This window comes from Ambystoma mexicanum, chromosome 11, assembly GCF_040938575.1.
Source record: "Ambystoma mexicanum isolate Mex_15411 chromosome 11, UKY_AmexF1_1, whole genome shotgun sequence".
Classification (NCBI taxonomy): Eukaryota; Metazoa; Chordata; class Amphibia; order Caudata; family Ambystomatidae; genus Ambystoma; species Ambystoma mexicanum.
In genome coordinates this window covers 743,565,644-743,709,822 of record NC_090934.1, presented here as the reverse complement: position 1 = coordinate 743,709,822, position 144,179 = coordinate 743,565,644, and positions in this window count along the sequence as shown.

The following is a 144,179-nucleotide window of genomic DNA, read 5'->3' as shown; positions in this document are numbered from 1 at the left end:
AGCTGCCGGCGCCGTTAAACCCATTCTGCCCTATTACGAGGTCCCCTTGCAGGACCAGCTCTGGGCGCCTGGTCAGACCAGACGTTATTTGCGGGTCCCGCGAGGGGACCAGCATGCTAACAACGGGCCCGTCATTAAAGCATGCTCCCATTCCCATTGAGCCCTATGGGGGCTCAAATGGGAATGGGGATGGTCCGGGTTCCCTGAATGGGGAAATACCGGGCCCTCAAAAGTCGGAATGGCCCGGTATTTCCCCATTCAGGGACCATGGACCGGGACCCGAGTTTGGAGGCAGCCATGCCCTTATCTTATTAATGGCATGGCTACCTCCAAACTCGTAATGAGGCCCTTAGTGTTTTTACAAAAGAAATCATAAAATTGCACGGGTTACCAGATGCTAATTTCACCGGCAGTGGATCCCAATTTATATCTAGGTTGTGGTCAGCTCTCTGTAAAATATTAGACATCACTTGCAACAAATCATACAGTTACCAACCTCAATAAGGTAGGCAAGAAGAGCAGGTAAGTAAAGAAGTCAACAATTCTTATTTTTATGACACAATTTCAGGTCTGGTTACCATTAGGAGAGTTTGCATATAACAATCTCAGCCCTGTCACCAGTAAGCTCTCACTGTTATTCTCTACATTTGGATTTCACCCTAGAATGCGTCACCACTGTGACCCCATCATTCGTGGTTTTGCAGGAGCTCTCACAAGCAAACATTTGACACGCTGCAAAAAGTGATTGTGCATGTCTGGAGAACTAAACAGCTACAAGAAATTTGCATATATCGAAAGATTCTGGATCAATGGCCCCCATTCCTGGGGCCATTGAAAGTGTTACAAACAATCAACTCAGAACAATTAGAGCTAAGAGCAATCAGGCATTTATGTCAAATTTGCCATGTCTCATCGCTGAAACCTGTGCTGACAACTTTGAACAGGAGAGTCATCTGCTTCCAGTTTTCATTGAAAATTCCCCATAGTATGAGGTTGATAATGTGCTAGAATCTCAGCTATGTAGAGGTCAATTACAATGGGCCTCATTACAAGTTTGGTGATATCTCAGCGGTAAATCTGCCAAGATACCACCAAATGGAATTACGGTTACCGCCACTTGGTCCTGTGCAATTACCGCCAGATTACAAGTAGTGGTATGCCGGTGTTAGTCCCCATTTATGCAGTCCATAGGACTCCATGGGAATTTCGACAGACCTACCACCGGCGGTAATTCCACTGAAATTGTCATTTTTTGCCAGTAAGGTGGCAGAATTACCTGAAGCATTTTCCTCCAACCTACCTCCAAACCCATATTTCGGCAGTACGGTAATGGGGTGGTAACATTGCCAAACTCATAATGAAGCCCAAAGAGGAACAATCTTGGGAGCCAGCAGACTTTGTTCATGCTTCTCATTAAATCAGATTTAATTCCAAATGTCTGAAGAAGCCCACACATGGTGTGATATTTAAAGAGCCAAGAGTTGAATTCTGATTGGCATGAAATCCCATAAAATACTCTACAGAACTTCACTGTCAAACTACATTTTATTGCAACTTTTAATTCTTGAATGCCCTAAATGTTTTAACTTAGATAGGGGCCGATTCATGGAACAAACGTGCGCCGAAAATCCATGCGCAAGCAGGCGCAAGGTAGCGCAAGCGCGAGAAACGCAGCGCATGCGCACGTGTGCGATTCAAGGAAGACGCTGCGCGTGTTTCCCGCTGTCCGTGCGCCCAATCCAGCCATGGCGCACGCAGGCATACACGGTGTGCGCTACGCGCACAGCAAAAGCGCACATAGCGCGGCGCACACAACCAAAGTGGGCGGAACAGTGGGCGTAACACACGGAATGGGGAATGACGCGCGAAAAAGAAGGCGTAACTGGGGAAGTACTGCAGGGAACTACACGGAACGCCCACACGCACGCAAACAACCCGTATTCATGGATCCGAATACGGGAAACCCGCGCACGGCAAAAGACGCACACAGGTGTCAACGCGTCCGCCACACAAAGGCAGACGGAAGCGTCCCCGCGCATAGTATAAAAGTGTGCGCAAACAACAAACACGTATATACAGCTACGATAAATGCCCCATTTGTCGCAGCACTGATCGTGGGACACCGCAGGAGGAGGAGAATAGCCAGGGCATGCATTTTCGCACCACGGACAAGCCTTTTTGGGATGCCTGATGACCAGGTCTATGGCAGGTATAGGTTTCCACCCCTTATCATCCTAGACCTGGTCAGGGAGTGGGAAGATGACCTTACATCCCCCACCCTTTGCTCCCAAGCATTGAGCCCCTTGGAGAAGCTGCTCAATGTCCTGCATTTTTTGGCCACTGGGTCATTTCAGCGGACTACTGCCATAGTGGGGGGGGGTCTCACAGGCCACGCAGTCACGCTGCCTACACCAGGTACTGGCAATCATGACAGCGCACCCCTCAGTCCGCAGGCACATATACATGCCCAGAACACCCGCAGAAAGGCAGGCCGTTGTCCTGGATTTTTTCAGGGTGGCACACTTCCCCAAAGTGCTCGGTGCCATAGATTGCACCCATGTGGCCCTACGTCCACCTAGGGCCACTGAGCACATCTACCGAAACCGCAAGCACTGGCATTCCATCAATGTACAGGTGGTATGCGATGCAAAGGGAATCATCACCTCTGTCTATGCAAACTACCCTGGCTCCACCCATGACAGTTTCATATACAGAATGTCTGCCCTGAGCGGGGCCCTGGAAGCTGGGCAGCATGGCGACACATGGCTCCTAGGTGAGTACAAATGCCCTTGCACATGCATGCATGTCACACACACAAATAAACAAACCACAATAATCACAACCATTTAAACCTCAACAGGGGACAGTGCCTACCCTCTGAGCAACCACATGGTAACGCCAATCCGGAACCCCACCACACCAGCCCAGGTAAGATACAACGCCGCCCATATTGCAACCAGGGCCATAGTGGAGTGCACATTCGGCGTGCTCAAGTCACGTTTCCGCTCCCTTGACCGCTCTGGCGGGCAGCTACTCTATGCACCACCAGTAGTGTGCAGGATCATTGTGGCAGCATGTGTCCTGCACAATGTTGCAACACGGCAGGGCGTCCCGATGGACATGGTAGTGCCCCCACATCCCCAACCACAGGCACAGGCGCTGCCCATGGGAGGGGACAGTGCACGTGGCGAGGAAGCCCGGACCCAGCTTATGGCCACATTTTTCACCTAAACTCCCACCCCTGCGGAGTGCACACAGGCCTGGCACATACCAGGTGACAATCGATGATGAAAAAGAGACAGTCAACTGTCACAACCCTACCACCCTGAGATAGTTGCCATGGAAGTGCCACATTGTCTGCATCCCTAGCTACTTAAACACAAGCTCTCCTGTGTGACCAAAAGGCACACATATGACATGACATGATATGGCCTATACACAAGTATTTCAAGGTGCGATGAGGCAGGGAGGGGGGAACAAGGGAAGACAGACAACAGTACTACTAGGCCAGGTGTCATTGAGATTGTGCAAGTGCAGGGATAGGGGGAAGGGAAAAGTGCAAGGGGAAGGGGAGGGGGGGAGTGCAGTACAGGGGAAGTACACCAAAAAACAAATACATAGGCCAGCTGGTGGCAACTGCAAAGGTAAGTGCAGACAAGTGCTGGGAAGGGGGGGCTGTAGGGATAGAGAGACAGTACCGCAGTTCAGGGGTTGCCAGGGAGGCAGTGCAAGTGGAGAGTGGCTGGGCCAGGGACCGAGGTCGTGAGAGTGGCCCAGTTGCAGATCCAGTGCAGTTCCAGTGAAGAATGTTGCAAGGGAGAGGCAGAGAGAAAGCAGAAGCAAAGAGGAAGGTCTTGAGGTGCTTCCCGAACCGGAGATGGTTCCCCTCAAGTTCCAGTGAGGCAGGAAGGCTGTTCCAGAGGGAGGGCCCTGCCGCGGAGAGAGATCTACCCCCAGCTAGTTGTTCTGAGAAGCGGATGGCCCTGACATGCAAGGTGTGCATCACACACACCTGCAAAACAGGCCATGGCCATCACTGTTATGTCACTCAAACCCTCCCAAACCACAACATGACATGGCAAGCAATACCCATACACCAACACAGTAAAAATAAGGTACACATTGCCATGTCCAAAATGTACAGTGGCATCAGACAATGATGCCTGACCTGGAATCAGATGAAATGACAGACCAACAACCTCCCCCCCAAAATAAGTCATTTCCAAATGCATTACAAGAGTTGTAGACGTAACATAACAATGAATGCCTGTCTACATGCACATTGTGCATTGAAAAATCAACACTGCAGCTTCTGTGTGCTGTGTCCTACTCCTGCAACACACTGCTAGTGCACAGCACAGTGAACAGCCATTGTGTGTGATGCACACCCTGAGCATCACATCTAAGCGACAGACCACATCAAAAAGCAAATTAGGCATGTACAGGATCCATAATTGGTCACAGAACATGTGCTGCAGGGACACAGTGGGCACCAGAAGGCAAACAGTGTACATGTGGATATACAAGGGTGGGAGTACATGTAGTGCATCAGAGTGCAAGTGTGTGGGTCAGCAAGAGCATGCACTCAACATATGCATGTGCAATCAAGTGACCATCAGTGTTCTCTACACATCACATGTGAACATTCACCATGTATACACCCCAGCATGTCAAACCATAACTATCCACTCGCACCTGAAAGGTAAACACAACACATGAACAGGCATTGATCAGCAGAACACAACATGTACATAGGATACCACCATTACAATGTCAGGGTTCCCATCACACTGCAGGGCAAGGCAACTATCAACAACACCCCCCCCCTCCCTCACAAATGACCATGACCTAGTGAACAACTGCACCTGGGTCATGGAGCCTTCAACCCTCAATTCCACCTGGCCACAGGATCACCTTTACCCTTCGTCACCATCTCCCACCTTGTGTGTAAAAAGGTGCCTGCACCCTCAGAATCCACACTCATTTCCAAAATCACAAAATCCAAGCCATAAAAACGAAACAGAACACCCTCCAGTAGAAGACTTGACGTAGCAGTACCTCACAAAGGCCAATGATGCAACAACCAAGGTAGCACAGTAAAACAATGTCACAACAGGATGTCAACCATGTGTGGTACATAACATATGATGCACCATGAACGGATGTGTACTGTCACAGGTCCCGTGTACAGGCGCGGGAGTGTCACAAAACAACCACCCCCACTGTGTCCCGGGTGCCTGCACGGTCAAACTCACACAGGCCCCTGATACCCTGGTGGGGAAGGAGGTTCAGGGATATGCAGTCGGGACAGGTGTTGGCACACTGGATAACTGGAATGAGTGGCAGGAGAGGGGAGGAGGAATGACACATGAAAGTAGGGAATGCACAAAAATGTACTACCTGCATGAACACATACACAATCCAAACAAACTTGGACATCATTGTCATGGCCTTCTGCAGTCCAGGCTTAGGAGTGGTACGAACCAACCACCCCCTCTAGGGTTTTGGCGCCTGCAAGTTCGGGGCTTACACAGGCATCCGCAACCCCAGCGGGGAAAGAGGGTTAGGGAACGTTGCTTGGATAGGTACGGGAAGCAGGAACACCGGGTAGAGGGTACAGGGTTCAAAATTGCATAGGATTCTGGGTGATTAGGGGGGAAAAAACATACCAAATTGAATCACACATACATCCATGCATTAGTGCACCCCCCAGCAAGCCTATGCAGAGCAGTTTGAAAGAAAAACAACAAGACACTTAGCTCTAGTTTTGAGTGCTGTCCTCCTGCCTGCGCACTCTCAGGTCCGGTTACAGGAGCATTGCAATGCTGCAAAGAGAGCCACAGTCAACAACCTGTACGTGCCAATTACACAAAAAACACAGCACCAAACATGCCCCATAGCAACAAACTACTCTACAAACAGACAATCTGGTGTAGATGCTCCGTACCCATATATAACATTACCCCTGTGACGGGTCATACACAGTCAATGCAGTAAGTCAGCCACCGGTGGGTGCGTGGCAAATGGAACACCAATGTGTCACAATTCACACAGCATGCAATGTTCCCTGGGTAAGCAGACAGACCCATATAGCAAGCCATGACTTCAGAGCAAGTTGTGTACCACCATGACCGAAACAAAGTTGGCAGTGCATTCATCATAAAGTACATGGAAATGAAATGCACTGCACCCGAGTATGTCCCTTGCTGTATGTCCCTGTGAGCTGCCCCTTTCCATGTCTCTGAAGGCTACATGGTTGATACAAGTGCCTCGATGGACCTTGGTGTACCGGAGGGTATGTGCCACTGCCCCTGCAGGTGTCCCAGACAACCTCACAATCAACAGCCATCAGTCCACCAACACATCTGAGCTGCATTGTGTGCTTCAACACCAATATTCGTCCAAGCTCACCCTCAGTGCTGTGACTAAGCCTGCATGTGCAACTCGCCTGGTGCAAGCTTTGCTGTGTTGTGGCCCCCTGTGCTGCTCACCTTGCCTGGAGTTCCTTGGAACACGTCAGCAGTTCTAGGATGTAGGTCTGCAATCCCTGTGCCTCTGCTTGTGCACACATGTGCATGTGGACACCAACAAACGTGTCCAGAATTCCGTCGTACAATGGGCCATGTCTGCTGGCAATGGTGCTCTGGAGGCTCATCCCCCTGCAGAAAGGGCATGAAACACATGATTAATGCTTCAAAGTCATCTGTGTGTGTCTCTTCAGGCATCTCATTACTTGACCATGTCAGAGAGTCACATCAGAAATCACACCATGAGTCCGTCTTTCACATCCAAAGTGTGGAACACTATCTACAGCATGAATTGCAGCACGCACGTGTACAGTAAAGATAAGAAACATACTACACAATGCATAGCAATTAATGTACACATTAATCATGAAACACCCCATCTAGCAAAAGCTGAACAGTGGACAATAACACCAAAATCATCCCCACTAGGGGTGTAAATACAAGTCACACAGCACCAGACATGCCACAGATATGACAGTCCAAAGCCCTTGTGTAAAAGTTTGTGACACCGAACCATCCTTGCGAGCCCATGGATAAGGGAGCAGGAGTGGCATATGTGAGTCAAGGACCCCAAGCAGCAAACACATACACAAGACAAGCCTGAATGGCCCAGCTGGAACAGACAGTGGATGCCTTCAAAAGCCACAAAGCACCGCACTGTCACATGAAAGCACAATAGACAAGCAATTTTAAACTATATTAACTAATTACACTAACTATGGAAAACCTACATTACCTAATTAAACTAACTATCAAACAGAAACTTAACTAACTAAACTAAAAGAAAAATCAAAAATGGCCACATACAACCCGGGGGGGAGGGGGGGCACCCAGAAGGGGGGAGGTACAGGGTGCTGCTCAACATCCACATGCGATGATGCAGAGCCAAAAAAAAAACCTCCATGGGCTCAACGCCTGCACAGCCCGACCCATGTGGGAGATAGATGGTCGTCTGAGTCTGGCTCATCCTGTAAAGGAGGACGTGGCACAGTAGCCTGGCCACGCCTAGCCGCAGCTTGCCCCTCGTCGGCAGCAAGTCTGCCAGACGGGTCAGCCTGGTTCTGTGTGGCGATGTGACGTAGGTCTGCATGCAGAACCTCACGTGATACACGTGCTTCCTCTTGCAAGGTAGCACGTGTAACACGGAGTTCCTCCTGCAAGGCCTGGCTGGACAACCGCTGCACCTCCCGGCAAAACTGTAGCTCAGCCGAGATGGTACGCTCAAGCTGTAGAAACCTCTCCTCTGCCTGCTGCCTCTGGGACATCATAAGGACACCCAGAGTGGATCTGAGGGAAGCATACTCCTCCCTCAGGGCATCCATGTGCAAATCTGCATGAGCAGCAATTGCTTGACGCAGAGACGACATTTCAGCCTGGCGTGCCCTGTCTGAGGCCGCCATGCCCAGCCTGAGCGAGCGGGCCGTGGACCGTGCCGCCTGCTGCTGGAGAAGCACCTGCCTAGCAGGGGGGAGCACAGATCGGGCCACACGATCCATACTCTCAGCGATGTTCTCCATTGCTGCCCCCTGCCGTTCTGAATTGGCAGTCATGTCTTGCTCCCACTCAGTATACTGCGGTTGCGCGCGGCGACCGCGTTGCCGGGCTTGACCCCTGCGGGACCCAAGGACCGGGGGTCCTCGCTGTGTTGGCACCGCCCGTAGCGGCACGACTACATGCCCCCGTCGACGTGATGTCCCAGGCACATCAGTGACTGGTGTGGAGGGTGACCCTGCGTCCCGATCCACCACAGGCGGAGGAACCAAGACTGTCTGATCCCTCAGTGCAGGGGTCGCAGACAGAGGAGTGTCCACATCAGAATCACTCACCCCTGACACATGGACTTGATGCTCATCCAACTCAACATGGACGTAAGAGTCGTCATCAAGGCTGGACTCATAGGCAGCCAGAGACAAGATGGACTGTAGCACTTGGGGGTTTCGTGGCCTACCACCCCACGACCCCCACTAGTGCCGGGTTGATGTAGTGGTAACAACCCTGTGTCTGGCATGACAACACTATCCTCCGCCTCCATTGCGTCATCACCTGAGAAATAGAGAGAAAAAAGGTCACTACAGATGTCAGAAGCACACAACACACACACACACCGACAGCAAACGCATCAGGCAGACATGTGACACACAACATATAACCTGGCATGCATGCTGGGTCAACTTTGAATTGCTTCTGTGATCAGACCTGTTGAAAGGTGGCAGTTTACATGGAAGTGGGTCTATGCAGTGCAGAAAATGTGTATGCCACTCACCACCTACATGTACAAGGACTCCATGGTGTGTGCCAGGAAATGTGAAGGCAGTGCAATGTCAAATTCAGACATCACGTGCATTGTGCATTCAATGTGTACCATATCTAGAAGCCAAGCACCCCTCCACCCCAGTACCAAAGCAGGGATGCCTAGCATGGTATCAAAAGGCTGACCATACACCTGTGTATTGACAGGCAGTGTTGACTGGCATCAACAGCTTAATGTGATTCAAGTGACAACACTGCAAATGATGCTGGGACAGTAAGCAGGACACATGATGAAAACTCTGGATTCCGCCCAAGTGTGAAGAAGACACAACAACAGTCGGAACAGAGTCATTGGCCATTGAACAGGCTGAGGCCTGTGAGCCACACAGATTGTCAGACCCTAAACATGTGTGCAACGCAGGACTGAGCCACAGTTGACATGGGAAGGCTGATGAGATGGTAGGCAATGTATGTAACCAAGGACTTGTATTACAGTGATCATCCAGTCAAGGACACATAGGGGCATGCGTGCAATGCACATTGAGCATGAATGGGCACTCATGTCCCTGCGGGACATCTGACCTATGCACAGTACAAGTGAGATACCCTGCATCAAGTACTAAGGCTGTACCACACGGCATATGTTTTGCAGATTCTACGTTGGAAGTTAGCATCTACACAGGACACATGAACAAGAAAGTACACATTGGCAAGATTGAAGAACACCAGTGCAAAGGTGGAACTGGGGTGCAAAGTGGCGGAGGAGGGGCAAGGGAGCATGCCTACATGGAGTCCCCGCATGCAGGCAGAGGAGACATGCATCACGGAAGCATTGCATTACTTACACATCAGAACCATGTACACGTCACATGTAGTGGCAATCATGCACAACACATCCCACAAGTGAAACACACACGTCCTCAACAAACACGCATCAACACTCACTGGACTGGGCATCAAAGTCCAGCATCTCTCCCACTCCTTCGACCAATTCAGGTGGTATGAACTCCGCAACGAGTGCCTCATGCGGAGTGAGCTCTTCCTCCTCTGGTGCAGGCCCACCGCCAGTCACCAGAGTCAAGTTGTAATTAGAGGCACGCTTAGCCTTAGTGCTGCGTTTGATGTCATTCCAACGCTTTTTGCACTCTTGCGCCGTGCGCACCTCATGGCCGAATGAACTGACATGTTCCGCAACATGCTTCCAGTGGGTGTCACGTTGGGCAGCCGTAGTCTGACTATTGGCACCCACTAGCATGTCACGGCAGTGGCCCCGCACGTAGTCCACGAGGAAGTCCAGTTCCTGCTTACAGAAAGGCTTCTTCCTCGACGTGCAGGAGGTCGTGGCTGTGTGTGGGGTCCCAGCCTGTGCTGCAGGTGCAACCTTCCTCCTCTTGGACTGTGGCGCAGACCCTGGCTGGCTAATGCCGCCCTGACCAGTATGGCCAGTGGGTTCGGTGGATTGAGCCAAGGGAGTGGCAGGTGGAGGGATGACCAAAGGCCTGACTTGTGTCAGTGGCAGCTGGGTGCCCACTAATGGACCCTGCGCAGCAACATCAGCTGTGGCTGGGTCATTGACCGCAACGGTCCTGGTTGGCAGACTCACAACCGGGGTGCTGTTGGGTGCATCTGCCCCTGCACTTGCCAACACCCGGCTGTTCGGGGCAGCAGATGACATTACTGCCCCAGGGACACGTGTCTTGGCCTGAGCAGCCCGGCCTGCCCCCATGGTTTCCCTCCTGGCCTGTTGGAGATCTACCAAGGGCTCCTCAAGTGCCAACGCAGCCTGCGCTGGCAGACCCTGAGCCTGGGTGGCAGTGTCCACAGCAGCACCTGCAGCTACCACTACCCTTGGGTCCATGGCAGTCGATGGAATGGACTGCCGGGTCACACGGGCGCCAGTGCCAGATGCAGAAGCTGCATCCCCCGGAACCACAGGGGGTGGTGGCATGACTGCACCGACACATGGCACAACATTGTGCTCAAGTGGCGCACCCCTGCCTCTTCCCCCTTTGTGGCCGCCCTGGACACCCTGGAGTCCCCCTACTCCCTGGTTGTCATGATCTCTGCTTCCAAAAGGTCAGGGTTTTCCCAACTCCCTTGGAAGCAGATCCATAACCCAGGTTCCGAGTGCCAACCAGTCCCAATTGGGACCTTTTGGACCCAGTCCTGGCGCCAGTGGCACCAGGCTCATAAATATGCCCAGTCCCAGCGCTGGAAGTGCTGGGCTCATAATGCTTGGGTGGACTTACCTTCAGCAGACCATGCTGCTTACTTGCCTGCCAGTTGAGCCTCTGATCCTCTTCTGTTTGGAACTACTTTTCCTGTTGGGTGGGGCTGGAGCCACTCCCTAGATTCAGAACACTGGAACTCTTCTGGAAGGCAGGAACTCTTTTCTTACCAGGAACTCTTTTCTTACTTAGGCGTGGCTGTGGAAGGAGACACCTAAGCACTACAGGAGGCTATTTAAACCACACCCGGTGGATGAATCTTGCTTTGCGTTATTCTGCAACCTCTGCAGCAGAACGCTCATCGTGTCTTCTGCATCCGGTCCTGGGCCTAAGGAAAAAGGCTTACCATCCTGAATCCAGTCTTCAGCAACACCTATAAAGACAAGAAAGAACAGGTTAGCATTCCGGCATCTGAAAGGCAAAGGCTTACCATCCTGAATCCAGTCTTCAGCAACACCTATAAAGACAAGAAAGAACAGGTTAGCATTCCGGCATCTGAAAGGCAAAGGCTTACCTATTCTTCGTGCGCTCCGGAGGTCTTCACACTGCATTCCGGCATCTGAAAGACAAAAGTTTACCAACTCTTCGCACGCTCCGGAGGCCTTCGGCGCTGCATCCCGCATCTGAAAGACAAAACAAGGTGCGTTTAAAGACATTGGGGAACTTTAATACTCAAGTGCCATTACTTCTTTCCACATCTAATCCAGTGGGTATTCCGGCACCCTGCAGCCGCTCCGAACTCGTACCTGCAAAATAAAAAGACAGTTAGAGCGCATAGTGAAGCAGGCAACAAGCGCTTACTTACGTGCTTCCAGGCGCTTCTATTCATCACACGGGCTCCATCTTCAACTCACTTCAGCCCGTCATCCGCCATCGCCGGAACCCTGCAAAACAAGAGACATCATTACTAAAGACTTTAAAGACATTTGAATGACTCGAAACTTACCGTTCGTGCAGTAAACGACGGACAGCAGTCCACTGAAGTCAAGAGGCCTGCGCTACCTATCCAGTGAAGAAACTGGTTACAGCACCCTGCCCCGAGGCAGATGGAGAGCTCGGCATTCACTTACCTAAGACATCTTACTCTACACGTCAGGCATACAGTGCACAGAGGTCCAGCCCAAAGAGCCAACCGGGTGCTACACATCACCTTTGAAGATACGGTAGTCGCCCAGTCAAGACCGGCGCCTCTGCGAGAATCAGGTGAGCGTTACACTGGTCACCACGTCCACGTCCCCGACCACGCCCGCCACGAGGAGGACGCCCAGCTGAAGCGCCCCTCACCTTTGGTGGCCTCCCAACCATGGCACAGATGTAGTAGTGCCGGCACAGATGGAGTGGTGCCAATGGGAGGTGTACACCACAATTGACCTGGGCAATTGGGGTGAAGGGGGTGGGAAGCAAGATGTTAACAGCCCCCCTGCACCTGCAAGGCTGTATGTGACCCCGGTGAGGCACCCCAAAACTGCAGTAAAACCATGCACGCAACTCTGCAGCCTACGTGCGTGGATTCAACCTCCCGCAGTACGCGGTGGCACCCACTAACACGAATAACGCGTACGCGTGGGACACGCAGGCTACTATGGCATCGAAAATGGGTGCGATACACAGGGGCACCCGCAGTGGGAAAAAGAGCGTGTGTGACTCACCGTCTGACTAGCGCGATGCAGAAAAACACACGTAGCCAATACCCCCGCCAAAAGAAGAGATACGTCCTTGATAGCTGTGAAGTTGTGATGGCTCGCGAAACAACAGGAAGCAGCAACACACGTCGGTCTCCACGAAAGGCACGTACAGCGAACTGCTGGGCCCGCTCATCTTTAACCCGCGCTGAGTGAAACGCACGCGCGTGTCACGTCACTTACGCGCAGGGGCCCTTTCCTCGTATTACACGCGGACGTGCAGTTTTTCACGCGCGCTGAAATGCCCATGCACGCCTGTGCGCGTCACGTCACAGGGGCGCTTGCGCTTAAGGGGCCTTCTGTCCAATGAAATTGCGTATGCGTGCAGACGCGCTTACGCGCTACGGGCCTTTCCTCGAATTACACGCTGACGTGCAGAATTTTCATGTGCCAAATCACTCCGTATCAAGCTGGCCACGCGTAAGCACACGGAAGACCACGCTCCTACCCAGAAGGCCGAATTACTGCCCCCCAGATCCCCGAGCACGCTCCCACCTGCCATCTGCTGCTGCCTGACTGCCTGCTGCCCACGTGCCCTGCCATTTGCTGCCTGCACATCAGCCAGGGGTGCTGTTGCTGTGACCACCCCTGCTGGAACCGAAGACTCCCGACTGGGATTCCATCGCTCCACAGCCCAGCCCCAGGACCCAGTTGCCCATCCACTCCTGCCTCTGGGGTTGTCATGTCAGGCACAGCAACATCTGGCACCACTGACAACCCCCGGCCAGAGAGGCAGAGGGGCACCAGCTTCAGTGCCAGGGAAGTTGGTGTCCTGGTGGAGCAAGTCCTGGGGCAGTATGATGCCCTCTTTGGAAGTTCCCGCGCCGACCAGGAAGGACGGACTCGGATCTGGACTGACATCGTGACTGCCATCAACGCGGAGGGGGTGGCAGTCCGCGACTTCCAACATGTCAAGAAGCGCTGGGAGGACTTCAGGTCCAGGACCCTGAACAAGGCCTGGCGCCTCTTGAAGGCAGCGGATGCTAACGGGCACCGGGGCCACTTGTCGGAAGATCAGATGAGGGTCCTGGAAAGCATATCCCCAGCGCTCCACGTCCAGGTCCTTGAGAGGCAGACCCGTCTGGAGTCGAGCGGTAAGTGTACATGCATCATGATTGTGAGCTGTGCGTGTGGTGATGTTTCAGTAGTGTGCAGGTTGCACATCTGTTTGCATGGGGTCGAGTATGGGTGGGGGTGTACAGGGCCGTGAGGCTAACACATGCGAGGGCTGTAATGTGTGAGACATGGATGGTGCTTGTGTGTGTAGGCTTGCATGCCAAATGCAGTTGTGTGGGCACACATGTTTGGATGAATGTGTATGTAAGTAGACATGTTCGTGATGTCACGCATGTATGTTGTTTTCGGCTGCATGTATCAGCACTGTGTACATGTGCATTTGTGTGTATTTGACAAGGGTGCAACAGTGATGCAACATGGATGCATGTGACAGCGGGATGTGGAAGCCTGATTGGCAGATGTGACATGGATGCCCATCTCAACACTGCGAAACTTGGCAGAGGTGTACACATGCATGCAAGTGTGGTGGTGTGTGTACATGTGTAGTGCACTTCCTGTGTTGCATGTGATGTCTGGCTCAGCTTTTCCTGCTCATGCTGTTGTATGTGTATGGATGGTGCTGGCAGTTGCGATATGGTGTGGTATGGCTCATGTGTGCGAGTTGAAATGACATGTGTGTTGGGGATTGTGATGGCATGTCTGAGGTTTGCCAATGCCACTCATGTACAACTGTCATGTGTGTATGTGTCCATTGTACAGTGCCCTGATGCCTGTGTTTTATTTCTCCCTGTCTGCAGCGTCAACTGATGAAGAGGGCGGAGAAGGTGCTGTGGAGCACAGCGCCGGGGATCCCACCGCCAGCCGGAGACGCAAGGCCCGGCTCCCCTCCCATGTTGTCATCTCGTCGGGGACTGAGGAGTCCGGTGCCGCGTCCCAGGCCGCAGCTGCCGGGGGGAGGTCCAAGAGGCGGAGGTTGGAGTTGGTCTCCTCGGCAGCAGAAGGGGCAGCTGGGACCCCACAGGGCCCAACGGGGGAAGATGGCACGGAGTCATCCAGGTTGGTGGGGGGTTTGGTGGAGGAGGAGGCCGTGCAAGCAACAGAGACGGGGTCTGGAGGTGGGGATCCCACTGGTGCTAGTGGTGCAGTGCAGGACCAGGGACAGGAGGCAGCACAGGCCGCCGCGGAGGTGCCTGTGTGCAATCCTGTCCCTGATCCTGTCCCTGCATCATCTTGCACCAGCAGGGATGCCTACGTCCAGACCCGTTTTCAGGCAGGGGATGAGCTGACGACAACTGGCCTTCCTCTGCCTGCGGACGTGGCTATCCGGGTCCGGGTTGAGCCTGTCCTGACTGGTGTGGCGTTGCGTCAACGGGCAATGCGAGGTGACCTGCAGTCTTTTCATGAGGAGCCTGCACGTCATCTCGAATGGCTCGTTGACCGCGTCGGCCTACTGGGACAGGTCACCCAGGCCGGATTCCTCCGTTTGATGGGGCTTGCTACGACCCCATCCTCAACTGAACCCCCTATGCGTCATTCGTCCTCCGTGCCATCTTCCCACCCATCAGTCACCTGGGTGCCCTGTGGAGCTGCCTCTGACGGTGTGGCCAGGCTGGTGGAGGAGGCATCCCTGCCACAGTCGGGAGTCGGACGTCCAGCAGGGGTGGCCACATCAACGACTGCACCCCAGCCGGCGGAGGACGTGCAGGCAGCAGGAGGCAGTGCACGGGCAGAGGCAAAGCAGCAGCAGCAACGTGGTGGGAGCCATGAAGGCTCGGGGCCTTCAACATCGGAGGGGCAGGCATCGGCCGGAGGGCACGAGGACCCAGGACAGAGAGTGTCTTCCGTGTGGCAGCGGTTGGGCCACGCCATAGATGCGGAGCGGCAGCGGGCGGAAGAGGCACGGCTCACAATGGTCAGGGCGGAGAACTCCATGCGGAGGGCCCTGAGGCGGGCCGAGTGCCTCGAGGCAATCCGCAGGGGGTTGGAGGTGGACACGTCGACAGCCCTGCGGAAGCTCGGGGCCATGGAGGAAGACCGCCTCCGGGACATTGAGCAGGAGTTTGATGATGCCCTGGCCCAGGACATCCAAAAGTGAGCCGTCAGACTAGCCCGCTGCCCTTGTACATAGTTATGTAGTTAGTGTTAGGTTTCCTTTGTTTTTGAATTTATTTTGGACCTTTTGGACAATGGGCCACATTTTTGTATATATTTTTTTTTTATTAGTTAGTGTTGTTAGATAGGTTTCATTTCTTTTGTTGGGATAATGGACCCTGTCTTGTTCGTCTGTACATAGTTCACTGTTGGATTTTCTTTTTCTTTCTCAATTTACCCATGGAGCAATGGCTTTCAATTATAATTTTCCATTGAATTTTCTTTTGTGGACTGTGACTTTGGACACCATTCCTTTGGATTATGATTTTTGGTTTTGCTTTTTTTCACGGACATGCTTCTTTTTATTTTTGTACATACCCATTTCTGTTTCTTTATTTTTGATTCAATTTATGTTTCCTTTAATACATATTTTTTGATCGAACTTCAATGTGTAGTATCATCTCATTGGTTTAATGCATATCATGATAATGGTTTTGAGATTCACTGACAACCATTGGGTGTATGTGAGGGACATATGTTTGTTTCCAAACTTGCAATTGGTGTTCTGTCATGTTATTGCCATTTCTGAGTGGGTGGATGCAATACTCGGGTGGGTGTTTTGCATTTGGAGGCTGACCATAGGGACCAGGGATCTAGATTGTGACGACATGTTGGCTGGGGAACATGAGTTGGACATGGATGGGGGCCTGCTGGCAGGTGCCCCACAGTGCTGGGGGGTGGGGGTGATAGGGGACAGGAGTGGGGGCCTGCTGGCAGGTGCCCCACAGTGCTGGGGGATGGGGGTGATAGGGGAACATGAGTTGGACATGGGTGGGGGCCTGCTGGCAGGTGCCCCACAGTGCTGGGGGGTGGGGGTGATAGGGGACAGGAGTGGAGGCCTGCTGGCAGGTGCCCCACAGTGCTGGGGGGTGGGGGTGATAGGGGAACATGAGTTGGACATGGATGGAGGCCTGCTGGCAGGTGCCCCACAGTGCTGGGGGATGGGGGTGATAGGGGACAGGAGTGGGATCTGCTGGCAGGTTCCCCACAGTGCTGGGGGGTGGGGGTGATAGGGGAACATGAGTTGGACATGGGTGGGGGCCTGCTGGCAGGTGCCCCACAGTGCTGGGGGGTGGGGGTGATAGGGGAACATGAGGTGGACATGGGTGGGGGCCTGCTGGCAGGTGCCCCACAGTGCTGGGGGGTGAGGGTGATAGGGGACAGGAGTGGGGGCCTGCTGGTAGGTGCCCCACAGTTCTGGGGGGTGGGGGTGATAGGGGACAGTAGTGGGGGCCTGCTGGCAGCTGCCCCACAGTGCCGGGGGGTGGGGGTGCAGGGGAACATGAGTTGGACATGGGTGGGGGCCTGCTGGCAGGTGCCCCACAGTGCTGGGGGTGGGGGTGATAGGGGAACATGAGTTGGACATGGGTGGGGGCCTGCTGGCAGGTGCCCCACAGTGCTGGGGGGTGGGGGTGATAGGGGACAGGAGTGGGGGCCTGCTGGCAGGTGCCCCACAGTGCTGGGGGGTGGGGGTGATAGGGGAACATGAGTTGGACATGGGTGGGGGCCTGCTGGCAGGTGCCCCACAGTGCTGGGGGGTGGGGGTGATAGGGGACAGGAGTGGGGGCCTGCTGGCAGGTGCCCCACAGTGCTGGGGGGTGGGGGTGATAGGGGACTGGAGTAGGGGCCTGCTGGCAGGTGCCCCACAGTGCTGGGGGGTGGGGGTGCAGGGGAACATGAGTTGGACATGGGTGGGGGCCTGCTGGCAGGTGCCCCACAGTGCTGGGGGGTGGGGGTGATAGGGGACAGGAGTGGGGGCCTGCTGGCAGGTGCACCACAGGGCTGGGGGGTGGGGGTGATAGGGGACAGTAGTGGGGGCCTGCTGGCAGGTGCCCCACAGTGCTGGGGGGTGGGGGTGCAGGGGAACATGAGTTGGACATGGGTGGGGGTCTGCAGGCAGGTGCCCCACAGTGCTGGGGTTGGGGGTGATAGGGGAACATGAGTTGGACATGGGTGGGGGCCTGCTGGCAGGTGCCCCACAGTGCTGGGGGGTGGGGGTGCAGGGGAACATGAGTTGGACATGGGTGGGGGCCTGCAGGCAGGTGCCCCACAGTGCTGGGGGGTGGGGGTGATAGGGGAACATGAGTTGGACATGGGTGGGGGCCTGCTGGCAGGTGCCCCACAGTGCTGGCGGGTGGGGGTGATAGGGGAACATGAGTTGGACATGGGTGGGGGCCTGCTGGCAGGTGCCCCACAGTGCTGGGGGGTGGGGGTGATAGGGAACAGGAGTGGGGGCCTGGTGGAGGCTGCCCCTGCACTGCTGGTGGGTGGGGGTGCAGGGGAACATGAGTTGGACATGGGTGGGGGCCTGGTGGAGGCTGCCCCTGGTGGCTGGGGGTGTAGGGGGACATGCGTTGGTGAGCAGTAGTGCAAGTTGACATGTGGGTTGGCTGGGTGCATGGCCATGGTGGTGTGGGCCACCTGCAGGGGCCGTGGAGGATGTAGAGGGAACTTCTGGGAGGACCCACACGTGCAATTCACGTGTGGTGCTCCCCGCGCACCCCTGTAATACACATACCCTGATGATTTTGCATGTGAAACTTCCCGCGCACCCCAAGATACACATACCCAGGACATTCGCGTGTGAAACTTCCCACGCACCCCGACATACACGTAGCCAGGACATTCGCGTGTGGAACTTCCTGTGCACCCCTGATATACATGTACCCTGCTGATATCGCGTGTGGAACTTCCTGCGCACCCCGAAATACACGTAGCCAGGACATTCGCGTGTGGAACTTCAAGCGCACCCCTGAAATACACGTACCCTGCTGAAATCACGTCTGGAACTTCCCGCGCACTCAAGATACACGTAGCCAGGACATTCGCGTGTGGAACTTCCAGCGCACCCCTGGAATACACGTACCCTGCTGATATCGCGTGTGGAACTTCCCGCGCACCCCGAAATACACGTAGCCAGGACATTCGCGTGTGGAACTTCAAGCGCACCCCTGAAATACACGTACCCTGCTGAAATCACGTGTGAAACTTCCCGCGCACCCCAAGATACCCGTAGCCAGGACATTCGCGTGTGGAACTTCCAGCGCACCCCTGGAATACACGTAACCTGCTGATATCGCGTGTGGAACTTCCCGCGCACCCCGAAATACACGTAGCCAGGACATTCGTGTGTGGAACTTCAAGCGCACCCCTGAAATACACGTACCCTGCTGAAATCGCGTGTGAAACTTCCCGCGCACCCCAAGATGCACGTAGGCAGGACATTCGCGAGTGGAACTTCCAGCGCACCCCTGGAATACACGTACCCTGCTGATATCGCGTGTGGAACTTCTCGCACACCCCGAAATACACGTAGCCAGGACATTCGCGTGTGGAACTTCCCACGCACCCCTGATATACATGTACCCTGCTGAAATCGTGTGTGGAACTTCCAGCGCACCCCAAAATACACGTAGCCAGGACATTCACGTGTGGAACTTCCCGCGCACCCCTGATATACATGTACCCTGCTGATATCGCGTGTGGAACTTCCCGCGCACCCCGAAATACACGTAGCCAGGACATTCGCGTGTGGAACTTCAAGCGCACCCCTGAAATACACATACCCTGCTGAAATTGCGTGTGGAACTTCCCGCGCACCCCAAGATACACGTAGCCAGGACATTCGCTTGTGGAACTTCCAGCGCACCCCTGGAATACACGTACCCTGCTGATATCGCGTGTGGAACTTCCCGCGCACCCCGGAATACACGTAGCCAGGACATTCGCGTGTGGAACTTTAAGCGCACCCCTGAAATACACGTACCCTGCTGAAATCGCGTGTGGAACTTCCCGCGCACCCCAAGATACACGTAGCCAGGACATTCGCATGTGGAACTTCCAGCGCACCCCTGGAATACACGTACCCTGCTGATATCGCGTGTGGAACTTCCCGCGCACCCCAAGATACACGTAGCCAGGACATTTGCGTGTGGAACTTCCAGCGCACCCCTGGAATACACGTACCCTGCTGATATCGCGTGTGGAACTTCCCACGCACCCCGAAATACACGTAGCCAGGACATTCGCGTGTGGAACTTCAAGCGCACCCCTGAAATACACGTACCCAGCTGAAATGACCTGAGGTACTTCCCGCGCACCCCAGTGATACACGTAGCCCGCTTGCCGTGCTGGTACAGGGTTAGCGCAGCCCTTTGCGCTGGATTGGGGATTTTGTTGGCTTTTCCCTGTGCGAGAGGCGTTCTTGGGGGCGTAACTGGCGCTGCTGCAGGGTCGCTGCACCACTGTGCGCCACGGCTGGTTTTGGTAGCTGGAATCCATGAATAGGCTGTGCGCGGAAATGGATTTTAGCGCACGCGGCTGGCGCAGGGATTCGCACGCGCACACTGTGCGCCAGCCGCGTGCGCCACTTGTGCGCTGAATTCTATGAATTACCCCTGAAGTGCAACATATTCAGCCTTAACAGCCACAGAAACAATATGCTACTTAGCAGCGTGGGTGTGTTGTGTTTAACTTCAATATTCGAGAAGCAATTATTAATTGGTAAAGATTTTACAGATCAATTAGAGATAAATGCCTCATATACTTGCATTGAACCTTGATAATGCATTGTATTATCGCATAGGTTATTCAATCATATCATTGTCATTTTAGAAGTATCTTCAATGCAAATACATTGCTTTTCATTCCATTACACAGATGTTCTATTAACCTGATTTTACACCCTAAAAACATCTGTACACTTATCTAATCCCACAGTCAATGTTTCTGTGAATCTAAAATTGGCCAGCATATGTTTTGCACTTTGCAAGTCCTTGTCTCAAAGCATGTGCATGCTCTCGACCAATATTTATGAAAAAATAAGGCAACAAAAGAACACAATTTGAGTATAAATATTTAAGAAAATGTCACCAAAATCTTTGAGTGATTGAGCAATATTAACCTCTTTAGTGTTGTTACTCAAAACACACCTCTGCTGTGTGGCAAAACAATAAGCAAATATGCTGTCTGTAGTACATCCTCAATTCTTCATTCAAATGTTGTTTTTGTTGATGGAACAATACTGAACTAATTGTCAACATTTATCCATGAATTAACTAAATTCATATATATAGTATTTAGTGCTCATCAATGGTCATACTATCCTTTTGTGTGCGTGATTCTTTCGGTATCTCTGTTGGCGAACGTTATCTTGATCTGTTGGTATTATAATGTAATTTTGTAAAGCTCAGAAAAATCATTTTAAAACGCGTGTAAGTGTCTTTACATTCCACGAATCGCCGATAAAATAAAGATGCGGTGATTTGTTGTATATAGTGTGGAAAGAGGGGTGTAAATCAACTCCAATAATATTGCCTTTTGAAGCCGTATGATTGCCTCGTCCAAGGTTGCTGTCTGTATATTAGCGCAGATGCCGCTGCCCATGTGCTACTTAATCTGAGCTTTCATGGATATCGAGTGATGTTGTTTTACATGGAAAAAGTCACCACGTTGAAAGTGTAGGTTATCCTTACATTCCACATTTGTCGTGGTAATGAAGATGAAAAAAGGACTCAGTAAATGCTGGTCAACATGGGCCCGATTCCGGTTCAAAGTGAATTTGCACTGCTGAAAAGTGACTTTGCACTGCCGACACAAACCCTGATTCATGGAACCGTGCAAAGTGTATTTTTGGTGTGGAAAGTCGGGGCAAAGTCAGCGCACAGTCATTTTTGCAGCAAAGGCAGTCGTCATGCAATTACAAGTGCTCCTTCGCCATCACCTACTGTAAGGTCCAGACACCCCTGATGTCATGGTGCGAGCCGCCACGTATCCCTGATGATGTTCCTGATGAAAAATAAAGTCATGCTGCAGAGTAGAATGAGACCTACGTATACAACAAACATCATTAAACACTTCTCTTACCTATAGACGATGACTCAGGCTATCCACTGCTGCCATGGCTGATGACACCTATCAGAAACTCTGCATCACCACAGGAGGTGGTGTACAACAAGGCGCACGCACAGACGGAGAGTGCACATAGAGTGCACATTTGGACTGCTCAGGGGGCACTCACTGTACAGGCCTCAGAAGGTGGGGGAGATGGTCATGGGCTTCGCAATGCTGCACAACATGTGCATTAGGAGGAATATCCCTATGCCTCCAGAGGATGACAAGACTCACGCTGACTCAGACTCAGATGATGCAGGTAATCAGAGGCCACCTCGAGGTCGAAATGAGGATACCAGGGAAGGACACATCATCCATCATGAGCTAATTCAGAACTTTTTTTGAAAACATATGAATGCACATTTCACTGTGATATACCTTCACTAATTACACATCTATAAGGCAAACTAAATTACTACTGGACTCATTTGCTGGAGTGCTGTTTTTATATTGAACAGAAACTGACCCTTGCCCATCCACTTCCCATATCTCCAGCAATCATACGTACCCACATCCCCAACAATCATGTCCACCCACCTCCTACATCTCCAACAAGCATTCCCACCTACCTCCCACAATCCTCATCAATCATACCCACCCACCTCCCACATCCCCTAAACAGTGTCTGTGGCATGGTCTCCCCTACTTCTGTTGGGTATTGCCACATCCCTGCATAACAGGTGGTGGGGGCAGGGGGTGGGGTTCTCCAAAGGGAGTGCCTCAGTTTGGTGCTGGGCAGGAATCCCTCTGGGGGCATGGATGAGATGGAGCTAATCGTATCACCCCACCGGAATATGCGGCAGGGTGTGTGTGATGGCCTCAGCATGGTATTATTGCTAGAACTCCCTCACCCATTGAGCCACTACTGTGTCAACCTCAGTGGCATACGCCAATCTCCTGCTCTGCCTCTTCACAGCAGAGTCCACCCTCCTGGTTTACCCCTAAATGGATTCAGACATGGCCTGACAGTGCCCCAGTTCTCCTGTATCATGGCCTCCATGTGCTCCTGCCTCTGCTCTATCTGGTCTCTACCAGATCACGTTAAGTGTGTTTTAGGGGACTGGTGATGGTGAGTCATAAGGCATACTCCCCCAGATTCACGATTCCCCCCATCTGCTGTGTCATCATCATCAGGAGTGGAATCACTATCCTTATCATGATGCCACTGCAGCGCCTAGCAAGTGGATAAGGGCGATGATGTGGTGGTGAGAAGGGAGAGGCAGGGAAGTTGAGTATATTCCAGCTGATGAGGCACACCCCTTGTGACAACAGGAGTGTGTGGGCTGGAGTCTTGTGATTCCACATGCACCCTTGTCCAAGAGGTTGTAGTTGGCAAAGTGGTGTTTGGAGCCTCTGTGACACATTAGGCTGTGGTGGTAGTTGCAACTGTGGCTGTAGTGGTGGCATGCTGGGCAGAGGTTTTGGTGATGGTGGCCCCTGCGTCACAGCTGCCGGAGGTGGGGATGGCATTGGTGATTTCTGCGCTGACAGGCGTGGCTGATGGAGCTTTTTCCACCACTGCCAGCACTGTGCCCAGCATCCATGGAGGTGTGGAGCTAGGGTTGGTGTTGTGGTGACAGAGGTGCCTGTTGCACTGGTGCCTTCATGCTCTTACTGGCTGCCAGGACTACATGTTATGGGATACGTGACATGTTATAAAATGCTATGTACAAAAGGGGTTGGTTGTGCATTACATTAGAGTGTTTTTCGGCCACCCACTACAGTTCTTGTCGAGAAGTATGTAGATATTTCCCATGGGATCCTTAGTACTTGATAGCCTGATTTCATGCAGCTGGTGAATGCCTCTTGACTAACTGCATTCAATGGTGCTTTGGGGCTAAAGGGATTGTGTAACGGTGAGGCTTCGTGTGACGTTTCATGGAGTGGACCTTCCCTGATGGCAAAATGCATCTTCACAGGCCTTGATTGTAGTTACTGAGGCATGGACAGGTGAAATGAGTCTGACATATCTCTGTGTGGGCTTTGCATTTCATGTTTTCTGATGCCCTTGTGCAAGAGTGATGCTGAATGTCTCAGGACTGGAGAGTTGGTGGCCCATTCAGGATTCATGAGGCACCCTTTATGATATATTGGAGAGTGCCGTCTCACTGCACATCAAGTGTTCCAGGGTGTGATCTGTCAGGTGTCTTGCTCATTGATTTATACCATTGTGCCTGTTCATTGCCAGCCCGAGAGGCAGCAGGTTGATGCGCAGTGGAGGCTTTGCAATTCTGTTCTGGTTCTTATGTTACACAATGGACTAGTATGTACTTACCAGGTTTAGGTTGGCTTCCAACCCCACTCTCAGCCAATCCCATACACCCCAGCTCTGCCAGGTGGAGGATGATGCTGACCATCTCCTCCGAGGGGATCAGGTTTGGTGGCTCCACAGTGCCTCACCCTGTGGCAGCAGCCTTCTGCAATGGTGTGCCAGGAGAATGCACACCCTGGACTTCAGGTCATTCCAGTGCTTTTTGACATCTTCAATGTCCCTGAGTACTGTTACAACTGCCACCGCCTTGTCATGCACCTCTGCTCAGATGGCGCCCTTGCCTTTGAGTGTGGTCTTCCAACTACTTGCTCTATTCTGCCGGTCTGCATGAGCTACGACCTCTTCAGTGAGTACAGTGTGCTCTGCATCCCTGAACTTTCCTTCGGGCTTTGAAGGCTGCTAGGGAAGCTGGCATCCAATGGAATGTTTTTTTCTCAAGATGGCTGCCCTTCAGCTTTCTGTTTTCAGGATAAGTCTATTTCCGCATGGCGATAGCTCTGCCAATTTTTGGTCAGAATTACAGTTCAGCTATTCCTCCAAATACTGGTGGCATTAATTGTAATTCTGCTGACAATTGGCAGAATTACCACTCAGTATCGGATTTTGGTGGTAATTCTGCCAGGCGGAATTACCTTTACCACCAACTGGATCTTTCCACGGCCATGAGCTCATAATATGGTGGTAATTCCGCTGAACACATTGGCGGTAATGGTTTATTTACAGCCAAACTCGTAATGAGCCCCAATGTACTGTAAGAATAGGTAACTGGCAGTGTGTAATGCAGCATAGATCAATGCAATCAAATGGTGCAACATGAAACATGTACATCAAAGCCGGGGTTAAGGATACGGTTTGAGCACAGACAATATTCAAAACTCTCCCACCTGTTCCAAAGGGGACGACTTGCTCAAGGTGGCTTGAAGTCAATGTAGGGCTGGGAGCCTACTATTGAAAAGGCCAATGCTGTCTGGATGTGTGCCCTCTAGCATTGCCTATGTGGCAGACAAGACCCTCGCTCCCAGGGCGCCAATGGATATCCATCCTGGGGCAACATTCTACCCACACAGAAGAGGGTAACCCACACAGCCCAAAGGCAGCTCATCCCCTCAAGACTCCTCATATATCATTCAGACCTGTCCCTCCATCCTCTGTAGGCAAACTCCCTAGACCACTCCTCCAAACCTCACCATAGCCCTCCTGATTAATCTCTTAAACATCATCAGCCATCCTTCCTTGTTTAGAAGATATGGTAGGGTTAGGGAAAATTAGGAGAACAGAGAAGGTAGCGATGTGGGGGTATGATTAGATATTTTGTCCATGGTTGCATGATGTATTTGAGAGTGGAACTAAAACGAGGGATAGACAAGGGGAAGGAAATGTATAGGCAGGTGAAAGTGCCACCAAAGGGTACACCTGCTCCTTTTATGTATGCCAACTATAACAGTGCTATACGTGAGTTTCTTAATTTCTGGTACCTTTTACACAAGGGAATTGACACACTGAGCTTCCGCTAGAAGGAATTGATACATTGATGGCTTTAAGATGAGCCTTGGAGGCGGAAAAGGGAAAGTGAGTCTAAGACAATTGGGGGGCCTATGCCACATGATTGGAGGAGGCAACAACTAGGCAGAATGCTTTCTAAAGTAGGAGATTGAAGGACTCCAATGAGCAATGAGTAAAAGAGCGAGTGATATGGCTAGATCATCTACTTTGTTATGTCCGAAATAATAGATGGTAAGAAGGAAGATAGGCACGATGAAGAAACTGACAAAGATATTATTGACTTCTTTACTAGTGTGTGCACTGCAACATTGGAGGCCATGCATAAGTTCTGACTGTCCCAGTCTCAGTCATTCTACAGGTACCTATTATAATGATGCGGCCAGGACCAAGCACTTCAGAGGCTTTTGTCCCAAAGAGCCTGGGCGATGGCTGCAGGGTTAGTACAGATGTCCCTTTCGACTCCCTCTTACAAACTATCAGTCACGAGGGGAGGTACGACATCCGGGCAAGATGGTCATTACTCAAAGCATCTCTTAGACAGCTGCTGGGGCCTCTTGCAGGCAAAGGGGAACACCCCTGATTGCTTTCTGTACCATGTTCTCTGGACTCCTGGGGATTTGTGTAATCTGACCAAGCAGTTCACGAATATAAGGTAAGAACCTCAATGGTTGGTTGAAGAAATCTGTATGGTAATACAGTGCTAGAATCTTGCCTGGGCAGATATGAACCATCTTGTGAGGATGATTATGCCTTCAGAAGTTAGGCAAAGACTTAGCATACTAACTGACCTGATCCAGGTACTGGTGATGCCATTGAACAAGCCCTGAATAGGTTGATCACTGTTATCCACAAGGTGTGCCTCAGAAGACCAATTGTGGCAAGATAGAAAATTGCAAGTAAAATAAGGGTGAATCACCAGCAGATTATTTTGACTGGCTAAGGATAGTGTTCACTCAACATTCAGGTATTACTAAGCCAGATGAAACAGCAGAGATGGCAATTGCTAATTCTTTTGTTTCTGTTCTGTGACCAAAAATACAAGTGCAACTTATAACAATTTGTAATGGGAGACAAAATAGCCATTTTCAGAATTTGTGACCGTGGCAAACCACTGTGTAGCATGCCAGAAACAAAAGAAAAACAATATTGCAAATAGGCATATGATTTTATAACTGCAAAGCCTGCAGGGACAACGGCACGTGCCCCCTTGTATGAGTGGAGGATAGCAGGGAGGATTTGGGGGTCAGAATACAGCAAGGGCCAGAGGAGCCCTACATTCAAACTAACAGGATCATAAGGGGCAGCAAGGACAGCATGTGGATCAAATGACCTGTAACTATTGCAAGCAAATGGGGCACTGGAAGAATGAATGCTCTTACAGTCTGCAATCGAATAATCTCCTGAATACACACATTGTCACCGTCCAAACCACAATATTGGTGTACCAGGTTATTTCGCAAATACTAAGGCCAATGAACCAGGTCGCTTCCCGAAGCCTAATGGACCAAGGTTTACTCCAAATAAATCATCCCACCCCAGATTTACCAAGATACCTTCTGACTCAGTCTGAGAGACAACATCACTGTCACCCCCTTGATGTCAGTAGATCAAGAAAGTCCATACATTCAATGTGAGGTTGATGGGCAATCTGTTATTTTTTTGGTAGATGCAGGTGCTAGTAAATGTGTAATCCAATAAGAGTGTTTTACTGATGTGCCATTGCCATTAGAAACTGTAAATGCGAAAAGGATATCTAACATTCCAGTAGTAAATCATGTACCAAAACCCCCTACAGTCACTTTGAGTGTCATTATTGGCACACATGCATTCCTTCTTAGCTTTTCAGTTTTAGTCAACCTTCTGGGACGAGATCTGCTATGTAAGTTGAATTGCACAATTAATTGCATGCCCGAAGGAGTGTTTTTTACTGTTACCAGTAAGAATACCGGGTCTGTTCTAGATACCCTCCAAATTTGGCCAAAAAAAACAGTGTCACTAGAAGCCTGAGAGTAGTTGCCCGACTTACAATAGCTTATTGATATTGTTCCAGAATCCTTGTGGTCTTTTCATGATAATAAACTAGGGTATATCCTTAATGCTGCACCAGTAAGAATTAAAACTGACCCTTCAAAGAGATTAACTTTTAGTCCCGGTATCATTTGAAACAAAAAACTAAGAATGGAATAACTCCCATTATAGAATCTCTTCTGAAAAAGGGCACTATTGTCCCTACCTCTAGCCCCTGTAACATTCTGATTGATGTTGCCTATCACGAAGCCAGGTAGGAACATTTATAGATTTGTCTAAGACTTGAGGGATTTGTCCAAGACTCGAGGGATGTGAATTCTGTCATCCTATCACTCCCATTAGTGCCCCATCCAGCTACAATTCTGTCCTGTATACCACCAGCAGCCTTATACTTTACAGTAGTGGATCTGGGTTCTTCATTATTCTCTATAGCCATATACAAAGACAGTCAGCTCTTTACCATAGATGAATTCATTATACATGGACTAGATTACCCTAGTGTACATCAAATGCCCTACACAGTTTTCTCAGCAGCTTAAGATCTAGATGACAGCAGTTTTCAAGGGAAGTAATTCCTGGTACGGTATGTTAATGATCTATTAGCACCCCTTCATGTGAGCCATGCAGATTGGGTACAGACGTGCTACTAACCACTAATAAAGGACATAAAGCTTCCAAGCAGAAATGACAATTGTGTAGAGAAAGTGTGAACTATGTTGGGCACAACATTGTAACGGGACACAGGGTTATTGCTTCTTCCAGGAAAGAAGCAGTGTATACAATTCTAAAACCTTGCACAGTTCATAAAATTAGATCTTTTCTAGGCATAGTAGGTTACTGTAGGCAATGGATTTAAAGATATGCAGAGATAGTAAAACCCGTACAACACTATGTGAAGGCCAACACAGTAGAACCCTTACAGTGTCACCAGAATCTGAAAAGAGCATTTGAAAACAAAAAGGAAATTATCTGAAGCACCTTATAAAAAGAACTTCACATTTCATTGTCTGGAGAGGAATGGGTTTGCTCTTGTGGTACTGACACAAACACACAGACACAATGAGAGATCAATGTCATGTTACAGCAAATAATTAGATTCATTAGCATAGTGTGTGCCAGCTTGCTTGTGGTGAATGGAAACAATAGCAGTGCAACTGTATACAAATATTGTGATAGGATTTCCTCTGGAAGTAGCTGTTCCACATTTCGTAGTAGTGTTGTTGCTTAAGACTGATTGATTGGCATACTACTATACATGTAGTGTAAGAGCATACATCTTTGTTAAGGAGCTAGTGATTTTCAAATTGGAAATTGTTATCTCACTTCATATTTTTTGTGTCTCTTTTCCCTGACTAACAGTCTTGTGGTTAAATACATACGGATCATCCCTTAGTTGAATGTTGATAATACATTACATGGTTCTTATTATACATCAAGATTTTGAATAATCTGCTGATGGGACACTCCATTCTTTAAAATCATTTAAAATCACATCAGTAAGGAAATATTAAATGCCAAATCTAAGTGCAATACAGTGTTATCCTATGTCTCAGAAGAAAATCCTTTAAATCACCACATTAGACAGTTCATGAAGCATTCCCATCTATCATGTATCACACTAATAATGTTCTTTACAAGAATCTGTTAATTTCATGAATGAGCAAGACCTTTATGGGTCTGAGCATGAATAGCTTACATATCTTTTACCATGACTACATTCGCAACTCCCTATCGCCTCCTCTCTATTCACTCTTATTTTTTGATGCTAATGAATTTCAGCTCTTACACTTTGTCACTTTAGTGCTGGGTCTTCCAATGAAGGCCCAGGTGAGGTGGGCCAAGCAGTGAATATTTCCAGCTTGGTCGGTACCATCACTGCTGAACCAAAGTAAGAAATTGTTATTCCCCTTTTGAAGACGCCTTGCTTGGGTCCAGCAATGCTCACTAATTTCTGCCCTATTTTTCTTCTTTCTTTTTTTATGAAACTCTTAGAACCTTGGTCACTCCACTCGTCATTTCTTTTTTGAAGAGCTCTAATTTCTTTGACCCCTTTCAGTCAGGATTTCAGTGGGGCCATGGCAAGGAGAGCATGCTGGTCTCGGTAATGGACAATTTTACTCGGTTGGTTGAACATGGGGGAGTCAGCGCCCTGATTCTTTTAGATCTGTCAGCAGCCTTTAATACGGTCAACCACTCCCACCTGCTCATCGGCCTATCCTCGGCTGGACTCTCTGGTTCAGTTATGTGATGGTTCACCTCTTTCCTGGCTGACAGGGGCCAAATTCTTGCCCTCTTCTCTTGTCATTCTCCTTCGTACACTCTTTTTTGTGGGGTCACCCAGGGGTGTGTCTTGCCCCCCACTTTATTCAATATTTACATCAAGCCTCTTAATACACTCCTATGGCCACAGCTGCTACTCCTACGCTGATGATACACAAATCATTGTCTGGCTTAATATCTCTGAGCTGGACAAGGTATCTCAGCTTAGGAGTTGCTTGGCAGCGGTCAAATGTTGGATGAGAGTCAACTTGCGTAAATTGAATGGGGACAAGACAGAGATACTGGTGGTTGAATCCCCCCTCTTGCTCCACTCGTCCTTTTTTTTTATTCCTACTTTTTGGCCCCCGGATCTTGGCCCCTTCCCCACACCAGTCTCTGTGGTGAAAATCTTGGCTTTAACATTTCTGCCTCATTGTACACTGAGGCGTAATTAGTTCCATCTGCCAGACCAGCTATTTCAAGCTAAAAGTCCTTTGAAAGGTTCTTCCCTTTCTCTCCTCTCATTTCCATGCCCGAGTCGTTGCGTCTCTTGTCTTGAGTCACATTGACTATTGCAACATTCTCCTTCTTGCACAACCTTTGTATCTCACACGCCACCTTCAGCTTCTTCCAACTGTGGCAGCACATGTGGCTACTGACACTCCCTACGGGTCTCATATTTCCCCCACGCTCCGTTCCCTACTATGCTTGACTGTTTATAAATGCATTTCCTTCGAGTCACTATGTATAGTTCATCTGGCATTGTATGGGTAGGGTGTAGAGTACTTGCAGGATAAGTTTTCACCCTACCTTCCTGTGCACTGATTCCACGCTCAGGATGTTCATCTGATTTTGGCTAACCAGGATTGGTGGTCGCTCTGAACCCACGAATGGGCTATTTTAAATCAGTAACACGTCATACAAGGATGGGGATGCAGAATAAGTCTTACACCAATAATAAAACTGACTCAGGAATTTGGCGAAATGTCTCCTCTGACTGGTTTATTTTAAATTGTCTAAAACAGGGAGTTACAACAGACATCAATGGACGTTCAATCGTGCTCTCAATCATTTTGCATAAAAAACACACTTAAATTCTAAAAATTCATCATAAGTGACTTCATAGTATGTGGCAAACTAAGAAAACCAACGTGTGATTGTGACAGGTTCAAGGGGAACATCTAAGTATACTTTCTTTAAGGGTTGTGACTGGGTCTCTACAGTCAGGTGGCCGATTTATGCTACCATTTGTGCCACTCTGGAATTTCTTGAGTTTTCTGATTCTCTGAAATCGTGTTATCTTCAACATTTCAAATTTTTCTGCAATTTGAGGAAGGAAAAACCCTTTACTCAGGTAACTGTAATAGGTTTGGCAGCTGCAGTAGTTCCTGTACTATTGCCATGAGCAGCCTTCTAATCACAGGGCCATTCTTAGGATCCTGTAAAAAAAGTGTGGATGTCCACATCTCTTCTAACAAGGGTCGGATAAGCTTGAAGAATAGAAACAAAAATAGCAAGCACGATACGATGCACATTGCTTTCGGGGAGAAACATAAAATCAGCCAAACAAATATTCAGTGAGAAACCGATTGGGATACTGTTCACATTTCCAATTCTTTACTAAGTGTTGTTGTTTAAGCATAATCATGATATATCAGAATTTCTCTAAAGGTCATTTTCAAAGATTCCTGTGGCTCAAGCAAAAGGATTTCACACCTGCTATAATATCTATAAAGAGTGACCAGGCCACAATCCAAATGCAAATCTGCATTTATTAATCCGCTGGTTTATCGTTTGTCATCGATCAAGTCTGTACACGCTGAAGTTCTTCTTCTTCTTTTGCTTCTGTATCATTGGCTGGGGGTGCTGCGGTCCTGCCGGTGTAGAGCTTGACGTCTTTCAGGTGAATCCAAGCTCATCTGATTTGAACTTTCACTGCTGAGTGAGTAATGTTCTCTACTACATACGGTCCATCGAACCTTGGCTCGTGCCACTTCCTAGTGAAGTTTCTGATTAGCACAGTGTCACCAGCAAAGAGCTTAAGAACCGATAATAGTTCTGAAGATCCGGTTGGTGAATGGTTTTCATCTGTGTTCTGAAACCCCCGTGGCACTTGAGTTGATCTGAAATGACAAAGATACTAGCGGTCATACATGGCAAATATTCATTCAATTCATTTACTAACATTTTTGCTGTACTCTGGGCATCACTTCTACTCCTCGATGGAAGAGTTAAAGGCGTTCTCATTCTTCTTCCTGTCACTAGTTTGTGGGGTGTGAGGTGATGGTCCAAACCAAGCTGATTCCTTAGGGCATATAAAGCTAACGGCAGGCAATATAGCCATCCATTTCTCAGTGTTAACTTGAGCTTGGAAATCCTTTCTTTAAGGAGGCCATTGAGTCTGTCACATATCCAGTTCGCTTGCCAGTGATAAGCAGAAGAAACCTTGTGCTTAATCCTCAACAATAAACCTATCTGTTCAAATACTTCATTGACAAAATGTGGCCCATTATCGGATCTCAGCACTTCGCACACTCCCCATCTTGGAAAGACTTCACATACTAAAAACTTTGCTGCGCAAGTGGCATCAGGGTGTGTACACAGACCTGCCTCGATCGACCTAGAGAAGGGACACACTACTACTATAAAATACCTGTATCCACTACATATTTGCAGCATATCAACATAATCGATATGTAAATGCTGAAAAGGACCATTTGGTTGAGGAATTACTCCTCTAATTGTTCGCAATGTATGCCCAGTGGTAAACTTTTGACATACAATGCAATTTACTACATAAAATGCAACGTGTTCTAACAGGTTCTGCAATTGTTGCAGCAAGACTCTCCCTAGATATATGCGCAGTGTAGTGCAGCTGTTCAAGCACTACCTTTAAAAAAGCTACTGGTATCACTGGCTTTTCAGTGCTGTCCTGTCGCCATAATGCCTCAGTGAGGGATAAAAAACTCCCCCTTCATTTCCACAATTCCTGCTCTTCCTGTGGTGCATTTCCTTGAATCTACATTGTGTTCTCATTAAATGAGTAAATCCTTCTTTCACTATCATAATCGTGATTACATTTTCCTTAATATCGGGAGTATCAAAACTTGAAATATCTGGGGAATACGCAACCCTTTTGGATTATCCTTATCCATCTGAAGCCATGGAATATTTTGTGGTCTCGCTCCTCCTTTTTCCAATAAGGGAAAGTGTGTAAACCGTAACCCACAATCAGCTCCCATTGTCTGCCTATCCATAGTAGGCACAATGGTTCCTGACCGCCTCCTCCCTGGCAATGATCTTAATCTGCTCACATATGGTCAGTCATTCTCTCTTCTCACTATACGATCGTCCTTTGGGATGCTCTGGATATGCCATGGGATCTCCTGTTCTATCCTTTGGTTGCTCTAGATCAGACCATCTTACTTCCGTGTCCGCCTGCAGGCTTCCTTCGGGGAACAGATGCACCTCCTCCCTCTTCTCCACGGAAGGATTCCCTTTTCTGATATATCTAGTCCACAAAAAGTGTGATTCTGGTCTCCTTCACACTTATCTAATGTCAGTCAGTCAGGTTCACGTTTTTAGACTATGCAGGGATACAACCTCTATCCAAATGTGTAAGCATTTGTTTATGTAATGCCCTAAAATGGCCGTTCGGATGTTTGCTCCCAATATTTGCAAACTGAGTTCAGAGCTATACTATGGATGATTATTGGCAGCAAATACAACTTCCTTATGTATAGCAGTAATCCGTCATTGGTTGAAGGCTGAGACCATGGGCCTCATTACACGGTAGGTGGTAGCCATGGCGCTATTAGCTCCATGGCTACCCCCTACTGCCATCGGAGTCCAGGTTCCCGGAATAGGGATTTACCGGTCTATTCCGACCTTTGCGGGACCGGTAAGTCCCCATTCCGGGAACCATTCCCCATTCCCATTGAGCCCCTATAGGGCTCAATGGGAATGGGGAAGGAGCTAATGACCCGTTATTAGCTCTGAGGTCCCTCAGCGGGAACTGTCCATAACGCCTGGTCAGACCACACGTAAGGACGGGACCCGCTGAGGGACCTCGTAGTAGGGCGGTAGGGGACTACCGGCACCGGTGCCCTTACCAGTGCCGGTAATCCCCTACCACCTACCGTGTAATGAGGCCCCATGTTGGCATAAAGTATTAAAATGTGTATTCATATGACTTTTGGATGTATAATCTTGAGAATTTATTTTTTCACATTTGGAAAATAAATATATTGTGCATTTATAATTGTATATTATGTGAAACAAAGTGACTTCCTTAGACTCACAGGTAAATTGCAGTTACTTTACTACAGAATACTCTGGTTACATTAAGTAAGGATACTATGGTCAGACACTGGCTCCCATTACCCTGGCAGGGTCTCTCCAACTGCATGGGCTTAGAACCCTCACTACAAGCATTCCGTCACTCACATCATAACATTCCGTCTTACATTACATACTTCTACATTAACCCCAAGCACAATACAACACATCTCCCTTTCTTCCAGATATCACCGCATACCAACAAAGCACATCACAACAGCAAAATATTTAGCTTTAATAGCCACTGCTTTAATTCTTTGGTTTTGTTGCCAGCAGCAAAATGGTCCTTCTTTCATGATAATATCAGCCACGTCTAGTTTAGTCTTTGTTCAATACTTTTTAGTATAGCTGATGTGTGAGTAGAAAATAATGAATTTTATGGAAGGTGTGAAGTATATTAATCTGATACCATGTTCTGCTTGGGTGGGAATACTCCTCGGCAGTAGTGAGCCATAAGATTTGGGTTCGATCCTCTGCACTGTTGCTCTCATCATTTTTTAATCTGAACTTCAGCATACTATAAAGCACTACAAAACAAGAGCATTAACAAATTGCCAAAGTTTCTACATAAGAACTATGTAGTTTGTGCATTCCGTTGATTCCCTTCTTCTTTTGCGGATTATCTGTCCGAGTGTCTGCTCACACAAGTTTTGCTCCGTTCGGTCACTTGCGCTTTGACACAGTTCAGTCTGCAGGTGGTGCATTACAAATGTTAATACGAAAAATACAAAATACTAACATAATACCTTCCATTTGTAGTACAGTGTGAACCAAATGTATAAAGATACCATGTGATATTGAGTACAGCATGCACCTTAGCATGGTCGTGGTAGTGCTGGGATTGTGACCTTGAGGTTTGTCTTATGGAAGGTTTGCTGAAAGATGTGGGAATGGAACCCAGAGATGTCTTTGCCAGGCCAGGCAGGTAGGAATCATTGGGCACCATCTTGGTAATAGCATTTACCAGAAAAACTGCAATGGATAAAGTTGCGAATGCGTATTGTACTTACTTATTTCGACAACCTTCATTTTCCCTATTTATGTACATATATTTGTTACATACTTTGCCACAAACTGAGCTCCTGTTCCCCACCTTAATTTTGTTGTTCCTCCTTCTCATGTTCCCAATCCCACTCAGTTAATTACCTGTAAACAAATCCAAATACTACAATGCTCTCTGGCTGGAAGAAGTGCTGAAACCAAAAGACATTTCAAATGCATATGGATATCTACCAAAAACGACTTATGATCTTCTTTTGAACGGGGTATTAAGTGCGGAGGGAAGGGCCTGAATTATAGCTGTCATTAGCCAGATGCTTCCCATCACATTCTGCTCCATCACCACACAACCTGGATATAGATCAGGGATTCGGGGTGTGTGTGTCATTTCAGGAATATGAACAGGGGTCTGGCTGTTTCCTCTGCTTTAAAGCCAAGCACTGAAATCTGTAAGATGACTGCTTTGCATACATGCACAGGGTGGAGATCTGAAATGGCGGCCACCAGAGCAAACAAGGCAGATCTCATCTCTCCATTGATTTCAACAGCTGGTGCCTGCTATTTCCTGGTGCAAGGGAATCCAGCACAATCTTGCGAAAATAATGCTGGTATGAGACTGATGATCATAGTGGAAGACGAGGAGTTACCACAGTGCATAGAAACTGATCAAGTCCCGCTGGCATGGAAATGAGTGGGTGTGGAGGAAAAATGAGGAAAGATGTTTCCCATATTTACCCTCTGCATCTGCTCCAATCGGAAAAAGGCTGCTACTGCCTGTTGCTTTGCCTACTTTGTTTTGCCATGATGAATTTAATTTATAAATGGTTAACTCGTGTGGTTTCTAATGCCAGTTGCAATGTACAGTGCATTGGTCTGACTTTCATATACATTTAATGACATTAAACTTGACTTGTTCCTGTTCCCAAAGATCAGACAATATGTTCCTGCAGGTGGTGCTGCCAGTTCTAAGAAAACTTCTGGGGTACTTCAAACAACATATAACGTTACCTGATAATGGCATTGATGCCCTTGATCAATGGCACACATTATTAGAAAGAGCAGCAGTGAAGGATGTCAGCGGAGTTGATGGTAAAGCAGTACAGCAGGTGCCGATAAATCTATCTCTGGCTGAAACAGAAGAGAAGAACGAAATGAGTTATTGTACCGGTACCAGGAAACATTGCTAACCTACTTGACAGGATTCAGCCAATCTCGGAAAAGAAAGACCTAACTCAGAATTTGATTTCAAGTCTAGCCTTCTACAGTATCAGACTGCAAAAGAATCTCTCCTTCATTCGAAATTAGATTGTGCATGTCTGTATTGAAATGTCATATCCAATATCATTTTGTGGGCGTACCACATAGCTACTGTATCGCATGCTTGCAAGAGGCATATTGATTTGTGACCATTATATTGTATAGCTTATTTTTCCTGAGTACTTCACAAATGAGCAGTAATCTGATCACAATTAAACCTAATGTTGCCTACCTCAGAAAAAAAAGGGAAGCTGAGTTGCTGTTCTCAGCATATGGGGCCTGCAGGCTCCACTTTAGTCCAGACGTTAGAGGCTCATGCCGTACACAGTAAAACAATTGTAGCTCATCTCCTTGTTCAGATGAATCACATAACAATTTTGGATTCAATAAAGAAAAAACTAACTTCACGATATAGGCTGATGCCTTAAGGAATATTAATTATGCATGTATATATATATATATATATATATATATATATATATATATATATATATATATATATATATATATTTTTTTTTTTTTATTTGTGCTTTGCTGGCTTTTAAGCCGAATAAAGCTTATGGAACTGAACGGATATTTATTTTGTACAAACCTATATAGCAAGCAGTGGAGTGCTGGACGAAGGTCAATACGAGGATAACACGGTTATATCTTGTTTCATCTCGACAAATTTTATAGCGACATTTTTGGCTGTGGAAATATGATCATTTCCATTTTATCCCAAAGTGGTATCTGGCTCTTATCCCACTTTTCTCAACATTACCCACCCCTTTCCCCCTTGTCTTGCCCCTGCATTCAGAGAGAGAGAGAGAGTGTGTGTGTGTGTGTGTGTGTGTGTGTGTGTGTGTGTGTATGTGCATGTGTGCGTGCGTGTGTGTGTGTGTGTGGGGGGGGGGGGGTTAGGTGCTTTAAGGTCCTTGGCATAATTGTGTGGTGAAGACTTTACCTATGCTGTTCTGTCACTAACTTAATGTGAAAATGGTGACAGGGTCGGCAGCAGGGTGCATCTATGAACAGCCAGACACTCCAATGAATATGCAAGGGACACAGCTCCTGCATGCAGTAGGTTTCTCTTCCCCACGTGGAAACATGCGGATATCTATTGGAGAATATAGCCCTTCTTTCCTGGTTCCCAGTAGCCAGCATCCTCAGTAGGAGCCTAAATGCGCAGAGGTTTGTGACAGTACATCACATATTAATTTTCACTAGAAAAAAGGGAAATGTTCCGAGTATCTCCAGGTATGTATGGGCGCTGTGACTCTCGAATGTATAATGTGTTAGTGTGTGATGTGTCCTAGACAGCTGCAGATATAGGCACAGCCAGACTAACCCCTGCCTGGCATGGACTAACAAAGTACTGTGGGTGTGCCATAATCAATGGGCTTGTCACAATAACGATTTAGTCCAACAAAAAGCAATTTTTAGCCAATTGCTATATTTATTCTAGTGTCAATCGCATTGGTGAACCAATATAGTCCTCTTGCCCTTACCAACACGTGTTTCGACCTTTGTGGTCTTTGTCAAGGCATATGGCGAATTAGGCCCTGAGTGCTCTTAATTAGTCAGCTGTCCATTGACAAAGTTCAAGGTGTCATTTCTCAAAGTGGGTTCACAGATATGAAACGATTCTGAATTCTATGTTATATTTGAAACGTTCGAATGTCCTGGTATTCACATGTGTTAGCAGATCCCATCACAGTACTGCTCACAAATCAGTGGTTTTGTAGATAGGTCATACACCTCCACAGTCCGAGTAAACGTGCGTGTTAGCGCTCCTAGATAAGTGACAGAAAGAAAGTCATGTTGGGGTCCTGATGGTGCAGGGGCCCTGCCCCCGTCACGCGTCCGCCTGTGTTAGCGTGGTGAAAAGGAATACTGTGAAGATAAGCTTATGAAAGAAGCTCCACAGAAAAGGCTGCAACCACACACAGGGCTCCGAGTTCATTTTTGTTTCTTGCCCGTGCACTTGAGCGAGCAATGATTGCGTTTCATGGCCGTGTGCAGCACGAGCGCATACCTTTGTGACTAGGGGATGTGTTTGCATTGGGACACAAATGCACACAAACTTGTCCCCCTTTCTTCCTCCTTCCTTTGGTAGCATTTGCTAATGCACATCTCTAATTTGAAATCTTGAATGCTCTAGGTGAGTTTGGACTCACAAGCCACAAATGTTTTGCTTATTATTTATTATCAAATTATATTCCTATGTTTGAATGCTTGTGTATATATATATATATATATATATTCACTGAAAAAACTTTGTTAAAGGGACGTTATGGTTTCATCACTGGCGACATCACATATCTGGGCCACTTGTTTTTGTTCATTGACATATATAGGCCAAGTGGTTTTGTTCCCTGGCAGTCACAATAATACAATTAAAAAAGGTGCTACATATCTAGACATTAACCTTGTCATATGTTCTTTAAGTACTTTCCTTAGGGTTTGGTCTCAGCTCATGGTGCACATCCATGGGGAAAAGAGCAGGCCTCTAACGCACAATTCATTTGTATACATGAAGATAAACTTTAATGTCATTAACATTTTCTGATGATGCAGTTTCTTTCTTCCTTACTTTAGTTTCCCTGTATGTGCCTCTGATTTGTATGCATTGTGGTTTTTCATATGTATTGTTTGTACCAGCACAAGTGCTGTAAGTCTTGAATTGTTAGCTCGTTATTACATGTTTAACATTACTCAAAACTCTGATAAGGTAGCATTCATTATTGTACTATCCGAAATTACAATATTATAAATAGTGTACTTCTATGGTGTATGCTGCAGTCATTGCCTATGTTTATATATGATTAGGTTTCTGTATTAATAAGAACACTCCAATACACTGATATTAGATGACTACATTTTTAATAGATTAAGTAGTTCATGATAGGTCTCCTGATCATTCCTGACATCTTGTTACCAACAATATAAACACAACTCCTTGTAGAGACTTTTCATCAAAATGTATTTCACGTGTGATGTCATCATTGATGTCATCAATGACATTTGTGATGTCATCTTTGATGTCCTGGGTGTTAGTCTTAGCAGCACACGTTGGTGGCCTGATTTATGCTTGCTTTGCTTACCATAACGGGCGAATAAGGTGTTTTCCGGTTTTACTTGGAACCATAACGGCCCTTTAACAAAGTTTTTTCTTTGAATTTCATAGGTTTTTAGTAGTCCAACTTAACCATAATGTCCCTTTAACAAAGTATTTTCAGTGAATTTCAAAGGTTTTTATTAGTGCAATTTAACCATAACGTCCCCTTAACAAAGTTTTTTCATTGAATTTCATAGGTTTTTATTAGTGCAACTTAACCATAATGTCCCTTTAACAAAGTTTTTTCATTGAATTTCATAGGTTTTTACCAGTGCATGCTATTTTCCTACAACTTACTAATATCATAGTTACCCAATATAGCAATATTTGTGCCCAATTTGCAAAGTTTCACCTTAAAACTCTGCCATTTCCCACCATCTGGAATAATTTTTAACACTTATATACACTTTTTGCAACTATTTCAACTAGTTTTGCATCCGTAGACGTCTACGAACATCTGACTTCATAGCGGACCTTCCGGACAATGCCACATGACCATACGCTGGTGCGCGGCATGATGACATGTCTGAGAACCCAGCCGCACTTCACGATAATATCTCTGCTTGGTGGACAGTATGGAACTGCATTTTCTACTGATCTAGGAACTTTCAACTTCAAAATTTCCCTTGCACAGCTCCAACACCTATTCCTTCTCATTATCCATTAACAATCTAGTACACAGCAAAACTGCTATTTATCTTAAAATGGCATCAGCTAATAACATCCCTCCTCCCCAAAAGCCACCACCACTGCGGTAATCAACGAGCATGAGCAACAGTGCCCCCTAACTTAGAAATAACACACGCGCAACATTTTCCCTTGTCCACCTACCCCTCCATATTAGTGTTTGGTTCCTCTTCCCTCATTTCCCTCCCCACGTTTCGTTCTCAGCTGTCCTGCCAAAAAAAATAAATCCAAAAACAACAAAAGACATAGGCCCTCATTACGACCCTGGCGGAAAGTAACTGACCTGACCGCCATAGCGTAAATAGCGTTTCCGCCATTGCACGACGGAGTAAAGTGCGGCTAATTCTGACCCATCGGGCACGAGCACTACGCAATGGCGGAAGTGCAAAGTCCGCGATGGCGGAAATGTCCCCAAAACGCCCCTCACCGCCGTCGTACGGCACCCTAGGTGCAATTCCGCCACCCATCATAGCGGTCACCGTAATGAGCGGTAATCGCAAAATACGGTGACCGTAAATATACGGAAACGGAAGTAAAAACATGGGCCCGGAACGGGAAACAGCACGCCGTACACCTATAAAATCAGAATCCCAACACAACCATCAAAAATCCTACCCTGAGACACATCCCAACCCGTTAGCCACCCTAGTGAAAACAATAAAAATGGGGAAAGTTGCGAAAAAAGCGTGCGACCGCAAGCGGCAGGTCCACTTCTCCCATGAGGAACTCACCGTGCTCACAGAGACCCTCCAGGAGAATGCTGCCGTCGTCTTCTCGACGCAAATGACCAGGACGGCACTTGCGAACAAGAAGGCCATATGGGCCCTGGTGGCACAGCGGGTAAGTGCGGTGGGGACCGCACCCCGCAACCCACAGCAATGCAGAAAGCGATGGGACGACTTGCGGATACGCGTACGGAGCATACTATCAGCCAACCGTAACATTGCCACAGCTACCGGGGGAGGATCGGAATCACCCATCAAGTTGACCCCCTGGGAAGAAATCTGTGCCTCCACCATTGGAATGGAGAGTATAGAGGGAGTCGGAGGGATGGAGAAAGGAGTGCAGACATCCGAAGAATCAGGTAGGTGGGCCAAATAAAACAATGCTAAATCCACAATGGCCAATCATGTGAAGTACCATGTGTCCACATAGTGCAACAGAAACCCATGTCCAGGAGAACGTCCACATACATTGGCCTGATAGCGCACTTTAAAACTCACATTAAATACATAAATAATTAAAAATCCTAAAAACACCCTCTACACGTGCAGCATGCACACCCTAACTGCAGGCTGCAAAACAACTGCATCCTCAATCCACACAAAAATGAAACCACCTCCAAGGCCCTGACCCAAATCACCCTCAGGTACCACACCGATGCATGTGACACATTGCCATTCCAATTTCCACAGACCCATAAATAACGCTCGCCCTCCTTTACTCCAACACAGGGTCCGATTCAAACGACGAGCTTCAGGACACCCCTACCAGCACACCTGCAAAGAGGGCCAAGACCAACGGCCAAAGACCCTCCACCTCAGCTGCACGGATCAAGACACGCCAGCAGCACAAATCAAGTGGCAGCAAACAGGAGGGGACTTCAACAGGCACCCCAGCAGCCAGCATGCCCACAACAGCAGCACCACAGGTCCCCCCAATGGATGCCACAGAAGGCACTGCTTCTGGTGGCAGCAGCACCATAGGTGACACTGCATTAATGGCAGCATGCTCCGACACAGAAAACGGTGCTGTCGATGTAGGATCCATCCATGACCTGTCTCAATCCCCCTGTTTGTTTCATCCCGTACACCATGAGGATACCACGCAGGGGCACCCACAAGACGACGACTGGCCATCCCCCACAAGCCCTGTGGCAAGGCAACATGAGGTGATCAGCCCCTCTGTGACACCACCGCAAATGGGCATGGCCCAGCAGAGGCAACAGTCCCTCGACCAGGTGATCGTGCAACAGCAGCAACTGGCCACGCTCCTCAAGGAGCATGCTGATGAATGTGGGGGTACTAAGGCAGCCATAGAAACATCAACTGAGACACTTAGGTCAGAAATGGAGAGAAGTACAGAGACACTAAGGGCACAAATGGAGAGAAGCACCGAGAGCCTGAGGGGGAAACTGCATGCGACGTCCAAAGACGTATGTGCTGAACTTGCCGCTGTGCGCCGTGTGCTCACTGAGCTCTCACAAACCCTTAGGGACATGCATGGACGTGAGCAGGCAGAGACATCATCCGTTGCAAGTTCCGTCCAGGGCAGCCCCCAACATAGATCTGGGAGGAACCTGCGCTCCACAGGCAGGGGTGTCCCTGATACCCGGAGAGGGGGCTTGCAATAGCGTCTGCCCACTGACAATGAGCATCTTTGGACACTGGTGTTCGGGGGGGAGGTAGGAGGGTGGAGGGGGTGTGTTGGGCTTTCTTGGGTGGCGGGTCGATGGGGTGTGTAACATAATTTCACATATGCTATAAACATTTCACAATCATCCAATGAGATGTGTGGACATTGATCTTTGTGTACGAGGCCTTTATAGGCGTACAGTCCATATTGTGCATGTTCCAGACACACACAGTGCCACAAGTCCCGTGTCCATGTATCAGCCACCAGGCGTGAGTGCTAGAAGCATGAATCTATGATAATCTGACGAATTTCACGGCCCTCCTGTGCCTCGCGGACTCCTTGAGGTGCTGCCACATCCCCACCCTCATCATGACCATCTTCAGGTGCTTGCAGTTCTGCGTCAGGGGGCATGGGCACATTTCTACGTACGCACATGTTGTGTAGCATGACACATGCCATGACCATCTTTGCAACCTTCTCATGGCGGTACAGGAGTGCCCCGCCAGACCTGCTGAGGCAGCGGAAACGAGCCTTCAGTAGGCCGAATGCCTGTTCTATGACTACACGGGTACGTGAGTGGGCATGGTTGTAGTCCTCCTCATGCTGGTTCTGTGGGTTCCGGAGTGGTGTAAGGAGCCATCTCTTCAGTGGATACCCGGCATCACCTGTATGTGGACAATAAAGGATGTTTGTGGAATGACAAAGCTACGTACGCATCCCCCCCACCCTTCCTGCCAGGTCATTGCCGCATCACATACCCCACATTATCATGCATGAAATGAGACTCACCGAGTAGCCAGGATCTGTTCCCTGCGTGTCGCTCCATGTAGCGTGGTATTGTAGAGTTCCTCAAGACCATAGAATCATGGGTTGATCCAGGAAATCGGGCACAACAATGTGTAATGATCCTGTTGGAGTCACACACCATTTGTACATTAAGAGAATGATATTGTTTTCGGTTGCGGTACTGGGCCTCCATGGCATGTGGGACAACCAATTCCACATGGGTGCAGTCGATGGCACCAATGCAACCCGGTATGCCGGCAAGTGCATGGAATCCCACTTTTGTGTTCGTAATTTCCTGCTCCGAGCGTGGTAGAGAGATGTAGTCGTCTGCGTGCTTCAGGAGGGCATCGAGCACTTGCAATAGTGTCCGTGACAACAGTGGCTGTGAAATGCCATGCAACTGTCCGACTGTGTGCTGGTAGGTGCCTGTGGCCAGGAAGTGTAGTACAGACACCACCTTCAGTAGGGGTGGGATGGCGGTTGGGCTATCTATCATGCTGGCAAGGTCAGCGTGTGTCATGTCCACAATGGCGGTTATGGTGTCCCGGTCCAAACGGTAGAGGGTGTGGATCTGCTCATCAGTGAGGTTGAACGGATGAGCTCGGAGGCGTGGGATTGCGGGCTGCCTGCGTGGTGGTAGTGGCTGTGCTGGTGGGCCTTGCTGGCCCTGCCTTGCCCTCCTCCTCCTCCTGCGTCTCCTCTGTGCGGCCGGTTGTTGTAGTAGTTGGTGTTCGTCTTCTTCTTGAAGTTGGAGTACTTGCAGTGCTATCAGGTCCCCCAGGGCCAACATCGCTAGTCCTGCCGGTAGCATTTTGGAGTGGGTGTGGTTGTAGGAGGGGGTTGGGTGTGCAATTTCTGTGTTTTCAGGCAGTATAGCCTCCACCTGTGGTGATTCATTCCACCTGTGCAAGCTGCAATCCCCTTTGGGCGAGCACGTCCCGCACACAACGCTGCAATTCGACGCATGGCATCTTGCTATTACAATCATGTATTTAATCCCGATGGCAGTGGAATATTGGTTCATATGTTCATTCTGCTATGGTCCCATTGTTTCACATACTATCTTTACAGTCGCGAACAAACTTGTGAAGGGTCAGTGGAATGTAGTACTCGATTAACGGTGGACCCTCATGCAGCACTGTACCGAGGTTCACCGACGGGCGGGGCATCCCATTTGTGAGTGAAGGCAGTTGCCATTTGCACACACTGCCGCACTACATGGATGAATTTGTGATTTCAAGCGGTCACAGATGCCTTTTCGACGTGATGTTGCAAATGAGGAATTCGAAGGACAGCGCTTTCGGTTTTCAGCTAGCGGCGAGGAGACGCCCACAGGTCTGACTGCAGATATAAAGTTCTATTGTTTAATGTCCTTCGGACAGGGGCCATGGCGAGAATGCAATGATTGATATGAATAGTATGGGATGCGCAATAGCGTAGTGGACGATAAGGCAGGACGTTCCCAAATACATGTTACTTCACAACACTAGAATTCCGGGCTGGAGCACAGTGGATTTTGCAGACTGCATTACGCACAGACTCAATGGAAATTTCACATGTTATGTGAGTAAATAATCAGGCGTTTTCATACCGGGATGAGGGAATGATGTATGGATGCATGGACAGATGATTTAATTGAGAGTTTACCATGTACATGGCTTTTTGGAATCTATCCACTTCCCCTGCGCTATGTGATGCAGAGCTGCCATAGTGGGACCATCATCTATCTGCCCTTGTTGAACCCTCCCTGTCTCGACGCGCCTTCAAACACTTGTGTCTATGCACGTTACTAATCCCATCTAATGGATTCTGTTTTAACAGACGCATGCACACAAAGACTCGTTTGTAATAGTGTTTTCACCTCGATTTATATAGTTATGATTCGCAAGTGATTTTTGGGTGGGAATAATCCTTTTGAGTGGGCTAACATGCATATGGCTGTAGATTTAGTGTGATCATTGAAGTGAGTAATTCAAATTAAGTTCTGATGCCCATACCATTCTTTCTCATTTCATTTGGGTGACAGGTAGCTCCTCCCCTTTTGCCGCTGCCATCTGTATGCCACTCCTGCAGATGGCTTTTACTCCCGACACCTGCTGCTTCGTGTTAATCAGTGGAGCACCATTACGATCTTATGGGACGGTCGCCAATGGGCCACATGCCCTTACGCAGTGCTAGTGGCTAGGAGCAACATATCGACCTTTCAGCTGGACTAGTGCCTACCTAATGGGACGGCCCTGCGGTTCTAGGCGCTTCCATGTTGCCTTTTTGAACGTGAATGTAGCCCCTGTGTACCATGAAGGAACAGGGCGTCACACAAGAAGAAGCTGGTCATTTATTGCGGATGCAGCCCACAATAATGAAATATATTTTGGAGTTCATGACCTAATAGCTGTATGGGCTTGGTGATTTTGTTGTGCATTAAATTTCTATTATGATATTAACCGTGTAGCGTTATTCTTTGCAAGTAATGTAGCATATTCCTATTTGTGGAGCGATGTATTGTGAGAAGATCTGCATTGGGTTCCGGCTTCTGAGTATAGTTGCGTGGTACTGTACTTGGCGCGTTTGCCTACGAAGCCCAGTGAGGTCAGGGATAGGGGCTGCCATTATGACTGTTTTAATGATGTCATGCTCAGGGGTGGGGGATTAGCTTTTGTGTAACAGATGCCGGTCAGCCAGGTGGATTGGTGGAATGATGTGATTATCAGAATATGGCTGGTCACAGGTGCCTGTGTTTGCGTGCGTTTCTTGGAGGGAGACTGAGGTCATGTCCATTGGAATAGCTTCTGTATTCGTGCCATCTGTGCCCTGCAGCTCCCATTGGCCCCTCTTGAGATGGGCCTGGCTGCTCAGTCACTCTGCCAACTTGTGTGGTACATGCTTATGCTGATGGTTGGTTTGTTTACTGGCAAGAGTACAGGGCTGGTGCAGTCTCCCTCAGGTTACTGCTTTGAATGTTGCCTTACACTGGTGTCAAGCGATGGGGGCCTGTTGTTGTTTTGTCTCATATTTCAGTTCATATTGCTGTGCTTGAACCTTCACATGCCTGTGCTGCATCAGTACGGCAATGGTGACATGGCAAATATGGATGGCCACTCACAAGGCACTTGGAGCCCCTACATTCATTTGGTCGTTGGCATGCATGGGTGACTTGTACATTTCACTGGTTGCATTGTGTGACTTCATTGCACCTACGAGGAGTTGTACAATGTGGCCAGGGAGTGGTGTACAGGCACTCAGTAGGGCCATTTACGGTTGGTTCGCGTTGCCGTACTTCTCACCATGGCGGAATGGTACTTTCCGCCATGCTTGATGGCGTTAGGTAAATGTCCGCTAGGGTCAGAATTCGCGTACCGTTGCGCCATGGTGGTAATTACGGTTTCGCATGGCGCGCGTGCGCGTACTTGGTGCAGTTAGCGTTGGCGTTCACTACGGTGTCACTAATGGCATCGTACTTTACGGTGACGGGTCATAATCGCACCGAGCACTATTCGATGGCGGTATTGCATTTCCGCCATCGTTTTTTGATTTCCGCCAGGGTCGTAATGAGGGCCATATTCTTTTAGGAACCACCTTTCACAGTTAGAAAATAGAACTAAAAAAAAAATGTATAGACTCCATCTACTTTATATTTCTCAGTAAAGTACATAGACTAAATAAGATTTTCCAACATTTCCATTTGCATTTTGTGTTATGCTAATGGAAATATTGTGGCGTTCATCCTCTGTTGCAGGGACTGGAACGGTGGATACAGGCCCGGAAGCCCAAGCTATCAGCCCAAGCGAAGTGAGGGTGGATAACAAGGTCTCTGGACCATTATCCTCCGATTCCAGCCCCTGAAATGGGGGATGAAGGCCATTAGCACTCTAGGTTCCCAAAGCGGGAACCCAGAGTGCTAAAAAATAGGATTTTTCTTCCAACACTGGGACGCCTGCGGTGTCCCGGTGTAGGAAGGAAAATCCTTTTCCTGGATGGCCACCATGGAAAGGGAAGGTGAGGGTTCCATACAGGTCCCCTCTTCACTTTCCATAGCAGCCTGCCGAAGGCAAAAAGAGAACCCTATGACCATATTACCACAAGCACATTTTTCTTCCCTTTCAAATCTATCCTAATTTCGAATAACTTTACCACAAAGCCAGTCCCAGGTGGACATGGCCACTTTAATCCTATGTTTTGTCCCTTGTGGTCATGGCCAGTAGCCAGATTGTCCGGATCATGACCTTATTCCATGACCCGGACAATCTGGCCACTGCCCATGGCCACAGGCTACCCCTCAGTCACTAAAGGTATACCGCTATTTTTTGTAGCTACATTATGACACTTGTCAAATAATAAAACACTGGCACATTTGCAAAACCATGCTTGTAGGTCCTTGCCAATGCTCCTTACGCAAGTTTGCTGGAAATCCACGCATGTTTTATTTTTTCAAAAGTGTCAAATGCATTCACATACAATCGTCATATAACCTAGCCCCCACTTGACAAAATCCATTCAGATTTAACGAAAACATCTATATCTAGATCTATAATCTTTTTGCAAATCTTTGTGTCGATTTGTCAAATGGCACCACATTTATAAGGCTTTACAATATTTTGGGACCCCACTCTAATTTTGCTCCATCTTGACAGAATCCCACTAAACTTCACAAAAACATGTATATCTTGATCTATTATCAGTTTTCCAAATGAAGTGTAGATTTGTCAAATGGCACCTCATTTATAAGCCTTTACATTATTTTGGGACCCCCGTCTAATTTTGCCCCCTCTTCACAAAATCCTACCAAACTTCGGAAAAACATTCATATCTAAATGTATTATCAGTTTCCCAAATTAAGTGAGGATTCGTCAAATGGCACCTCATTTATAAACCTTTACATTATTTTGGGACCCCCCCTCCAATTTTGCCCCCTCATGACAGAATCCCACCAAACTTTGCATACTCACTCAGAATCAGCCCAGGAATATACATGCAAAATGTATACAGTTCCATTAAGTGGCGCCAAAGTTATAAACCATCCAAGAACTGCATTTCACCAACCCTGTAATGCTAAGGTGTTTGCGAACACTCACAGGACTGTTCGTGAACATCAGGACTGTTTGCGGACTTTCACTGCAAAAAACACCCATTTTTTTTGCTTCTTGCAGCCATATCCAATCCCATCCTCATCACCCCTCACCTGCCCAGAGATTATTTGATAAATTTGACAAGTGGAATGCTGTGTTTTTTCATATGGTTTTACCGCGATGTCCGTGGACATCAGCAGCTGTCCGCGAATCCAAGATGGCGAGTGTTTCCAAAAATCTGACGCACTTCACACTCCTCACCATCCAATCAGCGAACATGTTGCATGTCCGCAGACATGATGTAAGCCGATTAGCCAATGAGGACACTGTCCGCGGAGCGAACAGGGAAGTGTGTCCGCGGACCGGACATAGATATCACTAATTTTTTGTGACCTACTTTTTGGTCATTTTAAAAAAAACGACTGGACGGATTTTCACCAAATTTACAAAAGCACGCTTTCGGGACCAAGCCGCTGCTCCTGCCGCAAATTTGGTGAACACCCGTCAAGTGGTTTGGGCTCTAGGGGTGAGCAAAGTCTTTTCCCCCTTTAGTCTATGGAAAAAAATACATTTTGGGACCCCCCCTATAACTTTGCCCCCATGGACCAAACCTCACCAAACTTTGCAAAGAGTGGGACATATACTTTTTTTGCAAAGTATGGTGAGGATTTGTCCAGAGAGAGCGAAGTTATGAGCCACCCAAAAAGTACTCTTGCTATGGGATTAGCAACTTAACCATAACTACACGCCCATTACTGTGGCCGTGTAATATATATTCAGTGAAAAAACATTGTTAAAAAGACGTTATGGTTAAGTTGCACTAATAAAAACCTGTATAATTCTAGGAAAAAGCTTTGTTAAAGGGACGTTATAAGTTATACCAAAACCCCCAAATTTGCCAGTTATGGTAAGCTAAGCAACCATAATTTGCGCCACCACCGTGCACTGCAGACATACACAGGACCTCAAAGATGACATCAGAAATGTCACACATATCTGGGCCACTTATTTTTCTTCACTTACATAGCTGGACTTGTTTTTGTTCACTGACAGTGACAATTTCAAAAATTGGAAAGGTGCTATATATATAGACATTAATCTTCTCATATGTTCTTAAAGTACTTCCCTTAATTTGATCTGAGCTCATGGTGCAGATACATGGGCCAATAAGCAGGTTTCAAACACACAATTTATTTGTGTACATGATGATCAGCTCTAATGTTATTGTCATTTTCTGGAGATGTTGTTTCTTTCCTCCTTAGTGGAATTTCCTTGTATGTGCCTCAGATTATTATGCATTGTGGCTCTGCATATGAATTGTTTTTACTAACACAAGTGTGTAGTAAGTCTTGTATTGCTACCTATTAATTGCAAGGTTAATGTTAGTCAACATTCTGATATGATTGCATTTATTATTTTACTGGCTAATATTCCCAGATTATAAATAATGTACTTCTATGGTGCATGCTGCACCCATTGCCTATGTATATATTGTTAGGTTCCTCTATCAACAACAACACTCCAATATGATGTATTGTTTAGATGAGTAAATGTTTTAATACATGAAGTACATCATGAGAGGTCTCCCAATCACTTCTGACATCTTGCTACCATCATTGTAAGCACAACCCCTTCTAGGGACTTTTCATCAACATTAATTTCATATGTGATGTGATCAGTGATGTCATCAATGACATTTGTGATGTCATCTTTGTTGTCCTGGGTGTTAGTCTTAGCAGTGCACGATGGTGGAGTGAGTTATGGTTGCTACAATTACCATAACTGGTGAATTTCTGGGGGTTTTTGGTTTTACTTGTAACCATAACGTCACTGTAACAACGTTGTATCACTGAATTTCATAGGTTTTTAATTAGTGCAATTTAACCATAACGTCCTTTTAGCAATGTTTTTTCACTGATACATATATAGATTCAGCGCCGCACATGTCCACGGACGTCATCATGAGACCGCTTCTGTGCAGTGTGATAGCCTGCCCGCGAACGGTGTCCATCCTCCGCGGACAGTTTAAAACTACATTTCCGGATAATCTACAGTGTTTCAAGTTGAAAGTTTACCCTTCCAAACCTGTTGACCCAATCTTAGTTGATCTGGAAACTTTTTACAACTTTTCAAGGCCTATTTTGGACTTGGTAGCTCCCTGGACAGTCACGTGGAAAGTATGTTATGAAGAAATCAGCGTCCTGAAAATTATTTTGGAATCACTATGGAGAGTGTGACTCGCTTTTCGACTGGTAAGCAATCAGTGATATGAAAGAATAATTACATTCTGCTACGTGTGAGCGCGGGGTGAGCACCAGTGGAAAACTACTAATCTTTTCAGAGCACACGGTTGCATCACGTCTGTGGAAGACGAACGTCCCAGTGCAGCTCGGGCTGCAACTACAAAGGAAAATGTGATTCCAGGAGCAGTAAAACGATAAAGCAAAACGATAAGGGAAAACCCATTAGCGGTATGGACCCAAGCGTTGGAGAACGACCAGCTAAACTAAGCTGGGTGAGTACTTTCGTTGCTCTGCACTTGTGAACAATTGCCATAACTGTATTCTATGTTCTAAAGAATAGGATGCAACCTTTAAGTATATCCACGGCTCGCATAGATCAATTAACACTGTGCTTTTGAGCTCCACTGAAGTAAATTGTGGAGCTGTGACACTAAATACTTCTTTTACTGTGGGTCACGACATGGCAAACTCCCAAGCAAATAGAGAGGCAACAAGAACGGCACAAGCCATAACATTGTTCAATGAAACATTGCAAATCAGCAAGATTTTACCAAGCACCGCCGCAGAACCACAAGGAGATAGCGAAATCGGCTTATTGAAGGAATTAGAGAAATTGCAGTGCAAGGAGGTTAGCAAATGGTGGGAAGAACATTCTTTAAAAAATGATATTGAATTGTGGAGAATTCCCCAGGGTTAAAGAATTCTCACCATTCCCTCATTCAAGGAACAAGATCCATTAATGTTAAAAGAATGGAGCAATGCAACAACTAGATATTCTAAAACCTTCTTACAATTATGGCTTAAATATGGTGGCTGCGACCGGGTAAAAGCATTTGAAAAATCAGTGAAGTTGAAGAGAAACTCAAACTGATACCGGAGAGTTAAGAAGGTAAGAACTTGTCAATTATGAAGAAGAGCTCAAACAACGAAAACAGAGTAAATTTCTACGTAACAAGGAAAACTACAAAAAAGGAAGGGTTTTTACCTTCACCAGAAGGTTTGACCAATTACGACAAATAGCTACCAATAAGCAAACAACATCAACAGAAGAAGTGGAAGGAGACATAAGTGAACATTTGTCAGCATCAGAGTCAGACATCACAGGCAGTGTCAATGGAGAACCAAACATTTGCTTACATTTTTTGACGAGATGCGTCTACTACGCCAGTGTAACGCTCACCTGATTCCCACGGAGGCGCTGGTCTTGGCAGGGTGGTAACTGTATCTTGAAAAGTGAAGTGCAGGACTCGATTGGCTTCCGGGGCTGGGCCTCTTCGCACGGTGTGTCTAACTCAAAGAGTAAGATGTCTGCAGGTGAAAGAATATGGGGTTAATGACCTGGGATTGTCGGGTGTCTCTCTCTCTCCCCCTCTCACTTTTCCGTGGAACCCCAAGGTCAACGTGCTCACCTTAGATAGGTGAATGCTGGACTCTCCATCTGCGTCTGGTGCAGGGTGCCGTTACCAGTTCCTTCACTGGGTTGAAACGTAGGCCTCTTGACTTCAGAGGATTGCTAACCGTCGTTAACTGCACGAACGGTGAGTTTCCGGGCACCTTGAATGTCCTTACAGTCTTTAGGTGCGTGGGCACGTTAGTATGGAATAGGGCTCTGTATAATGTTCTTTTCAAATGGTGCCTTTTGTCTTGCAGGGCTCTTGAGGCAGAAGATGGTGGTTTGAAGAGAGCCGGAGTTCGAGCCAGCGCATAGGAATGAAGCGCTTGGGAGTGCGTAAGTAAGTGCCTGTTGCCTGCTCTCGAAATGCACTCCAACTGTCTCTTTTCTTTTGCAGGTATGTGTTCGGATGCTGAAGAGACTCTGGAAAACGCCGGGGTATTTGCAGGCGCCTAATTGTGGAGGGCGCGATGGCGCGTGAGTAAATAGCCTGCCTAATGTCTCTCCTTTTCTCTTTCAGGTGCAGGAATGCAGCGTTGAAGAACACCGGAATTCGAGGGGTGCCGGTAAGTAAATTCCCCACAGGAATAATTATGCTTTTGTCTTCACAGGCTTTTATAATGGCAGAGGAGCAGCGCGAAGAGTTGGTAACTGCCGATGGATCAGGTGAGGAAAGCGCTGCGAGTGAGGGTTGCTGTGCTAACCTGTTGTTTCTTTGTCTTTGCAGGTGCTTCTGAAGGCTGGATACAAGAAAGGTAAGCTTTTGTTCTCACAGGTTCAGGATCGGAAGAATGAAGACTGGAACCGACACGGTGAGCGTTCTGCTGCAGATGCAGAATAACACGAAGCATGTTGCATCAATCGGGTGTGGTTTAAGTAGCCTTGGAGTGATGAGGCGTCTTCCTCCACTGCCTCGCCCAGGAAAGAAAAGAGTTCCTGTTCTAGAAGAGTTCCAGTGTTGTATCCAGGGAGTGGAGCCTGCCCCACCCAGGTAAGAAACTAGTCCCGGCTCGTAGAGGATTCCCATATGGCTGGTAAGTAAGCAGCATGGTCTGCTGCAGGTAAGTCCACCCAAGCATCTTTATACATGTTATGAGCCCGGCGCTTCCAGTGCCGGGACCAGTGATTTTGATGAGCCTGGTGCCACCGGCGCCAGGACAGGGTCCAAAAGGTCCCAATGGGGACCGGCTGGTGCCTAGGATGAAGGTTAGAGGCCTGCTTCCAAGGACGTTGGGCTGGTCCTAGCCCCTTGGAAGCAGTGATCATGACAGCACCCCCCCTCAAGGCCCCTCCCAAGCGCGTCTTCTCCGGGGGTTTTGGCTTGTCGGGGTGATTTAGATGGAATTTCTTGACCAGACGAGGTGCATGGACATGTTCTGAGGGTTCCCAAGACCTTTCCTGGGGGCCATATCCTTTCCAATCAACCAGGTAGTATAACTTAGATTTGGAGATTTTGGAGTCTAGGATGTTCTTTACTTCGAACTCAAGTTCTCCATCCACTAGAACAGGTTCTGGGAGTTTGGTCAATCGGGTTTCTGGTTGTACTGGTTTTAGTAGGGAGACATGGAATACTGGATGTATTTTCATATGAGAAGGCAATTCCAATTTGACAGCCACCGGATTAATTATGGCAGAGATGAGATAGGGTCCTAGGTATCTCGGGATGAAAGTGCGGGGTCCTTTTAGAGGCAGGTGCTTAGTGGATAACCAGACCTGATCTCCCACAGAGTAGTGAGGGGCCTCTTTACGGTGTAGATCCGCTCCTTTCTTGTATAGTGCTTTAGCTCTTTGCAGATGGGCAGTGGCTTCTTTAAAAGCATGAGTGATCACCGAGTGCAAGTGATCCACAGCAGGTGTTTCGAGTTTTTGGGGAGGATCCAGGTTAGAGGTCCTAGGATGGGTTCCATATAACAGGAAGAAGGGAGTCTTCCCGGTTCCAGAATGGATCGAATTGTTATAAGCATATTCAGCGATCCAAAGGATGTCCTTCCAAGGGTTTTCAGTTTGTTGGAGCATGCAACGTAAATATTGCTCCAGAGTTTGATTTGTCCTCTCGGTTTGTCCGTCAGTTTGGGGATGGTGACTAGTTGAAAGTCTCACATCAATCTGGGCTAAGCGACAGCAACTTCGCCAAAAGTGGGAGATGAATTGACTTCCTCTATCGGAGACCAAAACCGAGGGAAAACCGTGTAACCAAACAATGTTTTCTAGGAATTCTCGGGCTAACACTGAAGCTGAAGGTAGGCCCTTTAGGGGAATGAAGTGAGCCATCTTGGAGAATAGATCCACGACTACTAAAATGGTATTATACCCTGAGCACGGAGGTAAGTCAGTGATGAAATCCATGGACAGGGTATGCCATGGACAGGGAGGGATGTCAAGCGGGTGTAAGAGGCCGGCTGGTTTCTCCTTCTGGCTTTTATTCTGAGCACACACACCGCAGGAGATTACAAAGTCTCTAATGTGCTTCTTCCATGATGGCCACCAGAAATGTCTTTTGACCTTTTCCATGGTTTTGGTAATGCCAGGGTGGCCCTCCATTAATGAGTCATGATAACAGGAGATTACCTGTTTTTGTATTTTCTCACAGGGCAAGTACAATTGTCCTCGGAAATATGGTAGGTCTTGATCCACTGAGAAGTCCTTCCCCTTGAGTTGCCAGTCCTGTAATTCTTCTGGAGTTAGGAGTGATTTGACCGTTGTCTCGATGTCTTCAAGGGATTGAGCACTGACCAAACCCAAAACTCTTTGTTCAGGGATTATGGGTATTGGTTCAGGATTGGTCAAGTGTTCATCTATTCCCATCCGGGAGAGGGCATCTGCTTTTCCGTTTTTACTGCCTGGTCGATAAGTAATTATAAAGTCAAACTCAGCCAAAAACAGAGCCCAGCGGAGCTGCCTGGAAGACTGAGCTTTGGCCGTCTTCAGATATTGTAAGTTGCGGTGATCTGTCATTACTGTGACTGTGTGTCTGGCTCCCAAAAGGTAATGCCCCCAGGCCTTAAAGGTCGATCTGATAGCTAGAAGTTCCTTGTCTGTAAAAGTATAGTTGATCTCGGGAGCCGAGAATTTTCGGGACCAAAAGGCTACAAGATGTAATTGGTGTGTAACTGGATCCCTTTGTGATAAAACTGCCCCCATAGCAAGACTAGAAGCATCTGTTTCAACGATGTAGGGGAGTTCTGGGCGGGGATGTTTCAGAACAGGTGCAGAGATGAATTTAGCTTTTAAGTCTTGGAAAGCTTGTTCCGCCTCTGTAGACCACTCAAAACGTTTGTTTTTCTTTAACAGAGCGGTGATGGGCTGGACTATTCGAGAGAATTCGGGAATGAACCTGCGGTAAAAGTTAGCGAAGCCTAACATGCTTTGAACTCCTTTTACAGAGGTTGGTGAAGGCCACTTGATGATTGCATCGACCTTTTTTGAATCCATATGGACTCCGTTAGGCGACAGTATGAATCCCAGGAATTCAACTTCAGTTACGTTGAAAACGCATTTTTCAAGCTTAGCAAAAAGGTTATGTTGACGCAATCTCTCGAGGACCTCTTTAACGTGTTTCCGATGTTCCTCTTCAGATGGTGAATAGACGAGGATGTCGTCAATATAGACAACTACACACACATCTATGAGTTCTCTGAGGACGTCATTCATAAAATACTGGAAGGCGGCCGGAGCGTTGCATAGTCCAAAGGGCATAACTTGATATTCAAACAGCCCATACTTGGTGCGGAAGGCCGTCTTCCATTCATCGCCCTCTTTTACTCGTACCAAATGGTAGGCTCCTCTGAGATCCAACTTTGTATATATACATGCGTTTTTGACTTGGTCCAGGAGTTCAGGGATCAAAGGCAACGGGTATCTGTTTTTAACGGTGATTTGGTTCAGGGCGCGGTAATCTATACAAGTTCTAAGGTCTCCTTCCTTTTTCGGAACGAAGAACAAAGCCGAAGAAGCTGGGGATCTTGAAGGACGGATAAACCCGTTAGCTAGGTATTGGTCCAGATATTGTCTGAGGTGGAGATTCTCTGGCTCGCTGAGGGCATAAATCCTACTGCAAGGAGGAGTAGATCCGGGTATCAGGTCTATTTGACAGTCATAAGACCTATGAGGAGGCAGGGAGTTAGCTTGGTCCTTCTGAAAGACGTCTTGGAATTCCTGGTATTCAGGAGGTAGTTGGGGAACCTCAGAAGAGATTGCTGCCAGTGAAACGTCGGGCCGAGGATAACAAGTGGGGATACATTCAGGAAACTGAACCGTCTTTGCTCGCCAATCGATTGAGGATTGTGCTTCTCTAACCAAGGAATTCCTAGAATGATCTGGAACTGAGGGGCCTTGATCACATCAAACACGATTTTCTCCCGGTGTCCAACTTGGCTCACTAACGTCACTTCCTGGGTGGTGTGAGTTACTGGTCCGGAGGCTATCTCCGTGCCATCCACTGTAGTAATGACGTCTTTTACTGCCTTAGGACAAAGAGGTAGATTCATCCTTGATACCATTTCACGGTCCACATAATTGCCGATTGCTCCGCTGTCGATGTAAGCTTCAATTGCATGCAAACGATCCGGACGTTCAGGGCTAATGAGGACCATAGGCACCACGAAATGCGAGGTCACGGAACAGATTTTAACGCTCGGCAAGAGGACCTCTACACTTGTCGGACTAGGTCGTTTCCCTGCTCAGAATTTGTGGTACAGGTAACTGCAGCTCCTACAGCCTTCTTAGCTGGTTTCACTGGACAGTCTCGAAGAAAGTGCCCCGAGTTTCCGCAATAGAGGCATAATTGCAGCTGTCTTCTCCTTTCTCGCTCTTTTTGGGTTAATGGTCCTTTCATGCCCCCTATTTGCATGGGTTCCACGGTGTCAACTCCCCTAGCTAAGGTCTGCGATTTGGAAAACACTCGGGTATCAAATTTGGAACGATCAGCCTTCCTGTTCTGTAATCTGTGGTCCAATTGAACAACTAGGTCAATATAGTCTGAGCAGTCTTGTGGAGGATTCACAACTTGAGCTAACACATCCTTGAGCTCTCCACACAGGCCTCTGTAGAAAAGCGTAATTCTCTTATCCTCAGGCCATTGAGTTTCCATTATAAGTCTGTTGAATGATGCGATGTAAGTCAAAAGGTCTTGATTACCCTGTCGTAACGAAAGGAGTTCATTGTCCAAGGCCTGCCCTTGTGAATGTCTTGCGAACAGTTTCTCCATGCTGGACTGGAAAGCCTGGAAATTATGAAGAACCGGATCATCCTGAGTGACTAAAGGGATCGACCAATCTGCGGCACTGCCACTGAGATAAGAAAGCACGAAGGCCACCTTGGCCTGATCTGTTGGGAAGGCTGCTGGCCTACATAAGAAGTGTAAGCGGCACTGGTTAATGAACACTGCAAATCTCTTTGGGTCACCAGAAAAGCGTTTGGGCGGAGCTAAGGGCACATTACCGGGTAGATTGATTTGCACTGGGTTTGTGGAGGATGCTGAGGGATAGTTTCCTCCTGAAGCGGGCAGAGGTGTTTGTCCTGCCTGCGTTTGTAGCAATTGCCTAGCGAGGTCATCTGTTCGCTCCTTGGATATAATCAGCTCTCTTCTTAGAGCGTTCGTTTCCTGACGAGCTGCATGTACTTCCGCTTTTAGTTCCCCAAGTAACTGGGCCAATTGATCGGTATCTGAGGTTTCCATTGCGCCTGGGTAGGAGTTTTGCGGTGGGCTTCGCGTTCTGTAACGCTCACCTGATTCCCACGGAGGCGCTGGTCTTGGCAGGGTGGTAACTGTATCTTGAAAAGTGAAGTGCAGGACTCGATTGGCTTCCGGGGCTGGGCCTCTTCGCACGGTGTGTCTAACTCGAAGAGTAAGATGTCTGCAGGTGAAAGAATATGGGGTTAATGACCTGGGATTGTCGGGTGTCTCTCTCTCTCCCCCTCTCACTTTTCCGTGGAGCCCCAAGGTCAACGTGCTCACCTTAGATAGGTGAATGCTGGACTCTCCATCTGCGTCTGGTGCAGGGTGCCGTTACCAGTTCCTTCTCTGGGTTGAAACGTAGGCCTCTTGACTTCAGAGGATTGCTAACCGTCGTTAACTGCACGAACGGTGAGTTTCCGGGCACCTTGAATGTCCTTACAGTCTTTAGGTGCGTGGGCACGTTAGTATGGAATAGGGCTCTGTATAATGTTCTTTTCAAATGGTGCCTTTTGTCTTGCAGGGCTCTTGAGGCGGAAGATGGTGGTTTGAAGAGAGCCGGAGTTCGAGCCAGCGCATAGGAATGATGCGCTTGGGAGTGCGTAAGTAAGTGCCTGTTGCCTGCTTTCGAAATGCACTCCAACTGTCTCTTTTCTTTTGCAGGTATGAGTTCGGATGCTGAAGAGACTCTGGAAAACGCCGGGGTATTTGCAGGCGCCTAATTATGGAGGGCGCGATGGCGCGTGAGTAAATAGCCTGCCTAATGTCTCTCCTTTTCTCTTTCAGTTGCAGGAATGCAGCGTTGAAGAAAACCGGAATTCGAGGGGTGCCGGTAAGTAAATTCCCCACAGGAATAATTATGCTTTTGTCTTCACAGGCTTTTATAATGGCGGAGGAGCAGCGCGAAGAGTTGATAACTGCCGATGGATCAGGTGAGGAAAGCGCTGCGAGTGAGGGTTGCTGTGCTAACCTGTTGTTTCTTTGTCTTTGCAGGTGCTTCTGAAGGCTGGATACAAGAAAGGTAAGCTTTTGTTCTCACAGGTTCAGGATCGGAAGAATGAAGACTGGAACCGACACGGTGAGCGTTCTGCTGCAGATGCAGAATAACGCGAAGCACGTTGCATCAATCGGGTGTGGTTTAAGTAGCCTTGGAGTGATGAGGCGTCTTCCTCCACTGCCTCGCCCAGGAAAGAAAAGAGTTCCTGTTCTAGAAGAGTTCCAGTGTTGTATCCAGGGAGTGGAGCCTGCCCCACCCAGGTAAGAAACTAGTCCCGGCTCGTAGAGGATTCCCATATGGCTGGTAAGTAAGCAGCATGGTCTGCTGCAGGTAAGTCCACCCAAGCATCTTTATACATGTTATGAGCCCCGGCGCTTCCAGTGCCGGGACCAGTGATTTTGATGAGCCTGGTGCCACCGGCGCCAGGACAGGGTCCAAAAGGTCCCAATGGGGACCGGCTGGTGCCTAGGATGAAGGTTAGAGGCCTGCTTCCAAGGACGTTGGGCTGGTCCTAGCCCCTTGGAAGCAGTGATCATGACAGCCAGGAAGGCAGAAAAAACAAACAAACAAGAAGAAGAACCCAAACACGGGGAAGAGGCAGAGGGGCCTAAAAAAACAAGGAGGGGCAATAAATGCCACAAACAATGCCCCGGACAGATAGCTGCGCCCTGGCAAGTAAATGAGAAACATCAAGATTTGAATAACAACTTCAAGATTATTAATCTATCAGAACACGTCCTCACTGCTAACCAACATAAAATAATCCGTCTGGGCCTAAATTTCTGCCCAACAGCAAGAAATGATTATCTGCAAACTTGAATTGATTTTGACCATTTCATACGCAAAATACGCCTTAGGACATTTTTCACAACAAATTTACAAAGTTCATGGCCTACTCAAGAAGAAACAGGAAGAACAGAAATGAAAATGGGAGAATTAAGCATACTTTCAGACCTTATTGGACTGGAAAAAAGGACTAGATGTGGGTATGGAACAAGAAACAGTGGACTTTGCTGAGCTCAATATCAGAATGGATTGGACTGCAAAAAGTAAACTCAAACAACAGTCCAAATTTAATCCCACATCCAACATCGGAAGTAGCATTGAGGCTTTCCAGAGCTTAGAGATTGAAGATCTAAAAGATATGCGTAGATGAGACAAACAAAGGTTCAAAGACAACATGTCAGTAAAAGACAGCAAAGGACTCCAGGAATTACATGAGTTGACAAATTGTATCATCAAACCCTCCGATAAAGGACGTAACTTTGTCCTGTTAAACAAAAATGATTACATTAAGGAGGCATATGCACAGCAAAGCGATACAAAATGCTATGAATGGATCAAAACCAATCCTATTAAAGAATTGGAGAATAAAGTAAAATTGTTTCTTGTTAAATGGGAACAAAAAGGAATACTGACGGAAGAAACCTGTAAATGTTTGGCAATCACTAACTCAATCACACCAACAATATATTTTCTCCCCAAAATTCATAAAAATGCCAAGAAACCACAAGGGAGACCCATTGTGTCCTTAATAGAATCAGCTTTGGAATATATGTCAAAGTATGTAGATGAAGTTCTCTTCTCATTTGTCTCCTCTCTCCCATCATACTTGAGAGACAGTACAGATGTTTTGTCTCTTGTTGATGATATACCATGGGAAACTGATTACATAATGGCAACTATGGACGTTGTTTCCCTTTAAACCTCAATTGGTCATGAATATGGTAAACAAGCGTGCAAGCATTATTTGAGCACAAAACCCCTAAACTACCTTGAACACACAAAAATGGTCCTAGAAATGATAGATCTTTGCCTCACGAACAATGTTTTTCTTTTCAATAATGAGTTTTTCAGACAAATCCAGGGAACTTCCATTGGCACAACCTTTGCACTGCCTTAATCTACTTTAACGATGGGCGCGTGGAAACAATTGGAGGTGTGGTCTTATCGTAATCTAGAAAAAACAGGAAATGTGATATTGTGGCTCAGATATATAGACGATTTGTTTGTAATTTGGAAGGGATCAGTACAAGGATGGCTAGATTTTGTGACATTACTAAACCAAAATACACACAATTTAAGATTCACAGAAACACCTAGCCAGAACTTCATCACTTTTTTAGATATCAATCTCAGGATAGTGTACCAAACAATAACCTGCGAACTACACAGAAAATCCACAGGATAAACACTCCATTGCATACCACAAGTGGACACCCCAAGAACTTAATATGGAGTGTTCCATATGGAGAGTTTGTTAGGATACAACGGAACACCACTACATTAGAGGTTTATTATACTGAGAGTAAAATCACGGCTCAAGGCTTCAAAAGACTACAATATCCAAAAGAAGTGATTCAGAGAGCATACATCAAGGCAAGAAAACAAGATAGACAAAGCCTTCTGATGGGATCTCTCAAACAAGCAAAGTCAGAAATAGAAGCAGACAGCACGTGCCTGATTCTAACTTTTGATACACAAGCCCTTACGATCCAACGAATAATGCAAAGACATTGGAAAATCTTATTAGCAGATGAAGACCTTTCCTGCAGTCTGAAAACAAATACTAAAATCAGTTTCAGAAGAAATTGGTCAATCAAAGATATACTAGTACAGAGATAAGACCAAAGAGGAAGATAAGAATACGGCAAACTGATTTGCAAATCAAAAGAAAGGTTTCTTTAAATGCACAAGGTGCAATATTTACAAGTATGCCAAAAACTGTGCATCATTCCAACATCCAGTATTGGGTAACACTGTCTCAATATTGGATAGAATTACATGTGAAATGGAGTATGTAGTATATGTGTTAACATGCTCCTGTTATAAATGGTACATCGGAAGCATCAAGTGCAAATTGAAGATCCAACAGCATGTACAAGCCATCGCACACAATGATGTAATTTACCCCATGGCCAAACATTTTGTGGAATGCCATAGTAATAATATGGAAAGTTTTGGCTTTTTAGGCATCCATAGGATTGCAATTGGCCCTCGGGGAGGCGATAGAGAATGTATGCTTCGCAAAAAGAAACCTGTTGTATTCTGGATTTTGAAAGTAAACATCCTAATGGCCAAAACATAGACGAAGAACTATATACGTTTTTGTGTCAATGAGATATGCGATGTATTTTGTATTTTGGCTGTTGCCCCATATCAGGTTTAGCTCTGTATGTGTAAGACAGAATTGCTAACACACATTTGCTTGATAATGTTGTTTTGCTATGTACATTGATTTAAATTCTTTCTTATTCTAATGGTGATTGCTTTTTCGCTTTAAATTTTGAATAATGTTTTTAATTGAACCAATCACAGTGTTTTTGAATGTCCAGCAATGACTGGGATAAATTAAGAAAGGGGCGAATATATTTGTTTCAACAAAGTAAAGTGCATGAGCAGAAGCCCATCAAGCGGCAGATGTGTCCGTATCGTGAATTGTAAACAAACAAAAACACTGATCCTAAAACTAACAATAGGAGGGGACGATAATATTTGGATATTGCGAGACCTGGTCTGCTATGTATCTTTAATTAATTAAGTTGTTAATGCACAATGCACTTTACAGCTATCCCAATTTCTATGCAAAAAACTGTCAGTAGTAACAATGTTTCTTACATGTGCTTACATGTACTCTAAATATGTTGACATTGTAGTAAACCCTCTTTCAGTAGATTTACACTGGAAAGATGCTCTTGGCATCACGTGAGAAGCACCGAATCCATAGCTAACCCATTTTCTACGCAACAAAACTACCAGCACTATGCATCAATGGTTACAAACTTTAAGCAGTAGTGATTTGAATGGTTTGTTGTGTTCTGTTATGTGTTAACATGTATTTGAAATATGTAGTTATTGCACTATGCACTTTCATAGCCGATCTGTGCTGTGGGTAGGATGCTGCCAGTATTATACAAGAGACGTTGCAGAGTTGTTCCTAAAAGGCAGTACGTAGAAAATGCTGCTAATGCACTATGCACTTTGAGGTCAATCCTAAAGGCATTCTATATAGCATATGCTGCTAATGCACTATGCACTTTGAGGTCAACCTGACATGTACTACACATTGCAGCGTGTACCATGCACTTTATCTAAAGGACAATGAATGCTAAAATGAGCACTATGCATCCTCCAGCTAACTGGCTCAGTATGAAATAAGGATAATAGCACTATGCATAGCATTCAGCGTATTTTATTTCAATAAGGACCAATACAAATGCTGCTAAAGCAGTATGCACTTTTAAGCCTTTGTGGGTTGTTTTAGAAAACAGTTTTTGAACTATGTACTGTATAGTGGGATAGTAAGCGTTGCGACTAAAAATACACATTGGAAACTAAGCCATTATAAGATGGCCGACATGAAAAAACAGTAAAAAAAGAGAACCAATCTTCTTTTTACCTCTAATCCCAACACGCTGTGGACAATTTAACAAGCCCTTTTTTGAATGAGGCATTTGTTGTGAGCAAGTGGTGAGGAAGCTAAACTAAATAGGAGTGTCAGGTCTGTCTGTATGGATTTTAAATGTTCTTTGCTATAAATGGTTCCACAGAAATAAACGCCAATGCATATTTTTTGCTACACTAAATGGGAGTCCCAGATCTGTATAACTTTTACATTTTCTTTGCTATGAATGGTTCCACAGAAATACAAATAAAGGAAAGCATATTATGAAGAAATCAGCGTCCTGAAAATTATTTTGGAATCGCTATGGAGAGTGCGACCCATTTTTCGACTGGTAAACAATCAGTGATATAAAAGAATATATATATATATATATATATATATATATATATATATATATATATATATATATATATATATATATATATATATTCAGTGAAAACACGTTGTTAAAGAGACGTTATGGTTAAGTTGCACTAATAAAAACCTGTGAAATTCAACAATGAAAAAGCTTTGTTAAAGGGACGTTATAATAAGTTAAACCAAAACCCCCAGAAATGTGGCAGTTATGGTAAGCTAAGCAACCATAATCCGCGCCACCACCGTGCACTGCTAAGACACACACATGACCTCAAAGATGACATCAGAAATGTCATTTATGACAATACCGATAACATCACATATCTGGGCCACTTATTTTTCTTCACTGACATATCTAGACTAGTTTTTGTTCACTAACAGTGACAATTTCAGAAATTGAAAAGGTGCTATGTATCTAGACATAAACCTTCTCATATGTTCTTAAAGTACTTTCCTTACAGTTTGATCTGAGCTCATGGTGCAGATACATGGGCCAATAAGCAGGTTTCAAACACACAATTTATTTGTGTACATGATGATCAGCTCTAATGTTATTGTCATTTTCTGGTGATGTTGTTTCTTTCCTCCTTAGAGGAGTTTCCTTGCATGTGCCTCAGATTATTATGCATTGTGGCTCTGCATATGTATTGTTTGTACTAACACAAGTGTGTAGTAAGTCTTGTATTGCTAGCTATTCATTCCAAGTTTAATGTTAGTCATCATTCTGATATGATTGCATTTATTATTTTACTGGCTAATATTACCAGATTAAAAATAATGTACATGCTGCACCCTATTGCCTATGTATGTATTGTTAGGTTGCTCTATCAACAACAACACTCCAATATAATGTATTGTTTAGATGAGTAAATGTTTTAATACATGAAGTACTTCATCAGAGGTCTCCCAATCAGCCCTGACATCTTGCTACCAACATTGTAAGCACAACCCCTTCTAGGGACTTTTCATCAAAATTAATTTCATTTGTGATGTGATCAGTGATGTCATCAATGACATTTGTGATGTCATCTTTGATGTCCTGTGTGTTTGTCTTAGCAGTGCACGGTGGTGGCGTGAGTTTTGGTTGTGCTACAATTACTGGTGAATTTCTGGGCATTTTCAGTTTTGCTTGTAACCATAACGTCGCTGTAACAATGTTTTATCACTGAATTTCATAGGTTTTTATTAGTGCAACTTATCCATAACGTCCTTTTAGAAATGTTTTTTCACTGACATATATATAGATTCAGAGCCGCAGATGTCCGCGGATATCATCATGTGACCTCTCCTGTGCAGTGTGATGGCCTGCGTGCGAACGGTGTCCATTCTCCGCGGACAATTTAAAACTGCATTTCTGGATAATCTAAAGTGTTTCAAGTTGAAAGTTGAAAGTTTACCCTACCAGAGCTATTAGACGCAATTTTACAACTTTCCAAGGTCTATTTTGGAATTGGTAGCTCCGTGGACAGTCGCGTGGTTCGCGGACTGTTCCTTTGAAGTCTCCCACCCAGTACTTTCAGTCATTCTCAATCTGGCTACCCAGGAGAGAGCACTAAGACGAGACCTTAGTCGCAGAACTTTGACGGCTCAATCCAATGGCATCTGTCATGGCCATCCCTTGTCCCCAGAGGCCACCACCACCCCAACAACCTGGAGAGCCTGGACAGAAGAACACATGCGAGGATGGAGTAGAAGAGGAAGACAAAGATGAGGTAGAGGAAGTGTCTACCTCCAGCGTCCGACGTGAGTCCTGGGTGTGGTGTTTTTTTACCAACGTTGGGGTGCACCAAAGGCTCTGGAAGCTAAAGTCTGATGCACCGAGTGCAGGGACGTACTCAGTCACAGAAAACCTGGGCTGTACCACTACGGGACCACCTCCATGTGCCACCACACCAGATCGAAACACTCCGGTGTTCTGAGAAAGGCTGTTCCTTTCTTAGGGGGAAGCAGATTGACTGCCTCTAACCCAGCTTCCTCGACCGCTCCTGCCACCACACAAAATACTACTCTAGAGCAGAGGATCCTGGCACTGTTGACCCTTATCTTTTGAGGATCACAGAACTATGTTTGTACTGCAAAGCACGGATCTGCATTGGGGCAATTTCAAAGTGCTTTCGAGGTCACGGTCAACGAGCACAAGAAACACTGCCAAATACTTTAAATGTAAGGCCTGTTCAAAATGTTCATCTGTCCACCTACCCCTTCATCTCTGTGGTTGGTGCCTCTTCCCTCTGCCTTCCATCTCCTACCCACCTTACCATGTCCCTCTCCAGGAAAATAAAAAAGCAAAAAAAATGCAAAATCACAAAACACAAAAAAGTTACTTTAGGAGCCTCCTTTCACAGTTAAAAAAATAGAACTGCAGTCTACATAGTCCGCGGACAGCGCAGTAGTACACAGACATCTTGAAAATTGCAGGCATTTGGTGGGGAAATGAAAATCATTTTAATTGTTTTTCATTCAAAAATGGTGGCTGGTAAAAGAACCTTTTTTCTCTTTTTGACTTTTATATATTTTTATGATTATTTGGTTTTATGTACTAAACTCACAAATATTCTACAGAACTTAATTGTTTTTTTAATTTTCACATAAAGTGCTACTAATTTTTTTCTCTTTTTCCTTTTTGTTTAATTCAACTTTGAAAGAATACTTGAATCCATAGAGTAGGTGTTCACAGAAACTGCTTGAATGCATTTGGAATGTTTTCAAGAAAAATCTGATTGTCCACATCAGTTAGATGCACTCCATCTCTCCGAAATAAAAATGTTGACAATATCAAATTTGATATTTTCATTATGAAAAGATGTCAGGCCAACATCCCGCAAAAAGGCACATACAAATTTGTTCACATTGCGACTTGCTTTCTTAATTGGTGGTCAAAATAAATTTGAACACATCTACATTTGTCTCTGAGCTATCCGAGAAAAGATCATTTTTGTAAGTGGAAACAGTTCCATCAACTTTCCAAATGTATTGCAACTGTAATGATATTCCGGTAACATAGCCCAAACTGTTCCCTCCACAATGAACTACAATGATTTCCGGATGCTTCAAGTGAACCATATTCTCACAAAACGGGAAGAATTCCGCCCACTTCATTTCTCAAACTCCATACTATGAAACTTGAAATTCATCGAATTCAAGATTTTCAGACAATCCACAGTGCTCAGAATACACCCTCAGCCATTGGATCAAATAGTCTCCCAGAATCCATACACTCTACTTCCTCAAACACATAGCCATAGCCATCTTCAGTGCACTCACTAAACAAAACTCCTGCTACCCTCTCTTCCTGTGCACCACACCCAGGAAACCTGATTTGCTGATCGCCCAATGTCTGTAGACATCCACGACTGTCCTCGGTCTCTGCAGTCCCCTTTCCACGCCGGGCATCCCTAAAAGACCCGGATGGCATGTGCAGTGTTCGTGGATTACTGCACTGACCGCTGGCATCGTAACACAGGGCAGCCCTTTTACCCATTCCATGTTCATGTTTCTAACACTCCCTCATTGGCTGCTTTCAAACAGTCACACATCCATCCACCAATCACATCCAAAAACTCTACATGTAACCCTGCCATCTCACTTCAACACTTCATATGTACTCTTGAACTCTCAGAGTACATGTCTCCTGTTACTCACAGCCCCCTGAATCAAAAACTACTGTAAAACTCTCCAAGATGTCTATTTGAGATTCAACAACATCTGCATCTAACAAGACATAGTAAAGGTATACTTGTATTTTTTAAAGTATTTTGTTCACCTGTTTCACAAATGTGCATATACAGGGTTCCTGCCACTAACCGTGTAATAAGCTTATCAATAAGCATATTCTTTCTTTTAGCCACTCTAGCAAATGTCATTCATTGTAGCATTAAGCACCTGCTCACATCATGTGGCAGTTACTCACAATGATGTGCATTTAAAAATGTTTTCTTTTAGTAGCATTTTCATGAAATATAAAAAATACATATGTGCATTTGTTGCAGCACTGTGTAACCTTTTTACAAAAGAAAGGAAAGGCACATAGAACAGATTTGTCAACCATGTATAAGTCGCACTTGTTGTGTGCCAGTTTAATAGGTTGGCAGTACATGCATACTTGCCAACATGACCTATTTCAAACTATAGCTGCTTATCAAGTCTTGGTTTTGTTCTTTGCATTCAGTTACTTGTGAAACCACTTCTCCTGTTACATAACCCAGACTACAAGTCCCAGAATGCCAAAAACAAAATAGCAAAAGCAAGATTCAAAAGTGTCACATTTATATTAAATGAAAAAAAAGAAAATACTGCATGTTTACCAATATTTCTTTTTAGGAGCATTTTCACAAAAGTTAAGAAATGCATATATACATTAACAGCAGCACTGTGTGTAACTACTTTGTAAAGCAAAGAAAAAGCAGATGCAAAACATTTGAGCAACATTTTTAAGTGGAAGTTTAATATCTTGACAGTACGTGCATACTTGCTAGCATGGCCCATTCCATTCTGTAGGTGCTTATACAGTCCTAGTTTCTTCCATGCATTCTGAGACTTGTAGTCCATGTTTTCTTATGGAAAGGTTGCAACTACAACTCCCAGAATGCAACAGAAAAAAGCAAGACTTCATAAGCACCTACATATTGCAGTGGATCATGTTGGAAAGTATGCATGTACTGCCACTTAATAATGTGCTACAAATCTTTTCCATCTGCTTTTATTTTCTTTTACAAAAGAGTTACACAGAGTGCTCCTATAAATTGACATCTGCAGGTTTTGACTTTCATGAAAATGCTCCTATAAAGAAACATTTTTAGACGGTCAGCATTTTCCATTTTTCTATTCTATATAAATCTCACACTTTCCAACCTCACTCATTACATCCCTTACACTGTCACCATTCTCCACCTGCTCACACATATGTGTATACCATCAAAGTATCTATATACAACACTTCAACTTACATATAAAGTACTCTTCTTTCCGAACCTCTACTATAAGACACCAAACACTGCTGCAACAAGAATCCACCACTGCATTACCACTAGGCCACAGTTTCATATTCTTTAAAACACTGAAACATATTCCGAATACATTACACCACAGCCACAGCACTTCTTCTATTAAAATAAGCAGCACAGAAATAACCTAGCTACGCACCTTTTTCTCACACCCATTTTGCCCTGTTCCTTCTAATGTGTCAAACAGCACTACCCATACTCCAGTTGCGTCAACAACATAGTTAACATACTTTCGTACACCACCCATAACACAACTTTAATAACTCTTTTTCCCCAACAACTCCTCCTACCTTCATAAATAACAACCTCTCTTACTAAAAGTACTTCACCATTACCACATATAACCACTAACTTTCTTTTACAATTACAGGAAAGAAGAAGATTGCCAAAGACAGCTACCGAAAAAATTACACTCTTCACATCCCACAAAGTAAGTGCATAAATATAGCATGTATATTTTTCTAAATGTAACAATGTACTTTCACTATATATCAGCCTAGAGTATTATTTCACTCTTACTCATTATATTGCCACATTCACACTCTTTCTATTTCTATCTAAACACCACCATTACAACAACCACTCTTTTCCTCAAAACATCATTGTTAGGCAAGATTGTGTGCAGTCCCTTTGGGAGACTACAGCAACCATGACCTCCTGGCAATAGGAACCCAATTCTTGATGAAGTCTGTACTACACAGGTTGATAGTGTGGCTGAGCAGCCAGGCTTATCTCAAGAGGGGTCAATGTGAGCAGTAGGGCTTTTACACCGAGATTCACAGTGACAAGTGTTCAAACAAACTCTTACACTCACAGTTTCCTGATTAAACAATTATTAATGTATTCATCTATCAGTTGAATAAGCCTTCTTCAGAAGGGAGCTGTCATGATGCCTACCCCCGGGCATCTGGATCAAGCCCATCAGCCCCGGGAGCAGGCATACAGACATTTACAAAAACCCCAGCAGCCCCAGCTAGGGGCTGTCTGGGTTCAGTCCTGTCGCTGTAGGCACCAGGCTCATAATAAAAATCAGGCCTGGCGCCTCATAGACATTACTTACCTCATGCAGACCATGCTGCAAACAAATCCAAGCCAACGTGAGGATGGGACTATTTTACTACAGGGACTATTTTTTACTCGGGTGTGGTCCTGGGGAACTTCTTTCCTGGGACTACTTTGGAGGCTATTTAAACCACGCCCGAACAGCAGCACATGCTTCGTGTTATACTGCATCCAGCAGCGTGACTCTCACCGTGCCTGCAGCCAGCATCCATTCTTCTGCCACGCCCGCGTGCCTGCAGCCAGCATCCAGTCTTCTGCCATGCCCGCCTCGAATCCGGAGCTCCTAGAATAAAGAGAAAGAAAAGGACAAGGTTAGAAAACAAACTTATTTCAAATTCCTCACCTGATGCCGGATCCATTCCATCTACCGACCTGGAAAGTACATCAGTCCTGCACGCGTCGCTTCGCCAGCTCCAGCACGGCACCATACTCACCAGTTCTCACAGCATCTTTCGATCCAGCACTGTCTCCATCATTTCTTCGCCGTACTCCGGCACCTAGGGGCACAAGAATAACAAGGTGAGCCAAGGGAATCAACAAATACCTCTTACCACCATAGACTTACCTGATTTACCACCAGCAGTATTATTCTCCATATCTTCATATGCCGCATCTGTAAAGAGGGAGAAAAACAACACATTAACGCATGCAATAGTTACCGGACAGCGTTGGGTAACACAGAGTCTTACCTGAACGCCAGCAGCAGCTACGAGACCTTCTTCTCACGAACTCAGTTGCAACTTAAGGAAGGAAGGGGACAAGAGTGAACATCGGGCACATTGAACTCTTTGAACTTGATACTTACCAATCCCGCCTGGGACTTCAGAGTCAATGCTTACCGGAACTCTCCCAACGCCTTCAAACCAGTGAAGTAACTGATATCTACGCACCCCTGCAAGACACGCAGGATGGAGAGCTCATCTTTTACAAACATAAGGTGAGGTTACTAAGGGGATTTCGGAGGTGATTAGTGGGGGAGAGCGAGAACAGTTGGGAGGCCATCACTAAAACCCACAGGTGGCTAATCCCTGTCTCCAGTTGCAGGAAAATACTTCTTCGGGTAGCAGACAAGACTAGGCGGGCCAGTCCAGACAGTCATCTCTGCACTACGCATCACGTTGACGGAGACCGCAGCTGTCCGGGTCCGATCGACACCCCTGTGGGGTCCAGGTGAGCGTAACAGGAGCAATATATAAGCAACACACAAATACTCTTCAAAATACACCCAATTAGTTTCTCTAAATCAGCCAGTACCCATTTGGGATGGTACGCAGATGGTTCCTACACCCTGAGGTGACTTAAATAACTGGGCCACTGTAGACATTAATATATCAATGGTACATTTATACTGAGTTGGTGTCAAAGAAAAGGGTTTGGGAATAAATAAAAAGTTACACACATATTCTGAAGCAGGTAAGTACTTTTAAACCCCCAATGCAAAATAAATTAATCCTTTCATGGAGGAGAGGTAAAACACAAAGTCAGAGGTAAGAAGAGTCTTTCAGGGAACCAGGCCAGCCAATGTCAATTGAACAAAAGTCTAGGTGAGCTGAAGCACTTCTTGTATGTAAGTAAAAGTCTTTCACTATGTTTTAGAAGTCTTTTTAGAAATAAAGAATCAAAGAAGGGCCACAAGCTGGAAGACTTGTGAAAGGCAAAGCTGCAATCAACTCTGTAAAAGCAACCAAGACAAGTCTCAGCTGAGAACAAGCAAGGCTACACAACAAGAGCTAAATCCCCTTAGTGTTACAGTACCTTTTGATTAGAAGAAATGGTTCCAGCTGGCTTCTGTTCCTGTACAGCTCTGTGGACTCTGTTGTTCCTGGGCCTCGGTCATGAAGACCAGAGGGAGGACGTCTGGGGACTCCTGCACTGCAATGGGAAGGTCAGCGGCAGCAATGGGTAAACTTTAATTCAGCAGCACTTTGCGGTTTCAGCTCCTTGCATCTATAGCAAATAGCATCACTGCGGTTCTCAGATACCACTTCAGACTTTCCTCTCATCATGGGTCCAGCACTCTGTTGAGGTGGCTCAGGCTTGGTCAGTCCTGCTTCCAGGGAGTCCGGAGGATCTTCCTGCGGCTCGGGTCCAAACTTAAACACACTCACTCGATTCTGGTGTTCCTATCCCTGGCACTTCGGTTCCTGCAGCAGCAATGGAAGTACAGCCAGCTTCGAGAGGATTTCCAGTGAGCTCGTCCTGGGTTCGATTGGTCTCACCAACCCAAGGGGAAAAATCATCCTTTGCAGGTCTTGTCTAGTCGAGGTGAATTCAGAGCTTCAGAACAGCAGCAGGGCTTCACCGGACAAACCAATGGGCCAGGAGTTGCAGCAGGCATCTCTTCCAAGTTCTTCTTCGGATTCCTTCATCCAGTGGCCGACTCTGCCTTCCAAGCCAAAAGCTTCATCTTTTATGCAGGTTTCTCTCATTGATTCCAGCCTAGCTGTCAATCACACAGTAGGGTGGCTGTCCTCCAAGGACAGCCAGCTGGCCAATCGCTTTTGGGTGCATACCTATAACCAAGGGGATTAAGCACAGAGATTTTCGGGCATCTCCCTCACTTCCTGCCCCTGCCAGACATGCTGGAGCCAGAGGCAGGCTTCACTTGTGAATCCCACCAAAGACAAAACGAACAAAGGCACCAAACCTGGTTTGGTGTGCAGACTAAATCTCAAGAAGGACCTTTCCAACAAGAAATGGCAAAAAAAGAAGACCAGGGCCATTTTGACAAAATGGGCACCCATGGGTGCCTTACTGCAGCTGTGATTGCAGCCCACGGGAAAAACACACAATGGTAGTAAAAAGTAAACCACTACCACCAGCCATTAATTGTAGAAACGGTAAGATAAAAATGTTACATGAGAAATTAGACAAAGGGGATACTAAGTAACCCCTCCAGCACCCTATGGTAACATAGTGTGCGCTGGGTCTGGAAAGTTGCAAAATGTACGTACAGTCAATTTCACTTCACTTCACTGCTCTTGGAAACAGTAGTTTTACCAAGAGAAGGTATTTAAACCTTTGGGAAACCTAAAAGACTTCCCTGTGCCCCTGCGCTGAAGGTGCTGTGTGTCACAATGTAAAGATGATGCCTATGGAGTTTGTCAGACTCCAAAGTCAAAAGAAACACAGAGTCCAAATCACAGAAAAATACATGAAAGAGTGGCAAAAAGGTCTCACTCTCTCCAGGTTAGATATTAAAAGTCCTAAAGTCCAGCAAAAGAGCTGGGAGTCTCTAAGGTGGAAGGGAATTAGCACATTTCTGAGAATTCTCCCTAACAATCATAATGTCCCTACTTATTCAAACACACCACAACTCCATTACTCACTAACTGAAGCCCATTACATCTGCACACACGTTTACTCTTACAACCTTTCCAACTACACCTATCATCCCACTACACAATTACACATCACTCTATTCATCTTCACAATCACACCACACACCCACCCACAATACCTGCCCATACATTCCACAATTTTCAAACCCAAACTTTCTTTTTTCCAAACAGACAGAACAGAATGCCTACTAAAAAGCAAATCTGTAGAAAACAAAGAAAAATAGAGCACATAAGAATAAAAGCAAGCCATATAGTCATCTTCCTCTAAAGCAATTTATAGAAAACATCAAAACAAAACAGCTAGTAACCTCACTTAACATAACTAAACCAGCGACTACTAAAAAAAGCCCTCGCAGTTCAAGGCTGCGGTGTTGAACGACGCAGGTTCACAGGAGATGCTGCCCGATGACATGTAACACATTTGTTAAATCCATGCTACTGAGCCTATAAAATCTGAGGTTCAAACCCTCTGCGGCAAAGCCCTCGTAGGACAAGGCCGCAGTGTTGAAGAACGCTGGTTCGGAGGAGACGCTGCCCGATGACACTTAACACGTTAGTTACATCCATGCTACTGAGCCTATAAAATATGAGGTTCGGACACTCTGCAGCAAAGCCCTTGCAGGACAAGGCTGCGGTGTTGAATGACACAGGTTCGCAGGAGACGCTGCCCGACGACATGTAACACATTTGTTACGTCCATGCTACCGAGCCTATAAGATCTGAGGTTCAGACCCTCTGCAGCAAACCCCTGGCAGGACAAGGCCGATGTGTTTAACAACGTGGGTTCGCAGGAGATGCTGCCTGACAGCATGTAACACGTTTCTTACATCCATGCTACCGAGCCTATAACATCGGAGGTTCGGACCCTCTGCAGCAAAGCCCTTGCAGGACAAGGCTGCAGTGTTGAACGATGCAGGTTCGCAGGAGATGCTGCCTGATGACACATAACACATTTGGTACGTCCATGCTACCGAGCCTATAAGATCTGAGGTTCAGACCCTGTGCAGCAAACCCCTGGCAGGACAAGGCCGATGTGTTTAACAACGCGGGTTCGCAGGAGATGCTGCCTGACAGCATGTAACACATTTGTTACGTCCACGCTATTGAGCCTATAAAATCCGTGGTTCGGACCCTCTGCGGCAAAGCCCTTGCTGGACAAGGCTGCAGTGTTGAATGACAGAGGTCTGCAGGAGACGCTGCCCGAAGACATGTAACACATTTGTTACATCCACGCTTCCAAGCCTATAAAATTCAAGGTCTGGACCATCTGTGGCAAAGCCCTCGCAGGACAAGGCCGCGGTGTTGAATGATGCTGGTTTGCAGGAGATGCTGCCCAAAGACACGTAACACGTTTGTTACATCCACACTACCGAGCCTATAAAATCCGAGGTTCAGACCCTCTGCGGCAAAGCCCAGACAGGACAAGGGTGCAGTGTTGAACGATGCAAGTTCGCAGGAGACGCGGACTGATGACACGTAACACATTTGTTATGTCCACGATACCAAGCGTATAAAATCTGTGGTTCAGACTGTCTGCGGCAAAGCCCTCACAGGACAAGGCTGCAGTGTTGAATGACAGAGGTTCGCAGGAGATGCTGCCCGACGACACGTAACACATGTGTTACATCCATGCTACTGAGCCTATAAAATCTGAGGTTCGGACCCGCTGCGGGAAAGCCCTCACAGGACAAGGCTGTGGTGTTGAACGATGCAGGTGTTTGGTGAAGCGAAGGGGTCTGTGGTGCAGACAGTGTGTGCAGATGATTCACCCTCCTGTCTCCGGCCACCAGGTAAGAAGTTGGGCAGTTTGCTTGCTCTGCGCTTCTTAGCCCTTCCGACTGTGCCTCTCCTCTGACTGTGTCCCTCCCACCCATGTGACTTGCGCCTCTGCCCCTGCCTTTTGCTAGGCTTGCCCCCTTCCCTTGTGATTCCTACCTGCACTGTCACTTCCCACTCCTTCTTGAGTTTCCCATCTCGCCCATCCCATCCTAGTACCCCACTGCATCCTCTCCCTGCATGGGCCCTCACAACCCCTGATCGTGGGTGCTTCTGCATGACTTCCATCCTTGACTTCGCTCGTGCTGCATGTCACTGATGTGTGTGGTCTCTCGCAATCTTCGAGCACATGTGCCTCTGTGCCACTTCCATCCTTGGCTTCGCTCACTCTGCATATCCCCGACTTGGGTGGTCCCTCGCAATCTTTGATCGTGTGTGCCTCTACGCCACTTCCATCTTTGGCTCCGCTCGCGCTGCGTGTCCACGTTTGTGTGGTCCCTCGCACGTCCTCAGCCTGTGTTGTCCCTCGCAATCCTGTGATCGAATGTGCATCAGCACCCTTTCCATCCTTGGCCACGGCCATGCCTGAGTATCCACTACTCATGTGGTCCCTTACATTCCATGATCGCATGTCCCTTTGCCCCGTTCCATCATTGCCGAACTCACGCCTGTGCATCCTTTGCCTGCCTGGTCCCTCACAAACCTTGATCGTGTGGGTTCCTTGTACTATCCAACCTTGGCTACATTCGAATCCTGAGCGTCCTTGCCCACGTGGTCCCTCGCAACTCTTGATCCTGTGTGCCTCATGGCCTCCCTGCTCCAGCTCACCAGCACCCACGCAGCCCCTATCGTCCTTGCTCCCCTGCGAGTCATTAGCCTCTTCTTCCCCTGCCCTATCCCTCTTCCTAGCTGCTTCTCTGTCCTTTGGTGTATTGCTCTGTGTTCTGCTGTGCGCTACCTTCTTCTTGGTTTTCATAATAAACTGCTCTGTTTGCTGTATATTGCTCTGTGTTGTGTTCTGCTGTGCTCTTCCCTCTTCTAGGTTTTCTTTCGCAACTGCTCTGTATCTTGATGCCCTGGTGGGTAACCTTATTGTTGTTCACCTTACAGCCTTGTGTTTTGTTGTGCACTTCCTTCTGAGCACTTCGTCTCTTTCAGCTTAATTATTTAATATTTGTTCTTGTCCATGTTCTGTCTCGTCTGCTTGCACCCCCCCTTGTGTCCACCCCCGGTGTCTCCCCCTACTGTTCTTTTCCCAATCAAAACCTCCATCCCTCTTCCTCTCTCCTCTTTCACCCACCTCTTCTATGGTGCTCTCTGTTTCTCCTATCTTCTCTAACTGCTTCTCTATTGACTATCCAGCCCTTCTCACTAAGTCTTGTAGGAAGAAGTTCAAAAAGGATATCCTGGTTTCCAATCCAGGCCTTCCTATCGCTGATACCTATACCAGTGCTTCCTCCAAACAGACGGTCACTGACATCCTCTTTGTCATTCCCTCGCCAGACCTATGGACTCTTCATATGGTCTCTGTGCGCTCTCCTTTTTCTTCCTTTCCCATTAATGGTGGCACCCGATGGGAGGCCCTCGTGGCCCCCTTCCACTCCTCTAAGGTCGTCATTAATGTTTACCTGAATGGCCCCATGAATGGTTCACAGCCAGTTCTATCCTGAGCTTTGACACTCTGCTCCCTGATGGCTACAAGATTCTCTCCACACCCAGATGCAACTGTTCTAGTGGGGGAGTAGCCGTGATCTTCCCGGAGTGGATTCCTGCCTCTATCATCCATATGCAAGCCTACTCCTCTTCTGAATGCCTGGTTTGCAGGCTTTCTCTCTCTCTTGGCCATTCCCTAACTGTGGCTACTATCTACCGGCCATCTGGTCAGACCACCTCCTTCCTCTCTGAGTGGGTGGACCTCTCCCCCTCCCTTCTGGCCTCGACCAATCAACTCCTCCTCCTTGGTGACATCAAAATCCACCTAGATGCTTCCTGTCCCTCCTCTGGACTCTTTTACGACCTCTGTGACTCTCTCTCTCTCTTTCTATTCTTCCCTCTGGCCCGACTCACACTGCGGGGCACACTCTGGATGTTCTGATCACCTTGGACCACCTCCTTTCTAACCCTCTCACCACTCCTCTTGGAGTGATCACTTTCCTCTCTCCTCTCATCTCTCTCTCTCTACCCCTCAGGCCGAGCCAATCCACACACTTCGACCCACCTTCTCGGTCATCTGACCCATGAAGTGTGTGTCAAATGAGACTTTTGCCGTCACATTCTGTCCCCTCCTCCACCTCTGGCTGACTCACATCTTGACACAGCCATTTCCATGCTCCACTCTTCTATCTCTGATACTCTTGATGCACTTGCCCCTGTCATGAGGATCCACTTGAAGCCCAAAGCCAAGTGAAACTCTGGGTATGACCCAGACCTTGTCACCCTTAAACGCAAGTGTAACGTGGCTGAGAGGAAATGGCTGGCATCGTGTGCATCCTCTGACAAACTGGCCTGCCGGCTGCTCCAAAGGCAATACCGACTCTCTGTCCTCACTAAGAAGAGAGCTCACATCCAAGCCTGTGTTTCTGTGGCATCTAACAACTCGGCCAAACTCTTTAAAATCTACAAGAAGTTGGTCAATCCTGCTGCAATCTCTACCTCTGCTGTCCCCTCCCAAGCCCTCTACACGACCCTGGCCTCTCATTTAATCTCTAAAACCCAGGACATCATGTCAACCCTCTCGTCCTCTCCTCCTTCTCCCTCTACTCTCTCCTCTACATCTGGCCTCCCTGACCACATCTCCTCCTCCCTTCTCTGCCTCTCCTCTGTTCACCCCTGACAAGGTTTCTAGACAAGTCCAGACAAGTCTGATCTATGAAAGTCTTGTCAGGACAGGTTATTCCTTGTTCTTCCAAAACCATCAAGGACCACATCGGCACCCTCGCTCCAGCCTTGGACAACTTCTGCAATTACTCTTTCGCCACTGGAACCTTCCCTTCCCCCCTGAAGCACTCTCTTGGGCACCCTCTTCTCAAGAAACCCTCAGCTGACCCCTCCTGTCCTACTAACTATCGTACGATCTCCAACACTCCTTTCCTGGGCAAACTCTTGGAAAAGCTGGCAATCTCCCAGCTTAATCTTCACACTGAATCTGCTTGTCTCCATGACCATCAGTCTGGATCCAGAGCAGCTAGAAGCACAGAAACTGCTATCCTCCACATCCGTGAAGACCTGCTCTCTAACCTTGATGCTAATCACCCCTCTGTCCTCATCTTATTCGATCTCTCTTCTGCTTTTTACAAGGTTAACCATGCCACCCTGCTCAACCGGCTCTGTGATAACCTGGGTATCACTGATCAGGCCCTGGCTTGGCTGGCCTCTTTCCTCTCGGACCGACCCTCCCAGGTCCAACTTGGGTCCTTCCTCTCCTCAATCTCACTGTCTACCTGTGGTATTCCCCAGGGGTCTAACCTTTCTCCCTGGGTGTTCAACCAATACCTGGAACCTCTCATCCACTACATTGCTGCGCTCTACTCCAACGTTCAGTGCTATACAGATGACACTCAGCTCCTTTTCAGGCTCCCCTCTGCCACCTCTTCTCCCTCTCTCATCACGGATTGTCTGTCTGCAATCTGGGAGTGGTGTGACGCCAATGATCTCTGCCTTAATGCCAGCAAGACGGAGCTCCTCCTCATTAGCACCTTCCTTTCCTGTCACTCCGTGGCCAGTCTCCCTTGGCCCTCTTCCTGCTCCCACCTGTGAGGCTAACTTCCTCGGGGTCATCTTCAATTCCACACTCTCCATTTCTACTCACATCTCTGAGGTCTCTAAGAAGTCAAATTACCAACTGCACCTCCTTAGAGGTATTCTTCCTTTCCTCACCTTCCCCCAGAAGCTCACTATCTCCAGAGCTCTGGTTCTCTCTAGGCTGGACTACTGCAACATCCTCTTTTTAAATCTGCCTGCCTCTACTCTCCGCCCTCTACAACTCATTCAGAACAGGACTGCGAGACTTGTCCTTGGCCTCAAGCCCAGGGATCATATCTCCCCAGCCATGAAATCTCTCCATTGGCTCCCAGTGACTGCAAGAATCAAGTTCAGGACCCTCTGCAAAGTCCACAAGGCCTTCTGGGGCCTGGGACTGTAATACCTTCAACTCTTTCTTCGGAAATATCTTCCTACTCAAGCTCTTCGCTCCTCCAACTCCTTGAGGGTCAGTCGCTTCTCCAAGAAACGAGTTGGGGTAGAGCTCTTTTTTCGGCTGGGTCCTCTCTCTGGAACAGCCTCCATGCCTCTTTGAAACTTGAGCAGAACCCTCTCCAGTTCCGTAAAGCACCTCAAGACCTTCCTCTTTGCTTCTTCTCCTCTGCTGATCTCCTGTCTGATACTGCACTGGTCCCCTGGCTACCCTCTGAATTCTGGCCCAGGTCCCTGCCCGCCCAGTTGCACACCCACACTGCCCTCTGGCAACCCATGCACTTGGGTCTGTATCTGTATCCCTACAGTCCCCTTATTTGCACTTACTTGACACCTGTTGCCTGCACTTCAACCCTCATGCTTGACACCTGTTTGCTGCACTACTTGTCGTTTTTGATCCCTTGTACCGCATCTTACAGTTCTTCACAATCTTATAAAGACCGCTGAAAAGTCATGATCTACCCGTGAAAACTACTGCAGAAGACTAACCCTCAAAGCTCTAATTGACAGCGCATTTCTACTAAAGAGATAGTTGTTTATATTGATTTTAAACGGAATTAAACCACTAACGAAATTAATCAATAAATTACAAAAAGTACTTCTAAACATGCACAAGTTCATTATAGATACATTATAGATACATTTTCAAACTTCTGTGAAGGTGAATCGATTCACACAATCAGCACAGAACCATATTTTAATCAAGAGGCTTATAAACAAGAACAAAACAGAGCTAAAAGACGTCTGGGATGGCATATCATCTGACAAATCACTGTCACAAAAATTGTCCAGCTTTGGTACAAAAATGCTGTGTTACGCTCACCTGGAACCCACAGGGGTGTCGATCGGACCCAGACAGCTGCGGTCTCCATCAACGTGATGTGTAGTGCAGAGATGACTGTCTGGACTGGCCCGCCTAGTCTTGTCTGCTGGACCCGAAGAAGTATTTCCTGCAAATGGAGACAGGGATTAGCCATCTGTGGGTTTTAGTGATGGCCTCCCAACTGTTCTCGCTCTCCCCCACTAATCACCTCCGATATCCCCTTAGTAACCTCACCTTATGTTTGTAAAAGATGAGCTCTCCATCCTGCGTGTCTTGCAGGGGCGCGTAGATACCAGTTACTTCACTGGTTTGAAGGCGTTGGGAGAGTTCCGGTAAGCATTGTCTCTGAAGTCCCAGGCGGGCTTGGTAAGTATCAAGTTCAAAGAGTTCAATGTGCCTGATGTTCACTCTTGTCCCCTTCCTTCCTTAAGTTGCAACTGAGTTTGTGAGAAGAAGGTCTCGTAGCTGCTGCTGGCATTCAGGTAAGAGTCTGTGCATGCGTTAACATGTTGTTTTTCTCCCTCTTTACAGATGCGGCATATGAAGATATGGAGAATAATACCGCCGGTGATAAATCAGGTAAGTCTATGGTGGTAAGAGGTATTTGTTGATTCCCTTGGCTCACCTTGTTATTCTTGTACCCCTAGGTGCCGTAGTACGGCGAAGAAATGATGGAGACAGTGCTGGATGGAAAGATGCTGTGAGAACTGGTGAGTATGGCGCCGTGCTGGAGCTGGCGAAGCGACGCGTGGTGAGGAATTTGAAATAAGTTCGTTTTCTAACCTTGTCCTTTTCTTCCTCTTTATTCTAGGAGCTCCGGATTCGAGGCGGGCGTGGCAGAAGACTGGATGCTGGCTGCAGGAACGCGGGCGTGGCAGAAGACTGGATGCTGGCTGCATGCACGGTGAGAGTCACGCTGCTGGATGCAGAATAACACGAAGCATGTGCTGCAGTTCGGGCGTGGTTTAAATAGCCTCCAAAGTAGTCCCAGGAAAGAAGTTCCCCAGGACCACACCCGAGTAAAAAATAGTCCCTGTAGTAAAATAGTCCCATCCAGGCCTCACGTTGGCTTGGATTTATTTGCAGCATGGTCTGCATGAGGTAAGTAATGTCTATGAGCCTGGCGCCAATGGCGCCAGGACTGATTTTTATTATGAGCCTGGTGCCTACGGCGCCAGGACTGAACCCAGACAGCCCCTAGCTGGGGCTGCTGGGGGTTTTTGTAAATGACTGGATGCCTGCTCCCGGGGCTGATGGGCTTGATCCAGATGCCCGGGGGTAGGCATCATGACATGCTGCCCCATAGAGAATGTGGGTGCTACAAAGCTGCAGACCGTTTAACTGGTACAGCCTTACATGGCAAATCTGAACACATTTTCAAGCTAAATCTTGGTCGAGCTTCATCCTGAAAAAGAGTGATAAAATCCTACCAAGAGGTAGAAACAATAGCCACAAATGATCCTCAAAAGCCAGGACATTTTATAAAAACAATTTAATTGACACATACTACCCAAACAGAAGTACTGCTTTGGAAAACATGTGCCTCTACGACATAGCCCAAAACTACTCCTACAAAAACAATGTCACGCCAGATGAGACAACTGGCAAACATTCAGCAACATTTTGTGAGGGAAGCCTAGTGAAGCCTACTAGACCTAGCCTAATAAATCATATAAAGTTATCATTTGAATCACTGCAACATAGAGAACTGTATTACATGGCCCTACTGCAACGTTTTAAACCTTGGAAAAAAGAAGAATTATTAGGTGACTTTAACTCATTTGAAGCTGCATTCAAAGCAAATGAAAGCAGTATAACAAATGTCAATTTCAAGCAATACAAAGAAATGTAGGTCAATGACCGCCAACAAGAGGAAGAAATTGAAGCTCAACTAGATAAAAACACTCCTGAGGGCACTCAAACTTCCCATACAAGAAGCCAAGAACCACTTGGAGAACCACTCATTCTAAATGAAGCAGAAATAGCCCTAACTGATGTAGGAAATACCATCTATCAATCTAAGCAATCTGAAGAAGACGTGTCAGTGCTGAAATCACAGCTAAATGATGAACAACTGACTATTTATCTGGAAGTCACTGAAGAAATTCAACATGGCTTTAAACATGAAACCAAAACCTGTAACTGTAAGAATTATAAACTTCTGCTCCTGTATGTAAGTGATGAAGCTGGTTCTGGTTAAATCTTTTTAATTGAAATAATCAGCACATTTCTACAAAACCTAACAAACAACAACCTTACGGCTGTTGTAACAGCCGCCACAGGTTTAGCTGCCAACAACATAGGAGGTGTAACTTTGCACTGACTGCTCCTCCCAGTAGAACACCAATACAAATAAGAATATTGCAAATTAGTGAAGTATGCAGAATTCTGAAACAAATGAAAGTGCTTCTGATAGATGAGGTAAGCATGGTTTCCAATGTCATGTTGGCTTTAATTCACCTTAGAATGCTAGAAGTCCTAAAAACCGACTACGAACAACTGTTTGGAGGAAAACAGGTTACTGTTTTTCTCAGACCACCTACAGTTAACACCAGTAAAAAGTCAACCTATTTTCAAAACATTAGGACACAAACAATGCCATAACACACTCAGCAGCATTGGAAATGTGAACCTCTGGCAACATATTAACTACAGAGAATTAACTCAAAACATGCATTAGTCTGCAGACCTCACCTTTGCTAACATTTTAAAAAGCATTAGAACTTGTCTGCCTACTACAGATGTAAAATCCATCTTAAATAGTAGGCTAATCCATGAGCTATATTGACGGAACACATCTGCTGCTGATGTCATGGAGCAATTAACTCAACAAAATACATGTCCTTAATGTCAACCCTAGCAAGCAGTAGTGAATTCAACGAGACAATGTTAAAAAAAGAAATGAAATGCAACATATACTGCATATCAGCTCCACAGACAAACTAGACATGCACGGCATGACACTCCCTATGTGTCAACAAGCAACAGCACGACTAAATAGCCTAAAAAATGTATCTACAACACTGCTGGATTTAAAAAAGTATTAACTCTGTGTCTAAGTAATTCAAAACATACCCTTGACATAGAACAAGGTTTAGTCAATGAAGCAATTGGTACATTTGTTGGCTTCCAAACATATCCACATGACAACAACATTCTGGTTGTCAACATCCACTTTGGTAAACTTGCAGAAGTTAAAAGAATTGGCCACACAATAGAACATGTCCTTCTTTTCAAAGACATGTATGTAATCAGAGAACAATTCTCTCTATGTCTTGCGTATGTGTCACTATTCACAAATTACAAGGTCTTACCCTAGATCATGCATTGATTGACATTGGCAGCACAGTCATTAAAGAAGGTATGAGTTACGTAGCAGTTTCACATCTGCGTACACTCAATGGTCTATTCCTAGTTAACTTTGATGCAAACAAAGTCAACACTGACTTTCATTACATCCTAAAATACAACAGACTATGTGCACTGTACACTCCTCATCTACATATATAACCTCTACCTCAAAAAATAAAACCTTTAGAAAGAAAATGAATATAAGAAGAACCTATAACAGATCTCCCAACAATACAGCTAAAGAAACAACAACCAACTGTTTCTCCATCAAATAATACAACCACTAAACTGTCTAGTACAAACTCAACTGCACGTCCATCAGAAGACAAAGAGACAAATATATCTTCTCAAAAAACAACTGCAGGCCCATCAAAGTATGCAGAGGCACAACCCCTCTGGTCCATTTAAATTCAGCAACACAACTGGAGTAAATTGCTATGCAAATGTAACAATCAATCTTCTCTTCCAATTGCCACCAATTGTTCACAGCATTTACTTAAATGGCTTGGACCAGTTGTGTTATCAAATGCGTGTCCTTCATACAAATGCCACACATAATACTGACAGCACTTACAGTGACTCAGGAATAAGGCAAGAATTGCACTACTGTGCAGGAATGGTCAAATTTACCATAAACAAATCCACATAAATTGATAATGTACTTACTACAAGTACTGGAAACCAAAAACATCTGTATAAATGAAATATTCCAGATTTCATATACGTGGAAAGATACATCCACTCTCTGCAACCATGTCTCACAAGAGCACACCCCTAATGAAGGATTTGTATATGTAGCCATACCAAATTGTGAATCCATTTCATTTCAGCAGCTTCTGCCGAATGCCAATCATGGCATAGTATGCCTTTTTTGCAATTCAGACAATTGTTCCAGCTTACAAATAAACTCACATGGTCAAAATGTCATACTAATGCTTCTAAGGTACAATGCAGATGGTACCATAAATAACTACAAAAACCATTAGCTTTACAAACGGCGAAGGATCTCTTGCCAAAAAAACCTTCACAAAAGTAGGCATAATATACCACACTAGTCCACAACCACTTCAGGTCACTATACTGCATGTGTCAAAAAAAGAAATGGTTGGTTTGAATATAACAGCACCTATGTTACTCCAAAACATAGGTTGCCAGCACATTTAACAAATGTCTACTTAATATTCCTTCAACCCAAATTTACTCACTAAACTGTAGCACAATTAACTGTTAGAATGCGCCAACAGGTATCTAACTACATGCATAATATTACAACAGTACTTTAAACAGTCTAGATAGTTAGAATACGCCAACAGGTATCTAACTACTTGAAAAATACTATTTATTGCAATACACTTCAAATACACCATCACAGTTCTTGTTACTGCAAAACTTCTTCTAACGTCTAATATAGTCAAAATATGCCAAACAGGTATCTAACTACTTTAAACATTGCCTTAATTAGAACACATTTCATACAAACACACTATCACACTTACACTCACATAACTGTAATAGGTTTTTTTAATTCCTTTCCGGATTTTCTTTCTCCCAATGACCCAATGATTATTTCATGTCAATACAGCAACAGTGTAGCACACACTAATGTTGTGCCAAACATAGTACATAGAACGTAATGTTTATGAGGGTCAAAACAAGTAAATGTATATGTAAAATTGTAGGCAATTAAAGCTTTTAAACTATCCTGCTTAACACATTTTACTGGGTTTTTGTCACAGAAAAGAACCAGAGATTCCAGCTGTATTACTGTATGCAACTATGTAACCATACCAAGCATAAACAAATACATATTCCATAAGTACTATCCTCAATTGTACTACAATCATGAATACCATATGCACTTGAATGGTATAATTTCAACATATTAGAAATACTGTATACTCCCCCTACAGTACTTGTAATTACCATACACATATTACTGTAGTGTGTGTGTGGCCAGGGAACAGATTCTTGGGGGCATGGCCACAGGCCATGCCGTCAAGAATCTGGCCAATAGCCACAACCACCAAAATATAATTAAACCATATAACAAGACCCTACAATACACCTACAAATAATAAAACTCACCCAGAACCCCCTGCAATTGAAATGATGTCCGTGGACACCAAAATTGACAGTGGACTGGATTGCACCTGCAAAACCTTTTTTCACCTAGAAAAACAGCTTCATATCATCTTTCTTCCACTCCCCAACACTTTTCAGGCCCTCTTTCGGTCACCAAATAACCACAAATGTTTTTTCTAAACTTAGTTCACAGCGTTGTCTGCAGATTACCGCGATGGCAGCGGACTCAGATGCACCTGCATGCCCTTTTTTCACCTATAACAACAGTTACATATGAACTATATTTAACTCCTCCACCCTTTCCAGCCCCTTTTATTGGCCACCAAATAACCCCAAATGTGTTTTCCAGATGTTTTCCCCACTGCGCCATCCACGGACACCGGCGGCTATCCTCGGATCCAACATGGCAACCGTTTAAAAAAATATGATGCACCTCATGCTTTTCAGTATCCAATCAGCAGGCGCGTATGATGTCTGCAGACCTCACGCCGCCAACTGATTGGCCCATACATGTCTGCAGAAACCAAATAGGGAAGTGAGTCTGCAGACTGGACTCACATATCACACCTTTTTTTTACCAACTTTTTGGCCATTTTAAAAAAACTACTGTACAAATTTACACCAAATTTGCAAAAGCATTTGGGAACAAGCCGCAAAAATCATCTGGAAAAGTAATTTCACCAGAAGCAGCAAACATTTTTGTTTCCCTCCCGGTGATATTGATTTACAGAATTGTAAGGCTTGTTTAGAAACAAAACATGTTTCCCTTCCTGGTGAGCATGACTTCTGGCTTCGTAGGCAGGCCCCATCTCGCAAAAATCCTCTGGGAAAGTAATTTCACCTGATGAGGCAAACATTTGAAAACTTCTGGAATGCTACCTGCCTTCACCTTCACCTCTCAGGCCCATTCAACACTCAAACATGTGTCCCTTCCGGGTGAACATGGTTTACGACTTCGACGGCAGGCCAAAAACCCACAAATTTGGACTTTTGTTGAAATCCGGGTAAAAAAAGGGTGGGATGTCCACATGTCATGTAGCCAGTAATGTCTGATGGGTCCTAACAGGTGAGTATGCAAAATTTGGTGCAGCTTGGTGAAACAGTGTGTTATTGTATTAGGAACAACGCTTTGCTAAACCACAAAGCCACAACCAAATTTTGACTTTTGGGCAGATCTAGGGAAATGGGTGTGGTGTTCAAATGTCATGTAGACAGTAATGTCCTCTGGAGGGTCCTAACAGGTAACTATGCAAAATCTGCTGCACATTGGTGAAGCAGTTTAGAATTGTATAAAGAACAACGCTGTGTGCCACAAACCTACAAACCCACACAACCTTTGACATATATATATATATATATATATATATATATATATATATATATATATATATATATATTCAGTAAAAAAAACTTTGTTAAAGGGACGTTATGGTTAAGTTGCGCTACTAAAAACCTATGAAATTCAGTGAAAAAACTTTGTTAAAGGGACGTTATGGTTCAAAGTAAAACCGAAAAACCCCTGAAATTCGGCAGTTATGGTAAGATAAGCAACCATAACTCGCGCCACCACCGTGCACTGCTAACACTAACACCCAGGACATCAAAGATGGCATCACAAATGTCATTGATGACATCACTGATGACATCACGTGGCTGGCTCTCCCTTTTTTTCCTTTCCTGACATATCTAGGCCACATGATTTTCTTCAGTAACAGTCAGGAACTAAAAATTGTAAATTACTATATTCGTAGACTTATCTTTCAAGTATGTTCTTAGAATAATTCCCTTATGGTCCAGTCATATCATATGAAACATATACATAGGAGAAGTCACAACCTTGAAAGACAGCAATCCTTTTTGTGCATTAAAATTATCAGTAGATTTATCAGCACTATCTGATACTTTTGATGTTTTTTTATTACTGTACTTTCCCTGTATATGCTCATATTTTTATATGTTGTACTCACACTATTTTCCTTAGGGTCCAGACACTTCATGTGATATATATAGATAGGGTAAGTAACAGCTTTGAAACAGAGCAATCATTTCTCTCCATAAAGGTAATCAGTTAGGTTATGAACACTTTGTGCTGCTATTGCTGTTTCTTTTTCCTACTTCAATTCCCTTGTATATATTCATATTTGTATGTGGTGTTGTCTCTTTGTGATTTGTGTATAATAATGCAATTATGTAGTGAGTGGGTTTTATTACCTACTTATCACAAGTTTCACTGTACGCAAAACTCTAATATGAAAACAGTTATCATTTCAATATTCAACATGGCAAGCTTATGAATATTGCACCTCCATCATGTATGCTGCACACAATGCCTATGTTTCTACATGAGTACCTTAGTATACTGGATTGAAGTTAATAATAGAATGCTATTTATATCAATGCATAGCTTAATGCACTAATTAACACTTGATATTTATTCCAATAATCTTTGACACTTTTTTTTTAACATTACACTAAGAATCCCTTATACAGACTTTTCATGTAAGGTAAATGCACATGTGATGTCATCAGTGATGTCATCAATGACATTTCTGATGTCATCTTTGACGTCCTGGGTGTTAGTGTTAGCAGTGCACGGTGGCGGCGCGAGTTATGGTTGCTTATCTTACCATAACTGCCGAATTTCAGGGGGTTTTCGGTTTTACTTTGAACCATAACGTCCCTTTAACAAAGTTTTTTCAATGAATTTCATAGGTTTTTAGTAGCGCAACTTAACCATAACGTCCCTTTAACAAAGTTTTTTTACTGAATTTCATAGGTTTTTAGTAGCGCAACTTAACCATAACGTCCCTTTAACAAAGTTTTTTCACTGAATTTCATAGGTTTTTAGTAGCACAACTTAACCATAATATCCCGGACTTCATATACATGTAACATAGAACATACTAACCCCCTCGTAGTGATTTTCATGTCCGCGGACTACCGCCATGTCCGCAGACACATCGAAAATCTGAGCGTGGTGAATGTAAATTTAAATAGTGTGCCCCATTTCCCCTTTGAAGTTGGCTCTGAAAAGAGACTTTTTTTTTTTTTTTTACAGATGCTTGACAGACACCTGTTATTTTGTATTTTTTTTCTTGTTTTTTTTTCTTACTTTACTCCTAAAATCTTCACATAACCTTCTCCAAAGTAACCCTTACATTCCAAAATAGAAAGGCATTTCCCGTAAAAGATAAAGAAATGCCATGTTCTTTAAAATTAACAGCATTACTGGCATCAATATTCTCATTGTTACAGAAGAACATACCAGCTCTAAGCATGAAGGCACACATGCCTCGGTTGATGAAACACCTAGCAATGTTTTGCTGAGGACAATAAACTGAACTATTGTCCCATATTGCCCTAGGTAGTAATCCAGAAAAAATTACTTTCGCATTTGGAAGGATCTTCATTACGGCTTGAGCCAAGCGTTCTAAATCAGCCAACAAAGTAGGGGCACTGACGTTGCCCAAATGGAAAGCACCATAGTGCAAAACTACCACATGCGGACTGTTCATCGTGGCCATATCCTCACAAACTTGTACAATTCACTGTACATTGCAATCAGGCACAGTGCTCCACACCACCTCCACTCCTTTCACATCAAGGTTCTTTGCAACATGCCTGCATTCAGCGTACTGCTGTAAACCATGCACAAACATATCTCCGAGCACCAACACCCTGACTTTCTCCACTTCTGCCATCTTCACCACACACAGTCTCTTTCAACACAAATCCACAACCTCGACATCTGATTGGGTGATCCGTACAGTCTTCTTTCCATGTAGGATTTCATGGAAAAACCCGGATGTAGCACGCCCTGTCCACGAACAGCCGCGGTGTTCGCGGACGGCATCCACTTTACTCTCTGTGCCATTCCCTCATTGCATACAGCTAAGCAATCACACAATACGAATAAAGTCCTCAGAACACCCCCATTTTGTGAATTTTCGAACATTTCAGGACAATTATCATTTCATTATTCAACATATTAACATTACAAATATTATACTTTCATCTTGTACTCTGCACACAATGCTATCTTTCTCCATTAGTAGCTCAGTATACTAGATAGAATCCCATAATACAATGCTATTTATATCAATGCATCGTTCAAAGCACTAATAACGGTATGATATTTATTGCAATATCCTTAGTACACAAATTCCATGAAAAGTACATACACATGTGATGTCATCAGTGATTTCATCAATGACATTTGCAATGTCATCTTTGATGTCCTGGGTGTTAGTCTTAGCAGTGCATGGTGGTGGCGCAAGTTATTTTTCATAGCTTACCATAACTTGCGATTTTCAGGGGTCTTTCGGCTGTACTTAGAACCATAACGTCCTTTAAACAAACTTTTTTTAATATCACGCAAACAATATACAAACATGGCGTGCAAAAACCAACTTCTACAGATGGCTTTACACAGAATGTTGCAAAGTAAGAATTTATGCTCGTTCACAGTGAAGGTCAGCTGCTTCCAATTTTTTTCTCGGGCCCCGGAGAGGCTCACGAAGCGGACTATAAGGTTGTATTGTGTTTTCACCTTGACAGACAGAGATTGTGATGAAAGACTTCTCTTGAAGTAGTGTTGCTAAAACATAAGAGAAGATAAGGATGACATTTTTGAAACGAAACCACTTTTATATATTATATCACTATGCAAAAGATTGTTGGCACACGCGGAGTCGTACTTTGGGACTGCACCACTCGTAGACAATGGAAATTGCAATTGTACTGTAAGTAACCCTTTAGATTATTTTATACCAAATATAATTACAATAGTGTAGCATTAAAGACCGCTAAAGTTGAACTTGTTCGTTGAAAGTGGCATAATGTTTTCTACCGCGCACTATCACCGCCAAATTGATCCCCTGTCGTTTAGAGGGCTCTGAAAAAGGCAGACGACACAGGGTGGGTTAATATAAATAATTTAACCGGTCTATAGGCGGTCAATCGCTCTACTCGCTGTGCCACTTCACTGTAGCCTGTCAAGTGGCACAGCGAGTACAACACTCGCTTTGACATCCGTGCACAGCTTGCTAACGCAAGTTCGAATCCCGGCAAGGCCAAACTCAGCCTTTCATCCTTCCGTGGTCGATAAATGAGCACCACACACCGTGGTTAATAATAAGCACCGCTTAGATACCTCACGGTTCTTAGCGCTATATGAATGGGAAAATATTATTATTTTATTACTAACATACTCCGTTGCACTATCTTCGATAGCAAATAGTTTCACGCCCTAATAAATAAAATGATGATTTTGAATGAAGATCGGCTGGTGAGACTAATTTATGTTTTTTAAAACAGGTTTGTGGCCCCATTTTGCCTATGTCACGATTTACAGACTCCAGCGGATGGGGTCTTCAACTGCCAGGTGCAGGTCCAAATATGCAACTTCATGACCCTCACCATTTTATGGGACAATCGCCAAGGACCAATATGCCCTTACGCAGTACTAGCGGCTACAAACAACATACCAACCAATAGGGTGGTCTAATGGCTCGTTGTTGGAGCAACCTTCCGATTATCAGAGCGACCATTTACTGCTTTTATCATAAACCAACAGCCTATCTACCGCAAAGGAACAACGCGTGGCTCCAAATAAACTTTTGCTGATCGACAGCAGAGACAATAGCAAATCGCTGAATATTCACTAAACATTTCATGTGAAATAAATGTACTTTACCAAATGTACAATCCTGCTGTTTACTTTTAAACCACAGTTTCATATTCCGAATTGTGGCGCACTGAGTTGTAAGCTGATCTAACACCATCTGTACCGCAAAGGAACATTGCGTGCCTCAACAGGAACTTTTGCGGATCGACAACAAAGACAAATGCAAATTGCTGAATATTCTCTAAACATTTGATGTCAAATAAATGTACTTTACAAAATTTACAATCTTGCTGTTTGCTTTTAAATCACTGTTTCATATTCCCAATTTTGGCGCGCTGTGTTGTGACATAATATGTGTTGCCTTCCGGGTTCTGTGTAAAGTCACTTAGGACTGGAGAGGTCTGGGCACGTTTGATGACGCACCCTGTAACGTCATGGAGAGAGGCGGGGATTATGAATGCTTTGATAATATCAGGCTTAGGGGCGGGAGATATGATTTAGTGTTGCAAAAGCAAGTCACCCAGGTCAATAGCGCCAGTCATAGGATTATCACATAATGTCGGCACACACCAGCCGGATTTATCGTTTCTTTAGTGGACAAAAAGTCGGTTGACGCCCATAGGAAATTGTACTATTAGCGGACAAAAGGAGTGGTCTTAAAACACTTTCACCCTGACAACGAACAATACAAACAACTTTCTCAGAACACCCCCATTTTGTGTAATTGCAACCATTTCGGGACATCGCGAGTGTTCTTAGAACACATTCAACTAGACAGATTACAATACGAACAGCGTCCTGAGGACACCCCCAGTTTGTGTATTTACGAACAATTAAGTACACCGCGAGTGTTCATAGCTCATTTTTACCTTCCTTGCGAACAAAAATGACACATACTCTGTCCTCTAAACACCCCACCATTTAGTTTATTTACAAAATGTCAGAACAGCCCTGTTCTCCGCGGACAAATCAAACGCAACAAAAACGTCTAGCACATAAAAAAACAAAACATTGAACCTATCTCATACTCCCCCACCCTCCCCAAACACTCTTACACACCAACACAGGGCACTAAATACAATTTTTTATCCACGTTTCACCGCACTGTACGCGGTCGACGGGGAATACAAGATGGCGGGCGCCACAGAAAATCTGACACGCTCCACGCCACTCGCCGTCCAATCAGCGAACACGTCACATGTCCGCAGACATGACACAAGGCCATGGGCCAATCGGGGTGCTGTCCGCGGAGCGAACAGGGAAGTTCGTCCGCGAAGCGAACACAGATATCACTAATTTTTTTGCCTTACCTTTTGGTCATTTTTTTAAAAAACTACTGGACGGATTTACACCAAATTTGCAAAAGCATGCTTTCGGGACCAGGCCGCCGCTACTGCCGCAAATTTGGTGTAAATCCGTCCAGCGGTTAGGGCTGTAGCCGTGCGCAAAGTTTTTTCCCATTCAGTCTATGGGAAAAAAAAAAGTTTTGTAACCCCCCCCATAACTTTTCCCCCCCTGGACGAATCCTCACCAAACTTTGCAAAAAAATTCAGAGTGGGCCATATACTTTTTTTGCAAAGTTTGGTGAGGATTCGTCCGGGGGAGCGAAGTTATAAGCTGCCCAAAAAGTGCTCTTCCTATGTAATTCAGTAAAAAAAACTTTGTTAAAGGGACGTTATGGTTCAAAGTAAAACCGAAAAAACCCTGAAATTCGCCAGTATGGTAAGCTAAGCAACCATAACTCGCGCCACCGTGCACTGCTAACATTAACACCCAGGACATCAAAGATGACATCACAAATGTCATTGATGACATCACTGATGACATCACATGTGCATTTACTTTTCATGAAAACTCTATACAAGGGATTCTTATAATGTTGAGCAAAAAGTGTCAAGGATCATTGGAATAAATATCATGAGCTAATTAGTGCACTAAGCAATGCATTGATATAAATAGCATTCTATTTTGAAGTTCAATCCAGTATACTAAGCTACTCAGGTAGAAACATAAGCAGTGTGTGCAGCATACATGATGAATGTGCAATATTCATAATCTTGCCATGTTGAATAGTGAAATGAATATCTGCTTTTTTATTAGAGTTTTGTGTACTGTGAAATATGTAATAAGTAGCTAATAAAACCTACTTAATACATAAATGCATTATTACAGACAAAACACAAAGAGACAACAACACATACAAATATGAGTATATGCAGAGAAATGATTGCTCTGTTTCAAAGCTGCTACTTACTGTATGTATGTGTATCACATGATGTGACTGGACTCTAAGGGAAGAAGTGTGAGTACAATGTATACAAATATGGTTATATACAGGAAATTACAGTATGAGAAAGTGCTAATAATCCTAATGAGTATCTTCATGCACAGAAAGGATTATTTTCTTTCAAGCCTGTGTCTTCCGCTATATATATGTTTCATATGATGTGACTTGAACCTAAGGGAATTATTGTAAGAACGTAATTGAAGGATAAGTCTACAAATATAGTATATTTTCAATTTTTAGTTCTTGACTGTTACTGAACAGAACCATGTGGCCTAGATATGTCAGTAAAGGAAAAAAGGGTGAGCCAGACATGTGATGTCATCAGTGATGTCATCAATGACATTTGTGATGTCATCTTTGAGGTCCTGGGTGTTAATGTTAGCAGTGCACGGTGGCGCGAGTTATGGTTGCTTAGTTTACCATAACTGGCGAATTTCAGGGGTTTTTCGGTTTTACTTTGAACCATAACGTCCCTTTAACAAAGTTGTTTTTTTACTGAATTTCATAGGTTTTTAGTAGCGTAACTTAATCATAACGTCCCTTTAACAACGTTTTTTTACTGAATTTCATAGGTTTTTATTAGCGTAACTTGACCATAACCTCCCTTTATCAAATTTTATTTTACTGAATATACATATTCATAGTGTAAATTTGATAGATGTTTACTAGGATTCCCTTACTTTATATACATGTAACACAGAACATACTGAACCCCTAGCTAGTGATTTTGATGTCCGCGGACCGTGCGAATGTCCGCGGATGGACGCTGACAACACCAATACTACCCAAAAACTCAGGGGTATCTTAAATTGTTATATCATGCCATATGAACACTGTACAAGTTGAAAACCCAACACACAAACACATTATATATAGTAATAAATAAGAATTAGAACTTATATTTTTTTAACAGAGCATACAAGCAATGAAAACAATACACAACAAGATACTTTAGAACAAACTCTCCAGTGCATGGAAGAAAAAATGAACAAGCTCATGACAAATTTCCACCTTTTGAAAGATTTTGTGGAGGACCATATAAAAGAAAAAAATAGATACCATTGTGCAACATGTACCTGTCCCCCCTCTCCATATCCCAGTCAATTATCCCCAAACCCTCACCACATAGAAAAACGTTTTGATGAAATTTCCAACCCTTCATCTCCTCCTATCCATCCTCTTGAAAACCCCAATTCCCCTGTGTTTGTGTCCGTTTCTGTTACCCCTTCTCTATCATAAATTGTACATATATATAATATAATGAAAAATAAATGTTATGTGTGTGTTAATTTAGTCCTTTGTGTTTTTTTTTTAAAGAAGCCAGTTTTGGTGTCCCTTTGTGTTTTTTTTTTGTTTAAAAGCCAGTTTTGGTGTACGCGGACAACATGGATGTCCTGAAATGTTTGTAAATAAACAAAATGGGGATGTCCTGAGGACGTTACACCTGTCCGTGCTGTTCGTAGGCAGGTTGAAACTGTCCTAAGAACACAAGTGGTGTCCTAAAATGTTTTTAAATAAACAAAATGGGGGTGTCCTCAGGACGCTATGCCTGTCCGTATTGTTCACAGTCGAGTTGAAACTATTCTCAGAACACACGCGGTGTCCTGAAAAATTCATAAATAAACAAAGTGGGGGTGTCCTGAGGACGCTAGACCTGTCCATGCTGTTCGTAGGCAGGTTGAAACTGGTCTAAGAACACATCAAGTCTCCCGGGATGTTCGTAAATAAACAAAATGGGGGTGTCCTCAGGACGCTATGCCTGTCCGTATTGTTCGCAGGCGAGTTGAAACTGTTCTAAGAACACAGGCAGTATCCTGAAATGTTCGTAAATAAACAAAATGGGGGTGTCCTGAGGACACTATACCTATCCATACTGTTCGTAGGCAGGTTGAAACTGTTCTAACAACACATCAAGGGTCCCGGGATGTTCGCAAATAAACAAAATGGGGGTGTCCTCAGGACACTATGCCTGTCCGTATTGTTCGCAAGCGAGTTAAAACTGTTCTAAGAACACAATCGGTGTCCTGAAATGTTTGTAAATAAACAAAATGGTGGTGTCCTGAGGACGCTATGCCTGTCCGTATTGTTCGCAAGCGGATTGAAACTGTTCTAAGAACAAACGCCTGTCTGTAACTGTTTGTTTTGATTGTGTTGCACTTTTAATTCGTTTCAGGACCCGAACAGTGTCCGTAGAACACCAACGCGCATGCTCAAAACAGTTTCAGTGCATTTGGTGTCCTGCGGACACCCGTTCCCTTCGCGGACATGTTCGCGAAGCCATCATGTGACCGCGCCCAAGCTGAGCATCTGTTCTGACTGTGGACACTGTTTGTGTCCCCGAACAATTTAAAACTACCTTTTCAGGCAATCCACAATATTTTTCAATAATAAATCACCATAGCACAAGTCCCAGACAGTAATCCTGACTTTCTACATACTTTTTGGGACTTTTTGAACCTTTTTTTGGTGTTCGATCTGTCCGCGGACAGCGCGGGTGTCCGCGAAGCGCGCACAACACCCCTATAAAAGGCCACACCCCAGAGCTCATCCTCATTGTGTTTCTGGCTATCTTACAGAACACAGTGCATTTTTGCTGCCAATTTTCCAGATTTATTTCTGAAACCTGATGGCATCCATGGCTGCACTACTGCCACCTGGTTCTACATCTGCCTCAGCACCACCCCCACCCACTCCACCACCACTACCTCCCCAAGGGCCTGAAGAGGGGAACAGGAGTGAGGATGTAGAGGAGGATGAAGAGGATGACGAGAATGAGGTAGTGGAAGTCCCTACTTCCAGCACTCGCCGTGTGTCTTGGGTGTGGCGGTTATTTACCATTCATGGTAACATACCTAAGGCACGTGCGAACAAAGTCACCTGCAACCAGTGCAAAATGGTACTGAGTCGCGGGAGGCCTGGTTCGTACAGCTTTGGTACGACTACTATGAAGCGACACCTAAGGTCGTTCCACGGTGGGGCCGTTCGCAAGGTTGTACCTTGCGAGGAGTGTAGTAGGTTGACTTCCTCTACTACATCCTCCATTTCTGATCCTGTCACCACAAGAAGCACTCCTGTGGGACAGTGTATTCCTCCAGCTGCCTCACAGGCCATTTGCAATGCTGATGACCCTTACCTTTCGAGGGTCACAGTTGTGTGTATGTACTGCGATGCAGTACTCTGCAGGGGGAGAGACTTTGTAGTGCTTTCGAGACTACGGTCTCAGAGCACGAGAAGACCTGCCCACTACCTAAGTAAGGCCCACCCTACATCTTCCTCTCTCCACCCGCCCTTTCTTATCCCAGTGGTTGGTGTCCCCCCTTAACCTGCTTTTCCCTCCTCTCCTAGTGTGTCATGTGTAAAAAACCAAAAGAAATATAAAACAACAAAAATAAAAAAGGCTATTTTCAGAGCCGCCTTTCACAGTTTAAAAATAGAAGTGGAAAGAAAATGGAGCCTTGTGTATTTTTTAGAAGTCAGACAGTTCGCGGGCACCTAAAATTTTGGGGTGCTGCCCTATCATAACCATTGCACTTTTGTCTGGGAGGAAGTGGTGGCTCTGAAAAGAGCCTTTTGGTGGTGTTTGTTTGTGTTTGAAAAACTTGAAATGGTCAACACCTACTGCAAAATGGATGGCTGTAATTCCAAAAAAGGTCGCAATGCATTTTGTACATTTCTCAGAAAAATCTGATTGCCATCATAAGTAAAATGGACTCCATCTCTGCGAAAAATGTATGTGCTACGAAACATAATATTTTCATTGTGAAAAGAGGACATACCAACATCTCTTAGAAAGGCACAAACAGCCTTATTGACATTGCGCCTCGCTTTCTTCATTTGTGGACCAAAAGAAGAAGAACGCAGCCACATTTGTCTCTGCGCAATCCGAGAAAAAATTACTTGAACATTTGGAAACATGTCCATGACCTCCCCAAGTCCTTCTTTCATTGCAAATTGCAAAGAAATTCCAGACACATGTCCTAAACTATTCCCTCCACAATTAATTATCATTATGTCTGGATGATGCTCTTTCTCCAAAGTAGCACAGAGAGGTAGCAAGTCCAACCACTTCATTCCACGTACTCCATGTGCACTTCCACATGTGGGAATCCAAGATCTACAGCTACTCCACAGCTTTCTGCATGCACCTTCAACCAATGTATCCACAAGTCTCCCAAAATCCAAACAAACTGTTTTCTGAAACACACAGCCATAGCTATCTACTCTTCTCTCAGAAAAAAGAGTATCTGCCAAACTCTCTCCTGGCACAACACACCCACTAAACTTTACTGACTAAACCCTTGCTCTGCTCATTCTTATTTGCATGACTCCCCACCCCAAAATCCCTGTATGTAACATGTGATGTCCGCGGACTACCGCCATGTCCGCGGACATATCGTAACATGGACAGCCCTTCTACCATTTCCACTTCACTCTTTGTGCCATTTCCTCATTGGATATAGCTAAGCAGTCACACAACCATCCACCAATCACATCCAAGACCTCTACATCTAACTCCATCATCATAGATCAGCACTTCAAATGTATTGTTAATCACTCTGACTACAAGTGTCATATAATTGGAAAGCACCTACTACAAGAAATACTGTACAAGTCTCCAAGATTACTACTTGCAGCTGCATGCATATCCATATGCATGAACACAAACTACAGGTATGCATATTTTCTGTACAGTACATGTACAACTCTTATACATTCATATAAACGGATTAACTGACTTTTAACTTGTATAACCTATAAAATAAACTTAATGTCATTTTACCCATCTGCTATAATCAACTGTCACTTCCAAACCTATCTTCTATTTAATTTCTTTTTACACACACACACGTACAAAAACATAAAAATCAATGTCTAAATTAACATCAGTGCTATAAACATACAAAATTACTAATTTGTTTCCTTTAAAATTGCAGTGAAGACCACTCTCCTGAAAAGCAGCAGCAGAATTTGAAGTACAAACAACAACTCAGAAGAAACCTGCTCATTCCACAAAAAAGTAAGTTAAATACCACCATAATATTTTTACAATTACTCAAACACGCTGTGGGGTTCATTCATGCCATTTCTGCGCCTAAAAACAGAGATTGTGCACCATTCTGTCCACAAAACCGCATCTGTTAAACAGGGATTTACAGGCAGAATGGCGCACAAATCCCCATTTTCTGCACACAAATGACATAAATCAGCCCCTAGAATTTTAATATTATAGAACAAAGAACTGTTTTAATTCTAAACCATTAGATTTACTATTTGTGCTTCTCCTCACCACTAGCTTACTTTCTAATGTCATCTGAACCTTAGTTTGGTAGCCCATAAATTCAGAATACCCATCCCAACTAGTTGTAGTTGCCGAATGAACAATCACACACCATCACATACATCTTTATCATCATACTCAGACACTCATGCACACAGCACACATACATTGCAGAACGCCCCAACCCATACCGTCTTTATTTTTTTCAACAGACCCTAAAGAATGCCTACAAAAATTCAAGTCAGTAGAAAGCAACGCAGAAGTAGAGCAAATGAAAATAGAAGTGTCCAAAATAAGCATCCATCTCTAGCAGAATTTGTACAAAAAGTTCAAACAAAACAGGTAATACAGTCATTTAGCGAAACAAAACAAGCTTCAAGTACAGAAACTTTGCCTCCTCTATCAAAATGTAAAATGAAACAGAATTTTCTTTTTACAATAATTCAGCTAACACTACTTTTAAAACTGTTCCTATAAAAGTATTTTAGCAAAAATGATCCACCACAGAGTCCTTCAAAATCTTATTAAAACAGGAGAGAAATAATGCACAACCCTTAAAACCTACCATAGGAAATTAATCTTAGAAGCTTTGATAGACAGTGCAATCCTTCTCAAAAGAAAGTTATTTATTTTAGTGTTAAACAAAATGAAACCACTAACAAAACTAATGACTAAATTACAAAAAAGACTTCTCAATAAACGAAATGCCAACAAAAATATCTTCTTAAATATCTGTGGAGGTGAGTGAAGTCACACCACAAGCACAGAACCATATTTTAATGAAGAAGCATACAAACAAAAGCAAACAAATACAATTGCCATAGCACTGGACAAGGTTATGAAAAATGTAATAATACCATAATGGAACAAGAAATACTGCTTCCAAAAATATCCCCAGAAAACTTAGAATTACCTCTCAATTCAACTGAACCAGAACGTCTAGTATACAAATGGCCATGCACGTCAATGTGTAACATTCCCAAAAAATCTTTCAAGTCTTTACGCCAATTCCTCAATCAGTATGTGAAAGGCAAAGACACAATCAAAATTAAACTACTGCAAAATATGGATACCTGTCCAGTGCGCAAGTACACAGGACTACAAGGACATTAATTGGCCTGCATTTCGGACCTACTTGCAAAACCACCTTCCATCATATCAAAATGATATCAAAACATCATTCAACTATAAGAAATCTAGTCTATAAACTGTACTATACAAAAAGTCTAGCCAATTTAAATAACATTCTTCTACATGGTACAGCAAAAGACCTACTTGAAGAAATCGACTATATCCAGAAAAAATATTTTCGAAGTGAAAGTCACTTACAGAATGCAATAGCTTTACAACAAATTAGCAACAATTCTACGCATGGAAACCTTCTACTACACACATACAAAAAAGAAATACTTAAATTTAAAAGTACATCTGCTGAAGTACCAAACCATATGTGTGTATGTTCCCGCAGAACTTTTTATAAAAGTAACACAAAAACTGTAGACCTAACATACAAAATAGAAGACAATGAAGATTCTAAATGGTTTGAATTAACTCTCTACCTTATAGCAGAAAACAAATACGAAATAACTGACCCCTTAATACTTTGCAGTTACTGCACTACAAAACTTGACAACAACCAAACTCCCCCACGTGCTATCACAAATAGTTTGGAATTATTCCCACTACCCAAACCCCTACAACAACTCAATTTATATGAGAGCATCACAATTCAAACAGTGCACCCCTTTCAAGCAATAATACGCCTTCAACCAAAAACAGCAAAATTACCTCCCTCTGAATTGGTGAAAGGCATTTGTGGCAAAGTAGTGTATTTACCATTAGATCTAAAACAAAATGTGCACACTCTGGGAGTGCAACGTCCAATGGAACAATCTTTAATTATCTTAGTAAATGGTGTACCTACAAAAGACAAAAGAATTTGACAACAACTGGTAGACTTACATAAAGTTAGACAAGCCTTGCAATATCTAAAAGACAATAATGAATACTACAAAGAAATTAATATTGAAGAAAACTTGAAGGAAACCACTGAAATAATTCAAGAGTCACCAGAAACTGGTCAATTTGAGCTTCTAGATCCTGCTACAGTATCCAATACTTTAGACCATTATACAATTCATCCATTGCACTCTAATGACAACGTAGAAGATGCACTAGAAACGTACCAAATGCGACAAACAAAAGGATCACCAATCAGCATATGGGAAAAAAGTATAGAAGCACATGCTTTTCCTCTACTCTTTCCTACTGGCAAAGGAGGAAGGTACGATGATAGACCTATTCAAATAACAGCATCAGAATACCACTCATTATGGATGTATTCTGAAGATCCCAGATTTAGACAAAATGTGGAATACATATTCCACCTACTCTTTGAAAGTGAACTAGCAACTCTATGTTACGGAGTTGCACACACATTAAAATCAGGAACCCACTTTCAAAATATGTCAGCTACACAATTATTACAAAAAGTGCAAGAAAACAATGAGGTTTTACAATCAAGTATTACAAATCTATTAGCAAGCATGCGTGGTAATAAAGAGTACTGGTTCCGACGTCATGGAGATGTACGTTGTATGATAAGAAACCTTGGCCCACCCACTTGTGTTGTTACATTAAGTTGTGCAGAATATGCATGGGAAGATTTACATGATTTCCTATGCATCAAAACAAACAAAAACAAAACAAACATAGATATACTAACACCAGGAGAACTTTGTTCTCTAGAACCTGTTAATGTTTCAAGATATTTTCATCATTCCTTCATTGCTATGCTACACTTTATTTGTAATTAAACTGTTCCTCCCCTCGGAGAAGTGCAACACTTCTTTTGGAGAAAAGAATACCAAGCCAGAGGAGCACCACATATCCACATGCTTTTATGAATTAAAGATGCTCCTAAATTTGGTCAAGACAATGATGCCACTGTGTTACAGTTTATCGAAAAACATGTCACTTGTGAAATTCCATCGGAAGCAACAAATAGTGATCTTTATGCACAAATTTTACAATTTCAAAGAAACCAATGTGGCAAATATTGTCGCCGCAAATACAAAAACAAAGGGAAATACCACAGCAAATGCTGCTTTGGTTTTCCTAGACCAGTTACAAAAACAGGTCAAGTGAACAACTTAATGTCTTCAGTTAGACATAGTGTTAAAGGTAAATCACCTAAAAATACATATTACATAAAAAGAACAGAAGAAGAAAAATATATCAATGATTACAATGCAATCATTGCCCTCTTATGGAATGGAAACATAGATGTGCAGTACATTTCAGACAATTCCACTGCAGTTGCACAATATGTTACAGCATACTTAACCAAAGCAGAAAAGACAGAGCTTCAAGACCTCTGGAATGACCTGTCATCAGACAAAACACTGTATCAGAAATTATACAGCTTGGGCATAAAAATGCTCTCCCATAGAGAATGTGGCTCCTATGAAGCAGCAGATCGTTTAACCAGTACTGCTTTGTATGGAAAATCTGAAAATATAGTATGGCTAAGTCTTGGTCCTGCTAAATCTAGAAAAAGAGTTCTGAAATCATACGACGACATAGAAACAATAGCCAAAAATGATCCCAACAGCCAAGACATTTTGAAAAACCATTTGCTGGACACATACTACCCAAACAGAAGTACCACTTTGGAAACCATGGGTCTATACAACATAGCCCAAAACTTCACATACAAAAATAATACAAAAATCCGATGAAAAAAAAAGGTAGATACAGAGTGACACATTGCATTGTGAAGGCAGCTTAGTAAAACTCACCAAACCAAATTTAATTGATCATATCAAATTGTGATTAAAGACTCCTCAACATAAAGAACTATATTACATGTCCCTGCTACAACTCTTTAAACCATGAAGAAAAGAAGAAGACATACTAGATAACGATGACTCCTACGAAGATGCTTTCAAAGCAAATGAAAGAGCTATAACTGATGTAAACTTTACACACTACAAAACAATGTTGCACAATGAACAGCAACACAAAGAAGAACTCCAGGCCCAACTAGATAAGGACACTCTTGACAGTAGTCAACCTTCTGTAACAGGAAGCCAAGAAACACTGGGACAGCCACTAATAGCAAATGAGGCAGAATTAGCTATGACAGACGTAAAAAACACCATGTGTCAGTATGAAGATAAAGAAGACTTACCTTTACTACAATCAAAACTAAACAATGAGCAGCGTAGCATTTTTCAAGAAGTAACAAAAGAAATTGCACATGGTGTACAACATGAAAATAAAGAATGCACCTGCCAAAATTACAAACCTATAATACTGTACATCAGTGCTGAATCTGGTTCTGGCAAAACATTCTTAATCAAAATCTTCAGCAAATTCCTTCAACTATTGACAAACAACAAACTGTCAGCTGTTGTCACTGCCCCCACAGGTTTAGCTGCCTACAACATAGGCGGTGTCACTTTACACCGATTACTACTCCTGCCAGTAGACCACCAAAACAAATTAGACTATTATAAACTTTCTACAGAAGCTGCAATCGAACTACACAGAGTATTAAAACAAATGAAAATGCTACTAATAGATCAAGTGAGCATGGTCTCCAACCTAATGTTGGCTTTGATTCACTTCAGATTACAAGAAGTACTCAAAACAAACTACGAAGAGCTCTTTGGAGGAAAACACATTATTGTTTTCGGAGATCTTCTTCAATTGACACCAGTGAAAGGTGAGCCTATTTTTAAAACCTTAGGACACAAACTCTGCGTAAAACTGTTGGCAACATAGGAAATGTCAACCTTTGGCAACATTTCCAATACAGAGAATTAACAGAAAGCATGCAGCAATCTGCAGATCTCACTTATGCCAACATCATAAAAAGTATTAAAGTTGGTATACTATCTCAAGAAGCACAAACAATATTGAAAACCCGGCACATTCATGCACTTTATGGTGATAATGCATGTGCTACGGATGTTATGGAACAATTAGCGCACAAAAATGTCAATTATATGGCCTTAATGCCAACTCTTGCAAGCTGTTTCAAATTCAATGAAACAATGTTGAAAAAAGAAATGCAACCAATAATTGAAATAGCGCCACAGACAAACTAGACGCACATGGTATGACACTACCCATGTGTGAGCAAGCCACAACAAGACTAAATCGTTTAGAAAATTCAATCTCCAACACAGCTCGGTTGGAAAAAATATTAAAATTATACTTAAATTGTAGAGTAATGCTTAAACGTAACCTTGACGTGGTTCAAGGACTAGTTAATGGAGCACTGGGTACAGTTGTTGGCTTTCAAACATACCGACGTGACAACAACATTCAGTTTGTCAATATACTCTTTGACAAACTTTCAGAAGTGAAAAGGATAGGACGCTCAACTGCTCGATTCCTTCTTTTCAAAGACATGCATGTACGCAGAGAACAATTTTCTCTAACTCTTGTATACGCAGTCACCATTCATAAATCACAAGGTGTTACCCTAGACAAAGCATTGATAGACATTGGTAACACAGTCTTTAAAGAAGGCATGGGCTACGTAGCACTATCACGCTTACGTACACTTGACTGTCTATTTCTAATCAACTTTGATGCAAGTAAAGTAAACGCTGATATTCCTTGCATTTTAGAATACAATAGACTTCGTTCACTATACACCCCCCATCTAAAAACATATCCTGTTCCACAAAAAGTAAAATGTTGTAAAAGAAAACGAAATCAAACTGAAATGCAACAGGATGTCACTGCAAATCCTCCAAAGAAAGTAAAAGAAACTAATACTTCATCAAGTACCACAAGCAAAAGAGAACCTATTAGGGAAGTAAACCAGGTACTTCTTCAAAGAAGGAAGACAAACTCCAAAAAAAGCACTCAGATACAGAACTACCTGGTCCATTTAATATAACTGGTATAAGTCGCTACGCAAATGTAGCAATGAATATTCTATTTCAATTACCACCAATTGTTGACAACATTTACTTACACAGTACAGACCAATTGTGTTTGCAAATGTTAGTACTTCATAGAAACGCAACAAACAATCCAGACAACATGTATAGTGTTCATGGAATAAGACAACAATTGGACTACTGTGCTGGAATGGTGAAATTCACTATAAACTCACAGGAAGATCCACAAGAATTTCTAATGTACCTACTACAAGTACTGGAAAACAAAAACATACCTATAAATGAAATCTTCCAGATTTCATACATGTGGAAACATACATGCACTCTCTGCAACAATGTGACACAGGAACAAATCCCCAATGAGCGCGTTGTGTATGTATCCATACCCGATTGTGAATCCGTTCCATTTCATCAACTTGTACAAAATGCAAACCATGGTAGATTATGTACTACCTGCAATTCGGATAATCGCTCCACCTTACTAATACAAACACATAGTAAAAACGTAATACGAATGCTTCTACGCTACAATGCAGATGGTACCAAAAACAACTGCAAGCTGACTGGATTCACACATGGTCAAGTATCACTTGGTAAGAAAACCTTCACAACAATAGTTATAATCTACCACGCAGGAGCCACAACCAATGCAGGTCACTATACTGCATATATATATAAAAAAATGTGGATGGTTCGAATGTAATGATAGTATCATTACTCTAAAGAAGAGATTACCAGCAAATCTTACACGCCTATTTAATCTTCTTAAAACCAAAATTTATTAACTAATCTGTACTTAAACATTAACAAAACTTCTATTAAAAAACTATAAACTATTAGAATACGCCAACAGCTATCTAACTGCCCCAAGATTCTACAACAACTAAACAGATAAATGAATACCACTAAATATATCAAACAATAAACAGTTAGAATACCCCAACTGGTATCTAACTGCCCCAAGATTTTACAATATCCAAACAGATAAATCAATACCACTTCATTATAACAAAAAATGGACAGTTAGAATATGCTATCAGGTATCTAACTGCCCAAGATTCTACAACAACTAAACAGATAAATGAATACCACTAAATTATATAAAAAAATAAACAGTTAGAATACGCCAACTGGTATCTAACCGCCCCAAGATTTTCAATAACCCAACATATAAATCAATACCACTACATTATAACAAAAAATAGACAGTTAGAATACGCCAACTGGTATCTAACTGCCCCAAGACTTTACAATATCCAAACAGATAAATCAATACCACTTCATTATAACAAAAAATAGACAGTTAGAATATGCCAACAGGTATCTAACTGCTCCAAAAATCTGCAACAAGCCAACATATAGAACATTAGCCAGAAACAACAAGTGGACACCGAAAACAAACAAACAAATAGACTGTAGCATAACAAAAAAAGTTTTTTTTTAATCCGACATGGATTTTCTTTTTCCACAGACCCAATAATTTTAGCAACAAACACAGAAACTGAGCAAATTGCACAGTACACTGGTTTGTAATCTACTAAATATGAGGGTAAAAAAAAATGTTGATTATTCAATGTTATAAGTCGTTACAAAATACCAATACTAACATGATCTTTTCTTTTATCACAGAAATTAACAAGGAATATATGTACTCCAGTTACTAAACCAAACAGTAAGCATATTATAATAAGTACAACCATCGCAGCAAATCACACCCATGGTAGCTTATAACTTCAGTGCTTATAAATTTGGTCTTGTCCATGCACCCAAGACTCTAGCCCCTGCCCACAACCACCACAGCATATCACACTCATACTGGCTTATAACTTCGTTGCTTATAAATTTGTTCTTGGGTCCCAAAGTTATAAGCCACTATGGGTGTGATATGCTGCGGTGGTTGTGGCCAGGGCATAGAGTCTTGGGTGCATGGCTATGCCCTGGCCACAACCACCGCAGCATATCACACCCATAGAGTCAAACATTTTAACTATGCCATATGGGCACTTTTAATGTCCACGAACATTATGAGTGTTCTTAGAACATGAGTGTTCTTAGAACATTTTCAACTTGCCTGAGAACAGTACGGACAGGTATAGCGTCATCAGGACACCACCATTTTGTTTATTTATGAACATTTCAGGACACCGCGTGTGTTCTTACAACAGTTTCAGCTTGCTTGCGAACAATACAGACAGGTCTAGCGTCCTCAGGACAACCCCATTTTGTTTATTTACGAACATCCCAGGACACTTGATGTGTTCTTAGAACAATTTCAACTTGCCTACGAACAGTACGGACAGGTATAGTGTCCTCAGGACACCCCCATTTTGTTTATTTACGAACATCCCAGGACACATGTTCTTAGAACAATTTCAAATTCCCTACGAACAATACGGACAGCGTCCTCAGGACACCCCCATTTTGTTTATTTACGAACATTTCAAGACACCACTTGTGTTCTTAGGACAGTTTCAGCTTGCTTGAGAACAATACGGACAGGTCTACCGTCCTCAGAACACCCCCATTTCATTTATTTACGAACATCCTAGGACACATGATGTGTTCTTAGAACAGCTTCAATTTACCTACGAACAGTACGAACAGGTATAGTGTCCTCAGGACACCCCCATTTCGTTTATTTACGAACATTTCAGGACACCCGTGTTGTCCGCGGTCAGAACGAACACAACAGGGGTGCCTGCCATCTAAATAAATACAACATTTAACCCACCTCTTACTCCCCCACCCTCCCCAAACAGTCTTACACGCCAACACACTTGACTAAATAGTATTTTTCCACCATGTTTCACCGCACTGTCCGCAGATGTCCGCGAATACAAGATGGCGGGCGTGCCCAGGAAATCTGACGCACCACACGCTCTCAACCACCCAATCAGCGAACACGTCTAATGTCCACGGTCATGACGCGCATCGCCCAGCCAATCAGGTCCCTGTCCACGGAGCGAACAGGGAAGTGTGTCCGGGGACCGAACATAGATATCACTCATTTTTTGGGACCTACTTTTTGGTCATTTTAAAAAAAACTACTGGACGGATTTTCACCAAATTTGCAAAAGCACACTTTCGGGACCAATCCGCTGCTCCTGGTCCAAATTTGGTCAAAATCCGTCCAGCGGTTTGGGCTGTAGGTGTGAGCAACATTTTACCCCCATTCAGTCAATGGGAAGAAAAGAAGTTTTGGGACCCCCCCCTTATAACTTTGCCCCCCCTGGACCAAACCTCACCAAACTTTGCAAAAAAATTCAGTGCGACCCATATACTTTTTTGCAAACTTTGGTGAGGATTCGTCCAGGGAGAGCGAAGTTATAAGCCACCCAAAAAGGGCTCTTCCTATGGAAACAGCAACTTAACCATAACTACACAGCCACTACCGTGGCTGTATGATATATATATATATATATATATATATATATATATATATATATATATATATATATATATATATATATATTACATGGACGCGGTAGCAACAGTAAGATTGTACATTTCATAAAGTACTTTTATTTGACATCAAATGTTTAGAGAATATTCAGCGATTTGCATTTGTCTTTGCTGTCGATCCGCAAAAGTTCATCTTGAGCCACGCGCTGTTCCTTTGCGGTACACAGTGTGTTGGTTTATGATAAAAGAAGCACTATGGTCGCACTGATATCGGAAGGCTGTTCCAACAACGAGGCATTAGACCACCATAATGGTTGGTATGTTGCTTCTAGCCGCTAGTACCGTGTAAGGCCCAGTCGTCTCCAGTCCTACGCCACTTTACACAGAACCCGGAAAACAACACAGATCATCTCACAACACAGCGCGCCACAATTCGGAATATGAAACTGTGATTTAAAAGCAAACAGCAAGATTGTACATTTCGTAAAGTACTTTTATTTGACATCAAATCTTTAGAGAATATTCAGCGATCTGCATTTGTTTTTGCTGTCAATCCGCAAAAGTTCATCTTGAGTCACGCGCTGTCCATTTGCGGTACACAGGGGGTTGGTTTATGATAAAAGAAGCACTATGGTCGCACTGATAATCGGAAGGCTGTTCCAACAACGAGGCATTAGACCACCATAATGGTTGGTATGTTGCTTCTAGCCGCTAGTACCGCATAAGGGCATATTGGCTCTTGGCGATTGTCCCATAAAATGGTGAGGGTCATGAAGTGGTTTAGAAGTAGCTGCACCTGGCAGTTAAAAAATCCGTCGGCCGGGGTCTGAAAATCGTGGCATTGACAGTAGGGAAGGATGTACCTGTTTTAAAAACATAAATTAGTCTCACGAGCCGATCTTCATTAAAACTATTAATTTTATTTATTAGGGCGTGAAACTATTTGCTAGCGAGGAGAGCGAGGATGAGTGGGAGTATGTTAACTTATTCCCACTAACCCACCCTCTCTCCTCTGCCTTTTTCATAGCCGTCTGAGCGCCAGGGGACCACTTCGGCGGTGCTAGAGCGCGGTACAAAACAATATGCCACATTGAACGAACAAGTACAACTTAACCGGGCTTTAACGCCACGCTATTGTTATTATATTCCGGTATAAAATAATCTAAAGGGTTACTTACATTATATTGGCATTTTCCATTGTCTACGCGTAATGCAGTCCCTAAATACGACTCCGTCTCTGCCAACGATTTTTCTCATAGTGATATAATATATAAAAGCGGTTTAGTTTCAGAAATGTCATCCTTATCGTCTCTTATGTTTTTGCACCCCTCCTTCAAAAGAAGTCTTTTGGCACGATCCCTGTCTGTCAAGGTAAAAAAACAATAGAACCTTATAGTGCGAGTCGTGGGCCACTCCGGCCCGCGAACAAAAAATGGAAGCAGCTGACCTTCACTGTGAACGAGCATAAATTCTTACTTTGCAACATTCTGTGTAAATCCATCCCCGAGAAATTGCTTTTTACACTCCATCTTTGTATATTGTCTGCGTGCTAATGAAAAAGGTTTGTTAAAGGGAGTTTATGGTTAACTTGCGCTACTAAAAACCTATGAAATTCAGTAAAAAAACTTTGTTAACGGGACGTTATGGTTAAGTTGCGCAACTAAAAACCTATGAAATTCAGTGAAAAAACTTTGTTAAAGGGACGTTATGGTTCCAAGTAAAACCGAAAAACCCCTGAAATTCGACAGTTATGGTAAGCTAAGCAACCATAACTCACGCCACCACCGTGCACTGCTAAGCCTAATACCCAGGACATCAAAGATGTAATCCCCCGGTGTTACTGGGAAGTCAGGCGGCAGTAATTCATTCCGAGTCTGGTGGCAACCCGCCAGTAGCATTGGCAGGGTTACTGCCGGACTAGGAATGAGGCCCAATGTGCTCTATCCTATTTGTTACACCAGACCCACAAGAGGAACCAAGGGTTGGAGTGACCATAGGTGACAGAACATTTTGCTTCAGGGGCGACATGTTTCTCTGTTAGGGATGGGAATGACCCAATGTCAGGCATTGCCATGAATGCACAAGGTTTTTCTGGGGTGACAAGTATTGTTTCTTTTACTGGCGACTTACCTATCACTATAGGAGAACATTCGCTTTCCATGTCACTATGGTACTTGTGCAAAACACCAGTTAACATATTAGGGAGAGACTTAATGGGAAAACTCAACATGACATTATATTTTACTGACCAGGGAATAATATGTTCTTCTCCAGGGATTTGCTAAGTAAACGCACAGGAATTTATATCAGCATTATATGGCCAGAAAGCACAAAGGGGTGTACCATTAGAACCAGAAGTATTCCTTTATGGAGTAAACATATTGTTAGCATAGCATCCCAGCATAAGAGGTACACTGTTGCGACTACCCACAGGACCTTTGTACAGGCCGGAAGTACCTATGGATGAGGAAGAGGGACAAGTGATTACAATTGTGTTAGAAGCAGCAATAGTTAGAGTGGACAGGGTGATTCTACACAGGGAGGTGATGATGGAATACATTGGAGAACAGTGGTAGCCCTCGATGAAGGAAACAGACTGACCAGTTTGACAGATGAGGAGTTGTTCACAGATGATGGCTCAAATAACAAAGTAGTGTTTAACATAAGTCTCAGCTAAATATTTAGAGCAGAGAAGTACCGCAAAGAAGGTAATTGGTAAAAAAGACACTGTACTTTCTTCAGGAAGATTTGGCACAGGTACCCAACATATTGTGGACCAGTAGTCCATATGATGTAGGACTATTAAAAGGAGTAGGTGCAGTCAAAATTAAACTAAATCAAGGAGCTATTTCACTGCCAGTGACACAGTACACAATGTCAAGAGAAGCAGATGAGGGTATTTATAATACCATTTCCATTTTAGTCCAACAAGGGATACTAGTGCCATCAGACTACCCATGTAACACAATGGTGTACCCAGTGAAGAAATCAACAGGGGGTTGTGGAGATCTACTCAGGACTTATGCCCCCTAAACAGCATTGTTGAAGCAGAGCTCCCATTGGTTCCGAAACCCAGCCACAATATTGTGCAATATTCCATCCAAAGCTAAATATTCCACAGTAACTGATTTAAAGAATGCCTTATTTTCAAATCCCCTTAACAAGGAGTCACAGGACTTGACTTCATTTTCCAATTGCGTCAAAAAGTGGAAACATACAAGATTACCTCAAGAGTACTGTGAGTCCCCTTCAATCTTCAACTAAGTGCTCCAGATGGACCTCGGGAATATACACCTCCAATTATAGTGATATAATATGTAGATGACATTTTGGTGTGCAGTGAGACAGAGGAACAATGCTGAAAAGACACAACACCGTTGATGACAGTCTTGGCAAAGAAGGAGTACGAATAAGACAAGGAGAAATTACAATAGTTCCTGGAAGAAGTCCTGTATACAGGTCAGTTAATAGCTCAAGAAGGAAGAAAAGTGACCCCTGATTGCAGAATTGATCATGAAAACAGCCAGATCAAAAACAGTGAGGGCAATGCAACAATTTCTGGGTCTTTGCAATTATTTCAGAGCATGGGTCTTTGACTACATTACGTATGTCAGACCCCTTTTAAAAGGACTCAAACAAGCACAGAAGGATGATAGAGCCATAGCCTGCACAGGTGAAATGATGGAAGCCTTCAATGAGTTAAAGAAAGCAATTGCACAGCACCCATGCTGTGGATCCCCGATTACAGTTCAGAATTATTTTTATTCTCCCATTCAAATGGAGTGATAATACAAAAATACACACCGGGATGTGAACCACTAGCATATTACAGTGGGATTTTAGATCCAGTAATGAGATGTCATTATCCATGTCAACAATCATTGGCAGCAGCAGCTTTTGCCATTGAAAAATCTGCCAGTATTACAATGGACTGTGCAGTAACATTATATGTTGAACAGGCTCTTTTTGCTATCCTTGAAAAGCATAAGAACACATTGACCACACAGAGAGCATCCAAATGTGAGGTCATTATATCAAATCCAGCTATCAAGATTGCTAAGTGCAGAGTAGTGAACTTAGCAAGATTCATAGCAGAGCCAGTAGTAGAAGGGGACTACGTGCATGATTACCCCAAGAATACTGAATATCATGTTGAATACAACATGTTAAAGAAAATGCCCTCAGAGGGGGAAGTCCCCTTCATGGACAGTTCATCGTCAGTTGACCAGACAGAGGTAAAAGGCACATGGGGACCACAGTGGAAAAAGTAAAACAGAATGGCAATTTTGAAACAGTGGCAAGTGCAAGATTGCCTTTGCATTTTTTAGCACAAGCAGGAGAATTGGTAGCGCTTATTTTGGCACTTGAAATGCATGAGGATGAGGCGGTAACAGTGTACTCTGACTCTGCCTATGTGACATCAACAGTACACCAGTGCTTAATCTGTGGGGCGGCTTGCCAGGGCTCAGCCCTGGTATCTAATTCTAAACCCTGGCACTTATTTTTAAGCCCAGCTTTATTATGTTGTAGTGTTTGTTAGGAATGTTTTAAACAACTTTCCCTCCATTTCCATAGGGACCACCAAACGTTTTGCTATTGTGTTTGCACTGTGGCCTAACTTTTCCCAGTAACGTGACGCCTTCCTAACTGGCCCTAACTCTAAAGGGATGGTTCCCTCAACTGATGTTTCTAAGGGCCGTCAATTTCAGAAAGTCCAAAACCAAAATCTGTCTGTGTCTAAGCCTATGCTTGCCCTCACTCTCTGATAAAATGTGATAGGAAGTCTCTTTAAAGAAAAGATACTGATTCAAAAAGAAATATATTCTAAAACTGGTTTCAGGTGGTCTTTGCACCAGGTGTGGCTTGGTTAATATCATCAATGTTTGGCACAATCAAAAAGAAGCCGTTCATCAGCTCGTCTCCAGAAAGTTCTTATACTCTGTTCAACAATTCCCAATGTCTTTAGACCCTGGGTATTCCCTTCCCCAAGCTTTACTCCTTCCAAGTTTCAAATCAAACAGAAATATAACACCTTTTCTTCCAACTTCTCAGGGTACCCTTCCCAAAGCTTATGCCTTCTTGTTTCACCAAATAAAATGTCACCTCTGTTAGGCCTCTTAGGGTTCCCTTCCCCCAGCTCAGGTCCCTTAAGTTTCAAACACAAGTTCAGTTTAGTTAGGCTTCTTAGGGATCCCTTCCCCCAGCTCAGGCCCCTTCAGTTTCAAACACAAGTTCAGTTTAGCAACACAGTTTCTCTTAGGCCTCTTAGAGTTCCCAACGCAAGCTTAGGCCACTTCAGTTACAAACACAAAATATTACATGTCAGGGTGTACCTTTTCCTTTATATACAGTTCCTTTCTCAAATAAACTTCTCATGGTATAGAATCAGAGAGACTTTTGAAAAGGCCAGGTTCCTTTGCTCCTCCTAAGCGCAACCACTCTGATCTTTGGCCCCTCTCTGTATTATCTGTACTTGCTTTTCTTCTATCTTCTATCCTTTCATCTTCAGGTGCTTCCTGCACCCCTTTGTTATCCCTCACGTCACTGTGCCCACTGGCACCTTCTTTGGCTTTCTCTTCTATCAATTTTTTGTGCCCCTGGCACCTTCCTTTGATTCACTTTACTTTCTTGCACCCTTGGACCTGTCCTTTTCCTTATTGTTTTTCTTGCACACTTATTTCACTCTTGCACCTTTCCTTTACTTTCGGGTCACTTGCACCCTTCTATTCACCTTTATGCCTTTCCTTAAAACAGTACTGGGTTCCTTTTGGCTGAGGCAATGGTTGTGTTTCAAGTATTTCTTCTTCTTTATTACATGGGTCCCAGACCCCCTTAACTTTCTCATATATGTGGGGACCAGACAGCCTTGGCTTTATCATATAATTTGGCTTCTCACTGCAAGTCCCACAATGCCCCTCTACGTGTGGACAGTAGTGGACTTTAAGTTCACAAAAGGATTCACAGGTTTCTTGCCTTTTTTTCGCTTTCCGCTCCGTCCCACTTTTCATAAATCTGTCTTTCTCCCTTCATGCACCAAGTAGTCTCACGCTCCCTAGTTTCTTTCGCTTACTTGTGTGAAACTCACTAGGTAGCGTTGCGCTGATGAGCAGTCTCTCTGGGTACCTAGAATCGAAGTCAGAGTCTTACCACTCGTCCCTCTGACCCCCTTGGGACCGACACACATCCCAGGGGAATGAGCACTCTTCCGCACACCACCAGCAGGACACACACTGCCTTGTTCCAGCTCCCTGGAGACACAGCTCCCTAGCCACGCTGCAGCCACTTACAAGCACTGGGCAGCGTCTCGGCATGCTGCTCTCCTTTAGATCCTCCATCCTTCTCTCCTCACATACCCTTGTCCTTGGATTCTTGGCTCCAATCAGGATTCACAGCGTGCTCCGCTTTACTTCCAAAATCTGGCTTGGGACTGAGAAGGGATCCCCTGCTGGAGTCAGCCCCGCAGCCTCCCTTCTGCTCTCCCCACTGCTTCCCCTCCTACTTTCTCAGCAGTCTCCTTTTATACTCCTGGGTTGTATCAATGTGCTGCAGGTGTGTGGTCAGGGTAGGGTTTGCCTAACCTCCAAAATTCCAATTAACTGGACATGACTGTGCTTGTGTCCTGAAAAGAGTCAAGTGGAGTCAGGTGTGAGGGATCAGTGTTAAATGCCTGACTCTACCTGACTCTATTAATGGGGCAACTTAATAGCATTAGGTGGCAGTCTTCTGCCTATTTCTCAAGGTATTTTTCATAGGTAATCTTCACTACTCTCGGTTGCCTATTCTTCTTCCCAGTATTTGTCGGCAATGGGGAGGGGGAGATGGAATGGGTTTAGAAATATCTCATGGAGGCTGAGGAAGGGGTTTCCGATGGAACATGGGGAGAGCGGGAATACCATGTCTCGCCCTTTGGCATTCTCCTCCCAATCCCTCGCTTGTCCACCCCCAGAGTCGGGATCCAAAAGCAATGGCCCTTCCCTGGCCACCTGAATGGAAGATCCTGGGGAGTAGGTGGGAGAATAACATCAGGTTACTCATACAAGACACACTTCTTTCCTATGCTTCAAGAAAAGGGCAGCTCTTTGCCTCTTCTGTCTGCCTTACTACCATAATTGTAACCTGCCTCTGCCCCAAGATGGGGTTTCTCTCAACTTCAGCAGTCTTCAACATTACAGGTTATTTACAACTTCTTCTTTACAAGCACCCAGCTCCTTCCACAGCTTTGTTTGCACCGTCTTGGTTCAGTAATTACCCCAAAGCTGTATGTTCAGAATACCACAAGTTTCAGTCTTCAAAGAGGAAACATATTTAGGTACATGCAGCCACTCTTTAAGGTAGATCTGTAACCTTAAAGAACTGCAAGTAGTTGAATTTCCAGACAAGCTCACGGAGAAGATTTCGAACTTCTCTCGGGGAAACACAATTGGCCACACGTTAGCTCCATTTGATATTGTAGTTGCTTGTAACTCTGGCGAAAAGCCAACATTAAGCTTTCAGAATAGTTTTCACAGGCGCTCCCATTACAATTAAGGACACGCAACCACTCCGATAACAGAAAGAAATGTTAAGTAATGGAAATAATGTGCTTTTCATCTGACGCGAACACTACAGCTTTGACTATTAGAGCACATGCTACATTTTCCATTGTTAGAAAGTATTTTAGACCAACGAACAATTTGTACCCGCTTCTAAGTATACGCAAGTTATTTTAGAGCTGGATACAGTTAACAGCAGGGCTTACTGAGTGAACCTGAATGCCAAGTTTCACTCACCTGCCTCAGGAAAACTGCAATTGTGGGCTGCTTCACTTTCCCGACGTCCATGACTTCTACTACTGCTTTGGGCATACGTGGGACACACACAGTTCTGCAGCACGGGTGTCTCCAGTCTGACCATATCAATTGGGAGTCTTCTTCACTCCTCAGTCCCTCGACTTGCCTTCTGCTACGGGCCTCAGGCTTCAGCACGGTCATGTCTCTGAAGTCACTACGGCTCGGCGCACATGGGGATATCTCCACTCTCAGCACGTCTTCCTCGGTACTGCCATGGCAATTCAAGGTTTGACAACAAAGGACCCTCTCAGAACTTGCAGGTGAAATCTGTTTTCTCCACGTTCTTTCTGTGATCACACCTCCTTGTGAATTGCCAGCCTCATGCTCTTCTACTACTACTACTGCCAGCCTTCCAACTCCTGCTCCAGCTCTCTCCCCCTTTCCTCTCCTGCTGCAGCCTTTTATGCCTCACAGGTTTGGCAAATGGCTTCAGGTGTGAGCCATTAGTTTAAATTGCCTGACTCCTGTACTGGCTGTCAGGCCTAATGGCCTGACTACTACATCTAAATGCCTCTTCAGCCCTCTTCATCGTCTCAGTCCCCATAGGATTCTGGGACATGTGGTTTTTTTAATCAAAATTATGTTTTTCCACTACATGATGATTTTTAATGGTAGATGTAATTCCCTTAGTAATGTTAACAGAAGGGCTGTAGGTTTCAACTTGTCTAGAGGAAGATGGTTTAGAGAAGACAACATTTCCGCCATCTATTGTAGTGTACCCTTGGAATGGAGGAAGGCATTTAATGTTAGAAACCAAAAAGAGTATTTCTACTGGTATAATATGCTATGTTGTTACTCGAGAGACATTAACATGACAATAAACCGTAACATCTGCTGCCACTGTGTTAAGAGTCTCCCTGTTAGAGGAAAAATACTGTGTCTCATTGCACAGAGCCTCCTGACTACCCTGGGCCTTGTCTCCACCCAAGTGATCCTCCCGCAGTACACCAACCCCAGGGTTGGGATCAAGAAGCGTCTGCCTTCCCCTGGCCACTTGGGAGGAGACTTTAGCCAGGGTTTCAGTGAGGGATCTGCAGGATTCTTCACAGTACCTTTTTGAACCTTCATCACCTCTACGGGACCCTCCTCCTAACTGGTTTATCTGAGCTTTCTAAACTCTTCTAACACTTTGTGAACTTTTGGGCACAAGACCCAAGACAACATAGGGCTGAACTTTAATAAGTTAGAGTTGAAACCCTGTGGACTGTTGGTAATAACTGCTTACTTACCTTTCCCTTTCAGGCATGGGAGGTGATTTGGTTGTGTTATACTGACTTACCATGTTGGTACAAACTCCCAGGTATGCCAGAGGGCACTAGGAGTTTGCAGACTCTCAGAAGACCCAACACCTTCCACAGGACAAACGGAGGACTCAGTCAACAGCAAGTTTAAACTGCGGTTTATTACAGACAAAACCAACAGGGATCAGCACAGGGACAGAAGAATTCCGTGGACATCTCAACTTCTCCTGGCTCTCAGGCCAGTTTTGATAAAAAAATTACATCACTGCTCCGTCACTACTTAGGCCTCTCTCCAGAAACCTATTGATGTGTGGGATTGGCAGTCAGGAGCCTAATAACCTATATGGTCACCTATACCAATGTTGCAATGTGAGGGTCTTGCCATTGGTTCTTGCCCGTTGCTACCCACCCTAGGATACTGAACTGTGGTTGGCTAGAGCTGACGTCCCCAGGCTTGGGATCGGCAAAGGTTCTCAGCTCTCGGTGTACCTTTTCAAGGTAATAATTGTCTGCATTGTAACTTGTGTGTACCACCTTAGTCTACAAGAGTGCTATTTTGCTCAGTGCAACACTTGTCTCACATTGTAGTGTCTTTGTTACAGTCTTCTGTCTGGTAGCCTGAGATCGGGTCCCTTTCCCACCACTGGTCGCTGTCCATTGTCTTCGTAAACCGGGTCACGTGTTCAGAGGCCATGATTGTGAGCTCTGCAGTTCGGAATTATGAGGAATTATTCATATTTACTGCAACTGGTGCTTTTGGCGTTCAGGGAATGGAATGTCATCCGTATCTTGTGTACTTGGCAGCAAGTCCTGTCTCACACGTTTTGCTCTTGTCCAGCATGAATTCAGCTCAGCTCAGTTCTTGCTGAGAGGCCTGTGGCCTGCTGTAATTTTTCTAAACCATTATAATGCGGTTTCTACAGTATTCGTATTATCCTACATTCTCCATAGGTTAGTCACACTTGGTTCTGTCAGGTCTCATAGGTGCTCCTGCAGTCCCATAGCGGTATTCACATGTAAGCATCTGCAAGCTTTGCTCAGGACCTCTTGCTTCTTGTGGTTTCTGCATTGCTGCGTTTGGCTAATGGCAAAAATAATAAAAGCAATGACAGTATGTATATGTATCTGTCCTCTAACTATAGAACTGTACGCTCATGTTCTTCGTGGATTCAAGTGCGTGTTATGTCCCGGAGTGTGGATGGCATGTGTGCTTCATGTCCAACGCTGCTTAGTCGTGGTATCTCTATCGACATCAGCAACATGCCTTCTTGGCCCTTTAATCAAAACTGTCGATTGAGGTGTCTTTAGTTGCAGGTTGGGGCTCCCCATCCACTCTGGGATAAATTTGTACTGCACCTGGTCTGTAGGGCTGGCTGAGGGGGTACCTCTCGACATACTTGTCAACCATAGGTCTGTTGGGGATTCTTCCGAAATAGAATGGGTGATTGCAGTGTTTCCTAGCCTTCTTCCATGTCATGTATTTCAAGGAGGGTAATGAGGGGGCAGGCTTCCCCATCCCTCTTCAGCCCCCCCGGTCAACCTGTCGACCACATCCTTATATGATAGTGAGCAGGTGCAAGTGGACCTAGGTCACCTGGCCTAAACCCCGCTCACCCGGTGCCTTCCTTCCTGCTGCTCTTTTTCACCACTTAGCAAGCCCCGCCCACCTGGTGCCTTCCTGCTTGCTGCTCTCTTTTCCTACTTAAGGAGCCCTCCAGCCTCTTTTCCTTTGCAGATGGGGGGCAGGTACAAGTGAATCTAGGTCACCTGGCCTAAGCCCCATCCACCTGGTGCCTTCCTGCCTGCTGCTCTTTTTCACCACTTAGCAAACCCCACCCACCTGGTGCCTTCCTGCTTGCCACTCTTTTTCACTACTTAGCAAGCCCCACCCACCTGCTGCCTTCCTGCTTGCCGCGCTTTTTCCCTACTTAAGGAGCCCTTCAGCCTCTTTTCCTTTGCAGATGGGGAGCAGGTGCAAGTGGATCTAGGTCACCTGGCCTAAGTCCTGCACACCTGGTGCCTTCCTGCCTACCGCTCTTTTTCACCACTTAGCAAGCCCCGCCCACCTGGTGCCTTCCTGCTTGCTGCTCTTTTTCCCTACTTAAGGAGCCCTCCAGCCTCTTTCCCTTTGCAGATGGGGAGCAGGTGCAAGTGGATCTAGGTCACCTGGCCTAAGCACCACCCACCTTCTTAACCCTGCCTCTTCCTTCCTGCTCTTAACTATTAGATCAAGGGTGTCTCTCGCGAAGGGCTGACGAAGAAAAGGGCAATTCCTATTTGGACCTGTTTGGACCAGGAGGACCCAGGGCTCGACCCCCTGCTCAGACAGCAGGTAAGCATGCACCAAAATGTGTTACTCCCTCTGTCCCCACAGGCCATCCCCATCCCCTCTGGTCCCCCCGTGATGTTCCCTTGTACCCCCACCATAATTGCACACAGGTGTTGCCTGTTTTGCTTGATTCTTCTACCCTGCTCTCCCCTCACCCCCCTCAAGCCTACTTCTGCAGGAGTCTGTCCTGATAAATTCTGGTTTCACCATCACCGTTTTGTGGCCAATGCTGGATTTGACTTTTATGGACTTCATTCATTCACGGTGCGTCACCCTTTCTCAACTCTCATGCTGGACTTGCTTTGCATCTTGTGCTCATGGTGGCCCTGAATCATGCTGTTCCCATCTTCATCTTGTACCTGGCCTGCAGCATTATTTGTTACTACTGACTTCTGCAATTGTATTCACTCTCCCCTCTTGCTTCTCCACTCTTTTGGCTGCTAACTCTCTGTTCTCTTCTCCTTTCCCTTCTCCCTTTTCTTATCTCCTTCCCTTACTTTCTTCTATGCACTTACTCTATCAGAATTGTCCCTGGACCTAGTATGATAGCAACCTCGTCTGTCTCCTCCCCCCTTCCCTTACTGTTTTTTTTCCTCCCCAAACCACCCTCTCCAGTACTATCTGAAATGTTGTCAGGCCGAGTACGATAGTTAATTTCGCATCCTAACTGTACATGGCCTGTAAGAATGTCATTGTATTTACCTTGTTCCCTCCCTTGCTTTGAAGCGCTTTGAAACACATTGTATATAGGTGCTATATAAATAAACTATCATATCATATCATAGTCCTGTTGCCCTTGGCTGCCATATCTTTGTTATTCCTCCAAGGTGTCCATAGTGGTTTGTCTGGTCGTTTAACGGCCAGTGCATGTAACAGCATACTCCTTCAGGGTTACACCAGACCCACCTTCCTTCATAGTACTTTGGATCATGCGTGTTGTCCAGCTTCATGGATTCAGTTGGGAATAGTTGACACTGTTCAATTTTCAATCTGAGCTTGTCCTGTTCGGCAACAATCTTGTCTTTTGTTCCCCCTATGTTTACATCATCAGGATTTGCATTCCAATAGCCTCTTCTGCTGTTTTCTTGCACCTCGCCATGCAGATCTTGATCCCACCCATGGATGCTGCTCCCAGCACAAGAGCTTGTGCTATCACCTTCAGTCCGTCCGGCAGCCATGATGGCATCCATGACCATATGTACGACAGACAGCTCTTGTCCTTCCCAGTTTCTTGTGCTTCATTTTCCATTTTGGCATGCATCTCTGCCAGTTGAGCCACTGCATCCAACAGAGTTCTGTTATCTTCGCCATTGGCAGGTATTAATGTGCAACAGGAACTTCCTATCTTTGCGCAAACTCCACTTCCATGGATGAGAGGAGATCCAGAACATATCTATTCTGGAGCATTACCAACCTTAGTGCTCTGAGCTCTTCCTTTATGACGCTGAACCCATTCACCGTAGAATTAATCGTTACCATCAGCTCCCAGCGAGTGATCTGTAACCACTTGGCATTCGTGTATGTCTGTACAGTTGGTATTATTGATGCAAAGAACATTTGTGTCCTGCTGAACAGCTTGTGCTCTGCTGGGATCTCATCCAGTGCCATTTCTGATGCTTCCGAGAAGTAATTCCCTCCCCTCTTCACTTTGCTCAGTCCTTCCCTGTTCTCAGTTTTCTCGGCCGTGGCTGTTGGTGCCACCTTGACTGACCTCTTCCTTCTCTTATTGTTGTTAATTGTTCTGGAATTCATTGAGCTTTATATCCTTCCTGGGCACAACCAATGAAGGCATGTTGATGTGTACGAATGAGCAAACTCCTCCCCAATCGGATGACAACTTCTCGTATGCTTTCGATCATCAAGCCTAATAGTGATCCATTAGTATTGCAGTCCTGCCCTCATAACTGTGAGTTGTTCAACTGTTTTGCACCCAACATTCTCACCAACTTCAACCTCGTCATTGGTCTGATAGCACAGAGCTGGTTTTTCAGAGGAATTATCGGCATCAGTCCTACTTATTTTACCACCCATGTCAGTAATTTTGTGCTCGCATCCCATTTCCTCAGGCACTTGTCATTTTCTTCCTGCACCTTGTTCACTGATGACTGGGCTAGTGTCAGTGCCTTGCTTACCACCACTCCATCTTGCCATTCATCGTTAGTGTACACTCGTCCATCCTCTAATATCTGCAGCCTTTCCCAGCACTCTCCTCCTATCTCCTTCACTCTTGTCCAGGGGCATGGCAGTTCCTTCAATGTGATAGTCTTTGTTTCTCCCTTCTCAGGTCTGTCAGTTATGTACTGTATGGCTTCATCTAGCTGCCAATAATTGTTCATCATGTCTAATGTCTTTATGTAGTTATCTTCATACGGGAATGTTCCTTTGGACATCCATCTCAATGTTGCTGACTTCCGCTGGAATCTTCCTCGCGTTTGCACCATCGCGAGATACATCAAGCACTGTGCTCTTGATGCTGGTATTCCAGTTGCTATGAACAATTTAGAGGCACTCATGTTGTAGGGGATTAAAGAGCAGACATAACAACTCTCGCCGGTGGTTTCCTTACCTAGTTTTGTCAAGTGTTTTTACCACATGTTGTTAGACACGCGAGCAGTGTCGTGAGATACATGTCTACTCCCTTCATGTCTGTGTCAACACTGCACTTACCTCTCCTTGGTACTGTATTCTATTGTTTATTTATAAAACGCCTATACACAGGCAAGTGTTTTAAGGCACTCAGGGAGGGTGGGACCATGGGGGAAAAAAACAGTCACTCAGAGCCCTTGAAATTCTGCACAGGCAGAGTAAATGCATAAAATACATTTAACAGTTTCAGATGCAGCAAATAGGCCTGACAACAATTCTGCAGTTTATACCAGTGCAATTAAGGGGTGAAGACAAGGGAGAACAGACAAACGAACTTCAGGCATGGAGCGTACAGATGTGCAAGTGCACAGAGGGTTGCAGGAAGTGGGAGGACCAAGTCACCCGGTCAGTGGAGACTGGGTTATTTCTCAAGTGCAGTGAGGGTGGGGGGGTGTAGGGGCCTGGGGCAAGAGCGAGAGATGGCTGGCAGGGGCCAAAGACCTGTGAGACTCTGAGGTACACCAGGTGTTCAGTCAGCAAGCTGTAAGGGAGAGGAGGGAGAGAGGAAAAGAGCAAAGAACTAGGTTAGCAGGGTTGAGGGAGAGAGAAGGAAGAGGAGAAGAGGAAGGTCTTGAAGAGTTTCAGAATTTAAGAAGATCAAGATCAAGATGGGGGTTGGCAGGGAAGCTATTCCAGAGGGAGGCAACTGCTGAGGATAAGGATCTGCTTGGAGAACCGGCTCACTCGCAAAAGGTTGGAGGTAGATGAGCGCAGGGCTCGTGAGGGTCAGTATCTAGGTAGGCAGCGTTGCAGGTAGCTAGGTCCCATACCCCAGAAAGCCTTGTGAATAATGTAGAAGGTCTTGAACTTGATTCTTGCAGCCACGGGGAGCCAGTGCAGAGATTTCAGTGCCAGAGAGATGCAGTCCCTGGGCTTGAGGCCAAGGATAAGTCTTGTGGTTCTGTTCTGGGTGAGTTGCAGTGGTTGCAGGACAGAAGAAGGGAGGTTGAGGAAGAGGCTGTTACAAAAGTCCAGCCTAGAGAGTACCTTACCTTATCAGCAGTGTTCTCACGTCCACTTGACATAGTCATTCCACCTTCTTGGGTTGGGGGACTGTTAGTAGAGGGTACATCGATAGCAGTGATGAAAATATATATTTGCCAAAATGTGAATCCCATCAATCCACTGGGAATTAATAGACACAACATGACAATAATGTTCTTTATTGTTCCCTTAATTTCCACTTACGCTGCTTGATCCTTGCAGCCTGGTGATGCAGTTGTCTGCCTGAAATGCGCAAAGAAGGGTGTTACTGTGTTAGTGTTGTCATTGCCCTTAAGCCCAGTGGACCAAATAATCACTCATTGTGAATGCAAACACCTCCTCTCAGACCTTTCTTACTAATGGATCTCTTAATGTGGCCAGCACTGGGGGCTCACTGTGCCCAAGTTGTGGGTATGTTTGGGCAAGTACTCTACGAAAACAAGATAATATACTCCAGGGGATCGTGATCTAAATTGGTTGGGTCTCCTTACAGCATGAACAAATTGATTAGAGAAGGTCTCTGGGTGGTTGGTGGAAGGTAACATGGGTGAAACAAACAGTACAATACCCACAACATTCACGTAGACCTGTGTGTGCAGAAAGGGAAAATAACAAACAGACAGTGTATCCTTAGGTGATTTGTACAAGTATTCCAGTCGCTGCTTCTGCTGTTTGGGATCGTTTGACCATGGGGTGTCCATGTCTCCTTAGTTGGGTAACTTCAGAACGCACTTGCAGCTTGTCTAGGTGCTGAACGTTGGCCCTGTTGGTCATGGGGACTTTGTTGCCAGGTGGGGTCACTGCTTTGCAGGGCTTGATGTCCTGCAGGTGGTTACAAACCGTTTTGCCTATTAGCTTGACAGCACAGTCTGCCACCTCCTCCACCACGTGTGGTCCAGTAAACCTAGGCGCATTCCAGTGCCGGATAAAATTTCGCAGGAGCACTATATCGCCCACTTTCACAGGGTGTTGTAGTTCACAGTCTTGTGGTGAGTCATCGTAGTCAATCTCTTCGCCGTCTTCTGGGCCCGCCTGGATTTGTGTATCTGGCGAGAGATAAAAGAAGCGCTAGCAACCAGAGAAGTAATGTATTTCTACATTTCCTGTCCTAACACATCTGAACAATGTTCACAGTCTTTCAATGCTCTTGTGGGAGGAGCCAGCGAAGATGCATGCGCCATCCTGTCACCACCTCATGGGGCGTTAAATGGTGGTCGGATCCTGGTTTATTGCGCAGTTGTAACGCTCATCTGATTCCCGTAGAGGCGCCGGTCTTGACTGGGCGTATACCGTATCTGCAAAGGTGATGTGTAACACACGGCTGGCTCTTTGGGCTGGACCGCTGTGCACTGTATGTCTGACTTGAAGGGTAAGATGTCTGCAGATAGAAAATATGGGATTAAGGAACTGGGTTATTGAATGTCTCTCTCTTCTTCCCTTTCTCTTCTCCTGTAGAACCCCAAAGGTTAACGCTCTCACCTTAGGTAAGTGAACGCCGTGCTCTCCATCTGCCTCGGGGCAGGGTGCTGTAACCAGTTTCTTCACTGGATAAGGGGAGCAGGCCTCTTGACTTCAGAGGACTGCTGTCCGTCGTTTACTGCACGAACGGTAAGTTTCGAGTAATTCTAATGTCTTTAAAGTCTTTAGTAATGATGTTTCTTGTTTTGCAGGGTTCCGGCGATGGCGGATGACGGGCTGAAGTGAGTTGAAGATGGAGCCCGTGTGATGAATAGAAGCGCCTGGAAGCACGTAAGTAAGCGCTTGTTGCCTGCTTCACGATGCGCTCTAACTGTCTTTTTATTTTGCAGGTACAAGTTCGGAGCGGCTGCAGGGTGCCGGAATACCCACTGGGTTAGATGTGGAAAGGAGTAATGGCACGTGAGTATTAAAGTTCCCCAATGTCTTTAAACGCACCTTGTTTTGTCTTTCAGATGCGGGATGCAGCGCCGAAGGCCTCCGGAGCGTGCGAAGAGTTGGTAAGCTTTTGTCTTTCAGATGCCGGAATGCAGTGTGAAGACCTCCGGAGCGCACGAAGAGTAGGTAAGCCTTTGTCTTTCAGATGCCGGAATGCAGCGCGAGGCGTTGGTGACAGCCGATGGACCAGGTAAGTGAAGAGCTGTCACTGAAGACCGTAATGCTAACCTGTTCTTTCTTGTCTTTATAGGTGTTGCTGAAGAGTGGATTCAGGATGGTAAGCCTTTTTCCTTAGGCCCAGGATCAGATGCAGAAGACACGATGAGCGTTCTGCTGCAGAGGATGCAGAATAACGCAAAGCAAGATTCATCCATCGGGTGTGGTTTAAATAGCCTCCTGTAGTGCTTAGGTGTCTCCTTCCACAGCCACGCCTAGGTAAGAAAAGAGTTCCTGCCTTCCAGAAGAGTTCCAGTGTTCTGAATCTAGGGAGTGGCTCCTGCCCCACCCAACAGGAAAATTAGTTCCAAACAGAAGAGGATCAGAGGCTCAACTGGCAGGCAAGTAAGCAGCATGGTCTGCTGCAGGTAAGTCCACCCAAGCATTATGAGCCCGGCGCTTCCAGCGCTGGGACTGGGCATATTTATGAGCCTGGTGCCACTGGCGCCAGGACTGGGTCCAAAAGGTCCCAATTGGGACTGGTTGGCACTCGGAACCTGGGTTATGGATCTGCTTCTAAGGGAGTTGGGAAAACCCTGACCTTTTGGAAGCAGAGATCATGACAGTACCCCCCCTCAAGGCCCCTCCCAAACCGGGCTTCTCCGGGGGTTTTGGCTTGTCAGGAAATGTTCGGTGAAATCTTTTGATTAGGCGAGGAGCGTGGACATATTCAGCAGGTTCCCAGGATCTCTCTTGGGGGCCGTAGCCTTTCCAGTCAATTAGGTAAAATAGTTTAGATTTGGAGATCTTGGAGTCCAGAATGCTTTTGACTTCAAACTCGAGTTCTCCATCAACTAGGATAGGTTTTGGAGATTTAGTTAGTCGGGTTTGAGGTTGCACGGGTTTTAATAGAGAGACGTGGAAGACCGGATGTATCTTCATGTGCGGGGGCAAGTCCAACTTGACCGCTACTGGGTTTACTATGGTAGGGATGGAATAGGGACCAAGGTATCTTGGGTTGAATGTGCGTGGCCCTTTTAGAGGTAGATATTTGGTGGATAACCAGACTTGATCCCCTACTTGATATTGAGGGGCTTCCTTCCGATGTTGATCTGCTCCTTTCTTGTATTGTTCTTTAGCCCTTTGAAGGTGAGAAACAGCTTCCTTAAAGGCTTGGGTGATTGTAGAATGCAGGTAGTCTACTGCTGGTGTTTCAAGATCTTGGAGGGGATCCAACTCCGAGGTTCGAGGGTGACCGCCGTACAAAAGAAAAAACGGGGTTTTCCCAGTTCCCGAATGGACAGAGTTATTGTAGGCATATTCGGCTATCCAAAGGATGTCTTTCCAAGTTTTTTCAGTTTGTTGCAGCATGCAGCGTAAATACTGTTTCAGAGTTTGATTGGTCCTCTCGGTTTGTCCGTCGGTCTGAGGGTGGTGACTGGTCGATAGTCTCACATCAATTTGAGCCGACCGACAGCAACTTCGCCAAAAATGAGAAATAAATTGACTACCTCGATCCGAAATTAGAACCGAAGGAAAACCGTGCAGTCGGACTATGTTTCGAGAAATTCTCGGGCCAGAGTTACTGCTGTTGGCAAGCCTTTGAGCGGAATGAAATGCGCCATCTTGGAGAATAAGTCCACGATTACTAGAATCGTATTGTATCCGGAGCATGGAGGTAGATCGGTGATGAAGTCCATAGAAAGCGTATGCCAAGGGCGAGGTGGGATGTCAATAGGGCGTAAGAGGCCTGCTGGTCTTTCCTTTTGACTCTTGTTTTGGGCGCATACTCCACAGGACATTATAAAGTCTCTGATATCTTTTTTCCAAGACGGCCACCAGAAGTAGCGCTTGATCTTTTCTGAGGTCTTGGCCATACCGGGATGTCCTTCCATTAAAGAATCGTGATAACAAGAGATTACTTTTTTCTGTAAATCTGTGCTGGGTAGGTATAATCGTTCTTGGAAATACAATAAGTTGTCCTTTACTGCAAAGTCCTTTCCCTGCAGATGCCAATTCTGTATGTCTGCTGGAGTTACAAGTTGCCTGGCCTTATCCTTAACTTCCTCTATGGATTCTGTGGCGATTACACTCAGAATTCTTTGTTCAGGAATGATTGGTACAGGTTTAGGGTTGATCAAGTGTTCTTCCACTCCCATCCGAGAAAGGGCATCAGCTTTACCGTTCTTTGTACCAGGTCGATAGGTAATTATGAAGTCAAACTCGGCAAAGAATAATGCCCAACGGAGTTGTCTAGAGGATTGGGCTTTTGCGGTTTTCAAATATTGCAGGTTTCGGTGATCCGTAATCACAGTAAAGGTGTGTCGGGCCCCCAGCAGATAATGCCGCCAATCCTTAAAGGCAGACTTGATAGCCAGAAGTTCCTTGTCAGTAATCGTGTAATTGATTTCAGGAGGCGAGAATTTGAGGGACCAAAATGCCACGGGATGCAACTGATTGGTTACCGGGTCCTTTTGTGATAGAACTGCCCCCATGGCAAGGCTTGAAGCATCAGTTTCCACGATGTAGGGGAGTTCGGGGCGAGGGTGTTTTAAGATTGGTGCAGAGATAAATTTAGTCTTCAAATCCTGGAAAGCTTGTTCCGCCTCGGTAGACCATTCAAAACGGTTGTTTTTCTTTAACAAGGCAGTGATGGGCTGGACTATTCGAGAGAATTCGGGGATAAACCTGCGGTAAAAGTTAGCGAAGCCTAACATGCTTTGCACAACTTTTACGGAGGATGGTGATGGCCATTTGAGAACTGCATCGACCTTCTTTGAATCCATACGCACTCCGCCAGGTGATAATATGAATCCCAAGAATTCAACTTCAGTCACGTTGAAAACACATTTTTCCAACTTAGCGAAAAGTTTGTGTTGACGCAATCTTTCGAGGACCATTTTCACGTGTTTCCGATGTTCAGATTCCGATGAAGAATAAACGAGGATGTCGTCAATGTAAACAACAACACACACATCTATGAGCTCTCTGAGGACATCGTTCATAAAATATTGAAAGGCGGCCGGGGCATTGCAAAGTCCGAAGGGCATGACCTGATATTCAAATAGTCCATACTTGGTGCGGAAGGCCGTCTTCCATTCATCGCCCTCTTTTACTCGTACCAAGTGGTAAGCTCCTCTAAGATCCAGCTTTGTATATATGCATGCTTTTCTGACTTGGTCCAGGAGTTCAGGGATCAAAGGTAACGGATATCTATTCTTAACGGTGATCTGGTTCAGGGAGCAATAATCTATACAAGTTCTAAGGTCTCCTTCCTTTTTTGGAACGAAGAACAAAGCTGAAGAAGCAGGGGACTTGGAAGGACGAATAAACCCATTTGCCAGGTATTGATCCAGGTATTGTCGAAGGTGAAGGTTCTCAGGCTCGGTGAGGGCATAAATTCTACTACAAGGAGGAGTAGATCCAGGTATCAGGTCTATCTGGCAGTCATAAGACCTATGAGGAGGTAGAGAGTTAGCCTGATCCTTCCGGAAAACATCTTGGTATTCTAGGTATTCGGGAGGTAACTGGGGAATCTCTGAAGAAATTGCTGCCAGTGCAACACCAGGTGGAGGGTGACAAGTAGAGACACATTCTGGAAACTGGACCGTTCTTGCTCGCCAATCGATCAGAGGATTGTGTTTCTCTAACCAAGGTATTCCTAGAATAATCTGAAACTGAGGGGCCTTGATCACATCGAACACGATCTTCTCATGGTGTCCATCTTGACTTACTAGCGTCACCTCTTGAGTGGTATGCGTTACTGGCCCGGAGGCTATCTCTGTACCATCCACCGTAGTAATGACGTCCTTTACAGCCTTGGGACAAAGAGTTAGATTCATCCTCAAAACCATTTCATGATCCACATAATTGCCGATGGCACCGCTGTCGACGTAAGCTTCAATTGCATGTAATCGATCCGGATTATCAGGGCTAATGAGGACCATAGGTATCACGAAATGCGAGGTCACGGAACTGGTTTTCACGCTCGGCAAGAGGACCTCTATTCTTGCCGGGCGAGGTCGTTTCCCTGCTCAGAGTTTGTAACTTTGGTAACTGCAGCTCCTACTGCCTTCTTGGCAGGTTTCACCGGACAGTCTCGAAGAAAGTGCCCTGAGTTTCCGCAATAGAGGCATAATTGCAACTGTTTTCTCCTTTCCCGCTCCTTTTGTGTAAGAGGACCTTTCAGACCCCCTATTTGCATGGGTTCCCCGGAGTCTACTCCTTTGGAAGGAGTTGGCGGTTTGGAAAATACTCGAGCATCAAACTTGGAACGATCGGCCTTCCTGTTCTGCAGTCTGTGATCTATTTGAACAACTAAGTCTATATAGTCCGAACAATCTTGTGGGGGATTCACTACTTGGGCTAACACATCTTTGAGCTCTCCACGTAGACCTCTATAAAACAGCGTAATCCTTTTGTCCTCAGGCCATTGAGTTTCCACTATCAGTCTGTTGAAAGACGCAATATAAGCCAAAAGGTCTTGATTACCTTGTCGCAACGAAAGAAGCTCATTGTCCAAGGCCTGCCCCTGTGAATGTCTTGCGAACAGTTTTTCCATACTGAGCTGAAAAGCTTGAAAATCATGGAGGACCGGATCATCTTGATTTACTAGAGGGATCGACCAGTCTGCCGCATTGCCACTAAGGTACGAAAGCACGAAAGCTACTTTAGCTTGATCAGTTGGAAAGGCTGCTGGCCGGCATAAGAAATGCAACCGGCACTGATTGATAAATACTGCAAACCTCTTTGGGTCACCAGAAAATCGTTCGGGCGGAGCCAGAGGTACATTCCCAGGTAGGTTGATCTGCACTGGATTCATAGAGGATGTAGAAGGAAAATTTCCCCCAGATGCGGGTAACGGGGTCTGTCCGGCTTGTGACTGTAGCAATTGTCTAGCGAGATCATCTGTTCGCTCCTTGGAAATAATCAGTTCCCTTCTTAGAGCGTTCATTTCCTGACGGGCTGCATGCACTTCTGCCCTTAGTTCCCCAAGTAACTGGGCTAGCTGGTCGGTATCCGAGGTTTCCATAACGCCTGGACGGAAGTTTTGTGGTAGGCTTTGCGTTCTGTAACGCTCACCTGATTCCCGTAGAGGCGCCGGTCTTGACTGGGCGTATACCGTATCTGCAAAGGTGATGTGTAACACACGGCTGGCTCTTTGGGCTGGACCTCTGTGCACTGTATGTCTGACTTGAAGGGTAAGATGTCTGCAGATAGAAAATATGGGATTAAGGAACTGGGTTATTGAATGTCTCTCTCTTCTTCCCTTTCTCTTCTCCTGTAGAACCCCAAAGGTTAACGCTCTCACCTTAGGTAAGTGAACGCCGTGCTCTCCATCTGCCTCGGGGCAGGGTGCTGTAACCAGTTTCTTCACTGGATAAGGGGAGCAGGCCTCTTGACTTCAGAGGACTGCTGTCCGTCGTTTACTGCACGAACGGTAAGTTTCGAGTAATTCTAATGTCTTTAAAGTCTTTAGTAATGATGTTTCTTGTTTTGCAGGGTTCCGGCGATGGCGGATGACGGGCTGAAGTGAGTTGAAGATGGAGCCTGTGTGATGAATAGAAGCGCCTGGAAGCACGTAAGTAAGCGCTTGTTGCCTGCTTCACGATGCGCTCTAACTGTCTTTTTATTTTGCAGGTACAAGTTCGGAGCAGCTGCAGGGTGCCGGAATACCCACTGGGTTAGATGTGGAAAGGAGTAATGGCACGTGAGTATTAAAGTTCCCCAATGTCTTTAAACGCACCTTGTTTTGTCTTTCAGATGCGGGATGCAGCGCCGAAGGCCTCCGGAGCGTGCGAAGAGTTGGTAAGCTTTTGTCTTTCAGATGCCGGAATTCAGTGTGAAGACCTCCGGAGCGCACGAAGAGTAGGTAAGCCTTTGTCTTTCAGATGCCGGAATGCAGCGCGAGGCGTTGGTGACAGCCGATGGACCAGGTAAGTGAAGAGCTGTCACTGAAGACCGTAATGCTAACCTGTTCTTTCTTGTCTTTATAGGTGTTGCTGAAGACTGGATTCAGGATGGTAAGCCTTTTTCCTTAGGCCCAGGATCAGATGCAGAAGACACGATGAGCATTCTGCTGCAGAGGATGCAGAATAACGCAAAGCAAGATTCATCCATCGGGTGTGGTTTAAATAGCCTCCTGTAGTGCTTAGGTGTCTCCTTCCACAGCCAAGCCTAGGTAAGAAAAGAGTTCCTGCCTTCCAGAAGAGTTCCAGTGTTCTGAATCTAGGGAGTGGCTCCTGCCCCACCCAACAGGAAAAGTAGTTCCAAACAGAAGAGGATCAGAGGCTCAACTGGCAGGCAAGTAAGCAGCATGGTCTGCTGCAGGTAAGTCCACCCAAGCATTATGAGCCCGGCGCTTCCAGCGCTGGGACTGGGCATATTTATGAGCCTGGTGCCACTGGCGCCAGGACTGGGTCCAAAAGGTCCCAATTGGGACTGGTTGGCACTCGGAACCTGGGTTATGGATCTGCTTCCAAGGGAGTTGGGAAAACCCTGACCTTTTGGAAGCAGAGATCATGACAGCAGTGCAAACAGTGCAAGGGGCAAACAGTGGAGCCAATTTTTCATGGTGCTCTGTTAAATCTCGACTATGCACTCCTTTGGGAGTCCATTCAGGCTTTCACACATTCCATTTGCTTGCGGGTGGTACGTACAGGCAAATTTATGCTGAATGCCTAGCAGGGTTGTGATGTGCTGGAACATTTCATTGGCGAAGTGAGGACCGTTGTCAGACTGCAGGACCTCACACACGCCCCATCTCGGGACAAACTTCCTGACCAGAAATGTGTCCACTCTAAGGGCGTCAGCATGTGAACAGGGGCCACCTAGAGAATAGGCAGACAACCACTATCATGTAGCAGTATCCTTGGCAGACTTGGATCATATCCATGTAGTCCACATGAAGATGCAGAAATGGGCATACTGGTTTTGGTATTGCTCCTCTCACAACTCTCAAAGTATGTCCTGCTGTAAACTGCTAACATGTCAAGCAGTTACTCACAGATTTGGCCACATGTTCCTTTAAATTAGGGCAGAACCACGTTTCTCCAATGCGTGTAGCAATGATTTCCTTCCCTGTCTGTGTTGGATAGAGCAATTGTGCTAACGCTGTCTTCAACAATGCTAGTGGCATGACCACATTCCTTGTCTTGTTCTGTCACCTTAAGGCATCTGTCCGAGACATTGAGCACCCTCTCCTCACCCATACCTCTTTCTCCTCTTTGGGCGCAGCTCCCTGCAGCTCCATAATCTGTTTATCTGGTAATACATTGTAACCCTCCTTCAGTACCATGTTTCCCACCCCTCCATGAGCCTTCTGTCTCTCTTTTTCAGTTCCCACAACTCCCCAAAATACACTGAACATTTTGCCTCAAAGTCTTCTGCTTCATTTCCTCTGGAGATAGGGTGTTCTCCTTTTGTGTGGGCTTGGCACTTCACTATTGCTACCTTTTTTGGATAAGCAATCACCTCAATCAATCTATCCAATAATAGGGGGTGCTGCACTGGGGTCCCATCTGCTCTGCTGAACCCTCTCCTGAGTCATCGTGCCAGTCCTGAGTGTACTGTTGACTTCACTTAGGGGGAATCAGAATAAATCATCACCTCCTTCTCTATGCTGCTTTCCAGTGCTGACATGAGAGCCACTAGTTCTGCTTCTTATCCTGAATAATGGGATGCTAGCTACACACTTGCAACCACCTCATTTGTCCCATCCTCCTTCAATCTTACCACTGCAGTCCCAGTATGTGTCACCCAATCAGTTTGATCAATTGTTGATGAACCGTCAATGTAGAGCACATCTCCCCACTCTCCCGTCCTCCTCTATCCTGCATGTCTCACTGAAAATCTCTATGTTCTTTGTGCAGTCATGTGCATAGTCTCCTGCCTGGAGAACATCTGCCAAAACTGTTGCTGGGTTTACAGTCTTGCAGCTTACTAGCTTCAAGCCCACATTCGATAGTATCACCTCATACCCTGATGTTCTTTGTGTGATCAGTGTGCTCTTTGGCTTCTGCAGTATCGCAATGAGGGCATGCTCCACGTAAAGAGTGGCAGTGCACCCCATTGTTACTGCTGATGACTTCTCCACTGCAAAGGCCGCAGCTGGCAAAGATTGTTTGCATGGATAGTGTTCTCTCATCACTGGGTCAAGTTGTCCAAGGTAGTAAGCAATTGATGTATGGCCCATGCTTGTCTTTTGTGTCACTACTACCTTCATCACAGTACCGTCAGTGTGTGAGAATAGGAAACGTTCCTTTTTGTAGTCTGGGATCCCTAATACTGGGGCAGTGCGTATTGCTTCCTTCAGTTCCTCAAAGGCCACAGTCATTTCAGTGGTCCATGTCAATGTCTTTGTTCCCTTCTGTGCCTCTTTCAGGGTGCACAATAGCGGCATTGTGTATGAACTGTAGTCGAAGACCCATGCTCTGCAGTAGTTGCATAACCACAGGAACTGTTGCATCTCCCTCACTGTCGTGGACTGGGGTGTTTTGCGTATTGTCTCTGCTCTCTCTGTGATAATCTGTCAGCCGCCCTTGGATATTGTCTATCCAATGTATAGCACTTCCTTTGGACAGTACTGTAACTTTGCCTTGTCCAACTTGTACCCTTTGTCAGCTAACACAGTTAGCATGTACACTGAGTCCCTTCTACACTGATCTTCTGTCTCACTGCAAATCAGGATTTCAACTACATACGAAAAACTGTGCTGTCTGTCTTTATGTTGCTCAGGTCCATTTGTATCACTCTGTTAAAGATAGATGGTTACTCGCAGTACTGTTGTGGTAAACAAGTGTGTTTCCACTTCTGATTTCTATACATAAATCTGGTCAAGTCTTGTGATTCTGGGTGCAGTGGCACTGAGAAGAATGCATTCTTCAAATCAATGACCATGAAACAGGCAGCTTCCGCTGGAATGCTGCACACAATCGCTGTTGGATTTGCGGCTAGAGGATACTCTGCTTCTACAATATGGTTAAGAAGCCTTAGGTCCTATATGAAATGCCATGATCCTCCCTTGGCCTTGCACACAGGATACACTGCAGTGTTACGTGGGGATTCTGATGGTACAAGAATGCATGTCTCAATCAAGGCAGTGATTGTCTCATAAATGCCCTCATCTGCTTCCTTGTTTGGGGGTACTGCTTTACTCTGAGCACAATTGCTTCTGGCTTCAGTTAGATCTTCCTAAGCTCTTTATGCAACCTACGTCATAGAGACTTGCGGTCCACAAGCTGCCGGGTACCTTAGCCATGTCCTCCTCCCAGAATGAGGAAGGCGCCTCCAGCATCATCGCCATTTTATGTGGCACTTCTCTGTAGTGTATCTGTAACCAGTAGGTTACGATCATTTTGAACACCATTTCCAGTTTCTGTCTAGCCTCCTTGGATAGTTAATTGTCTGTCATTGTAGTTAGCCTGCACCCTTCTGCACCTGCAATTATTGCTCTCCATGCCACCCAGTGTCATCCATCCCGTGCACTGCAATCCAATCCACACTTGTCACACTGCCTCTATTTCTATGGACACTTGTGTTCCTTCTGGCTCGTCCAATGGTGTTTCTGGCCTGAACAGTTATTTGTTTGGAACTCGCCACACTTTAATAATAATTTGGCATTTATATAGTGCTACGAACCCTCAGGTATCTGAGCGCAGCTTATTATTACCCACGGTGTGTGGTGCTCATTTATCGACCTCGGAAGGATGAAAGGCTGAGTTTGGCCCGCCGGGATTCGAACTTGCGTTAGCAGACTCTGGACCGATGTCAAAGCGAGCACTCTACTCGCTGTGCCACTGTCTGTCCCATACTGGAACACTCTCCTCTGTACTTGCGTCCACAATATGCCTGGACAATCTGCCTTAAATTTAGCATGTGTATGCCTGGTGTTGAGCACACCACGCCCTTGTCCATGAATGAGATGGTCATGTTTAGTCTGCTCATAATGTCTCATCCCAGCATGTTTACAGGTGTCTATCGAGAGTAAGTAAAGGCAGTGATAGATTATGATCTCCTATAGATACTGAGATGTTGTCGGTAAAAGGAACCACTTCCCAGGCCCCAGAGAATACTTGAGTGTTCATGACATAGCTTGACAATGGGCCTCATTACGACCCAGGCGCTAATGGGTTAACGGCGCCGTAAAAGGCTGCGGCGCCGTTAACCTATTAGCGCCTAATTACGAGGTCCCTTTGCGGGACCCGACCTTAACGGCTGGTTTTACCAGCCGTTAAAGTAGGGACCCGCAAAGGGACCTTGGTGCTAAGTACGGTGCCGCAATTTGTGGCACCGCACTTAGCGCCTTCCCCATTCCCATTGAGCCCTATGGGGCAAAAATGGGAATGGGGAAGGGCCATGGCAGCATGGGGAATTACCGCCCCGCCAACCTCGGAATGGGGTGGTAATTCCCCATTCCGCCATGGCGGACACCGGCATGGACCATGGTGCTAATAGCACCATGGTCCTCCGCCTGGGTCGTAATGAGGCCCAATGTATATGCTCCTTCCCTAGTGCATGACCTAGTCGTACCGATGTCAACAAGAAAGGAAACCTATGTGAGGTTCCTCCGAATGGTTGGGTGTGATCGACATGATGGGACACATCATGTTCATCAATGGGCTGTCCTATTGAGGGTACAGGGACAACCCTTTTCCTGTAAAGGTGTTGTTCCCTACCATGGTTGTTACTCCCAGTTTTCAGAAGGGTACTGTCACCACTGTGTCCACGTGTGCTGGTACCTCATCATTCTGTATCTTTGCTAGTGTTTGTGTGCTCCCTCTAGTCTGTGGTGCTTGTAGATACTGTGGCATTGGTGCTGGCATCTGCGGTACCTGTACTTGTGTCAACGGTGCTTGTGCGGGTGGCATCTGTTGATATGTACCCTGTGTCTGCCCTTGTGGTTGCTGTTCCTGTGCATAATAATCATCCTGGTCCCCTTGATATGGCTGCTGACCTTTCCCTCCTCAACTCTGTTGCGTCCCTCTGAACCGACATACCCTTGAGATGTGCCCTAGGTGCCCGCAGGTCCAACAATGTGGTGGCTCCCTGCCTTGTCCTGCAAAACCCCCTGGAAAGTCCCCTGAGTTTTGTTGCACCTGTTGCCCACATCCCTGAAACCCTCCTGGAAACCCCCTTGGTTGTGATGCATCTGTGGCCTGAAGCCACGCCCCCTTTGTAGGGCCACCGTTCCTCCTACCCCTTGCTGTGGGCTGCCCCGCCCCATGTACCCTGCCCCCATTGGCGGTGCGAACAGTTGTGGTTGCTGATGCTGCAGCTGCTGCTGTGTCTGTTGGGTGGGGCTGGTTATAACTGCCCCTTCCATCGCAAACTCTGATAGCTTTCTCTGCACTAGTTTCGCTTCATCTGCCTTTCTATCTTCTGCTTTTTGCTTAACTTTCTCCTGCCATAGTCTACAATGATGCACTATCGTGAGCTGTATCGCAGCCCATGCTTTCGCTTCCATCCCTACCAATTTCCTGAAGCTCTTTTGAACTTCCTCTGGCAGTCCCTGCACTAATATGTGATAGAATATGGCTACTGGTTTGTCCCAAGGCTCTCGAGTTTTGAGGCACCAAAGCTCTTGAATCTCCTGAATGTACTGCACAGGATCTTCATCTTCCCTCATTTTGTGTGATGTAATCGCCCCAATGTCTGATCTGTCTGGGTATTGTGTCCTCAATGCTTGCCATACTACCACCCTACAGTTTGTAATTGGCGACCCTTTGTGTGCTGTGTTCTGTGTTGTTACCCCCTGGAACCCTGTCATCTTCCATACGTCATCTGTTGCATCTCCTAATATCAAAACTAACATTCCCTTTATGTCTCCCACTGCTAACCTATGCTAGCTGTCATCTTCTCCATCTCATAAATCCACTTCCACTGGTAACATACACTTCACATTCTCCTTGTCTGTGTGCTTCCATGGCACATACTGAGTTGTCTCCAATAAGGGCATCTGTGTGTATGCTGTCTCCTCCTCAGGTGACCTTCTGGTCAGTCTAATTTGTTGAGGCCCCCTCTCGCTCTCAATGCCTGCGCATACATCTACTGGTTCCAGTATGGGCACTCTTCTGCTGTCGTCATAAGCCCTAGTCAATCGTCCCCGTGAACACGCTATGGCTGTTTCCCCTCTCCTTTGTCCTGGGAGATCCTTTAGTCTGTTGACATAGGTGCTGTGTGAGGTGCAAAAATCATCAGCCTGCTGTGTATGCTCATCTGGGCTGCTTCCCTTCTCCATGTGTAGGCGTCCTAAACTCCCATGACACCCATTTGTCTGTCCCTGCTCCTGCTGACTGGGATTGATACTGCTCCCCCCTCTCATCCCCACTGTATTTGTCCTCGTTTTTAGACCCTGTGTCCATGTTGGTAGAAATCATTGCAAAACTCAGTCTCCTCGATGTCAAGTCTGTGTTGTGCTTCATGGTAAAATAGATGTCTCTCAAGTCACCCCTACCCCCCCCTGCCCAGGCCCCTAGGCCTGCTCGTCCTCCCTCAGTTGCCCCCCTGCCGAGAGTTTGTGCTGTCTGGTTCTGCCCATCTGTCTTCCTCAAATATATTCTTTCCCCTATCCAGTGCTACCTGTGTCTATACCGGTCTTATTGCTGGCTTATCTTCTTTGCTGCACCCTTGTTCCCATTCCAGTCTATCCAACTGTAACTTCCGCTGTTCCCTCTCAGCTAACTTGCGTTTTTCTTGCTCTGCTATATCTCTCCATCTCTCTGGCTTCTCCAGCTTCCTTTCCCTTTCCTCCCTCATTTCTCTTTCCCCTCTCTTCCTTTACTTGAGATCTCTCACTATTCTTTCTTCCTGTTCCCTTTCCAAGTGTTCCTTCTCTTCCTCCCTTCTTTGTTTCCTGTCTTCCCATTCCAGTTTCTCCTTTCTCCTTCTCTCTCTTTGTCTTCACACTCTTATCTCACTTCCCTCTCCTTGCCCCTTTTATCTTCTTTGTTCAGTATCTCTGACCAATCTGTTGTGTCGCTGCTCCTCTTCAGGTTTTTTCTACTGCCTTGGTTGCCCCTTCTGCCTCTCCATTTGTCTTCCCTTGAAGCTTCAAGGGTACCTGTGCTGCTATCCATTTTTTCATGCTTATGCCCTCGAGCCGTCCTCTGGGTGGCTAGCTTGCTGCCCAGCGCCTTTCGGCTTCTCTTCCTTCATATGTGGTGGTGGCTTATATGTCAGATTTGAATACACCTCTGCTGCCCTGAGTTCCCTCATTGGATACATTCACTACTCATAATCTTTACCTTTGGATGCTACACTTGAGAGTTAGGGGGAGGGACAGAGGGATGGACCCCTGGGTCCTTCACCTCCTGCTGGCTTAGCAACCACTGACACCTCGTGGCATCCCCCTCGGCCTCCTGAAACATGCGCCACAACTCGAATATGGCCATGCGTTTTGTCAATTTCATCCCCTTATAGGTACCATGTATGTGTGTCAATAGTGATTGTTGCACGTCTTTGGAGAAACTTCCACAAGGTGGCATGGTTTGGTTAACTTTCCCTCTGTGCCATTAGACCATTCTAAACTACATTTACAGATTATTTCCCTATAGGGTCGAAGTGTCTTACACAGGTGCTGAAGGGGCGTACCACCCCCTCCCATTTTCCCTGATACATCTCAATACCTTTTACCTGACCTCAAGTCGAGGATTTTGACAGTCCGCTGTTAAGGAAAAAAGGGTACAATATAATAACAGTACTTTACAATATCTAAGAGCCTCTCACACTCCAAAACTTAACAGGCGTGCTCCGCGCACCACCCCACCTTTTCACTCACTGCCTCTTCAGGCACACCCACAATCAGGTACATGAGTCTTCCGCGCCCCACCGCTGGTTCACCTTGTCTGCCAATCCCAAGTTTCCAATTTCTATCTCTTCACTGTCTTAAGCTCACTGTGTCCTATATGTAAACCTAAGTGCGACGTCACCAAGCTACCAGAACAGCATAGGTAAATAAAATGAATCGCATGTTACTCTCAAACCGCACAAAAACCCTGCAGCTATCTTCCTGCACTCCAGGCAGAGTATAGCAATTTTCTCTTGTGAACGAACTGCACCTGCTGCGTTGCCTAGCGTGCAAAACGTCTCACTCCAGGAGACTTAACCAGTCGACTCACTTTCTGCAATCTAAGCCAGCTCCCTTGCTAACCCTCATAAGGATACAGTCATCTATGACCCAGACTAAAATGCCAAACCCACAGGAATACCGCTATTTACATATCTTTTGTCACCAAGGCCCTCAAGTCAATAGTCTAGGTTATTCACCAGAACCTTTTACCTCTAAGACCGAATGTGCCCAAAACATAGAAAAAGGACTTCTACCTCCACTCCTGTCCCTACTTACTTGACATTACTTAACAATAATTGACAATACTAAACAATACTACACAATAGTCAGTACCCTCCCTCACACCCACAGTTGCTGTTAGACTGGGTCAACACTTACACTCTGTGGTTTGCTAGCGCTGCTCGGCTGCCGGCTCCCCGTCAAGGCACTCGCCTCCCCGTCCTGGTTTGCCTGGACAACTCGCTGACTTCGGGCAGGATGATTCACAAGGGGCTCCTGATGACCTGCACACTGGCATGTGTTTTCCTGTCTTCTCGAAAGATGCAAGGGTCCTGCAGCCTCTCCGGTTCGGGGGTGAAGGGGGTGTCCTGGTGCCAGGCTGCTGCATCCAACCATACCTCTGCTACCAACTTGTTGGGACAAACGCCCAGGTATGTCAGAGGGCCACTAGGAGTTCGCAGAATCTCGGAAGGCTGAACACCTTTCACAGGACAAACAGAGGACTCAGTCAATGGCAAGTTCAAACTGTGGTTTATTACAGACAAAACCAACAGGGATCAGAACACAGACAGAAGAAATCTGTTTGATGTCTCAACTAGCTCGCAGGCCAGTTTTGATACAAAATGACATCACTGCTCCCTCGTTACTTAGGCCTTTCTCCAGAAACCTATCGACGTGTGGCATTGGCCGTCTGGAGCCTAATAACCTATATGGTCACCTATACGTGTTAGTCTATTGACTCTCCCATGTCAGGTGGGTGGCCTAGTCCATCCCCAAGTCACTATCTATAACAATGTTGCAGTGTGAGGGTCTTGCCATTGCTTCTTGCCCGTTGCTACACACCCCTAGGATACTGATCTGTGGTTGGCTAGAGCTGACGTCCCAAGGCCTGGGATCTGCAAAGGTTCTCTGTTCTTGGTGTACCTTTTCAAGGTAATAAGAAAGACTATGGGCCTCATTACAAGTATACCGGCCCGGAAATAGCGTTGCTGGTATATCTGTACCAGCACCTTTTTACGAGCCAGTGTAGTCCGAGTAGTGATGCCGGTACTACTGGCATCCTCAGGGACCCCCAGCACCCGGCTACACTGTTGCTAGTTCCTGCAGTGACATGTGGCAGCCGTACCAGTGATACCGGCATGGCAGAATCAAGTTCATATTCCAAGGTGCACGTTACCACAAATACTGGCATGTACATGCCAGTAATAACGTGAACATTATGCCATAAATGCTGACATTGTGGATGTTAGGGAGAATTCTCAAAAATGTGCTAATTTCCCTTACCTTTTGAGACCCCCAGCAACTTTGCTGGATTTCAAAGATTTAAATTTTTACCTGTAAAGAGTGTGAGCCTTTTTTCCCACTCTTTCATGTATTTTGAAGCATGTTTTACTTTTGTGTTCTTTGGATATGGGGTTTTAAACAACTCCATAGGCATCATCGTTTTCTTGTGTGTCACACAGCACCTTCAGTGCAGTGGCACAGGGGTGTCTTTCAGACTCACCAAGTTTTAAATACCTTCTCTGGGACTGACTACCATCTCCCAGAGGATGTAAAGTTAAATTGACTTTGCAAGTCTTTTTAAATTCATAGACCCAGCACATACTATCTTCCTATAGAGTGCTGGAGGAGTTGCCTAGCATCCCTTGTGTCTAAACACTCATGTAAGTCAAATGTTACCCTTTCCTCTTGAAATGGTTGGTGGCAGTGGTTTTAGAAGGAACTACCATGATTTTTTCTCCCGACCGCGAACACCGGTAGCTAAAAATCGGGTCAGCCATGTTTTTCAATATGGCGCCCGTGACCCCTCTGTAAAAACAAACTCCAGTCATCTTTTTTTGCTGTTTCTTTTAGGAAAGGTCCTTCTTGTGTTTAACTCTGTGCGCCAAACCAGGTTTGGTCCCTTTCTTCGATGCCCTTTGGTGGGCTTCAGTGCTGACGCCCTCCTCTGGTGCCTAAGTGTCTGGGGTGGACAGGATGTGAGGGAGGTGCCTGAAACTCCCTGTGCTTAGTCTCCTAGAAGACCTGAATGCACTCTTGCTTGATGGGCTAGCTGACTGTCCGGTAAGGACAGCCACCCTGCTGGGTGAGTGACAGCTAGGCTGGAATGAATGGGAGAAAACTGTTTAAAGGCATGTCTCTGGGACTTGGAAGGCAGAGTCGACCACTGGAACGAAAGAACCGAATACAAGCTGAAGGAAGATGACTGCTGCAACTCCTGGACCATTAGTTTGCCCGATGAAGCCCTGCTGCAGGTCCGAATTACCTGAAACTCGATCGACAGAGAAGCTCCTTCAAGGACAACTTCTTCCCTTGAGCTGGTGGGAACAACCAACTCGTAAGCTACCTGGACACCATCTCCATACTGGTCGAATTTTCATCAGAGTGCTGTTGAAAACCGCATAGCCAGTGAGATGGATACCAGTTTGTGGACTTTAAAGCACTCACACCTTAAAACCGACACTTAGCCCAGCTTGTGGCCTCTTCCCTGGGCAGTGCAGGAACCTCCCGACGTCCTCCTTCTTGTCCCCACCACTGAAGCTCAGGAACAGCGAGACCTGCAGGAACTGCCAGGAACAACTGCCTCAGCTACAGCTTTTCTTCATACGTAAGGTACTGCACAAACGCGGTGTGGAAATCCTTTCTGCCGCAGTGAAAGTTTGTGAAACTTTCACAACATTGGAGTCTTGTTCGCTCCTAATCCGACATATAACTCTTTTTCTGGCAAACTACTTCTTCGAAAATTGGCAAAGACTTAACCATTTACTACCAGAACTGTGCTATCCTATCTAAGACTCTGAACCATTTACTTAGGCCCGGGCCTATTGAATTGAATTGCCAGTTGTAGTGAACTGAAACTATTTGCCCTGCCTATGAACGTAATTGTGCTTTAGTTCTTCTAACCTTTGTCTTTCTACCCCTTTTGAAAGTTAACAAAGTGGCATTTTTCTCCCACTTCAGGGGAGCCTAACTTGTTCAGAAACGTATTGGTTGTGTACTGTAGTGTATTAGATTGTGATATTGAGCTGCTTCTTACTAGTGGGATGTTTTCCAACTGACTGTGTAAATAAATAAATGTATATTCTCTTACCAAGAAACCTTGAAGAGTGTTTGTTTGAACTACCGTGATTGCAAGTCCTTTGTGTAACATCTTGTACTGCTCACATCCCTCTTGAGATAAGTCTGGCTGCTCAGCCACTGCTACCACATAACTGTGTAGTACAGGCATGTACCAAAGGTGAGATTGTGCTTACACCTGTAGTCTTAATTATTTGTGGTGTTCCCAAAGGGTACTGCATGTAATTCTGCCTAACAGCGGACCAGACGTTAAGTGGATCCTGTTGTGTCCAAACATGCCACAGGTGCACAGAATGAGCCCAGGTGGGGCCAATGGCCTGTGCAACAGCACAAACGGACCACTCCCACACCCCACGCCCCTGCCAAAACCACCATTCTACCATTAGCACTAGCAGTACTGGAGCTGAAGGACATGCCGGCAGAGCTACTGATTCAAGAGGCAGGGAGGCGGAGGCGCATGAGGAGAAGGAGGGCCATCATGGCACAGAAAATCCCCAATGTGCATCAGGTTGTACCCCGCAGTCAGCCAACAATCCCTCACCTAAGGGCCACCCCATTCAATCTCACCCCCGCTCAGATCCACACCCTGTACTGGCTAGACAGGGACACCATCACCACGATAGTAGACCTGATACATGATGACCTGGTGATCCTAATTAACATCCAGACAGCCAAATCCCCCCTTGCTGAAGGTAGTGTCTGTGCTACACTTCCTAGCCACAGGGATAGATCAGCACACAGTGGGGCAGCTGCATGGAATCTCCCAACCCTGTTTCTCCTGTGTCCTCTTACAGGTGCTAGATGCACTTCTGTCCCACTTATGCGACCACATCAGCTTACCACAGACTGCGGAGGAGGTGAATGCAACAAAATAGCATTCCATGCACTTGCAGGCATGCCTAATGTAATTGGTGCAGTTGACTGCACACATGTGGAGCTGGTGGTCAGGCATGCTATGGAGGTAGTGTACCGCAACAGGAAGCTGCACCATTCGCTCAATGTACAGATGGTATGTGATGCTCGCCAAGTAATCACACATTGCTGTTCAAGATTTCCTGGCTCTATACATGGCTCCATGGTGCTGCGCAACTCCACGCTGCACCGCTACATGGCACGACCCGCTGGACACCGTACCTGGCTGCTGGGTGAGTGCAACTACAAGGCCATGTGGAGAGTTGAATTGGGGATGGGGTGCAGTAATCAGCACACCCAACCTGGCTTCTGGGTGAGTCCAACTACAAGGCCATGTGGAGTGTTGAATTGGGGGACGGCAGTAATCAGCACAGCCAACCTGGCTGCTGGGTGAGTCCAACTACAAGGCCATGTGGAGTGTTGAATTGGGGACAGGAGGCAGTAATCAGCACAGCCAACCTGGCTGCTGGGTGAGTCCTACTACAAGGCCATGTGGAGTGTTTAATTGTGGGGGAGCAGTAATCAGCACAGCCAACCTGGCTGCTGGGTGAGTCCAACTACAAGGCCATGTGGAATGTTGAATTGGGGGGGCAATAATCAGCACAGCCAACCTGGCTGCTGGGTGGGTTCGACTACAAGGCCATGTGGAGAGCAGAAATAGGGCCTGCATGAGATGCATTACCAGCGGATGTGCACACGGCATGCAACAATCCATCATTACTCCAACTGCAACATTCCGTTACCTTCAACAAACATCTGTGAAAGTACACGGAGGCTGGATAGGCCATCGAAAGGCAAAGGTAGATGCGGATAAAGAACAATGTACCTTGTTACCCGCAACCTGCACATCAACATACCTCACACATACAACGTAACATGAACATACACAGCTTTGAGAGTTCAAGAAATGTGCTAGTATGTAGGTGTAATTGAAGGTGCAACACGGTGGTAGGATGCCAAAATGCAAGGCCTTGACAGCCGTGCCTCCATGCATGTAAAACATACAGTGCTTACACAACTACATGTAATTCAGGCCAGCATAACACAGAAACCACATGTACCAGAATGCACCACACCATAGTGACCATAAATGACTAGCAAAACACATTCAAGTCACAACACAAGTCATAATGCACACCCAAAGATTACAGTAGCTGTCGCACTGAAGCATTTAGTGACTGCACACACATTTCA